General features: G+C 33.8%; 4 protein-coding genes across 8 annotated transcripts in view; 2 read left to right on the forward strand and 2 right to left on the reverse strand.

The window, feature by feature from the left end:
* Nucleotides 1-19415: 19415 nt before the first annotated feature.
* LOC147074390 (store-operated calcium entry regulator STIMATE-like) lies at nt 19416-35033 on the reverse strand. The gene is made up of 6 exons (XM_085944116.1): nt 34655-35033; nt 29286-29430; nt 28248-28369; nt 25832-26028; nt 22690-22764; nt 19416-21284 (listed from the first exon to the last, which is right to left on the reverse strand). Exons 1-6 carry the CDS (start codon nt 34794-34796, stop codon nt 21195-21197), a joined length of 771 nt encoding a protein of 256 aa, XP_085800242.1. The 5' UTR covers nt 34797-35033; the 3' UTR covers nt 19416-21194.
* Nucleotides 35034-35932: 899 nt separating this feature from the next.
* Nucleotides 35933-96091, forward strand: Dab (DAB adaptor protein). Of its 3 annotated transcripts, XM_085944118.1 has the most exons (15): nt 35933-36158; nt 59927-60063; nt 75572-75786; nt 77895-78038; nt 82803-82946; nt 83741-84004; nt 85061-85447; nt 87082-87717; nt 88698-90066; nt 90955-91266; nt 92285-92381; nt 92981-93124; nt 93294-93415; nt 93852-93936; nt 94807-96091. In XM_085944118.1, the coding sequence occupies exons 2-15, from the start codon at nt 60024-60026 to the stop codon at nt 95684-95686; spliced, it is 4839 nt and encodes a 1612-aa protein (XP_085800244.1). In that variant the 5' UTR covers nt 35933-36158; nt 59927-60023; the 3' UTR covers nt 95687-96091. The 3 variants fall into 3 exon arrangements, with proteins under 3 accessions (XP_085800244.1, XP_085800246.1, XP_085800243.1); XM_085944120.1 differs by lacking the exon at nt 59927-60063 and having other exon boundaries at nt 35948-36158; XM_085944117.1 differs by lacking the exons at nt 35933-36158; nt 59927-60063 and adding an exon at nt 47014-47656.
* Nucleotides 96092-104400: 8309 nt separating this feature from the next.
* On the reverse strand, nt 104401-113196 carry Srp54 (splicing regulatory protein 54). 2 transcript variants are annotated; one of them, XM_085943660.1, is made up of 4 exons: nt 112345-113196; nt 107467-107627; nt 106591-106698; nt 104401-105260 (listed from the first exon to the last, which is right to left on the reverse strand). In XM_085943660.1, exons 1-4 carry the CDS (start codon nt 113044-113046, stop codon nt 104519-104521), a joined length of 1713 nt encoding a protein of 570 aa, XP_085799786.1. In that variant the 5' UTR covers nt 113047-113196; the 3' UTR covers nt 104401-104518. The 2 variants fall into 2 exon arrangements, with proteins under 2 accessions (XP_085799786.1, XP_085799785.1); XM_085943659.1 differs by having other exon boundaries at nt 106591-106716.
* Nucleotides 113197-113447: 251 nt separating this feature from the next.
* The window catches only part of LOC147074393 (lysM and putative peptidoglycan-binding domain-containing protein 4), an 8825-nt gene continuing 8024 nt past the window's right edge, over nt 113448-114248 (forward strand). For both annotated transcript variants that reach the window (XR_015070220.1, XM_085943663.1), the window contains exon 1: nt 113448-113520. Coding sequence is in view for 1 of the 2 variants with exons in the window: in XM_085943663.1 (XP_085799789.1) it covers nt 113504-113520 (17 nt within the window). In the remaining variant the exon portion in view is untranslated. The remainder of the gene's footprint in view (nt 113521-114248) is intronic.

The raw sequence follows: 114248 nt of genomic DNA on the forward strand, positions 1-114248 counted from the left end.
TATTTCTGTAGTAGAAGTAACAGTAAAAAAGTATATATACTTCTGTAGTAGTAGTTATAGTTAAACAATCTATATACTTCTGCTGTAGTAGAAATAATAAAAAAAAGTCTATATACTTATGTAGTAGTAGTTATAGTAAAATAAAGTCAATGTACTTCTGTAGTAGTAGTAAAAGTAAAACAAAGACTATGTACTTCTTTAGTAGTACTTATATTTAAAAAATCTATATACATCTGTGGTAGTAGTAACAGAAAAAAAAAGTCTATATACTTCTGTAGTAGTAGTAATAGTAAAAGAAGTCTATGTACTTCTGTAGTAATAGTAATAGTAAAAAAATGACCATATACTTCTGTTGTAGTAGTAATAATAAAATAAAGTCCATGTTCTTCTGTAGTAGTAGTAGTAATACAAAAATAAAGTCTATGTACTAATGTAGTAGTAGTAATGGTAAAAAAAGTATATATACTTCTGTAGTAGTAGAAATAGTAAAAAAAAGACTATGTACTTATGTAGTAGTAGTAATAGAAAATAAATCCTGTGTACTAATGTAGTAGTAGTAATAGTAAAAGAAGTTTATGTACTTCTGTAGTAGTAGTATTAGTAAAAAAAGACTACGTACTTCTGTTTGTAGTACTTATATTTAAAAAATCTATATACTTCTGTAGTAGTAGTAATAGTTAAAAAAGACTATGTATTTGTGTAGTAGTAGTAATAGTAAAAAAAGTTTATATACCTCTGTAGTAGTAGTAATAGTAAAAAAAGTCTATGTACTTCTGTAGTAGTAGTAGTAGTAATAGTAAAAAAATAACTATGTACTTCTGTAGTATGTAGTAGTAATAGTAAAAAAATGACCATGTACCTCTGTAGTAGTAGTAATAGTAAAATAAAGTCTATGTACTTATGTCTTAGTAGTAATAGTAAAAAAACATCCATATACTTCTGTAGTAGTAGTAATATTAAAAAAACGAATATGTACTTCTGTAGTAGTGGTGATAGTAAAATAAAGTCTATGTACTTCTGTAGTAGTAGCAGTGCTCGAAATGGAAAATTTCACGAACAGGAACGCTGTATAATTTTCCGAAACTAAGTACTTATGCTAATCCTTTCTTTACGTACGTACGTACTTTTGATATAAAAATGCAACAATAAACTTTAAACTTCTTACGTGGGTCTATATTGGGCAGGTTGGTAAGGATTTTCAGCGCCGCAGGCGAAATAATCTTGTTTTAACAAAGTATACCGTCAAAAATTGTATTATTCTTTATTCTTACTTTATCTACCACTATAACCAGTGCATGATACCTCTACCACCACTCGTCACTGATTATAACTTATATTACTGTCTCATTTGAGATAGATAAGTTTGTAATTAATTAGTCATAACAAACAACATATCCACATAAGTACCTTATAGATTCAAATTAAAAAAATTTTTACGTACTTATAGAAAATTTTACAAATTCCATTTAAATACGAGCACAGAATATCAAACATCAAGAAATAGTATTAAAATAGTGTTTAAAAAATAAAGAAATAGTATTAGAAAAAACAGTAAGTGCCTACCTATACCAAGAATTTATAAAATAACGTTCACATAAACTCGTTCTCACGCAGGTGGAATATACGATTATCCGAAGCGATTTGGTTGAACATAGTTATTTCCTGCCCAATTATCATTAGCAATTATTGAACCTTGGCAGAACTAACAACTTAGATTATCAAGAAAGTTATAAAATAATATATAATAAAATCAATACTAAGTACCAATAATGGCAGAGTTCTCATTTGTACTGGGTAGATATAAGTTGGAAAAAGTACTTAGCCTAAATACCTAGTTCTCTTTTTAACTTTCAGAATACAGTATGTAAGCATACGTCTTGAGAAATCAATCGGATAAAACCATGGATAGTATCCACTATCCACACAGCTTTAAAGGATTCTCAAAGATTTATTTTGAACCTTCTCCACTATAAGGGGCATAAGGCCGTACCTACATCTAATAAAAGTTTCAAGTCATCCAAACAACGTAAACATAGCATTATTTGTAATAAATTTACCAATGGTGTGTCATTTTCATTTATATAAGATAAAACATGTCGGAAGGTGAAACTCAGGTTGCTAAGCGCGATTCTTATAGAATAATATAAAATTGTCATTAGTTAGTACCTACTATATTCAACATTATAAGGACTAATATCGTATTGTATGCATGTTATGTTACAATGGTGATGCTTTGGTTACGATTATTGTAATATACATCTACCACCGTATTTATTTAATAATCTATGACTAACACCATCTAAGATAATTAGATGTCCGCACTGGACACACAGGTACCTAATTTGTTAGTACCTACTTATTCTAAACGATTCAATCTATGTTGTTTGTCCTTCCCTACTCACATTATTATTGCCATGGAAATGATAATAGGTACCTACATACAATACAGATATTATGATAGTCGTACATTTTTATTGAAGGATATTCCTATATTTTTTTTAAACAAATTTACAAACAAAAATTAAGTAAAAGTTCTCTCCACACTACCTATGTATTATTTCTATTATGTATTTTTAAAGTCACAAGCTACAATGCATTTAATAATAATTGTAATACAATAGGAACGTCCCAAATAAATAAACTCTGCAGAAGGCTATTCAATATTTTCTGCCCAAACCATCAATGGCCCAAAAACACATTTTTGTAGAAAAAATCATTCATTATTAATTGTAAAAATTGGGGTTTACGACTTCTCATAAATATTTTTTTAACACGAGTCAAGTTGTTGAGATGATAATACCTAATTATTGAATCACAGAACAGATGTTGCCACTGTATTGTCCACCGGAAAGAATTCCTAATGTTTTAGCAGATTTACATGAAGTACTTACTACGTAATTAAGCCTTCATTATTTTTATAAATATCCACAAAATTATTCAATTCATTTATTCAATTCATTTATTTTTTTAACATATTGTGGACATTACAAATTATAAGTTTAAGACGTTCACAACATGACACTTAGAAACAAAGATATATAAATATAACAGTATTACATAAAAAAAGAGATATATCAGTAGATGAATTAGATAGGTACAAGGAAGTACACCGGATGAGTTAAGCAGACCAAATCGTGCGTCAAATTGTGCATGTGGCCAGAATTATCTTAAATCAGTTTGGATACCAGCGACAATAGTATATAGGTATATATGTAATAATATAATTATGTAAAAATGGCGAATTTGTATCCCACAGGAAAGTACTTATTAAAAACGATAATTGTAAGGGTGATTATCCACTTAGTGTTACAAATAAAAAGCGAATTTAACATAATAGACTTTTTAAAATATTATATTATAAAGCCTATTATAAGGACAGTATTCATCCACAGGTAATTAATAAATAAATGTCAAAGGTTAAAAATTCACCTCCTGTAAAATAGTATTTTGGTTAATTCGCCCTTTTTACAATACACCGATGATATAAAGGTATTCGTATCGCCTTCAAATTGTTATTAAAAAATATGTTCAACACAAAGTTAAAATTAAAACACAAAACTTACCAGAAGCAACAAAATTCACCTACAAAAAAGTATACCTACTCATCATGACCTATGGCAAATAAATGAATGAATGTAGTAGTTATATCACAAGATTTATTGTACTATAGTCGCAATTCAACAATAATGTAAATTACAAAACAAATGTAAACATCGTAAAAATAGGGGTTTACGACACGTCATAAGCTTTTTTTAACAAAAGTCAATTGTTGAGATGAATACCATCTGTTGCCACTTAAATGGTTATTGGAGTGAATTCCTAATGTAATGTAATGTGGTTTTAGCAGATTTACATGAATTACCTACTACTTTATTATACCTTCATTATTTTTATAAATAACCACTCAATATCATTTTTTAAATGATCAAATTGTGTAGGTATGTGGCCAGCGTTACGTTACCTGCGACAAAATATTTTTCAATAGTTTCGGTTAACACGTTTCGCCTGATGACATTTTTGACCAACTTTTAGGACAGGGGAGGGCAAACTGCAGCCCGCCGGGTATTTTTTTGCGGCCCGCCATCATTAATTGTACTTCTGATTACGAATAACTTTTTTTATATTTTTTTAAAAAATATTGACAATAGATGAAAAATTTGTTATTTCGTAAATGTATTATCTCAGTACGTCTTCCTTGCGTCTCGTCTCACATTATGTAACCACTATTTTCTACGTTGAACATCGATTTCAATAGATATTGATAGTGTACCGACAAAGCTATAACTTGAGATTATTGATCTGCAGTGTGACACTGATTTAAGAGAATTGCATCGTCGTGAAGAAATCTCCAAATTTTACAATGCCCTTAATTCAGACAAATTCGACCAACTTAAAGATTATGCAAGAAAAATGTTCGTTATTTTTGGATCAATTTATATATGTGAACAAATATTTTCGATCATGAACCTCAATAAAAATTCTATACGATCAAATATCGCCGATGCCCATTTAAAAGCAGTTTTAAGAATATCAACTACAAAATTAACACCTTAATTTAAAAAAATAAACAACAGTCTCATTCTTCTCATTATTTTTTTTTTGAAATGTTTAGTTTTCGTGATAATAAATAGTGTATATCTAAAAATGGTATTTTACTTGCGGCCCGCCGGTCATTTTGAATTCTTGAATTTGGCCCTCCATGCAAAAAGTTTGCCCTCCCCTGTTTTAGGAGAACAATTTTTTATTAAAAAATCAAGTTAAACACACAGTTAAAATTAAAACACAAAACTTACTAGAATGTAGCAAAAAAAACACCAAACTAATAATATAAACAATTTTGTTTAGAAACGTATTTATATCTTAAATAATACAAAATATTTTAAAAGGCAACTAATAGGAATATTATAGCGGATTGCACGAGTCAAATTATCAAACTTTTTTGTATTAATTTAACCATCGAAAACACAATTCATTCACCCGAAAATAAATGGCGAAGTAATAATTTTTGTCACTCCGAATAAAATAATATAATAAATTAGTAGGTAAGTAAATTAACAATGCGTAAGTCAAAGGCAAGATTGTATTGAGATTTGAAATGTTTCATCCTTTAGAAATTATTAAACAATGTATACTTTATTTTTTAAGAGTTTTCAAATAGTGTCAGCAAGGCACATTTTTTTGGGTAATAAAGTAATTTACGCTTGCAGCTGGTTGTTTCTTGTTATTTAGACAATGCATTTAGGCATGGTATCGACACAAAATAAGAAGGTTGAAAGAAATTTAGGGATGTCATAATTTTTATTTTTAACCCTTGCACGCCCGGCATAACATAACTTCGTTAATTTTTAATTTTGAGAAAAACTTTAAAAGATACATTCATATATAATTATCTCAATCTAACGAACCGCAACGCAATTTTAAATGAATTCACGAGCCGGAACGGTATATTTTGGAATTCCACGAACCACAACGGCGCTCCGGTGCGTTCCTGTCCATTCCGAGCGCTGAGTAGTAGTAATAGTGAAATAAAGTCTATGTACTTATGTCTTAGTAGTAATAGTAAAAAACATCTATGTGTGACTATGTACTTATGTAGTAGCAGTTTTAGTAAAGAAATCTATATACATCTGTAGTAGTAATAGTAAAAATAAGTTTATATACTCCTGTGGTAGTAGTAATAGTAAAAAAATGAATATGTACTTCTGTAGTAGTAGTAATAGTTATATAAAGTCTATGTACTTCTGTAGTAGTAGTAATAGTGAAAAAAGGTCATGTACCTCTGTAGTAGTGGTAATAGTAAAATAAAGTCTTTAAGTTCTTCTGTAGTAGTAGTAGTAATACAAAAATAAAGTCTATGTACTAATGTAGTAGTAGTAATATTAAAAACAATCTATATACTTATGTAGAAAAAGTAATAGCAAGAAAAATCTATATACTTTTGTAGTAGTAGTTCCAAAGGCTGTAGTGTTTTTTGTTTTCCTTCATATAAGTGGTTGTACTTGATTCCAAAAGAAAAATCCGGAAAATGTTCATTTAAATTCTTTTGAAAATTTCTCATCCCACTTTTTGACGAATATTCCGAAAAAAATGAACCTTCTCCGAATCAGCTCGTCGAGGTGTCAAAAGATAGGTAATCTTAATCCAGAAGGGATTGCTTTTGCAGACACCAAAAAAATTCCGCAAACTCGATCGATTTGAAAATCGTTTCTAGCTGTTTTTTGTACACCGACTTATACGGTACATTCTTAGTCTAAATCTTACATATTATTTACTTATTGTAGTATATTTCGACCAAGCAAAGAAATTACACACCTGCTTTACATTTTTGAGTTTAAGTCGACTACCCAGTTAAGTACCTCTGGGATTGATGATTGTTAATAGATAGGTAGTTTTAAGTATTTTTGTAAATAATTGATGTTTTATGATAAATGTTGAATTTCATTTTTTCACCTTTTCCTTCGCTCAGCTATTAAGTTATAAAATATTATTATATTCGCAGAGAGCATAATATTACTAATTGCATTTTTGGAGGAGTCCACCGTGCACTAAAGGGATCTTATAGAATATACTATATCACAATATTTGTGAAGGTGACATTCTTTATTGAACAAACACAATTTTAAAACACCTCTGAAACATATCTGCTCGATTAATGGGATCGCTGAACAGGACTCGAAGCTGTGTCCCATCGTAATCTGAGCAAGCCGCAAAGGCCAATAATACTAGCATAATTTGTAAAAAACTTCAGTCACATTACGGCTAGTTAGTAATTGGATATAACACTGGTGACTAAATTGGTAAAGCGCATCGGCCAGAATTCGATGTATACAGGTTCGAACCTGTCAGGCGTCATATTTTTTCGAGTACGAATGTTTTCAAATAATGTAAGTAGGGAGGTATGTTGGTTCTTGTCGGTTTATAGAAGCCAGCGGCAAACAAATTTTGAAAATAGCAGATATACCTACTGGATTATTTGTTAGGTTAGGTTTTAATTTTTGTATTCACGAATTTTGCCAAAATCCGCAATGAAAATTGGCACGGTTCCCGCCTGGCTTCCTGTAAACCGACTTTTACCGGTATGTTAAATCAGTGCCCCGCAACCTTTTCTCATCCACGACATATCACAGGTCTTCCCAGAATCCCGCGACATCACACGTAAAACAATTTATACACCAAAACATGGACCCCACACCCTGAAGGGGGACCCCAGGCCAGGATATTTGCCCCCCCTACCTATCGCTAAGGTTAAAGATAGCGTGATACTCTAAAACAGAGTTTTTAAAATGGTGTTTGAGGTAAAATTATTGGTATTGAATGTATGTTTAGTGAATGTTTGTATTTATTAATACATCCACTTGAATTATGGTTAGTTGTCGGGTTAAGAATATTTATTTGTCGAATATTGACACAATAATAATAAATAATTATTGTATCCTACAATCGCATGTTTTAAATTATTAATACCAGCGTAGTAAAATAGCGCTGCAGTCGACCTTTTTTAATATGTGACCAAATTTGTAATTTGTGTTTATCTTACTTATCTGGTGACCTGCCACGCCGTCCCCCCCCCCCCCCCTTGAGCCTGGGCCCCCAGGATAGAGCCCTGTCAGCCCCCCCTCTTGTGGGGCCATGCACCAAAATTACATTAACTTATGCCTTTTTCATTTGATAAATAATTAAATATACATAACACACGAGGAAGAACTAAATGAACATATTTTCATGTATTTGTATTATCAATATAATAACAAATTAATGTGATACCTGAGCTTCTTTCAATGAACGTAACAGTTTTATATATTTTTTGACTTCATATTTGAAAGAGCAACCCGAAGTTCTTGGAAAGACTCTTCAAGAAAGACTGCTTATTAATTTAAATCTTATAACTTGAGTTGAAAAACTTTTGCACACATATGTCGTAGATATGGGAGCTGAACTGCAATAGCCTTGTCGGAAATCTGAGAATATTCTTTATTAACCAAAATCCAGAAAATAGCCAATGGAACATCGGCGAAGTTCAGTTTTCAGAGTCCCGTCGTTTCTCAATTCAACTAATTCCTCTCAAATTTATAGAGAAGTGCTTCCATAGAATTTTCGGCATTGGTTGCGAAAGGGTTTCGAATCCAGTCGTATTGATTGTATGAATGTAATGATGAAATTTCTTTTGCAGCAAAGTTAAATGTTTTTGAGACAAGTTTTTGATATATTCATAGACAATATAAATGACAAAATACCAGTGGCGAAGGCTTCATAGTAGGCGATTATTTAAAGCCTACCTTCTAAGAAAAATAGATCTTCAAGTAAATATTTTAAATTAAAAAATAAATAAATACACTGAAAAATCCAAGATAATTAATAGTCATCTATCGTCAGGAATTAGAAGTAAGTACATAGTTTTATTTTATAATTTAGTAAGGTTTATAACCATAACTAGCGCCGTCTGGATTCAACTATATTATGAAATATTCGATGGTAATTTAAGATGTGGTTTGTATGCGTTTTAGTCACGTGACGCCACTGACGCCAGTCGCTGTCTGGCTTTTTATTCCGAAATCATAGGTTGTTTAGTTAGCGCTTACATCCGTAGAGGCACATTTATTCAAAATAATTATTAAGATAATTTAAAAAATAATTTCTATGGGATTCAATCACATATAAATATTGATTGTTAAAAATATAAAATAATTTATCTCGCAATTTTTATTTATCAGTTATTTATACCTAAGTCTGTGTTTTAGATATAGAAGTATTTTAAAATGTCTAGTTTTACGGGTTAAATCATAAATTGTTATGGAACATATTATTATACACAACAACGGATATTTTCAAAGATGATAGATAATATATTTTGAGCGTATGTTACGTTTATAAATATTTAGGAAAATACATATTTCAATCTACTTGCTTATTTATAAACAAATTGAGCTTTTGAAATTTCATCGATTTAGTGTAACTATTCATCAGTAGTAATATTGGGTTATCTTCTTATTTCCCGTAAATATATCTGACAAGCGTGGTTACTCTACAGCCTACCTCTTTCCAAAAGTCACCCGTCCCCACTGCAAAATACTAATATTTAAATAATTATTAGTTATACACGATTTATACGCTGTGATTCCAAACGATAAGGTGGATAATAAATACTTATAATTTTATTACTAACTATACTAAAAATTTAGATTTTTAAAGTAACTAGGGTTGCATATAAAGCTTGCTCGTCGTAAATTAATGCACAACGAAACATTTATGAACGCACGATGTCTAAAGATACAGTGAAAGCCATCAATAATTTGTCAAATAAATAATATAATATTATTATATTGTGACATTGGAGTGGTGAGAACAGTTTTTGGTGACAGCTATAACTGTTGCGAATGGCTTCGCAAAGGATATTTTGACAAAGCACCAATAAAAATATATACAGGTGCTTGCCAAATTGAAGCACGAAGATGTTGATAATCATGGATTGGTATATAAATGGAAAACAGGTAGGTAGGGGACGTGTTGGCTGTTTTGCGAGACTCTTATGACCGGACTATCCATACGGATGCGGTTGTTTTTTATTCATGATATTTTGACGGGGTACTTAGTAAAAATACAAAAATGCGAATTTTTCGCATAATTTAAATGGAAAAAAAAATAATTCATGATAAAACATACAATAAAATTACTCAAAGGTATGCATTTAAAAAATGTGGAAAAAAATGTTTCGTGTTGATGCTTGACGGCTACTCAAAATCAAATTTCTGGCTTAATATAAGAGATAAAAATAAAAAGATTAGTGTTAAAAGTTTAAATAAATATACTTACCTTATCGTATACACTTAACAATTTTTTTTAAAGCAAAAATAATTGTTTCAAGTATCAAGTCACTAAATTTAAAATAATAACATCTCCCATCTCGAAAACAAAAAAAGCATGTGCACAAACTTAAGCCAATAATAGACAAATTGATGACCTTATAAAACGTCAAAAAAGTTTGTTGGGTGGTTCTGGTTAACATTCATCAAATATTTCATATCAAATATCTTTAGCACTATTAAAGATTTTTTTTTTAAAAAAGTATGCAGAATCGCGCACTAGCTACGACATACAAGAGATTTCACTAAAAAAAATTTTTTAAGCCCACGTAGTCTGGTTTTGCATACAAACTTAAAAATCAAATAGCCCGCTCAAAATAGGTGAAAAAGAAAAAAAATCGTGTAGTACCGTTCACTACTGACGCACAAGTGTTTACAATTAATTTTTTTTAAAAAATCCAAGTTTGGTGACACAAGTATCCAGCATTTAGCTGGGTCACTCAAATTGAAATTCGAATAATCTCCTTAATGTGCGTGCACAAACGAACGCACTCAAAAAAAGTTAAAATTTCAACATTGGGTAACCGAACATTTAGCTGGAACACCCAATTTGCGGTTATCGTGCACAAACGATGCACAAACAAATGCAGCCAAAAAAAGTTGGAGTTTTAACATTGGGTGATCCAGGTAAATAGACCTATCATTATTACCACAAGTAAACGGATTTCAACGGCCCATAATTAATTTTATTCAATTAGCTACGAGTAGGTATATTGTGCTATTTTTCTTGTCTCTGAAAATATATTTTTTTCACATATTTGAACTATTTTTTCAACCATAAACAAATATTATTTTGTTGACTGACACCACTAATTTCGCAAAAATCTTGTCAAAATAAATTTGGCACCTTCATTTGAATGTCGGTTGGTATTAGAATGGTGGTACCCACGGGCCATAAACTTCTATAAAAAAATAAAATCCCTAGAAACATGGAAAATTCATCATTCATTTGAATCTCGATTAACTATCAACCAATAGATCACACCTTACGTTAAGTTAAAACCAGGATAACGAAATGTTTATTAAATAAATAATTCTATATTTAAAAAGATTGTTTATTGTTTGTCCTAGTACATAATATAAATTTAAACATGTTATATTTATTACAAAATTTTACCTCTGGCAATTAGCACAATTTGCATAAATACATTGAAAATATTATTATTATCTATGTTTCTAATAAGGCTTTATATTTTTTAAATCTTTTTCAGATTATAGAAAACTCTATTCATTGGGCATGGTAACAATCAAATGCAAATAAATTAAATTATTTAAATCTAGTATTCCTTGTACAGAGGTACCTATATTACAAAAAAATAATATACAAACATGGTGGCAGCAAAAATAATATTTAAAAAAAATCAAGAAATAATAATATACATTACACATATAGCCATATAAGGACAACTTGATTTAGTAACATTTTTTTTTGGCCATTGAAACCTTCTGTTCATTGCAGGAAAAATATTATTATACATACAAAAGTACATTTTATACAATATAATATTATAACACATTAAAAATAATGCACTACAAAATTATGAAAGAATGTTTACATGCATCACTTTTAAGCTAAATTCGTCTTAAAATATTTTTTACAAATTAAAAATAAATGAAAGTTAGGAAAATGTATTTGTTCATTAATTTATCAGCCATAATATTTAAAAAAAGAATCTCCTCTTTTAAGTAGTACAGTAGAACCTCAACATAGCGGACTTCTAATATAGGAAATAATTATTATCAATTGCTATATTATAATAAAAATTGAACATATAAAATAACTATATACAGGAGGCACATTATATACTAAATACATTTGAGTCAGACATCTTCATTATAAGTAGACTATCCTATAATAAACGGGTATAGAGAAAGTAACAATTAAAAACAGTATAGAAAATTCTTGTCTGGGTTTATCAAATATATAAAATTTTATTTGTATTTTGTAAAACAACATCCTTCATAATATTTTTATTGCATAAAATACATTTACGTGTACACAAGCTTGCACACAAGAAGGGGGTTTTAGGGTCCCCAGTAATGAAAAAAATACAAATTATTTAGGCGGATGGAATATTACTTCTTCAGCAGGACCGCATGATGAAGGCTCGTGGCCTGGATGATTTGGCTGTCGAACAGCCTTCTCGACAGGTCGGCCACACTCCTTTCAGCATTCTACGACATGCAAGGTCTGTGGCCACCGGGAGACCTGTGACACTTATGAATTTGTACAACCATCTGGAGCATCCAATGATTTCTTTAATATTCTGATGATGCATGTTTCAAAGACAATGCCGATGACACAAACGGACACTATCCTAATAATTATGACCGTTAATCCATCCGCATTCAGTAACTACTTGTGGATGCCAGGCCAGGTGTTTATCGCCAGACCAGTACCTGGCAAAATGCCGGTCCGAGGTTGATGCGTCAGGAAGAACTTAGTAGGAGGGGTAAATGTAGAAGTCACTGGCATCTGCTAGATATTGTTTACCCCAAACCCTCCCGCCGTGCCAATAAAAAATATGATGGATATCTTTTCAAAATGGACCCCCAAAATATTTTTTTTTGTGTGTGCGCCTGTATCTATATCTTTTAAACCAGTGTTTCTCAACTTTTTTAAACCTGCAGATTACTGAAAATAGGAGAGACGTTTTGCGGACCTCTAATATTGAAATAAGAAATATTATTTATATGGTAACGTATAATAACATCTGATCGCAGTTGATTTTGTCAGGTAAAACCATTAATCTATTTTAAGAACAAAAACACAATTCACAAACACTTAAAAGGGTTTTGAAGATTTTATCAGAATTTTTAGCATATGCATTTGGATGTCAAAAATTCACGGACCAGAAAAATTCTACAGACCACCAGTCAAGAAACACTGATTTAAACCATTATTAAAACAAAATACAGTAATTTATTAACAATTTTGAAAAAAATAGTTTGGAATCAGTTGTTTTGATTTGAATCTGACTGATTTTAGTTTTGTACTTTTCGAGTTTACCATTGGTGATTGTGATTATGTACAGTGTTTGAACGTACTACAAATCGTAAGTCAATTAGAATTTAAATACCATCAAGGACCCTTAGTTCATAGTATTATCTATTATGATTCGATTTCATAGCAGAGTGTATTACACGGTTCTCAGAATGTGACAAATTGGTTTAAAAGGTTTAACCTATGATATGTACTTACACCATTTAAGTAGATGATTTTAAGCTTGTTTTTTAGAGTGAAATCAATTGTAAAATTGTAGTATTTTATATTAACGGATTACTTTTTAATATATCGATAATAAAAAAGAAAATATTACAAAACACAACAAATTCTAAAAGAACACTGGTAGTTATATATTATACAATTAAAAATAAACTTTCGACTAATTTAATATCCTGGAACAAGGAAGATACATATAAAAATATGTTGGTTAAATACCTTCGATTTCTTAATGAGCAAAGTTTACGGTACAGTAAGCAAATATACATAATTACAACGCAACTTTTATAGTCTGGTCGATACGTCATCAAGATCATTGGAAAGCTGGACTTGGATGAATGCTGTCCAAATTCTGTATGTTTTATATGAATTTATATGTTTGTGAATGCCTATATTACCGCATTTTGAAGTGCCCTTATGTACATCTCTTTATCCGCCCCATCCTACATACGGCGCTTGTGACTTATCGACTATAACACAAAGGTTGCACTGTGTACTATCGTCACTTGAATGCAGAACTATTCTAATCATATATATAATCATAAGAAATATTTTAAAGGAGAGAATTATTTTTACTTTTACAATTAATATTATAACATATGCTAATAAATTATAGCATCTGTACATGTGCATGGATTTACTCGCAGCAATGGTGTGTATTTTAGACTATCACGATAATAACTGTTTACACGTAAAAGTGCTGACTGTCTCGCCAATCTCATTCTTCAAGAGCAAGCGAGACGCGATGTTGTCATTTTATATAAGTACCATTTGACAGGTTGTGAAAATCGGTTAACCTCAAAATGAGTCTGCGCAGTGTAGTTAATTTTTTTACCGGCAGGTTCGCCAGTATCATTCTACTGCACAGGCGCAGATATCAAACAAACCCAACTGTCGCGTGAAAATTCAGAAGCTTCCGAAATTTTTTGATTCATGCATGCAATCTTGCAATTTGCATGATAATACATGTTTACAAATGCAATTTCTTGTTACGGCCGCGATAATACGTACTGTCAGCAGTAAATCTATGCATGTGTAAACGGGGTATATTTCTATTATTCAACAAATAATTAACAAGATTTGAGAATGTAATATTCTATATATTGCACAAACATAATTTGAAAAAAAATATCAACACAATTTGATACAGACCCACAAATTTATCTAACGAATGGATGGGGGAGCCACTGTCGAAAACTACCCAATCAAGACTCGCAAGTGGACAGAATCTGACATTCTAATGACGTTTTCAAAATGGCGTCCATATGGTAGTACGTAGTTCCATTTTTGACTGTTCTTTAGATAAGTTTGTAGGACTGTAAGCACTTCATATCAAAACTACAAATTAATTTTGTCATAATTAGTTAGGACGCATGTAACTCAAGTGGTAAAGCATATTGATGTGAATCCAGTGGATATGGGCACAAGTCCCATCGGAAGTTGAATTTTTTTTTAAGATTTTTTTAGGGTGTTACAAAAATTAGTACCATAATATTGTTTATTTATGTATCGAAAAAAAAAATTAAAGCAAGCTGTTTTAAAGAAATCTCCTATAAAATATTTTAAATGTGACTTAAAATAATTTTGCATACAGGTAGCGCTATGTCCTTAATTAAATTTAATTATAGTTATTAGGCTATAACTTATGAGTAAAATTTCATAAATATCACACAATTGTATAAATTTCAACAAATGATAATTTAGACGCTCGATAAAAACAGTCTTTCTTTAGGAATTAAGAATGAAAATTTCTAAAAAAGCTTCAACCGCATGTTACGAAGGTATAAAAATATTATTATTACATTTGACAAGCGTTTTACTTATTTAAACGCTTATTTTAATACAAATAGTTACTAGCGTAATATTATAAAAATATGTACACTTGTTATCGTTGCCAGTTAGTAAACATGACTTCTAATCAATGATGGTAGGATATGATAGAAAAAATAAGACACCGCCATTGCAATCAGCGTTACCAACAGTTGATTAAAATGCCAGACAGAACAGAAAAAAATTGGTAGATTTTCTCCAATATTAAATGAGCGTAAAAAGTGGATTTACTCAATTTGGTTTACGTTACTGGTGCACATTTACAAATTCAATCCTCAGCACTGCATTGTTGTTTTCTCGCAAAGATGTATGTATAAAATTCAATTTCATTGTTAAACAGTGGCGAAGGGTGGAGGTAGGCTGTTAAGATTCGACATAAATAGTGCACACTTTTTCAGTCGTACTTATTTGTTTTCGTTGACTTAAGAATACATATTAAAGATAGTGTTGGTTAGTTTTTTAAAATTCATTAAGCCCTGCCTTACCGAACCATAATCGATAAAAAATTTTCTTCTATCTATAAAATATCTAAAATTATGTATGGTTTAATGACATAATTTTTTTGACTATTATCTGCTATGGCTTGGATTAGGCAGGGTTTAATCGACTTTTAAAAACTAACAAACATCCACATATTGTAATCATAGTTCAATGAAAAAAATACGTTGAACTGACAAAGAGTGTGAACTATTTATGTCGAATCTTAACAGCCTACATCTACCCTTCGCCACTGTTGTTAAATACTAGTTTATTAACGGGAATTCATTTAATATTTATGCCAAAAGTTATTTTTGTTCACAAGTATTTACATAATATTATGTGATTTCAAAAGATAACAATAATATCAATAATTATACATAATATGAGGGGTATAGAAGCAAAGGCAGCTGTCTACCAAATCAGTGTTTTGGAGAAAAAGCTAAAAAACTAATTTAAGGCAGATAAGTTTAATGCAGAACTTTTTGTTTTTTTTTTAATGTAGAAATAAGATTAAAAAGATAATCTGTATAATGAAAATCAGTAACTTCGCTACACTTATTAAGATATTTTAATTATAACAGTCAATATTGCTACATTTGCTTCCAAATTTATAAGATTGCTGGTTTTGCATCTAACTAATTGAAAGTTTGCTGTGTTTGCTCCCAAATTGTACCGAGCGGCCATTTTGTCACGTGACTTTTTGTATGGGAATAATATTGAATATAGAAGAATGCAGCCTTTGCTTCTAATGTGAATTTTTAAAGTGATTTTTGTATGAAAGAATGCAGGTTTGCGCCTCAAATATTGTTGCCATGTGCATAATGAGCAGCTCTATATTTCTGCATTCATAGGTTATTTTGCCAATTTTTCCAAGATTGCTTGCCTTTGCTTCTATACCCCTCATCATGTACATAATTGTAAATTGTAAAGTAATGCATATCTTTTGATGTATATATAACCAATTTGTAGATCAGTTCTTGTATTTGGGGCAGCTAGATACTGAATTATATTCAGTGAAATGCAAAAATTTAAACAATGACTCTTTGTCAACATAGGTACGTATGTATTCTGTACAATTCGTTTTCAAGAAAGCTTATCATAAATATTAAAATAAAATGTTGTTTCTTTTAGGCACTAAGCAAAACTGACATACTCCGTATTATATTATTAAGTGTCTTTTTATATTATCAAAGCAGAAAAAAATCTATCATGGGTCGGCAACCTTTTATGGGGTATGTTTAACTTCAAGTTATAATAAATAATAAGGATGCAAGAGTTTAAGAGAAAGAATGAAAGAAAAAATATTATTGAGTAGAATCAAAAATAATAGCTTAACCGGTTTTATACCTTCAGTGAGATTTCTCGCTCTATGAGGCCGTGGTCGACAGACCGCACATACAAATTTCACGAGTTATCTCGTCCGACTTTAGGCTCAAATTACTAGCCACTAGGGAATCCAATCCCGAGCCAAAACTCTGATCCCGGGATTTCGGGTATACAATTTGACAATCCCGGGATTGGCATTTTTTTTATTATTAATACAAAATTTTTATATTATATTTTATATATATAAATCTAGTATAATTTATACTATTTAAGACATTTATTGTTAATATTGTAGAATCTCGATCAAGAATCTTGGAAATACATAAGTTTAATGGAGTAAATAATATTGTAATATAAATAATAATGTGAATTTAATATGAGATTGCTGTTTCTGATAGTAAAGACTTAATGAATGGGTTAGCGAGATTTAAAATAGTAAAGCAAACCATGGTGTACTTATGGCCTTTTCGCTTAATAAATCTAATTAGTCAGCCAAATATGAAACTGCCGTAACACGTATGAGATCATGGTGGAATTACTTTGTTAATAGTGCGAAGCATTATTTTTTTCCAATCTTTCTCATTTTTATTAATTTACGTGAAAAAATAAAATCAATCGGCAACTTACACATGGGTATAAATCAAACTGCATTCCAACTCAGTTTATTTCTATATGTAGTTATTTGTTATTAAAAGTATTTTTTCTGTTATATTTTCGTTTTTATTTTATTTTCCATAAAAATTGATAAAAAAAAAAACCAATTATCAATTAATCAATCAATTAATTAATCAATCAATTAATCAAAATCAATAGGGATTGGAATCCCTACTAGCCACTGTCGATTGATTTGCATAATCTAAAAAAATAAACACACAGTGACATGTGTTTGAAAAATTATGAAATACTAAGCCACAAATTATCAGTATTACAGCGATTGTAGTAAGTGCTTCAGAGTTTAAAAATCTGCGGCTTGTCAGATACTGCCATAGTAATATCGTGAGGCATAGAAATAAAGACAAAACACAATTTATGTACCTATCACCATTTGTCTACCTGTTTAATGTGAATTTTGTGACTTATTTTCCTTCAGCCTAATTATCAACATTTCCACTTTAAAACCTTCGAATCGCAACAATCAATTGAGAAGAATTTTAATTATTTTTTTAACTAGTGGCAGAAAATGCTTGTTTGCAAATGTATGTGATTTCAAATGTGACTATCATCTTTGAAACTATGTAGTTAATAATTTTTTTTTTTTTTTTAGTAAAATCAATGAACACGCGTTCTTCAATGTCTAATTACCTATTTTGTTATTTAAACATGTCTGTAGTCCCACCCGGTGATTTTCACAACTTCATATAAAGTTTGTTCAATTCAATACTAGCTGCCCGCAACAACTCCCAACGAGAGCAAATATGGTGTAGTGTGAGATTTGCTGTTAATGAAAAATAAAATTGATATATTGGAAATTTCAAGTTTATTTTATTACATAAAAATGAAATAAGCTATATAGATAGCTACATATTAAAAATTTATTTGTAAATAAGTTAATGTTTAGCTTGCCCACTTTACATGGATTTTTGTAATTCGGCAATTCTTAGATTGAGAGACTGGCCAAAAAACTGAATGAAAATTTATCACAAATAGATGGAAATCAATAAGGTTTGATTTTTTAGCTGCGCTCGTGGAGACATTCTTACAATACGAAATGCGTACATTGCCCACATTCAGTTTGGGCAAACCCAATATAAAATCTGATTGGCTGATAACTACTCCATATTAATCAGTCGAAACCTAATTGGCTGCATATTAGAGGTGAGTTGGAAATACTGTCACCTGTTTGTGTACTCAAGTCTCAGATGAAACTAACCATACTCAGTATGTGTGGCCCAATAAACTTGTTCCAAAAAACTTGTGATGATATCATAGCGAGTCGCTCGCCACTTGGTAGACTTTCAACACTATTGACATTAAATGCGCAAGCGACATAGCACTAGAATACAAGACAATTTTAATTTATTAGGCTATGGCCTATGCATTCGAATGACATAAGTAATGTTAAATATGAACAATAGGTCATAAATTTTGTGTCGCAGCCACATTTCCTCGAGAATGTGGCGAGATGACGCACAGCCGCTTGTTATTACCGCTCAAAAGATGTTTAAAATTTAAAAAAAAATCATTAATATTAATTTTGTTAACAAGAATATTATAACCTAACAGAAAAACAACTCATAAATTTAAAATGTGTTTAAAATTTTATAATACATGGGACATTTCGAAAAGCCGAGCTCAGTATATTTTTTAGCGATTCTATTGAAGCCGATATTTCAAATACTAATATGGAGTTGGTTTTAGTTCCAGTTCAGTATGAGACTTATGTCGCATACGCACGCCAACCGCTCTATATAGTATTCCAAATACTAGTAAGTGTTTTGGAACAAGTTTCGATACTAAGTATTTTTTTATACTGGTAGTAAGTATACTTAGTCTTCAAAATCGACCAGTTTTCCCACCTCTACTGCATATCGTTTAATACCAATATGCCCACCAATGAATAACTCCAAATGCGTTATGAACTGATAGAAATAGTGTATGCATCAAATCTATGTGAATTTAGCTAAAGGCCTATCCTAATAGTCAATAAATGGTTTGTATGGAAGTGAAGATAGAATAGGAATTCCTTTGTTTTTTTTCAGTGAGAGTATTTGCGACCATTTTTTTTTTTAATCTTGTATAAAATGAGTGGATATCAAAATAATGCGTTTTGAATTTGGAATGGTTACATATAAACATAATATTATACGGAAAATACTCTTAAAATTTTTATATACAATATTATGATACGGGCAGAATTTTATATTGGTATGGTCAATCACTCATAGGACGCCGGTTGCCGACCTCCGATTTACATAATTTCGAATATCTCAAAAAACAATCATTCATAAATATTTTATCAAAAAATATTACATACTAAATCGTAGCAAAAATATAAATTGCACCCCATTCTATATATATTTTATTTTTGTAAAAAACAGTTCCATGATTTTTCACGTTATTGTTTGTTAATACCAACTGTTAAATACTTGTATATGTACAAGACTGAATTGTCGGATGGATATTATTGAAACATAATATTACTAATGGCTGCCATATCGAATGTGTTATCGTACAAAATATATTTATTTACACTTCTCGCCAAGTTGACACAATAAAACAACATCAGAATTTAATAAATGTTAATTATTGCTGCAGTCGCGGGTGGAGGTAGGCTGTTAGGATCCAATATAAATAGTGCAACGTAAACCTTGTCAGTCATACATATTATATGTTTGTATTGAACTAAGACTAAAGTTTAAAGATGGTGTTGGTTAGTTTTTATAAATCAATTAAGCCCTGCCTAAACCAAACCATAACAGTGGAGGTAGGCTGTGGAGATCTGACAAAAATAATGAACACTAAACTTTGTTGGTCATATTATTTTTTTGTTCATTGAACTGTGAATAAAAATTGCAAATGATAATTTTATAGACAGAAAAATATTTTTTGACTATTATCCATTATGGCTTGGTTTCGCAGGGTTTAATTAGATTCTAAAACTAACTAGCACCATCTGTAAATTGTAGTCTTTTAGACCATGTCCGATATTGATAAGATCATATGGACCTCCACAGAGTGGCGGTTTGTATTATTAGTTTTTTTTTATACAAGAAATGGATGTTAGCCACTTGCTCAACCTATTAGGTCCATACTCTGACTTCAAACACAAATTGAAAAACAATATGTGTATTTGCCAGACTCAGGATTCAAACCTCAGACTATCATGGAAAGTAGTTCAATGAAAACAAATAAGTATGACTGACAAAGTTTAGTATGCACTATTTATGTCAGATCTTAATAACCTATCGCCACCCTTCGCCACTGGATCATAATATGTATAAATGAATTCTTTATAAAACCATTTTTGACATCTGACAATTTAAAAAATAACAATGCATAGGTTTGTTTCAAAGGCATCTCTTAAATAAACAATTATCTCGCTGGTTCATTCATTAAACTATAAGAATTCCTAATGATAAAAAGAAAATTATTTTTAATACATTCATGATTACATTAAGTCGCGTACACAAGATTCATTAAAAATTATGTTATGTTAAGTATTTATGTAATAACATGAGTTTTTTATACTTGCAAAATATTATATTTATAACGGTCAGTTTCATCTGTCATTACTGTAAGTAACAATTACATAGAATGTTGGTCAACACAATATGGCACAACATCGTTAATATTGAAAAGATAAAACTCCAAAATAGGTATATATTAATTATTGAAAACATCTGTGTTTAAAATATTATCATTTGTCAAAAACACAGTCAAATCCCCCTCATGTTCGCTGCTTCGCATTTGGCCGGAATTCTTTGGAAAGTTGGTGAAGTGTTTCACGCTCGCTGATGAGGCGGTATCCTGTTCTGTCACGCTTTCACTCCGAGTAGTCTCTCGTCTGCCGATAGCTCGTCACTCTCCGATCCTGATTTTTCTTTTTTTATAGAACGATATCGAACCTAGAAGACAATTGAAAATCATTACCAAGGCTGCATACGAGTGGTGAAGTGCACACTAAACTTTGTCAGTCAAGCGTATTTTTTTTCATTGAAATAACACTACAATGTGTAGATAGTGTTAGTTGGTTCTTAAAATTCAATTAAATCCTGCTTAATTCAAGCCATAGTAGATAATGGTAAAAAAATATTTGTTTACCTAATAAATACCTATCTAAAATTATGCTATTAACGGCCCACATGCTCAGCGTAGGTCAAAATGGAGATTTTATGCTATTTTCAAAGCATGATCCTGGACATTCCTTAAACATTGTAGATAATCTATTTATATAATTTTGAAGCCTTATTATCCTTTATATTTATTTTAAACATTTGATGACTGCAAAAAGTATTTTTATTACATAAAATAGTATTCTTTTAAACCTCTCGCTCTAATGTTTTAGAATATAGTCATATTTCAGTACATCCATGTGCAGTGGTGTTACGACTTTTTATGTTTATTAATTTTTAAAAGCATTTATAAAACCATTAGTAAAATTTATGTCAACATTATTTTAGTGAAATATTTACGATAAAAAATTATATTGATAATCTCTGTGATCCCAAATTTGACAAGAATTAGGCATTTTATTATTCAAAAAATGGGCAAGATTTACACATTTAAAGATAATTCTAAAGATACTGATTATAAGCTATGTCTTTGACCATTCAAATGTGATAAAAATTCTACGAATAATGTTTGCTTTATAATAATTATTGACCTAAGAATAAGGTAGTATTTTTTTTGAAATACGCCATTTCTATTGGCATTTCCCAGTGGTTAAGCTACAACATACGACCATAGCCATAAATTGACAAATGATAAATGAAGTAGGGAGTAAGATCATGTTAACGCGCGTGTTTGAACATGTACCTAACCGAAAAAAAAATATTTTTTTAAAAAAGAATTGACTTACATACATTATTAATCGAAGGCTCTAGGAACAAAAACTCAATTTCATATTTTCCCAAAGCCCAATGTAGTCAGGCCGTGACATGAAACAGTAAATTTCGATCGTAGTGCTGGCTATTGCTCGTACTTCAAGTGCAATATGGTAAACAGTTTGTAACAGTTGTTTCACATGGTAATTAATACATTAAAGGATTTAAACGAAATATACAATCGAAAATCTTCATTTACTGTGAACAGGTTACCTCTTAAATTCGAAAATAATTCATAACAAGCACTACCGTTGTCACTCGCAATTCAGTGCACCGGCCTGTCTACAGTCAGCCTTGGATTTTCGAATGGATGCAACAATATACAATGTATATTTTACAAGGCAAAATTTACATTGGAAACTAGCGTAACATAACAGAATGGGATGTAACAATGGTGTAAAGACTCGGGTGTGATGTGAAAAGTTACCTTAGTTTTTATTTTAGTATTATCTGGATGTGGTCGGTACATTAGAAAATTATCTGTCACCCAAAACATCAGTATCTGAAAAAAAGAATGAGTAAATAATTTATAGAAAGATATTTTATAAATATAATAGGAAACACAAAGTTAAGAAGATATTTATAAATAATTTTATTGGATGCCAAAGATGATTTTGAATATAATATGTTAGAAATAATGGATAATTAGTGTCCGTTTGTGTCGTCCACGCTGTCTAGTTTTTTATTGAGATATTATAGAAAACATTGGATGCCCCAGATAGTAGCACCGCTTTACAAGTGCCACGAATCTTCCAGTGGCCACAGGCCTTGCGTGTACGTTTGGAAGGCTGTTCGACATGAATCATGAAGTCCTGACAAAGAATAAAAAGAAGTAATATTCCATTTACCTAATGTATTTTTTCCCGTTTCTGGGAGCGGTAAAGACCTGAAACCCCCCTCCATGTATGCGCGCCTGATTGTTACAATATTTAATTTAATTTATCTGTTAATTTATGTATTCGAGACATCAAAATATTGTGGACGTGGACATAACAAATTTAAATTCAGCACGTTCACAACATGAGATTTACATTATAACAAATATTACTCTCACGCAGCGTTGCCATGTCTACTGAAATTTCAATAGATTTACTGATATTTTTTGTTAATATATTGAATTTATGATTTTTTTTCGGAATTCTAAAAATCTACTGATGTTTTGATATTCATGTTTTCCATAATATTTGTAAGTAAACTGATGATTAGTTAAACAATAAACTTGAAATGATTAACGCACACCTTAAATTATTAAGTCCGCAATAGAATTTAACAAAAAATAAGCTTTCTTTAATAACCTTACAAGTAATTTTTGTCTAAAAAAAGGTCGCGTTATTCACCTTACGTGTAATAAAAATGGAATTACTTGATTTTGTCGGTAGGAATTTATCTAAAAAAAAGTATCGTTAATCACTTTACGTGTAATTTTTTGAAAATGCAGAAAAGCATTGGTCATTCAACGAGTACCGTTCTGAATACTTCATCTACTGAATTTTTTTGTCACATTCTACTGAAATTTAAATTTTGACTTGGCAACACGTAAGAGTCTCACGAGAGAGAAGAAGAAAAAATAAAAAAAACATGAACAATTTATATACAATAAAATAAAGTTATGTCCATGTCTTTAGGGAACGCATTGACTTGTCTTGCACCCCTCGCTAATGGTGCCTGATAGGCATGACTCGAGGAAACAGTTCAGACCCAGAATAAAGGGCTGCGACCACGTAGGTAATTGACAGACGTTTATAAATTAAAATTCTTTATGACGCCAGGATTGGAAGCCATCTCTGGTGATAGCAGGCAAAAATGTCAGAAAGAGCAGAAGTGACCTACGAGATTCAAGAGAGTGAAAAGTGAGCATGCCTTGTAGAAAGGCTGGTGTTTGTATCGTAATTAATTATTCCATATTTAATAGCTATTTATACTTAAAAATCAAGTTGTTTTGTCATTTTTAATGATAAATAGCTATTAAATATGGAATAATTAATTGCGATACAAACACCAGTGTTTATCAAGTTATTTTTATGCGATACTTATATCAGTTTAATGACACACATACAATATAATATAGAGCAAAACATGCATTAGAAACTAGAATACATTATTTTTATCAGTAATTATAGCGGAAAGCAGTTTTGAAATCCATCCATATACTTTTAACTACTCTTATCGATAGGGTGTCAATAATCAAAACACAATTAAAATTTATTTATTTTACACAATATATGGCGAATATGACAAATTAGAAATTTCACAATATTTCAACAGAAGACATGGTTATAAGAACAGTAAAACACTACATGGAAGTACATAGTATGAGCTAAGTAGACCCGACTTAAAATTATAAAACAACGTCCACCTAAACTCATCCTCGCACAAGTGGAATATATCAATATCCAAAACAGAATTATTGCCCTCCCAATTGACATTACCAAGTGCAAATTAGTTCTACACCTTAGGAGAAAAAACAACTGATGCTTCTCCAGACGTGGGCAGATACGGCTCTTCGTTGGGTTAAGTGCGGCTCCCAATATCTCTTGATACAAATATAGGTATTTTCTTTCCTCATTATACCTACTTGTATTTTCGCGAGTTTTCCTTTCTAAATATTGTAGCAGTTCTTTATAGCAATTAAGATAATGTGTACACATGTAATTAAATTTTAATTTGTGTATTTAATACTACGTGAGAATGTGACTATAGGTGGATCTTTAGAATTATATGAAAATCCAGAATGTGGCTCTCGTTGACCATATATGCCCATCCCTGGTCTATTCTATACACAAGGCGGCTATCGACGATAGTTAATCATATTTATGTATTGAGGTATTATAATCGTTACAATAAGTTAGCCGTCAAAACTGTCTATCTTGCTCTAAAAGTTAACACAGCGAAGAGAGGTGCTTTTAAAACATAGCACTTTTTGACAGTTTTAAGTGTTGTTTTATTTGGCTCGTGCACGCAATTATGAGATGTCGCAATAATTATAAATGGTAGCATTTCTCAAGATTAACAATTTTGCACTTACCAGATATAAAAACTATATCACCATAGAAAAGATTTATCTTCGACACCTGTGATTGGAGTTATTCTGAGAACCGTATTATATTGTTCATGACGTTTTTAAAATAATATAGACTTCTCGTATCCAGCAGTGCTTAAGGCTATACCTCAGTTGAGCCATGGTCTAAAAAGATCGTGGCTAGGCGATGCGCGGATTGCGGGTCGCTGGTGCAAATGACGCATGCCGAACGAAATATAATTTGTCATATAAATCCAACATGCGTTCATTTAATGTTCTGTTTATTGTTCTATTAGTAACAATAATAATATATTCATTTACATGTTTTCTTTTTCAAGTAAATGGGTAATGTTTTTAGTTATCTTTACACGATTTAAGAATTAATACCCTCGTCGCCATCACGAAACAAATTGACATATTCACACCTCGACGTTCGCTCTCCGAATGCCAGCGAGTCCAAAATTTCATCGCACCTATAGTTGAAAATTATTTGCCGTTTCACTGATGTATCGTCTTAATCTTTATGTAATAATTTCAATATATAGCTTACATTTACGAAGAACGGTATGATTAGCATTATCACAGCCAGCTCGAGGCGAGGATCTTTCACTGGGGACAGAACCAGGTCAGTGACTCCGACTTTACTCAGGAACCACACCGCCAATCCCATAATCGCTTTCATAACCACCATTATGAGAGCGTATAAGGCACATTGGCAACCCCAAGAGCAGGCAGACGCTGGTTTTCCTGAAATAATTAAGGTGCATAAAAATTAATAATCTGGATAAAAGAAGACACCCATGATAGCCGTGTGTTAACGTTTCGGCCTATAATATCGTGGGTCTTGGATCTGGCAAAAAATTCATGTCATATTGTTTGAACTCAGAGTATGGACCTACTACGTTGAGTAAGTGGCTAACATTCATTTCTTGTAAAAAAAAAAAACAAAAATATCTTCATTCTGTGGAGGCGCATTTTTAGGGCGGTCCTGTGGTGATTTTATTTCTTTTAGTTACCGCTGTAAGACTACAGTTGTCCAGAACTTAGTAATATTGGGGTATATTGCTATGCCCATATTTTGATGTAGAAAACATATTTCCCTGCGTCAAGTAAGGGCACCCTTTCTAGGATACATGGTGACACAAAAAGTGACAGAATTTCAAATGCTTACTCTATCGAATTCACGATGATTTCATTATCTACCTGATCTGACGCCTACTAGTACTGCTAATGGTAGAAATCTGAAAATACTAATAAAAAATAGCACTAAAATGTTTAAATATGTTTTTTCAAAACTACAAATTATCACTTACAGTCAATGAGGTTCGATTTTTTGGCTGCGCATATATAGACAGACGTTCTAAAAAAAACCATACATTGCCCAGATTCAATTTGGGCAAATCCGATATAAAATCTCATTGGTTGAAAACCACTCCATACTAATCGGTCGATACCTCATTGGCTGTATACATTTTAATACCAATGCACCAACCAATGACTGGCTCCAAATGCTTTACTACCTATCAAAAAATGTGTATGCATCAAATCGATGTAAATTTAGCCAAAGACCTATCCTATTATGGTAATCAATGCTTAAAGCTATCTTAATCAATTAATGTAGCGTTTTTGACTGAACTATTATGTTCGTAAAACGTGGTGTGCAACCAATATGGACTGATAATGCATGAGAGTTCAAAAAATGAAGAGTAAAAAACGTGGCATGGAAAGGTGCATGTTGAAAATAATGTGGAATTACCAATGACATTAATATGGACGAAGCATCTAGAAAATAAAATGACACTCACTTTGTGTCGGGTCTGCCGGATGGCGAAATTCATATTTTAATATCGGTATCCTACGCTCAAATGAACATTCTGCTTGCAAGCGGTCTGGCGACACCGCTGAGTCTGCCCATACAAAATTTCTGACTGTCAGGTTTCGACTCCACCGTTATTATTGTGTTACAAAATGCCAATGTGCCTAGTTAAAAATTGTAAAAAAATCTACTAAACACTCCAAGAAAGATGGGATATCACTTTTCATGTGTTAGTATTATTTATTATTTATAAAATGCCATTTTAAGATATTGATGAATGTTTATTCAATGCAATTGAATGACAGGAACCATTGGACAGTCAGTCGCCTGTGATTCGCTGGGCTCACTTGCGTCTAATCTCCGAGAAGTCGTAAGTAACCGAGAATCTGTTTCTAACGCAATGAGTCATGACACTAATACGCCATTACAATAAAGGTTATATTACTATAAATTCTCGAAGCTTGTATCGCATAATGGAAACGGATACGTCATATGGTCACGTGACATCTACCTATACATCTGTGAATGACTTTCATGCACAATTTCTCGTGCGCGCCGGGTATGAAGTGAGTTGTCCATTTAATATGTCATTCGGAATTACCATAAAAGAAACAATGAAAAATATAACAAAGGTGATGAAATGATATTATATTAGATATGACGTCTTCCGGTGAATAAATGACTGTTGGACTATGTAGTCATGATGGTGCCAATGACCACTAAACGGTAGAGAAAATGGCGGTGAAAACTTAAGGGAGACCTTCATCCAACAGTGGATCGACCCTAACTGATGGTGATGATTATAATAATTATTAATGTAGGTTATTGAATAGATGCAGTTTAGTGCAGACATTACGGTTAACCGGTTAACTTTGCGGAGCAATATTGTTCCATAAATGGTAGCGTATTTTAAAAAATCGATGCTGACAACCAAATTGATTTTATCCAAGGAAATTCAAAATTACCAAAATATTGGGAATGTAACTATTTAAATCTTCCAGCGTAGATATAATAAGGTGAATGAAGTTTTTAATAATAAATTAAATTGAAAATACCATAGACAAAAATAATAGGTATTTAGTTTTAATGAAATATTTTTGTGCCAAGGTTGAATGTCGAATTGACTTCTGGAAAATGAAACTAGACTTACCATATTCACCAAAATTGATCCTGTGGTAACCGTGAATTCGTGACAGCATCTGAGCTATCTTTATACCAGCATATATAATTAGTAATCCTAATGTAGAGTCTAACAAGAAGTTAATTATGTACCTAGAAAGAAAAAAATTACATATTTCAGTAAACATACGCATGTCAGTCATTCATATGTTTGCTATATTAAAACGCATCAGCATTCCCGTGCGAAATAGCAAAATGACTGCTAATTTCTGTAACTTGTGATTACAGTGGCGAAGGGTGGAGGTAGGCTGTGGAGATCTGACTAAAATAGTGAACACAACTCTTTCATACATATTTATTTTCATTGAACTAAGGAAACAAATTCAAAATGGTGTTAAGTTTTTAAAATTCAATTTAAACCTGCCCTACAGCATAACAGTGTAGGTAGGCAATGGAGATCTGACAAAAATAGTGCACACTAAAATTTGTCAGTCATATTTAATTTATTGTATGAAAAGTAGATACATGGGGTCCTCATTATCCAAGTCTGTATTCGTCATTCTCAAAAAAAAAATCCAAAAACCCATAAAAAACACAAGCGCAATAGTTCACAGTTGTCAACTGTCGCTTTCAACCTTTCAATCCCACACTCCTACGCTATTTCTGTCTAGCTCACATGTCTTTCTTTTCTAAACGTGTCACAATTAAACCCATTTACTAAGTAATTTTGGTCCCCGTTGAAAGCGGATTTGCTTAAAGAGGTATTTTTTCAGTCTCAATTACCCTCAGATAACGAGGACCCTCTGTACTTTAATAAAAAGAATGCTATATTCTTAGATGTTGAATATATTTAGTCTTAAACTAAAATTTATTTAATTAAAGAATATCAAATTACTGCTTATTTTAGAGGATTTAGAGTTGTCATTAGTCCATTGTTTTTTCCACTAGGTTTTTTTCATTATTTACTAATTAATGTATTTTCTCTAACATAGCAATTTTAAAATTACAACACTATAACGTACATAATATTTAAAGTTATTAAGCCAAGATAGATAATTCATTATCGTACCAAGTGCACGGGTCACCGATGAACTGTGAAGCTAGCCACACGTTGGCCATATGAATTATGAAGGCTCCCATTCCTTGCTTGGACGTATCGTAAAACCAAATAAGCCATGGCCGTCTCGTGTAGATTGGTTCACAGAATCGTTTTCCTGGAATAACAAGAAAATGTTTTTTAAAAAACATTTTATAATAATGAACTTACTCCACGTTCGAATTTTCCAAGTAAATATAGGTTTATTATTAACTTAAATAATACACAATTTTTGTACTAATTCCACTTTTATTAAATACTAGCTGAAGTACCCGGCTTCGCACAGGGTCGCTTCGTGGTTATATTTATCTTAGATATTTGAAAAATAATAAGAGGTAATTATTTTTTTAATATTAAAATATCTGTGTAATACAATATGGCAATATGAAAATAATTCTAATAGGAGTAAAGGTCAAACATAAGAACACTAAATTAAAATCGAATCCAAAATATGAAAACGTTATTAATGTTATTAATATGTAGTAAAAAAAAAATCAAAATTGGATGGAAAAAACAAACAACAAACTTTGTATTTTATATAATAATAATTTAGAAACCTTCGCAGGTGTGCGCACAACAACTGACAAAAGTTTCATTGCAATCGGATGAATGGTATAGGAGCGCATACGAATAGTAGAAGAAGATAATTTTCTAAATCAGAAATCTTTGTGGGCATGCGCATGACAACTCACCAAAGTTTCATTGCAATCGGATTAATGGTATAGGAACGCATACGAATAGAAGAAGATGGTTGTACTAATTCAAAAACCTTCGCGGGCGTGCGCACAACAACTGATCAAAATTTCATCACAATCGGATGAATGGCATAAGAACGCATACAAATAGAAGAAGAAAAAGATGATTGTACTAATTGAGAAACCTTTGCGGGCAAGAGCACAACACTTGATCAAAATGTCATTGCAATCGGATGAATGGTATAGGAACGCATAAGAATAGAAGTAGAAGATGATTTTCTAATTCAGAAATCTTTGTGGGCATGCGCACGACAACTCACCAAAGTTTCATTGCAATCGGATGAATGGTGTAGGTACGAATTCGAATAGAAGAAGAAGATGATAGTTTTACTAATTCAGAAACCTTTGCAGGCGTGCGCACGACAACTCACCAAAGTTTCATTGCAATCGGATGAATGGTATAGGAACGCATAGGAATAGAAGAAGATGGTTGTACTAATTCAGAAACCTTCGCGGGCTTGCGCACAACAACTGGTCAAATTTTCATCGTAATTGGATGAATGGTATAAGAACGCATACGAATAGAAGAAGATAGAATGAAGAAGAAGAAGAAGATGATAGTTTTACTAATTCAGAAACCTTTGCAGGCGTGCGCACGACAACTCACCAAAGTTTCATTGCAATCGGATGAATGGTATAGGAACGCATACGAATAGAAGAAGATGGTTGTACTAATTCAGAAACCTTCGCGGGCTTGCGCACAACAACTGGTCAAATTTTCATCGCAATTGGATGAATGGTATAAGAACGCATACGAATAGAAGAAGATAGAATGAAGAAGAAGAAGAAGATGATGATTTTTCTAATTCAGAAACCTTCATGGATGTGCATACAACCACTTACCAAATTTTCATTGCAATCGGATGAATGGTATAGGAACCAAGGAAGAAGAAGAAAATACTTGTACTAATTCAAAAACCATTGCGGGTGTTACCACAATAACTGACGAAGGTTTCATCGCAATCGGATGAATGGTATAGGGACCATACGAATAAAAGAAAATAGAATGAAGAAGAAGAAGATGGTTGTACTAATTCAGAAACCTTCGCGGGTGTTGGCACAATTATTGACGAAAATTTTATTGCAATCGGATGAATGGAATAGGAACGCATACGAATAGAATAATATAGAATAGAAGAAAAAGAAGAAGATGGTTGTACTAATTCAAAAACCATTGCGGGTGTTACCACAACAACTGACGAAGGTTTTATTGCAATCGGATGAATGGTATAGGGACCATACGAATAAAAGAAGATAAAATGAAGAAGAAGAAGAAGAAGAAGATGGTTGTACTATTTTAGAAACCTTTGCGGGTGTTAACACAATAACTGACGAAGGTTTCATCGCAATCGGATGAACGGTATAGGAACCATACGAATAAAAGAAGATAGAATGAAGAAAAAGATGATTTTTCTAATTCAGAAACGTTCATGAATGTGCATACAACCACTTACCAAAATTTCATTGCAATCGGATGAATGGTATAGGAACCATACGAATAAAAGAAAATAGAATGAAGAAGAAGAAGAAGATGATGATTTTTCTAATTCAGAAACCTTCATGGGTGTGCATACAACCACTTTCCGAAATTTCATTGCAATCGGATGAATGGTATAGGAACGCATACGGGACAGACACACAGACAGACAGACATACAGACAGACAGACATTCATTTTTATATATTAGTATAGCCTATACTCTTCCCGCAAGTGCAAGCAATAAGTTTACAAAGTTTTATCGCAATCGGATGAACAGTATGGCTGCGCATTAAATACGAACAAACAAACACACAAACACACAAATATTAATTTTTATATATTAGATTAAACCGGTCCAGTTAGGTACTATAAAATTGCATTTTGTTTTAAATTAATAATACAATGCATTTCCGCCATGAATTGACAGTTACCAGTGTTAACACCATAAGAGAAATTAAAAATAAATTATATAATGAATATTGAATTGAATGTGTTCATTCGCATCTAGCCAAATAATTATTACATTAAAATTCTACATAAATAGCTAAGACAATGACCTTTTAAGCTGATGAAACTGTTCCTGATCGTTATTAAATGGTGTGGATTAATAAATCACTCTAGATAATATTTCTAGTTTTTTAAAATCTAATTCTATATAAGTAATGTCTTTCCATCATTTTTCAACGTGAATGATGAAGTATAGTTTTATGAATATTTAACGAGTTAAGGATAAAAGAGAATAAAGCGATGATTACATTATGATCATGTCACGGCGATAAATTTAGTCTATGGTTTCGTCATTCCGCAGAATATTTTGAATGATCTCTATAAATTCAATGATGGAGAGTGCTAACCCTAATGTAATAGTATTTTGAATTATCACTCATAATTCATGCTAATTTCAATGAATTTTAACAGTTTCTACGTGTGCGTACGTTAAAATTATTATTGTTAATTAATTATTGCATCCATAGACAATATTTTCAACAGAACCCAATCAGCAGACCATAGATAATAGACGTAAACACCAGACATAGATAATAATTGAATAAAAAATCCACAGAGAAAACCACAAAAAGCAAAGAACAGGATATTTTGACATGAGTTGAAAATGTGTAGGGGTGCAGAAAATAGAAAAAAACGTTTATTGACAAGTGCTGTTCATGATGTAGCGCGATACGTGTGAGATGACCTTATTGTTTTACTGGCGATATCGGCAGATTTTGTTAACTGACAATGTAAAATTCTTTTTATTGAACATACATACTTAATTTGAAAACACTTCTGAGAAATATTTATATATTTCCAATAGAAAATTTGAAAATTTTATTTGATTATTAATTAGAAAAAAGAATTTCAAGTATTTAATATTTTTGTACAAAATCGATGTTTTGTAAATTAATATAAAAAATATTAAAACTATGAATTAGTCAAAAATCTTTATGAAGAAAAATTGAAAACTTAATAAACTAAATTTTAATAATAAATATGACCATAAAATATATGTTATAATAAGATGGGGACGTAAACAAAATTCACATTTCATAACATTCTTCTTAAATTGTAGGTTTATCTTTGACTTAAAAATCTTTTTAATGTTTTCAGATACATATTTATTAATTAATACAGTTGAAATTGTAAATTATCCAAAAATGTCTCTAATTGCAAGCTTCGTATTTTTCCGCTAGGTGCCTCTTTAAAAGAGGCTCAGTAAAGGCTTCACCTTAACAAATTATGTATGTTCAATAAAAAGAATGTTACATTCTTAAATCTTGTGAATGATTCCTTGAATAAAGAAAATAGTTAATTAAATTATTAGCAAGTTCAAGTATGTTACAACAAAAAATCTTGGAGTGATCTGTGACATCGGTTAGTATAAAATAATTTAATAACTACTTTGATTTCAAATACAAAAGCCGATTGCTAATAGTAACGCAATTTAGAAAGCGCTTCCGAGAGTATTGTAAGAATCATCAGTTAAAATTCATCACAATTATAGCGCCTGTGCACTTTATGGATTTACTTGCAACAATAGAGTGTATTTTAAACTATCACGACAATAACTGTATACACGTAAAAGTGCTGACTGTCTCTCCAATCTCATTCTTCAAGCATAAGCGAGATGCAATGTTGTCATCGCATGGTGTTATTTGACAGATTCAGACAGGTTCGGACAAGTTCATAGATAATCGGTAGACGTCAAAATATCCTGTGCGGTGTAGTTCGTATATTTTCCAGCAGGTTCACCAACATCGTTCTTATCGTTGCGCATGCGCACCGCCATGCAAGTACCAATTATTGCGGGAAAATTCAGAACCTTCCGAACTTTTTTGATACATTCATGCAATCTTGTAACTTGCATGAGAATACGTGTTTACACATGCATTTCCTTGTTATGGCCGTGATACTATGTACTGTCAGCAGTAAATCCATGCACATATAAATGGGATATAAACATGTATTATCATGCAAGTTGCAAGATTGCATCCATGGAACAAAAAAGTTCAGTGGCTTCTGAATTTTCATGTGATAGTTGGAGCTTGTGTGATATCTGCGGCTGTGCAGTAGAATAATAGTGGCGAACCTGCCGAAAAAAATACGGACTGCACCACGCAGCGCATTTTGACGTTTACCAATTTTCACAGTAATTGGTACTTGCACGGCGATGTGCATGCACAGAAGAATAATACTGGCGAACCTGCCGGAAGAAATACGAACTACACCGCACAGAACATTTTGACGTTTACCAATTATCTATAAACCTGTCAAATAGCACCATACAATGACAAAATCGCGTTTCGCTTGCGCTTGAAGAATGAGATTGTGAGAGACAGTCAGCACTTTTACACCATGCATGTGTATATTAGCTATCTATTAGATATGTTTATAGTGTAATAATAAGGTGTTTCTAAACTTACCTAAACCTAACACAACCTACTTAAGTACCGTGTAACTATGTTGTGGATTTTGATTTGTTTTTAGTTCTCAAATGATCACAACATAAAAAACGATTTAGTGAACTTCATAATATTTACATATCTATATATTTAAATAGAATTACATGACTTTCTTGAAGTGACAAAATTGAATTCACTGTTAAGTACTTACCAATTAAGCAAGTGAAGGCCAAACCGGCTAGTAAAACTTGTAAAAACCATCCATAAGTATCAGTCAATGCATCTTTACTGCAGTGTAAAGGAGACCAGTGCGTTCCATTAAGAGAAGTATTATTAATAAGTAGCTCGGACATCGCTACGTAAATAATAAATCAAGTAAGTATGCGAAGGAGATAGGTAATTCGTCAGTAAATGAGTTTAAAATAATATGCCATCACTGTACTATTACAATAATAACACATGCGCACGTATGCTAATTCTCATATAATAACTGCGGTAAAGTTAAACGCACTAAGCATCACACACGTATGCCGATAAACTATTTATTTATACAAAAAACTTTCGATCGCATATCGAATAATATTGTATGTGACATATGACATGACGTTTGACTTTGACACCAAGGAAACGTTGCCGTTTTAATTACAGTATAGTACATGTGAGAAAATATCCATCCAGTCAGACATTTGGAAAATATAGTATTTTCGTAAATAGTACGGAGTTCCCGTAAGGAAAGAAATTTTGCTGTAAAAATACGTTTCTCGGAAAACTAAGATAATATTTTGATGTTTCTCAAATGCCTGTTATTTTTTTTTGAGGAAATACATAAATTAATATAGGTACGAAAAGACAATATTTTCGGTGTACTATATTAAAAGATGACGGAATATCAGGGTGGTCGCGATCCTCAGCCATGAGGGAACGACCAATAAGAGATATTAGACTATAGTACAGATTATAGTACGCGAGAGAAAAGGTCAAATACTATATCAGTAATAGTGTTGGCAGCACTTGTTCCATCAGCTGTCAGTCGGTGTCGGTATTGCTGTATTTGAAAATAAGCGTTTCCTTAAAATATTTCTTTTATATTCCGTATTTTCCAAAGAGATTAGCGTGCAATGTCTGGTATTTTCCATTATTTCTTAACTTTATTCTACTAATAAAGTAAAATAAAATATTTAAAATTGTTCCAACTACAATTACAATTCATCTAGGTATATTATTATAGTACCAGATTTTTTAAAACAAATGTTATGTACAGTAAAATATTAGCCGGAAAAAAATATTTAGACGGATGACGGTAACAGTTGTAAAAAGCCATTGAGAATAATTATGAGGCTAAATATATTGCTTTTATTTTGATCGTATCTATAGTGTTTCATTGGAATCTGCTATCTCAATAAATATATTACCTGGGAAAATGGTGTCAGTCGCTATGTGCTAGCAACATTATTTATTTCCACTGAAATACTGGCAGCATTAAAATTGTGCATTTTGCTGCGTTTAATTTAAACGGATATGAATATTCGATAGGCCGCTTAAATGTCATTAACTTTTTTGTTATGGTTGACAGTGAAGTGAGGTTATTGGAAAAACATAATAAATCATGGATGAAGTGATCTGTTGGTTCCCATTAAAATATGAATAATCGGAAGTAAAATTTCCCTAGAGGAAATTTTCAATTAATGTGACCCGTACGATGTCAGCAGTCAATGGTATTTGATTTCTAACTCTACTGTCAAAATTATATTCGCTTGGGTTTGCCGTTTGTACCAGTTCTCTTAACCTGAAGATCTTACGCCTTGTTTTGTAAATTGTGTTATATATTTGCTTAAAAAATGTGGAAATTATTTTATCAACTAATTATAAGTGGGATACTGGGCGGGCATTGTCAGAATGCTATAACTAGCGGCAAACATGATTTCTTGTTGGTGATTTTATCTTAAGTGGTTGGTGTTCATATTATTGTGTATGATAATATTATTATAATCACTTTTATAGTAATTGGTGTGGGAATACGAGAGACCTCCGCATTTTAAAACGCAATCACTAACTGACTGATTTAAATAGTTTCTATGTCTAATTTCATTTCTTTTGTGTAGCTGTCAAAAACATTATTTTTAATTAAAATTAAATTATTGTTCTTTCTTTGGTATTCTTCAACAAATAATGGTTTTCAACAAAATCAATGCAAAGGTCAAAGATCGTTCTTTGTTTAAATATTATATTTTTCAATTCTAGTAGGTAGGTAAATTTTGTAGATATATAACTAAAGGCAAGTCTATATTGATTTAGAACATTTATAATCACATAATCACAACCTAGTGAAGAGATAATATAAGACAATATTGAAACCATAGATTAAAGGTGTTTGTTTTTAAATGTCTATTTAATTTTAATATTCAAATGATTGTAATAGGTAGGTAGTTGATTGATTATAAATATTGTAGATAATGTTAAAAACAATTTTATTTGGTACAAGTTGGTTATAGGGAATACAGCGGCAAACACATTTTGAAAATAGCCGATATACCTACTGGATTATTTGTTAGGTTAACCTAACCTAACCTAACAAATAATCCAGTAGGTATATCGGCTATTTTCAAAATGTGTTTGCCGCTGTATTCCCTATAACCTACTGTGCCTTTTATTTATATCCAAATACTTCCTAACATAAGGAATAAAATAACAATTTTATCGATTCCATCATATTAAATAGGTCGGTACTAACACTTTTTGGTTTTATAAATACACTACTTATTAATTCTAGAAAGCCTTCCTCACCTAATTAATCTTGAATATGCGCAGATACCTATTTCGTTTAGTGCACAGCAATTAGTCAGAGCAATTGTGATTATTGTTACGGTTACCATTCTCAACCAACACTTGAGTACATAGATATAGATTACATGGAAATTACAATTTTCACCTGCACTAATAAATTTCTTTCGACTATTTATTTTGTGGATGCGCGTATCAAAATTTTAATGAATTTATTTGTAGGTATCCCTTGTAGAAATAATCAAATTCAAGCGGTAATAACGGTAGGGGCAGCACTTTCCCTAGGTAGTGGTGAAGGGTCGAGGTAGGCTGTTAAGACCTGCCATTAACAGTGCACACTAAACTTACGTTAGTCAAACGTATTTATTTTCCAGAACTCTACTATGAGTAGATAGTGTTTTGTAGTAGTTAGTTTTTTTTAAATTCAATTATACTGCCTAATCGAAGCCATTGTAGATAATAGTTAAATATTCGTTTATCTATAAAATATCTAAAAGTATGCTATTAAACCATACATACTTTTTGATATGTTACAGATAGTAGAATATTTTTGATCGATTATGGTTTGGTTTGGGAAGAACTTAATGAATTAAAAAAAATAACTAACATCATCTGTAATAATACTTATGTACCTATTCTTAATTCAACGAAATCAAATAAGTATGACTGAAAAAGTATACACTATTTTTGTCGGATTGCCCATAACGCATACCTAGACAAAGTTTGATTTAGGCAGGGTTTATTTTTTTTATTAAACACCACAACAGGCCGTGAAGCCCAATAATAGTAGTAAAACTCCCAGGCTTGAGGAATTTACATATTAGATTATGTAAATATATTTTGACATCACCGTGAATCGAACCCAGAACTCCGGGATGTAAAGCCAGCGCCTTAGACACTGCACCACGTGAGCTGCCATCTGCAAATTGTATTATTAGTTCAATGAAAACAATTAATAAGTATGACTGGCAAAGTTTAGTGTGCACTATTTATGTCGCATATTAAGAGCCTACCTCCACCCCTTGCCGCTGATTAATACCATAAAAGAGTTTTATTGTAAACGTCGTTAAGCTAAAATTACGAATGAAGGCTTATTTGATACATAAGATGTCTATGATTTGTTTTTCGAATCGAATTCATCGGGCATTCACTTATACATGTTGACCAAAGAACGTTGATTATATTTACACACGTATATAATCAAAGATGTGCTTTGAAGTTCCAAAAATAATCACGTATTTGTATGCGAAATTTCCATAATGGACACGTAAGTAAGTCCATAGACGACTTCAAACATGTATTCGTAAATTAGCTAATAAGTAACCCTCAAGTTGATTTGCAATACTTTTCGTATTAAATATCTATAACAAAATGAAATAAAGTAAAATAATTATGGCCATCGCCTTTATGACTCTCATTGGAGTAGAGTGAGAAGACTGTAGAGAATGCAATCCTCATACTTTGTTCCATGTTTTGTGCCTCGAATTTAGGGGTTTTTTTAGAATTATTAATAACCATGTCCTTAGGGGTTGGATCAAATTTACGTTTTCACTGTAGAGTTTTTGATGTGTGTGCATTGACTCAATTGTTCGGTGTATAAGTTTGGCGGTTGACTAACATACAATCCCCGTAAAAAAAATATTAAGACACGTTCACACTGTTCCGTATGTAAGTATATGAATATTGTAAACACGGTGGTAATATAATAAACTATCGTACCATATAAATATCGTGGCAAATAAGTTCATAAAATTAAGAGTCAATTGCAAATCCAATATAAAGTTTTACAGATTATATTTAACAGAACAATGTTAAATTTCAAATGAAATCATTTTTTTTACATATGATGAACATAACAAATTACTAATTCAAAGCGTTGACGACATGACATAAAATAAGTGTTAACGATTTTTAAAATAAAAATACAGAGAAATGTGATGTAATGATGCAATAAGTAATAAAATAAGAAATAAATAAGTTAAAGTTAAAAAAAATATAATGGTGCGTGGGTTCACTTAAAGACTTATAACATAACTTATAAGTTATAACCAATATGATTTATATGACGAAGAAAGCAGTGATTTGCTCTGTATTTTTTTTTCTAAATTTAACTTTTACTTTTCATTTGTGTTATCATCATTATCAGCCCGGGTCATCCATTGCTGGATGAAAGCCTTCCTACCTCTGTCCACTTTTCTCGGTCCCTAGTTCTTTGCTGCCTCGTACACCCACCGAACCGTATGAGTTAGTCTATCCAGCGAGTTTTAAAACATCCATGTGGTTGTTTAGTAATTTAGTGTCCCTTGGATACCACTGTATAACTGTATTCTTGTCGAACGGTTGTCCACTCGCCGAGCGACATGCCTAGCGACCCCTATCGCATCGCTCAATCTTGTCTTTTTCATACTTATAAATTTCTAGGTTTTCACGGTGTGTACTTCATCCTTCTTTTCTATAAATACGATACAAACAACTGTAAAAGTCTCAAACTTGTTTTTACCCGTATCCATGGGTTTATTTTGTGGTATTTCCGCGTTATACCCAACTTGCATCTTTCCATGCCACTTGCCCTACTCGCAATTTTTGAATTTCTCTTACCTGCATTAAGAGTCCATGTTTCATAGGCATATTGTGAATGAAAACTAGACTTTCTTAATCATTTTCGTTTTCGACCTATCTAGAACACATGCCCTCTTAACTGTACCCAATGCGTATAAATATACTTTTCAATGCTTATAAAAATCATTCTGAATACAAGACTATTTAATTTTAATGATCATGTTGTGTTTCCATAACCTTTCAGCTCAGCCAGTATTGATTGTTTTGTTGACATTTTTGCTATTGACCCTTAAAAATCTATCTAAAATCTATGAGGCCAATAAGGTGCTAACTCAAGTTGAGCATATTTAAACAAGCAAATGTGTTATACGAATAATATGGTATACGAATACGACTGGTAAGATGGCGAATAACATACTTGATATCTCGAGACAGAACAAAAGAATTAACTACTTAATTATGTCAGTCACCCAACTTAATTTAATTCAAATTCGGCCTATCTCAGTCAACCAATATCTGTTCGTGTAAAAAATAATAATATGTTTCATTATTCAAGTGCTTGCCTATAGTATTAAAAATATTTTAATAATACGGTAGTAAGTTGTACTTATATTTTTTGTTTATAATGAAAACATAATGCATATTATTTTGTTTTAACTTGGCTATGAGTTGTAAGTTACGTGGTGCGTTAAATTAGCGTTTTAATAATTCTTAGAAATATATTTTATGTCAATAATTTCAAATCACAATGAATAGCATGTACATTTCACAATGAATAAAGTATTAAGTAATAAAAAATAGCTAATCAAAAAAATGGCACAAGCAGATGTTAATATTAATTGTGTAGTTTATAAACTTAACCATGCTTCATGCTTCAGCGCTCGAAATAGAAAATTTTACGAACCAAAGCGCTTGAAAATATTAACATAGTTACCTAATTATGTGAATATTATATAAAAATAAGTGTATTCGATTTTTTGTTATATGGCCTATCTAGTTCAAACGGTCAAAATAATTTTTCCACGAGACGGAACGATAATTTTGAGGATTTCATGAAACGGAACAGCGCTCCGGTTCATTTCGAGCCTTGATGCTTACCAAATAATTTCAAACGTCATAACAGTAATAACGTATAAGGTTATAGTCCAAATTTGCTTTTAGTTTTATATGTAGTTATTTTATTAAGACGATACTTCAGTGAAACGGCAAATAATTTTCAACTATAGATGCGACGAAATTTTGGACTCGCCGGCAATCGGAGAGCGAACGTAGAGGTGTGAACACGTCAATTTGTTTCGTGATGGCGACGGGGGTATTAATTCTTAAATCGTGTAAAGATGACTAAAAACGTTACCCATTTACTTTAAAAAGAAAACATGTCAATGAACATATTATTATTATTATTGTTACTAATAGAACAATAAACAGAACACTAAGTAAATGGACGCATGTTGGATTTTATATGACAAATTATATTTCGTTCGGCAGGCGTCATTTGCACAATCCGCGCATCGCCTAGCCACGATCTTTTTAGACCATGCCTCAACTGAGGTATAGCCTTAAGTACCTATTAAATTTATTGATTTATTGTGCGTAGGTATAATACAGTGGTAATATCAGTTATTACGATATTTTTACAACCAGTCCTAAATACAACGAGATATCTCTTAGTGCGGTTCGTTCATACAGCGAATTGGTGGTTTAAGAAGCATCCTTCATGGATATTTTTGGCACAAGGGTCAGCATTTTGCCCGATTCAGTGATTGACCCTTTGTTGGGTGACACATCGCTGTATATGCATAATATTTTGTATATTATATAAAGTTATATATCCAGTACCCACAGCCACACCGAAATAAAAGTTATTAGCACATATCCATTTAAGTATTCATAGGTAGATACAGTAATCATTTTTTAGTTCTTTGGTAAACAAAAAAATCTCTTTAACCCTAAATTTATAGTTTTATTTGCGATTAATAATTGAGGTGATGAGTATTAAACTAGAACAAGTGATATATTATATTATTAATTTCATAAAAATAGTTGGTTAACAGCGAGTTTCACAATCACCACCATGCACAAGGGAGGGGCTGTCAGGGATCTAGCGTAGGGGCCCGGGCCAAGGAAGGGGGGGGGGGGGCAGCGTGGCCGGTCGACCAGTTACGTGAGATAAACACCCCAAAATTTCTCTAATAGTAAAAAAATACGAGTGGAATTTTATTTTACAATTATTTTTACCGTGTTTCCTGACTAATGAAAATGACTATTTCTCCAATATGGCGAAGGATCGTATGAGGCGGTTAATTGTTTAAATAAGTTAACCGTCTGAACTGTCAAAAAGCTCTATTTTTTTAACAGCGTCTCTCTTGGCTGTGTTAACTTTTAGAGCGAGATAGACAGTTTTGACAGTTTAGACGTTTAACTTATTGTAACAATTATATTACATCAATACATAAATATGATAAACTATCGCCGATAACCGCCTTGTGTATAGAATATATCCACTGATGTGTATACATCGACGTATCCGGAAATTTGTACGTAAACAGTTCACCGCAGGACACTTATTCGTGCGCCGCAGTACGTGAAAAATGAGTTCGTGTAACATTTAATCAAATAATGACGAGTTCTTCTTTGAACAATTCACCGTGGAGTATATTTGCACGTATGCTACAACATGTGGAGATGTCTTTACTAAGTTAGGTTAGGTTAGGGTTAATCTAATTGGAACAGTACTATCTGCAAACTATCGCCGCATTTTGTAAGATACGTATAAATGTATAAATGTATTCCACGGTGAAATGTTCAACGAAGAACTCGTCATTTGATAAAATGTTATACAAACTCAAGTTTCACGTACTGCGGCGCACGAATAAGTGTCCCACGATGAACTGCATACGTACACTTACATGTAACCATATTTATGAGCTCATCTTCAGTTAGAAGTGGCGCATACAATATTGCTCGTCCCGATGGGTTGTTCCATGCCTCAGCTACGTTAAATACGACGGCGGCCAGCTGACATAGGCACGAGGCGGACTACTGAATTTGACATAACGAATACCGGCGAATTATAGATCTTGATTTTGTGATTTCAACTAGTATAAGTTTCCCACAATGATCTGCATACGTACAACCAACATGTAACCATACATCGGTACTGTGATGGCAAACGTTATAACTGCTGTTTACACAATTTTACAGGAAAGCAAAAATAAAGTTTTGAAATCAGTCTGACAAGAATTAGTTTATAAGATATTTTAAAGTCTTTTATATCACACCTCAAATCATATCTTTTAAAAAGATTGATTTTTTATCATGCATTTTATGCAGATATATCTTTTTGCCATATCAACTTTTTTCACATTTGGTCAGATGCAGACAAATTTTTTTAACGTTACTTTGTGACCAATAAAGTTGCAGTTCTAATATTTTGCCACGTCAAATAATATACAATTTGAAACATATTATGGAAGAAAACTTAAAAAGTGAAAAAAATACAAAAAAATACTGTGTTATATAAAATATAGTTTCGTAAAGTTGGACAATGGCAGGTATAAAACTTGTGCTATATTAATCGCATTGTATGATTACGGTACGATTCAAATATCGAAGAAAATACCGCGCATCTCTTACGGAGAAGGGTGGGGGTCGTAATGGTGTGTCAAAGGTCAAGGGAATCTCTTTCCTGCTTTGATATTCTATTCTGCTGACGCACGTCACTGTTCGAGGACTGTTTTAAAAGAAAGTTTGCTCAAAAGAAAATTAATTTATTAAATTTTTGATTCACCCAAAATAAGTTTATAATTCTATGCTAAGTTTTGTTTGCAGTGGTCTTATATTTTATATTAGAAGTTGGTTCAAGTCGAAGTCCTTGGGTGAGACTTCTATTTTTAATATCGAGGTTGCTACGCCAAAAAGGCGTAAGTAACATTTGAGAGATACACGAAAGACAACACGATTCTTATATATTTTAAACCTCCTCATTTGTAAATTTAAAAACTGCCAGTTACGAACTTTTAGTTTAGTTTAGGAGATCTAATAATATCTCCTATTTGTTAGCTCATGTTAAAAATCTAGATAAAATGTAGAAATTTGAATACTGATATATCAGTTGCGAAGGGTGGGAGGGTAGGCTGTTAAGATCCGACATAAAAAGTGAACACTAATTTTTTTCAGTCATAAAAGGTATTTGTTTTCATTGAACTCATAATACAAATTCTAAATATATATATATAAATAAATAGAAACTACCCGTGAAATATATTCACGATTATTTCGAGTTTGCGAAGCCAAAAAAGCGTAAGTAGATGGATGTATCTATAGTTAAAGCGTAGATGCCAATTTGCAGCGTTACGGGCAGCAATTTGAAACTGGAATGTTATCAAAATATTATAATACTAGGTTCCCGGAACAACTCCATACGGGAGCAAATTCGGTGTGATGTGAGATTTGCTATTTGCTATATTTGCTAATGAAAACTAAAATTGGTACAGTTAAAATTTCGAGTTTTGTTTTAATATGACATAACAGTGAAATACTATTACATAGGTAGGTATATGTTAAAAAATAAAAGTTAGTGACGTTTAGTTTACCCACTCTACAATTTGTTGAATACTCAATGATTATTAGATCTAATTATGCTTAGAAAAAAACTGTAGGAAAATTTATCATAAGTAGACATTAAATAAATTTATAAAATTCTCAGGGCACCCAACTTATTCTGACAGGTCTACAAATTCGTAGCAATTAATAAACTAAAATACGTTTTAAAAATGACACTTCCTAACGTTAGAGAATACATCGTCATTACAACATAGTTTGTATCCAAGTGACAGAAGATGAAATAGGGATTCGTTTGTTTTTTTTTTATTTTATTTATAAAATGGTTGAATATCGAAGTAATGGGTTTTTAATCTGGAATGGTTACATATAATATTATAAACATATATCGGAAAATAAGCATTACAAATTCAGCCGAAAATAGTCGTAAACTTGCCACGGAATAACTTGTTTTATAAGATGTAGATAACACTTCTTTTTGACAAAATCACCCAGCAGATGCGACTTGTTTCATTTCGACGATTTAGTAATTTCACTTCATCAGAATATTTTTTTTTATATATTAATAAAATCGGAATTTTTTATTCACTATAATGGTCGTCTACTGAAAAAAAATCTCCCGCGGCGCTGCTGTAAGTATGTCGCATTATAAATCAGTGTGGTTACATTCTGATTTAAATCTAAATTATTTTTTTCAACGATTAAGTACTATATAATATTATAAACGAGAATATTGTACGATTTTCTTATGTAAGATTCTTCGTTCAGTTAGATAAACACGTGTATAGACATTCTGTCGCCAACCACCGGCACACATAGATAAAAGCTTTTCTACGTAAACATTGCTGTAAATCTCAGAAAAAACAATTCCGTTATAAATAAGTATACCTACATTGACAATAGTTTTTCGTATGGAGTTTTAATTTTGTAACTCTCAAAATGTTGTATTGTCTATGACGTAACGTTCTATTTTCGAATGAAAAATTCAAAGGAAGCGGTGCGTTAATTCTGCGAATTTATTCCGCCCGGCGAATAACTGTTGCAACTTGACGGGCGAAGAAAATCAGATGGAAAATTCGAGCGAACGAGGTGGTATCTCGCGGAGGAATGGGGAGGCTCGGCGGCTGTCACAGAATATTGATCAGATAGCGGCACAGGCGGGGAGGGGCACGGAAAACGAGGGGAGGGCCGGCTGTCGGCTGGTACCCACAACGCTTACACACTGTACACGGTGTTGCCGGGTCGCTGGAAATTTCCCCCTTTTCGGAAAAAGCTTTATGCGTCAAGAAAACGTACATATGCATATCCAAAACTTTATTATTTACTTTTGATATTATTCACAGGTTTATTAAAATATTTTCATTATAAGCAGCCATTATCAATCCACTGTTTCCATTCCTCAGCCTAGTACCTATGTTCCGTTGCCACATACGTCATGATGTTGGCGATCCTGCGGCCTCTAGGTTTTACTTAGGGAGGTTTCTATATCGTTGGTACCACTTTATGAAAAAAAGAAAATCAACGATGTAGTCTTCTTCGGGCTATGTATCCCATCCCACCCATGATGGGTATTTAGTAAACTCGATTACATCGCTTACCTAGTTTACTACCTTATCTAACTATTCCGTGTTTTATCCTTGCACGTTATGCCCAGCATGTATATCGTTAACGCTCTTTATTATTTTTAAATTGTTTCAAGTATTAATATTTTCCAAAAGTTATCTATAAATTCTGAATGGTGTGCGGTTTTTAGTTCACGAACATGTCGCAGGAATCATATTATATTAAAATTGTAAAGCGTATTTTCAGATATTTATATGGCCACCAATTTATGAAACGTATTATTTTATCTATCGATTTATGATGACAAGTGTTTTCATTCTGTTCCTGATTTGATACTAATTCACGTACCTATATTAGATTTAACAAAAACACGAGCTTCTTTTTCATGCGTGTACCATATTTTTAAATAAAATAATATGTAATGTAATTTTCCTACATGGATTCACAAGAACATGCAAGATTGGCCGCTGCAGTGACCACCAATGACAAAAAGAAGCTGAAAATTTTCAATATACTAATTTTATTTTCACTATAAAACAGCATATCTCACACGTCACACTTCCTCTCATGGAGAGTAGCACCGGGCAGCTAGTAAATTATTATTTCAGTTTAAAAATTGAAATATAAGTAGGTACATACCGATATTTAGAATTGACGTAACCAACTACACTCGTAGTTGGTTTATTTTTTAATTGACAAGTAATATTAAATTTATATGTTGAGCATAATAGATTTCTACGCTATTCTCTGTGCCCAATTGTACCTTCTTTAAATAAGTGTAGGAAATTCCAGATGAAAATCTTCATACCAAATCGCTAGAATAACACAATATGCAATGATTAAATCCACAATGTAGTATTGTAGGTAGGTATCTATATATAAATGTCATCGATGATTGAATCAGTTTTTAATATTAATAGCAGCTTTTTATCATACTTACCATTATGAAACTTGTAGGTAAGTGCCATCTTAATTTTGTAGTACGTGTTGTGAGTAGGATACAAAGTATATAATTTCCTCCAATACGGGAAAATATTGTCTGGAGTGAGGGAAATTCCCGAAGTCGTATCTGGCAACACCGAGCGCACAACCCTCTCCGGTGATTATTGACTCGGCCCGCGATGACAGCTCGGTCCGCCGCGCGAACGATCCGACATCTTCCCGTCGAGTCGTCGGGATGATTTCGCTCCTAATTTGAAATCCCGTCGGTAACCGACGGATTCGAGGAAAATGGCAGCAATATTAAATGTCCGGCCGTGATGTCTCGAAAGACCGTACCCTCACCGCGGCAACACTAATCGCCCGATCGGCCTCACACAACCGCGATACGGTCTCACTGAAAAATAAAATAATAACCTTTTAACCCATCGATGTTCCTTCGCAAGTTGAAGTGTTTATATTCGTACGATGTAGGTTGACACACTGTGCTTTTTTTTAAAACACCTATTTTTAAAAATGGAATAATTAATAACATGTCACATTATTAAGTGTATTTTTTTTTAATCAAATGGCTGTTGAATACTTAATATTAAAATATTGTTGATTTTTTTTAAAAAGTATTGTTAATAATATATTTTATATTTGCGATGAAATTGAAATGACACACTGAGACCAATACATTTGAATGTTTGATAGCGGTCGATGTAATATAATCGGAACAAGTGTTTTTTCTCTATGTTCAACCACAAGCTTCCGCAAGCTGAGTTCCCAATGCAAACATTACGCAAGAAAACGAGTCCCTGCAAATGTGAGTTGAAATTAATCACAGAAGTAATAATTAATGTCTGCATCCCTTAACGCAATCATTTTGAATCATCAGATTTTAGTGTTTGATTTTCACACTGAACGGTCAGCGCTACGCCCTCGCATCAATGTAAAAAAATAACAATATTCATCTATCACCATCATCTTTTATTCATTCTCATCAATAGTCCATTGTCTTTGGGCCGGTCAAGGGTTTCCTGCACCCATGCATGCAGAAACGAAATCGCTTTTAATTTTAATAATAATTTTGTTCTCTTTTTAAATTTTTTATTTTGACAGTTTCTTTTGGCGATCGAAAACAGCATGCATTTTTTGCACACCGCAGCCATGCCGCGTGTTCTTTTTTTAAATAACCTTTTATTATCGTAAGCACCCAAATTATTAAATATTTTACTAATTATTCTGAATAATCGCCTGATTTTAGCACATATTATCTAGTTCGTGTTTATTATATTGTTTCATATTGTTAAATTTACATAATTCAAGCTCGGAATGCGTGATCAAGGATTTATAGTTTACATAAAAAATAATGACAATTAAAAAAAGATATAAAACCGCGTTTTTGATACCATTTTTTGTTGATACCATTGTTGTAGATAATGAATTATTACCAATTTTATTTGATTAGTTCAACGTAAAACATAACCCGAATCCTTATAATTTACTGGAGCGAATTTTAAAACAACTATAACACGCCTTTATAACCACTAATGAAGAAAAAAACGAATAGAAATTTAGAGAATAGTGCGAAATACACGACCAGTCTTTTTATTACATTGTAAAAATACCACTGACGGCTAGAATTTTCTCGACAAACCAAACGTAAAACTGCACCCAAATTTTACACACGAAAACGTCAATTGTATATTTTTTAGATATTGTCGTCTTGACATTGCGTATTTATAATTTATTATTTTTATGATCTCCAGTTTACATCTGCAAATTCATACATACCTATACCCGTTTTACCGGCAATAGAAGATTTAATATGTAGTATGAATATATTAAAAAAAAATATATTTAATATAACATGTTAAAATATTCCACGAAGGCCTTAGTATCTATGCCTTATTAAACTGTACTAATATATGATTAATATAAAATCTCTATAGATCAGTGCTTGCCAACTCTTTTCGCGTCACGTATTATTCAAAGTTTAAAATCTTTGTGGGGCACACTGAAGAATACTTATGTGTCTAATACAGGGGCGGGCAAACTTTTTGGATGGAGGGCCAAATTCAAGAATTCAAAATGAGCGGCGGGCCGCAAGTAAAATACCATTTTTAGATATACACTATTTATTATCACGAAAAATAAACATTACAAAAAAAATAATGAGAAGAATGAAACTGTTGTACATTTTTTTAAATTTAGGTGTTAATTTTGTAGTTGATATTGTTCAAAATCAAAGCTCAAAACTGCTAGTAAATGGGCATCGGAGATATTTGATCGTAAAGAATTTTTATTGAGGTTCATGATCGAAAATGTTTGTTCACATATATAGGTTGATCAAAAAATAACGAACATTTTTCTTACATACCTACTCTTTAAGTTGGTCGAATTTGTCTGAATTAAGAGCATTGTAAAATTTGGAGATTTCTTCACGACGATGCAATTCTCTTAAATTAGTGTCACACTGCAGATTAATAATCTCAAGTTGTAGCTCTGTCGGTACACTATCAATATCTATTGAAATCGATGTTCAACGTAGAAAATCGTGGTTACATAGTGTGAGACGAGACGCAAGGAATACGTACTGAGATAATACATTTACGAAACAACAAATTCTTCAAATTATGTTCTATTGTCAATATTTTTTTAAAAATTATAAAAAAGTTATTCGTAATCACAAGTACAATTATCGATGGCGGGCCGCGAAAAAATACCCGGCGGGCCACAGTTTGCCCTCCCCTGGTCTAATAGGTGCATAATTATCCACCTTTTACAAACTCTTAAATTGACATATTGTGCGTGTTATTTCATTAATGGTGTTAACTGTCAATTATTCGTAGAAAGACTTTGTATTAATTCAAATAAAATACCTACAATATGTATTTTTCATTTCATATAGTTTAAGGATCGGTTTCGTCCGGAGCTGAAGCATATTTGAAATAAATACTTACTACATAGTATTGTGTTTTAATTTTATTAGTATTTTGCGTAACAGAAACGTAAATTTAACATGAAAATAACCAGATTCGATTCTTTGCAATATCTGTAAATTTTTCACATAATAGAAACGTGTGAAAATTGCACGGACGACAGACATCGTCAATAACGATTAATTTTGTGAATATTATGCTTATTATCAGTGAATTTTAGAAGTAGAGAAAAAACGTAACTTAATTTCGTAATTTCGGGTCAAGTAATTTTAATGATGACCTATTTGAATTCTTCATAGTGATCATCGACGAGAAAAATCGATAGTTCGCTAAGAAATGGGGTGGCAAATAGAAAAGTTTTTATATTCGTTTCTTAATAACTGGATATCTTTTGAACAATCGAATATCTTGCGGCACATTTCCCAATCGCACCCGGCACACTCTTTGGGAAGCCCTACTTTAATTAAATGACAGCAGCTGTCAATATAAATGTTCCGTTTTTAAATTTAAAAAAATTCAAATCCTACATCTAAAATTGGAATTCCCTATAATGAATGTATTTTAAGTTTTCTTTGTCTACCATTTAACACTACTTACACAGCTATTTGTCATGTCTACAGTTTGGTTAAATGTCGGGTCGCCTAATTACAAATTACAACGCTTTCCAGTGGGTTAATCAGGATGTGCAGTAGCAGTGGGATATCGTATCGTATTCCAAAAGGGTGAATCATATAACAACAGCTGATGGCTTATAGCGCACGTACTTACTATGTTATGATATGGCTTCGCAATAAACGCATAGGTAGGGAAAGCTATTATTCTGTCGATTCCATGATTTTTAGCGTTTTATTCGTTGGTTACAATTTCAGGCGTTTCCAACTTTAGTTAGGCTATGATTTACTCTAGTATCAAAACTGGTAGTGACACTCTTCCAATGTCATTCCTCCAAAGGGTTGGAGCGGACCATTTTTTGAGTTGCTCCGCTCCGGGACCTAATACTTGCTCCAGCTTAACTCCGGGTAAAAAGTTTTAACGTATAAACGAGAACTCTGCCATTCTGGGCAGTGTTGACCAGTGTGTCCCTGATAACTATCTTAGAAATAGAGAAAATCAGTTGTTTATTCTCCTAAGGTGCAGAACCAACCTGCCACTGGTAATGCCAATTTGGGAGGGCGATAACTATGTTCAACGAAATTGCTTCGGGTGTTGATATATTCCACCTACGTGAGGATGAGTATAGGTGGACGTTATTTTATAAATTTTTAAAATAGGGTCTGCTTAACTCATCCGGTGTATTTCCATGTACCTATATAATTAATATTTTTGTATGTACATATTTCTACTGTTTAATAACATACTATCTATCTCTTTTTTATGTCATGTTGTGAACGTCTTAAACTTATAATTTGTAATGTCCACAATATGTAAAAATAAATAAATTGAATTGAATAGGTATTATATGGATAAAAATTTAATGTTAAAAAAATAAAAAAATAAGTAGTTTTGAAATAAGGTTTATTATTCGTCCTTTACATTATTAATTCTGTTTAACAAAATTCTGACAGCAAATCGTCTTTCATTGTCTGCCTTTTATGTAAAAAAAAATGAGGTTATTTATCACTCGGTAGTGTTTCCATATTTCAATTAATTCCAGTGTTCCAAAGTGTCAAATATAATATTGTCATTGGATTTTCGGACGAAAATGTAATAATAAAAAAACATCTAGAGCAGTGGAGCACTACAAATTTTCGGTGCTACGGATAAAACCCCATTGCTCCAATGCTCCGAGCTCCGCTACAACGCTCTGCATTCTTCAACTTAACGTATATTATTTGACTGAGGACATTGATTGGGGTATTACAAATTATCCACCACCACAAACAAATACTCTATTTCCCATTAATCGTGAAAGTTATAAATGTTGGTCTTCTTTCGGGCACTCGTTACACTCATCGTCAAATTATTCTCATACCATGCAAAGAGCCTACTGCGCGACCGGAAGGGTAAACAAATCTTCGGAGATTCAAATCTTCTTTTTCTTTCACTCCTGCAGTAGACTGTGGAGCCACGGGCGTGCAGTTTCTATTCTGAACTTTCAGTTTTTCCTGGGCTTAGCTAATCGGATTATCGGCACCTTGTCGCATTCTTGATTTGATCGGTCAGACTTTTTCATCACCACTTCTCATTAGCTTGTAGTACTCAGTACTCAGTAGGCTGAACCGAGTCACATAACTGAAGATTTGGTCTCAGACAAATCATTGAGTGTCTGTCTTCTATCATTAGCTCTCCAATGATGAATTTGTTGGTATGCCAAGCAACTCAGGGGGTGATCACATAATAATTATTTACTATAATATATAGACGCTGTACATTTGAATCATAGAAATAATCGATCCACTGTTGGATGAAAGCCTTCATACCTCATTTCACTCTTCTCGGTCCCTGGTTAGTTATTCGCTGCTACGTACGTCCACCGAAATTTATGAGATTGTCTATCCAGCCGGTTTTTGGGTATTCGTGTGCTCGTTTAGTGCCCCTTGGGTACCACTATATGACGATATCTGTCCACCGGTTGTCAATCGATAAAGTACAGCGTAATACTATTATGTAATTTATTGTGCTATGTTGTGGTCAATTTTATTTAACTAATACGGATCTATATTATTAATATTACGAAAATATTTTTAATATTCCTTTTCCTCAATACCACACATTATATAATTCCGTGTCCGGAAATTTGTACGTATGCAATTTGCCGTATCACACTTCACCATGAAATATTGTATCTTAAATATATGGTCGTTTATTAAATACTGTCCAACCTCTTTGGGTCGTATATTACTGAGATAAAATATGTCTAAATAAAACACGGTTCTTGTCGGTTTACAGGAAGCCAGCGGCAAACAAATTTTGAAAATATCCGATATACTGGATTATTTGTTAAGTTAGATTAAGTTAGGTTAGGTTAGGTTTTCATTTCTGAATTCACGAATTTTGCCGAAATCGGCTATGAAAGTGCTCCACAACAACGCGTAATTTTTTCATCTTGGTGCTATAAATAATCGATAAGAAAGCTCACGGCGAACTGTGCTACGGTGAAATGTAATACGTGCAATTTACGTTTAACCATATAATTCATCGCGCATTCCACGATTAAAATAGTGTCAAAAACTGAGGTAGATATTATGTAAAAAATAGACAGGTATATATTATATTTTTTGACAATATCCGTAAAAATAAAGGTCACCGCACGCTACTGGTATATTATATATCTACAACATATTTAGATGAATTCACTATTCATAAAGATGACCTTTCGTATAGTTTTATTTTGCAGTGTTGTGTATGTAACATACATTTTATATGTTCTAACTATCTGGAGTTTTAACTGCGAAATCTTTGCTTGTACCCTATTTAAAACTTTATAACTCTTTACCCCGAACGCTGACCCGTTCGATCAATGAACGCAATGCAGTCTACCACTGCGTTTTTCCAATTTGCCTGTAGTATTTTTGAAGATAATACGTATACTAATTTTATCAAAATATCATGTAAATTTGAATGTTGCCAGTATTGAATTTAATACAATGTATTTCCTTATGTTTTCTAACCATCGTAATAAATTATCAAACGTTATATTTTCAACCCAATACTGGATGAAGATCTTGTCAAATACCCACATGTATTTTTCTTTTTGAGTCCAGCACTTTTTCATGTTTTTGGTCATGCACTAAGTTTTCAATCTATAGATACATGACAATTAATCTTATTATAGTGTTTTGTGCAAGATGCATTTCAAGTGACAGTTAAATGTCTTGGAAGGAAACAACTTCGTTTACTCTGACTATTTCTCTCAAAGTTGAGATTATTTCCGACGTCCAAGTATTGTAATAACTAATAGTTATAAATCGAATTCCACTGAGTCAATTCCAACTCAATAAATAATCAAGTTTTTCTATTTTATTCATTACATTTTGATTTTTAATTATCTAATGTGAATGCTTTTATAAAATTAACTTTTTATTTTTTCCTAAATAAATACTAAACTAAATACGGATTTTCTATTATTGAGACGACCGCACTAAATTATTTGCGTGGGCTGTTGATTATCTATGTACTATATGGTTTTACTGATACGTAAAAATAAGCTCGTGGTTTGCTATAAATTTTGATTTATTTTCTTCGTCTGCCACCGTATTGAAGGTAACCAGTGCTGTTAGAATCCCCAATCTTTAAAGGTTCAATTCCGGGTTCGTATCCTGTGGAAAAATCAATTGAGATCCGGTTTCATCAATAGAAAATCGAATGCGGCGGCTCGGTTCCGTATCTTTAAAACAATTTTTTTGTTTTATTTATTGCAAAACTCATAAAGTATTTATGTTTATATGCTACTTTTTCAATATATCTTTATCAGGTGGAGCTTGTGGTTACCAAAATTTAACCACGTCAGTAAAATAATTCTGGCTATAGATAATGATTAATGATATATAATTTACTATTTTTTTTTATAACTGGCTCCAATATAAGAAATTTATAGTTAAACAAACAATGTGGTTCTCTAGGTTACGAATAAAGGCTTGCGGTTCCAAAATACTTAAGGGGTTCTCATGGTTTGGTACCGGTTCCATTTCCAGCTCTGATTGTAACTAATCTTTCTTGTACGTAGGTATTATTATATTCGAGATACTCTGTCATAGTGTTTCCCTTAGTAAATGTTCTATTGTTATTATCTATTGTTGATACATAGTTTAACATAGTATCTATATACGAACCTAGTGTTATACTAATCTGTGATATAACCACATAGCTTAGAAAATGTTATATTAACACAATTGTTGCATCGAATAGTAGGTATTTCAGTAGTTTTTCAGTAGACAATACATAAATAAATGACATTACATTAATCTGGAAAGCATGATTATTTAAATGTACCTATATATATATATATATATATATATAAATTTTAGTTATCCGCTAGGTAAGTAGTATCTAGAAAGAAATATATGATGTAATGAATTATAATATATGGTTAACGAGAGGTTTCGGTAAATGGGGCGCGTTCAGACTGAGATACGTGTGTCGGGTTCATTTATATTTATATGTATATGCAGCACTGGGGAAGGGTGGAGGTAGGCTGTTAAGATTCGTCATAAGTAGTGTACACTAAACTTTGGCAGTCATACATATTAGTTTTTATTGAACTAAGACTGCAATTTGCAGTGAGTGTTGGTTAGTTTTTAAAATTCAATTAAACATTGGGTAAACCAAGCCATAATAGTTGATAGTCAAAAAATATTCGTTTATCTATAAAGTAAGTGTCTAAAATTATGCTATTAAACCATACATCATTTTATATATTTATAGATAGAAAAATATTTGTTGACTATTATCTACTAAAACTTAAATTAACCAGGGTTTAATTGAATTTTAAAAATTAACCAGCACCGTCTGTAAATAAATTGTATTCTTAATTCAATGGAAACAAATAAGTATGGCTGACAAAGTTTAGTGTGCATTATTTATGTCGAATCTTAACAGCCTACCTTCACCCTTCGTCACTGTAGTTTATCATATTATATAAATATCTACATATTGAGCACAAGTGAAGCTAAGTAATACCTAGTAAAACATATTATGATTTATGTATATATGTGTTATTATGAAATTAGGTTTCTATATAATATATTATAGTTTCACTATAATATGAGTAAATACCGAATAATATTTCATGGCATACAAATATTATTTTGACCTTAAAAACGCTAATGAGCAGTAGGTACCTACTTTGAAAAAAAATCTGTATTGAATTGGTATAACATCATTAGTGATTGGTTGGACGAAATAGTGACGCTTTTCCTTTATTGTATGTCAACAAAATGAATAGCAAATACATATCGAAATATTGATGAATTAATTTGATTGTTTATGAATACTACACTACAGCTGGCTATTCATTCTTTCCAGTAGACTAGTTGCTTACTCAGTCACAGATTTCAAGTGAAAAATACCTTTTATAATGTGTAATGTCTGCTTTGATGGTGGGGGGGGGGGGGGTATTAACCGAACAAACCACAATAAATATTTGATATCAATAATTTGTGTGACAAGAAAACAATCATATTTTTTTAATTAAATTATTATTTTTATTCTATGAATAATATCTACATACGAGATAAGACTAGGACAGTCGTTATTCAATATAAATAGTTTGGTACAACTTTAAACATACATATTAGAAAAATACTGAATTAAGCTACCGATATAACCACTAATAATTGTGCGAACATTTTCTAGCAGCTATGAATCACAGGTGTTATTTATTTCAAATTCTGTTAATATTGGTGGCCGTCTAACGAAATATTAAACAAAAAACAACACAAGAACACTACACAAAATATTTAATTAAACACATTAAGTGGAGGAATATATTTAACTGCATACTTCACCTTACAGCTCATAGATGTGGGCGTTTCGTTTGCTCGTTGCATCAGTGTCAACTAAATATGATATTAAGTTGTCGCATTAGACCATCTCACGAAATACCAAACAATAAAACAACACAAGAGCACTACACAACATATTTAATTGAACACATACTTAATTGGAGGAATATGATTACCTGCACACTTCACCTAAAAACTATATGTGCGAATTTGTAAGATAATGACTAAATGTAATTAACACTTTCATCCACCTTGTACGAAAAAGCAAGGGCGTGGTTATTTAAAAAAAATAATATCGATAATACGGGTCTAGGACGATTCGGCGCCGGGACAACTAGGCGCTACGCAATCGAATGAAATACGAAAATTAATAGACGTTCGTGAATAATTATAGGTACTTTTTAAATATATATTAAATTCTTATAAATTATTGTATCATTTAATACTTGATGAGAATTTAAATATGCACACGTAAATAATGATTTAATTGTGCATAATATGTTTAAGTTCCAACTAGAAGAGGGTTCTTTTATTTTTATATGAAGCGTCAGGTGTAATAATTCTCAATCCGCAATAAAAACATATTAATATGTTAAGAGCAGAATTAATTAAAAAAGAAGAACTACTAAGTACTCTACTTTCTGTATAAAATCGTAACGAACGTCTATTTATACCAGTAATAAACATCACTTCAGTGCGGCGTCCACTTGTCCTGGCGTCCAGTTGTCCCAGTGCTAATAATACTTATATGATATCCGAATCTTCAAAAAAAAAAAGTTTTAATGTTTACTTGCACTTGTATCCTATTTACTTATATATATTTTTTTCATTTTAATACATTTTTATTCAATTATATAACGATACAAAATACTTAATTTAATTTAGAGAATTTTTTATGTTTCTGAGATTGTTCCAGATTATTATAAAACAATAATTTGAAATAATACGTCCATTTTAGGGTGTCTGAATTTCGTAGTTATACATAAACTGCTATATAGGTTATTCACTGGAAAATACAGATATATTATTATTAATGCTAGAAATTGCGTTTTAATGACACATTCGTGTGTTTTTCTCCTCATTAACACTTCGCGTACCAACATCACTATTAAACTCAAAATTAAATTCGAAATAGAAGTGGCTGAAATTTTTAAATCTTTATTTTCTATTTTACACACAAATTTAATGATTTAATTAATGCGTATGTATTGTTTGTAAATTACCACAAGTTACCTTCAGTATTTGACGTTATTTGATAATGATTTTTTTGTCTCGAGAAGTAATTTTTCTACCGTATCAAATCCAGTTTCTTCCGCTAGCAAAAAATGGTTAGAATCGGTGGCTAGTTCGAAGGTATTTTTATTACAACATACATATCGTGAAAACACCTAGGTACTAGAAAAAATCTCACTTTGAAAAAAATACGACATCCGACGGAATTTGAACCAGTATAACCACTGTGATCGCGCCAATGTACTTTAAGCAATTAAGCTACGGGCATCCTACTTAATTACGACAATTTTAACTAAAATTGCGTTATTTTTGACTACCGATTTTCGTATAAGTGAGTTTTAAAGTTATGTATGTTCAATATATTATAGAATGCTACATTCTCAAATCTTGTGAATTATTCGTCGAAACGGTATATTAAACTATTTTTTATCCAATACATAACTACACAAAATTTAAGAATGTAGCATTCTTTATTCAACATACATAATTTAGAACACCTTTGACACATTCCTATTGTTTTTTTTTTTAGAAAAATATATGTATTGAATGGGACTTGAACTCACAACCATCGCCAACCGGTGTGGTTTACCATTTATCTTATTATTGCTGTAACTTTGTTGGTAAATAAAATAGCAAAATAGTGTATAATAATAATACTTAGTATTGCAATCGGTCATTCATTCTGTTTCGTTGTTCACATCCGCAATTATTTGATAATAATATTATTTTTGTCAAAGCAAATAAGCAAATATGTATAAGTATTCCTTTAAACGTAGTTCGTTCACACGGCTAGGTTTATTAAGTACCTACCAATCATATTTGATACACTTTTGTATACTTGATAAAGTTAACAATATGAGCGAAAAACGTATCCCAAAGGCGTTTTTACATGTGAAAACCGGCTGAAATACACATTTTATAAATGATTTCATTATATTCTCCAGAAAAGAGCAAATAATTATATTTAAAATTCTTCATATGAAAGCCAGTCTTTTTTGAACATCTCAAAAGATTTTTTTTTATAGAGGTGACTGCCTTAGCAACTATATGGTTATCAAATTAGCATTATAAATTTTTAAAACGTCATAGCAGCAATTTTTTCTGATTCCCACCTAAATTTATATTTGTTCAGTATTGTTTAACAAATCATTACGAAGAGAAACACAGTCGTACAGCGCATGCAATTTTTAAAAATTTATTACAATAATAATTAATCATCTATTTGAGCATTATGTGAAATTTATAGTCAAAATAATCGACATACAGAGCTTACTATTCGTACTTTAATCGAAAAATTCGAGTCAAATGGTAATGTTTGTGATGTTAAGAATCCAACCCGTTACAAACGTAAACTTACTGCTGAAAATGTCGATGCTGTGAATGAAAATGTGGATGAAAATTCAGAACAATCAATTACGCATCGTTCTCAAGAACTTGGACTTGGAATACAGTTAACACGAGAACTTAAACCGAATGACCCAATATTTGATTACATAATGGATTCGTAAATAAGCACAATTGTCGAATTTTGAGTATTGAAAACCCACATGCTAATCGTGAAACACCTTTACATTCACAAAAATTAACAGTTCGCTGTGGTTGCTTGATTGGACTGTATTTTAAATTATTAATTATAAAAATGGCAATGCAGTCACTGTCAATAGAGAACCCTATAGAAACATGGTTAGATACTGATTTTTTTCTGGCATGAATTGGATGATTTTGATCTGAATGTGGTTCCAACAAGGTGGTGCAACATGCCATACACTTCGTGACACAATCATCTTATTGAGAGAAAAGTGCAATATTGTCTCTTATTTGATAACCCTATAGTAACACACGTCACCCACGGTGGCCGAGCGGCTTACGCGTTGGACTATCACGCCGTGGGTCCCAGGTTCGAATCCTGGGTCTGGCAAGTACACATATTGTTTTTCAATTTGTGTGTGAGTCAGGGTATGGACCTAATAGGTTGAGCAAGTGGCTGACATCCATTTCTTTTTCCAAACAAAATCTGTTAATACAAACCTCTACTCTGTGGAGGCCCATATGATCCAATTAGGATCGGACACGGCCGGAATAGTAACTCCATAAATAATTGTACCAATAATTAGCACTGTTTTATATTTTTATTATTCAAGTATAAAAAAATTAACTAGGTCCGTTACAATTTCAATTAAATGAATGTTAAAAATTACCTCAGTTTTTTTAGATATGTATTTATTTATTTGAGGGTTATACAAACGCTGATATCGTACCAAAAAGAATTGAAATATTTTCATTTTTATTTCCATTTGTGTCGGAGATACGAATAGAGCAATCAGTTTGTTGAAACCAAAATGAGTTTATCCTTGTGTGTGACTATGGTTTATCTAATTTTGCGTGTTTGCTCGATGACAAATAAAAAAATGCACAAGTGTTCCGCGTGTTATGAAAAATGAATCTAAATCAAAAATGTTTGCCTAAAATTGCCAGGTATTGAGACTAGATTGTGAAGAGTTATCATGAAAAGACGTAATACAGACTGTAAATAAGTCGACTTACATAGTGGCTGTTGTGGAAGAGCCAAAAAATGCAAGTCTGCCATTTTCAGCATCTGCTAAGGCCGCCCGGTGAGTTGTTTTAATTCAATAATAATAATAATAATAATAGAAAAAACATTTCGCGTTTTCTTTTTTCAAATGCTTCATATTTTATACTTGTGTAATGTTTGAAATAAGAACAGATTTTCATTATTCTTTTGTTTCATTTTTAAATGTGACGAGAGTGCGTAGCTACATTATTTGAATATTGTTCCTAATACAAAGAAATCATTTTCATGTTTTTACTTCTTTCAAATAATGCTTATTCTATTTCAATGTTTGAAATTAGAACACATAAAAAAAACATAACTATTCTTTGTTTTAAATTTTATTTCTTATTTGAAATTCAATGTACCCACTTAATGATTCGATAAAACTCTAAGGAAATACTTGCCTGCCAGTAAAATCTTCATCGTTCTCATCTTATCATCATTCCTGCCTGAGTAGTTTCATTGCATCACCGAATTAATAATGTTTTCTTAGTCAGATAAATAATGACAAAAATCCTTTGGTAACAACATACCGGTTTTAAAAACGTCACGTTTTCTTCGAAATTACATTTTGATAAATCGAATAACCTTCTGTTTATTCATAATAATCTACTATGCAGGGAAAACAACATATTTTTGTCTACCAACATTTAACATTTTTTTCCGTAAAGTGAGCATCTATCTTTAAATCTTTCGATACCCGTTGATTGAACATTCTTTAAAAGCTTTTCAAGATTTTTGTTTTAGAATTTTTTTCTTTATTCAAAATTTGACTTATCCTTGCTATACTGCTTTTGCAGTCTACTCGGGGTATGGGCATTCGTCGATACAACATTTTAAATAGTATGTATGCGTAATAAAATAAGGTACACAAATCGACATACCTTTAAAAGACGAAATTACCTACAAAAGTATGTTTTATTATTTTCAAATATAGAACAATAATAAATTGTATTGCCATGTCAAAGGGTCGCCATTCAGTATAATAATAATAATATTATCTATTGCACATTTTTAAATCTTCAGTCTTCACTTTATCATCAGTCATCAACTCATCACTGTATATATTGTATTATAATTCACCTCGTACATCTTCGCAATATTTACTGGTTTTTGTTTTACCGTCGTCAGGTGAAAATTTGTAATGTTATTTGAATCAACACTGCTTTTCCATTAAATCATTTTGAAGAGTGACATTCTAAATCGTACTTGGTGGAAAATTACAAATCATTGAGATCTATAATTCATTTAAAATATTAAGTCTCTTTAATTTGGGCCGTCCATATACCTATATATCGTCACACGATTTTGGCTATTTAATCCTCCCCCCATTGTCACATAACCTTTTACCAACAGTTCTATATTACGTCACATTTTTTGACACCCCCCCTCCCCTAAACGTTAAAAAAACAGTTAAAATTATTTTCTCTGATCCCCTCCTACTTCGTCACAAATCATCATATTATAATATCAGTTCCCCTGCCTCTCTAAAGCGTGACGTCATATATGGACGCCCCCTAATAAAAAAAATGCATTTAGTATGGTTTTGTTATCAAAAATATGTGTAAGTTATACTCTGCATCGCATACATTAATTGGATTCAATCATTTTCAAACTCGATTAATTCAAAACTAATAAATCGCTGTAATCGCAAGCAATAATTGTTCTTGGTTTTTTTCAATGTGTGTTTTATTTTGATTCATTGCATGGAGCCAGTGTGTTGGACGAATGGCTCACAACCATTCCTCGTAAAAGTACGTTAATAAAACGACCATTTAACACGGTAATTTACTACGAATGGTTTCCTCAAAAAGTAAATGCATTCCAAAAATATGTCTGCTTTGTAATCTTGACTTCTGTTTCACAGCGATAATGTGCTTATCTATGTGAATATCTTACTATCCTGATTTTTCAGTCTATTCGAATATCAGTCGATATAACATTTTTAAATAGTATGCGTAATAACCACCTACACAAATCGACATACGTTTATAATTGTTAATTACAGACCTACAAACTTATCTGTACAATGGCCAAAAATGGAACTACGATCTACCATAGGACGCCATTTTCAAAATGTCATTCGAATGTTAGATTTTGTCCAGTTATGAGTCTTGATTGGGTAGTTTTCGACAGTGGCTCCCCCATCCCAATCTTCTTTGTTATTTTCAAATATAGAACAATAATTTAATTCTATTTCTTTAGGTCTAGAAAATTGCCAAATAATATAATATTATGGTTCCAAAATAGCAGACTAATATAATAATATAATTTTAGACTTGGTACATTCTGCAATGTCACTCTTCATTTATAAATAGATTAACCATCGCTATCATAACAGTGTAATGTTTGATCGATATTAGCTATGGCTGTATTATTATTGAATAATGTGCCAATTTATACCTGACGACTTTCTACCCGTGTTAGAATATTAGGTCGACTGTCTAAAACAATTTGTGTTTGTTTTTATTATTTTCAATAAAAATATAAACTTTGTCATACATAACTAAATCGTATAATGATTAATATAGTTTTTAGACACACGACCCTGAGTATTCTATCATAGTTGACATTTTTTTTTTTTTAAATAATTTGCTTGTGGGTTTGGATTTATTATGTATATTATTTATTGAAAATATGCTTGCTATATTTATAATATGGTGACAATGTGCCACTTTGCATGTCCAATAGCGATTAAAAATATTACATTTTACTCACATTTTAGATTGTATCGTGGTGTTTTAAAGCTTACATGTTTTTACCTTTTACCTATGTGTTATATATTAAAACTATTCACAATGTATCTATCATATTATCATACTGTTTACAGCAACATTTTACAGTGGCGAAGGCTCCACCTGTTAAGATCCGACATAAACAGTGCAACCTAAACTTTGTCAATCAAACGTGTTTGTTTTCATTAAACTAACACTACAATGTGTATGTAGTGTTTGTTAGTTTTTAGATTCAATTAATAAACCCTGCCCAATCGAAGCCATAGTAGATAATAGTAAAAAAATATTCGTTTATCTATAAAATAACTAAAATTATACCATTAAACCATACATCATTTTAGATATTTTATAGATAGAAGAATAGTTTTGATCGATTACGGTTTGGTTTAGTCCTGATTTAAAAAAAAAACTAACCAAAACCAATAAATTAACGAAAACAAATAAATATGACTAAAAAATTTGTGACTATTTTTATCGGATTGCCCATAGCATAATTAAACCATTATGGATTGGGTTAGGCAGGATTTAATTGAATTTAAAAAAAACTAACCAGCACCATCTGAAAATTGTATTCTTCGTTCAACAAAAACAAATAACTGACAAAGTTAAGTGTGCACTATTTATGTCGAATCCAACCTACCTCCACCCTTCGCCACTGAATTGCACATTATACTATATTATGGTGCACCGATTATTCATTAAGTAGTGATGTGTAAATTGCAAACACAGCTTAGAGATTACATTTTTTGTTTACGAGATTTTATGGCCTTGTTATGTAATTTTATAAAAAAAAAAATGATTAAATAACATAGAAAGTATTTTGTATATACATAGGTACTTAGTTACGTATTTTCTTTTTCCCCCTGTTAATTTTAACAATATAATAATTTATTATGAAGGATTTGTTACCACAACGGAAACACGTTTCTTGTACTTACCTACCTAATTAAAATAGAAAAACATAACTGTGATGACGTAAAAGTTAATTAATTAATGGCGAATTATGAAGTCTTATAAATTTTAAGATACCGCTGTTCTGATTTGAATTCACTTTAATACTAAATTAATTAGAGTTTTTTATTTTTTTATTATCGGTACTTATATAATTATTATTGTTTAACATTATAGCGCCTGTACACGTCCATGGATTTACTGGCACCAATAGTGTGTATTTTAAACTATCGTGATAATAACTGTTTACACGTAAAAGTGTTGACTGTCTTGCCAAAGGCGACGTCATTGTATGGTGATATTAATTATTGACAGTCTGTGAAAATTGTTAAACGTCAAAAATGCGCTGTAGTTCGTTTTTTTCCGGCAAGTTCGCCACTGTCGTTCAACTGCGCAGACGCAGATAGCTCACAAGATTCAACTGTCGCGTGAAAATTCAGAAGCTTCTGACCTTTTTTGATCCATGCATGAAATCTTGCAACTTGCACGATAATACGTGTTTACGCGTGCATTTTCTTGTTATGGCTGCGATAATACGTACTGTCAGCAGTAAATCCATGTACGTGTAAACTGGGGTATTAGATTTAATTTACAATGATGAGATAGCATAGATAGGTTATTGATATATGCAACGTGAGTGTATTTAGTCATGCACAACGTTATTATGCGATAAACCCTATTTTGAAAAAAAACCGAGGGTTACGCCCTTTTTCCTTTCTAAAGTCGATATTATATCGAATGCTTCAAGTTTTTTGATCACTGTTTTGTATTGACTATGAGGACTACCTTATCAAAAATGTAATATACGATAGAGAAATCTAACTTGTTCGTCAAAATATCGTCTCTGTTCTAGCAGAACACACTAACTGGAGACAACTAGTTTTGAGTAATTTGACTTTGAAGTTGTTAAAATGTTTGAAATGGCTATCATGTGAGTTTATTAGATAATTGTTAAAAGGATGACTTTAAAATAAAGACTGTTTATTTATTAAGAAGGTTTCCAGACGGTAAAGTTTTAAATAAGGAACATTTTGGTATAACTAACTCAATATGTATTTTTTTCAAATTAGTGTCTTCTGCCAGAACAGTGACGATATATAAGTAGTACTTACATATTTTGAGAATGAAGTCTTGTAGATATGCATAGATTTTAAATATGCACAGAAATGCGATAGTGTCCTTCATACAATATCTGAGTCTTCAATCTTTTAGTTAGGTATGTTATTTTAGGTTTGTGCAAAAATCCTTATCGTGTACCTACCCATTATCCCAACGGATGCATTGTTCTGTTCTGTTATTGATGGACCATGTAATACCCACTGTGTTATCTTGTTGATAATTCTAGGCACGGTCACCATTTTTTTTAGATTTAATAGTCAGTGGTAGTTGTGCTAAATGTATGAACGTTGATTCTAATTGTGTGTTACGAGCAAGAACTCGACTATTATAATAGTAGTACAGTAAATTTAACATAGTTCATGTATTTGTGTATGTGTTAGTTAAGAACCAGGGAACACAGAATTAATGATACATTAAATAGGTACCTAACAGGTGTGGAGTAACAGGCAAACGATCTCGTGTGTGGAAGAATATGGGATAAATTTAAACACGTGTCAAGAATACGTCATTCCTTCAATCTGACAACTGCTCTCGGTTTATGCACTGATGCTCATTAAATATGTGTCTATAATGTGTGGTTCATTTTCGTAGGACACACTTGTCAAGAATACTTCATTATAAGCTTGACCTTTGTTCCGACAGGACAGCTGCTCGGTTACATGTAAATTGTACGTAAAACATTTCACCGTAGCACTGTTCGCCGTGAGTTTTCTATCGGAAAGAGATGACCGTATACTATACGGTTTCCAATTTTATTAGATTCAATATGAACATGAATTCAATTCTCATTGCCGATTTTGGCAAAATTCATGAATTCAAGAATTAAAACCTAACCTAACAAATAATCCAGTATATCGGCTATTTTCAAAATTTGTTTGCCGCTGGCTTCCTGTAAACCGACAAGAATCAAGTTTTATGTAGACATGAATTTTATCTCAGTAGGTACTATACGACCCAAAGAGATTGGACGGTCTTTAATATACGATCATAATATATTTCCGATACAACATTTAACGGTGAAGTGTGATACGGCGAACTGCATACGTTCAATTTTCCGGACACGCAACTGCTCTCGGTCTAATTCAATATTGGTGTATTTGAAGGTTGCATTTATTATGTCTATTATATGTGTTTCATTTTCGTAGACACTCACACATTCAAAACCCTCCTTCAAAATTTTGTATAGTGGGGGGTATAGCCTATCTGAATTACATTTATTAATCTATTTTGTGTTTAGAACATTAATTTATTAAATGTATGTCACAACAACATAATAAACTGCCCCTTGGTACAGTAGAATCAGAGCACCCATCCCGAGGCCGTGTGTAAGGGTACGAATTCCGCATATTTAAAAATCACATGCAATCTGTGTGTAATTCATAGCAATTATCCAATGGGTAATATGTAGGTGTGTTAATGAAACCTAAACTCTTTTAAGGGTCGTAATGTGCTCCGCTCAGGAACGAAAATTGTGTTGTACTTTCACTAATGAATAAAATATTTAAGAAAATGATAAACCATTCAATTATGTATCTAAGTGTCGTATGAACCTCCACAATTGCCGGCCACAGACGGACAGTTCTCGTAACAGGTTGAACATGCCAGTTAATAACTATACAGTTATCTTTGGTAGATAATCTGCGGCGCCCATAGACGGACACTTTTCGACCTTTCAGATATGTGCCATGTTCAAACTGCCAGCGACCCCCCACTCCCGTGTTTTTGTAAAACTGTTGGAATTTCAACTAGCCGAAAGTTCTCGTTTGACGTTAGATGCTGGTAACGTAAAGTAGGAGTAGCTGGCGCGATTTGGCGGCAAATTTTGACAGTTCTGTCATAGTTCGTTCGTAAGAAGTATATTATTTTTGTTGCGTGTTAGTTCTTTTGCGAGATACTCATATTATATAATTACGAATATTGTGGTGTCAACTAGGTACCGCAAACAATATTTTCCACTACTTAAATGTAAATAAAAAAATAAAATGTAAACTTGATGTAAAATAAATCTAGACAAAAGAAATATGTACTTACGTAAATTTAGTATTAAGTTAATGTTATAATATGTACCAAATTAATAGATATTATTCAAAACCAATAAGTAAATTGTTTTGGTGATTGAATAAAACATATTACACAAATTTAATGTATATAACCCTGATTTAAATAAAACAATACGTATGTATTTTATCTTAATTAAATTTTATTAAAACAACAATAAGTATACTATGAATAATTTATTCAAAATAAAAGAATCTGGACATATATTTACACAAACAATAAATTGTAATCATAATAAATCTAACAAAGTAAAAATATTCGTAGATCAATCGTTCGTTCAAGTATACCCTACTTAAAACTAATTTAACACATGGCACCCCTGTGTATGATCTCGGCGAACATAACCTCCATAGTTTTTGACACTTGATCTGCCACAGACAATAACTGTACGTATATGGGCACGTCTGTTGACAGTTCGACAGATTTTAAATGGGGTAGTTAAACTGATCTGTGGTGTGTCCACTAACGTACAGTTATTGAACAGTTATTGTCTGTGCCATGTTCAAACTGCTACGAGAACTGTCCGTCTATGGGGGCCTATTGTAGAGTCACTTTAACAGACTTATAGGCCATCCATGGACTGAAACCGTATACGGTTTCGAACCGTGTGTCATACTAAGGTTATCTTTTCTGTTCATGGAAATATATTTTCACAAAGTATATTATAAGCATCTGATCATATTCGTTTATACCATACACTTACACTTACAAATTTAGTGAAAATATATTTTCATGAACAAAAATCATAAATTTAGTATGGCACACGGATCTAAACCGCATACGGTTTCAGTCCATGGATTGCCTCTTAAGCGGATTGGTCATTAGCATTCATACAATACACTGGACCGACACACTGACAGAAGCAGGCTGTTTTTTAAAACAATAATGTTATTAGTTATTATGATTTTTCATTGATTTGAAATACAATTCGAAATAACATACTGGACTAAAAATACTCAAAAATGAAATATGTTTATTTATTTCATTCATTCCAGATACATCAAATTCAAAATTAAGTTTGATACTGAATGTTACATTATAGTTAATATTTGTTCTGATGTAGTAGTTGGCAACCGCTTATAAAACACCCGTTGGCGCTCCTGAGAGTAGCGATCCATATATGCCCATGCTTTAATATTGTTCTCTAACTTGGATGAAGGTCTCCCTAATCATTCAAACTATATCCGTCGTCCCTTTTGTACTGCACATATGTATATAACGCCAGCCAATCTATCCACGCTATCTAGTCATTAGATACTATGTCAGTTGAAAGTTTAACCATATGCATTAGTTCAAATTACCTTATTTGCGCTAATATATCCATAATTTCGATTAAATAATATACCTAGGTATTTATTAGTGTCAATTTTTTTTTATAATAAAACAATTCACACGCACGCCACTGGACGAGTTAAAAGTGTTACGTATTATCTCTATTTTTTTTAAAATAAATCCCAAGGTAAACTAAATAAGGCATAATGCCTGTGTTCCATTGGCACGCAATTCAGACGATTTAGAGTCTTCGGACTTGACCAGGTTCGTTAGATTTCAAACATGTTTGATATTTTTACTCTCCGTGTTGCCAGAATTCGTCCGTCAATCACAACGTAAATTCGATTTGACATTAATTCGTAATCGTTCTAAACCAATTCTAAACATTTTTATTGATTATTTTGTCAATTTAAAAATTATAGAAAAATATACCTATCAATTATTTAAATTTATGAAAATCTTTGTAATGTTTTCATTCCTATATTCGTGTAAGCAAATCTGCATGTAAATAACACAACATTTCGGGATTATTGGAAGACATTACGATATTTTCAACTATCGCAACTGTCAAAGTTCGACTTTTTTACAGGTTCGTTGGTCAGTAGCAGAGCATAGACAAATCGGACTACTTATTGTCCTCGAACTCTTAGCTCGTCAATGGAGCGCCTGCATTAGGCATTTAAGTACCTCTATTTTCGTCCAGACCTCTGATGTTGTGGCATTGGTTGACCTTACAAGTGTTAAAAAATTAAATTAAATAAACCACTTAAGTAATATCATATTTTTTTCATAAATTGCATCACGCATCTATCAACGATGTATTTTAGCTTGCACTTTCAATCGTTATTTGATCAGAAGAAAGTATATCTATAATATACGTAAAACACGTAGGTAATCATTGCCAGTTGAAAAAATCGAACGTGGTGTGATTTTGATACTTTTACACTCTATGGCCCACATAATCTCAATGTTTTTACCCGGCCCACTTAATGAAAATTCTGCATGACAACAGGGACATGCTACCAAATTGTTCAACATACATAACTTGAAAACACCTCAGATACCCACTAAAAATATATATATTTGAAAAAAATACGATGCGAGACGGCATTTGAACCCGTATAACCACTGGTATCGCGCCACTGTGCATAAACCAATTATGTTACGAGCCTCCTATCCCACATGAAATACTTATCAAATTGCGTTATTATTGACTATCGGTTAATGCGCAGTGGCGCGATACCAGTGGTTATACGGGTTCAAATCAAGTCGGGCATCGTATTTTTTTCAAATATGATTTTTCTAGTGGGTATATATTTGAGGTGTTTTCAGGTTATGTATGTTCAATATAAGGAATGTTACATTCTCAAAATCTTGTGAATTATTCGTTGAATAAAAGGAATGGTTTAATCTTGTTCATTTTTAGATAGATTTAGTCGAATTCGAATTTTGAATGTCTGTAATTGAAAAGTGCTGTGCAAATATGTACCTACACCAAAAGTAATGGAGCCATACATTGGCACTAGTACCGTATTTTTATTTAAAACATTGTGGACATAACAAATCTAAATTCAAGACGTACACAACGTGAGATTTAGATTATAACAAATATTACCCTCACAAGTAGAGTAGGGTATTTCCCGAGAAAATCTCAATCTCGAGATTCGGGATTTCCCGAAATGATGAAATTTTGAATTCTCGAGATTCGGGATTTCCAGAAAAGAATTCTCGGGAATTCTCGAGATATCGGGAAATTTTAAAAAAAACCCGTAAAAATCCTAAAATCAGTGTAAAAACAGACAAATTCCAGAAAAATATGAGAGAAGACAAACAAAATAGAAGTAGGAAAACAAAAATAATTAAAAACATTACTTATTATAATGGAATTTCAAAAAACACGGCCTGTCAATCGCTGCGTTTGCAAAAATTGCGCTCATTTTGAGTGGACTCAAGTTGGCTTAATTGTGTTGAATGCCCCGATCAGTCTTTGAACGTTTTGTATGTTCTGTCCACTTTTTTTATATAGAAAATCGTTTTTTCAATTAATATTTGATAATAAAGAAATCCCGAATCCCTAGAAAAGATTCTCGAGATCCGGGATGGAAAATCTCGAAAATTTCTCGAGAATTTCCGTCGGGAAATTCCCGAAACCCTACTCACAAGTCACAAGAGAGGAGGAGAGAATATAAAAAAATAATAATAATAATTATAATAACTGAAAAAATTAAATCAAAACATACTTACGTACAATAATTAATACAGAAGAATTAGCCTCTTTTGAAATTTTCAGTGAAACATAATTTTAATAGATAAAAGAAGGCTTCAAAATAGTCGATATAGAAGTAATTAATTATTCATGATTCAAAGTATCGTCATTAGATATACCTAGCTCGAGTCGTAACAAGTAACAACCCTTCTCTAAATTACCCCGTCGTCCACATATAGGGCATAGGCCAATAAACGCACATGTTGCTTTGATTATGTGAAAAACGATTGTCATTAATTTTAATGTAGATTTAGTGGCAAAAATTAAAAATTTGTACGACGGAAATACGTAGGGTAATTTAAAAAAAAAACTGTATGGAATAGCAACACTGTACAATTTTGACTGTGTTGTGTTACATGTATGATTGATTTGATTACTAAATTCAATCAGCCTATTAGAATAAACGTCATGAGTCACTCGAAACTGGCTAGTTCAACGGTGCCGAACATATGGCACGCGTGCCACCTTCAATACGCGCAGAAATTCTGCAGCCACATAAGTGGGATCGTCCCGGATCCTTGTTAAATCTCAACGCAAAACGTCCCGGAATTTTAAAGAGTACTAGAATTATGACTACTTTATTACTTTCAAAAGTTTGTTTTTTCATTTAATGTATGATTAATGTATACCAGTACTTCCACCCGTGGTATGGTTGTTGAAACCTTTGAAATACTTTGTAAAATCTAAAGTAGGGGGTGACATGTTACTTTCTTCCGGGGTTAAAAATGTCAAACACTTTTACTTTACGTCTACCTTACTGAAACAGTTAAAAGCAGTCGTAAACTTATTAAGTTAAACCAACATCTTAAAATAATTGCAAGATAAAAAGAACTTTTTATATACAACGTTTTTAAATTTTCTGTTGAATCATATAAACTTGACATGACTAGCTTAAACGATCAAAAAAAATCTACTCGATAGAAATAATACTGAATTGTCATTTTGACATTCATATTGATTTCCATAGTAACGCACGTATATATTAATAATTTTGTTGCTTCCGCTTAGCAACCAATAATGGGGTCGAAATAACTTTTCATACAAAACAGAATTAACTGAAAATTAATTCAATTCTACTTAAAGATGGCTAAAAGTATTTTTAAAAAAAATGCATTGGCACCGTGTTCTGATATATCTAAAAATTTCAAATGTCTAGCTAGTCGGGAAATTAGTTAAAAATCGATTGCAAGATTTGTACCGGACAAAGAACCACCAGACAAATAAGAATACGAGCTGAGAAAAACGTAAAATATGCGCATTTCTCACAAATTGATATCGCATGATACGCTTTCTTGTCTGCCACAAGTTTCCTCTGTGTACATACTGGATTAGAATCAGGGAAAGTGTGTACACTGTTCAATAGTTAGCTTATGTTTCCCGATCGTCCTATTCATTTCCGGTCTATTATGGGGTCTCTTTTGGCGGTTGGTCGTTTTCCATTCCGGAAACAGCCTGGCCAACAGAGTCCCAGACAGGGAGATCCAAATGACCACCTCAATATAAATTTTTCGGTATTTCATATTGAATACCGGTGTTCATTAAAAACTATCAAGAAAAAAAATTCATGACGCCCTATTTTTCCTTAGTGCCCTCAAGTTTTCGCACATTATGTAAGAAAATGCTGTCTAGAAACGAATTCGAGAGAAAACTTTATTTTAGCTCTTGACAAATTCGAGAACTTTTTTAGCTTTCCGAAAAAGTATTTCATCCAAAACCACTATCGAGTGCTTTTCCGCACAAAATAGATACGTGGTGGACTGTTTTACCGTTTTCGGATGATTCTGTCATTTTAGATATATTTTTTTTTAATTTCTCATCTTAATACCGGTATTTTGCAATTTAAAACCGGTGTTACAATCCCTACATATAATTTGTAGTTGTATATAACTATCACCCGACGAAACCCCCAATAGGACAACTGTCAAATTACATTTTATTAACTCAAAATTCAATATTTTTTCGTAAACATATAGGTACAATTAAAATAAACAGAATTTGAAAGAACCAGCGGTCCAAAATAACTTAATAAGGTTAGGGATGGGTCGACAAAATAATGGGTGTGCTTATTTCCCTCGAGAATTTGTAGAAGAATTTAAACTATTTTCTATGTTTGACAATATTTTTTTTATTTTTAATTAATTAATTAAGCTGTTTTTGCAATTTTTAGGTATATCGTTAGATAATTTTCAATTCGCATTTTTGTCCATCATTCGAATACCGCACGTTTGGTATTTAAATTTAATTGGTAGGAACATCATACTTTTGTATTTCATATTAGTATTATTATACGTGTATTGTGCTATTATCATTTTTGTATGTTACATTTTTTCACTACTGCTTTGTCTAGTATTTTAAATATTCTATAATATGTTAATTAGTAACTCTATATCGTCTCTGTTCTGGCAAAACACACTAACTGGAGAATACTAGTTTTGAGTAATTTATTATATGTTTTTCATGTGAGTTTAATAAGTAATCATAAAAAGGATGACTTTAAAATAAAGACTGTTTATTTATTAAGAAGGTTTCCAGACGGTAAAGTTTGAAATAAGGAACATTTTGGTATAACTAACTCAATATGTCATTTTTTCGAATTAGTGTCTTCTGCCAGAACAGTGACGATATGTTTCATTCCATTATGATTAAGTCTATATATCAATGTATGCCAAAAGTTGGTAAGTCTCGAAACCATGTTCTCTAAAATCGGGCATAGTGTCTTATAATAATAAATCTTTGTGGTTTATGTGCATATTGTATAATGTATCGGATAACCTTGATTTTTTTTCTAGCATTCATATTATCTACTTACCAACTTTTGCCAGCAACCCCACGATATATTGTGGTATTTAGTCAATTAACGATAAGTGCAAAACTGTAATTTCTCCCTGTAAACCAAAAAAGAAACGGCAATGTTTAAACTAGCCTATCAAATAAATTGTTTCGATTGGTCAATGGAAGAACCCTAAAAACTTAGTAAATCTCTATACCTACTTACCGATTACTAAATTACCAATTTTGCTCTTATTATAATTTGATAAAAGACCAAATATGTTTTAATAATATATGAAATTGTTATAAATTTTATGACTTTATCGGTTAGATACTGTGTCCATTTTAAGTAATACAATTCGCGAATTTTTTTTATTATTAAAATTAGCAAACTTAAATGCTGTAAGTATATTTGCAATTGAAATAAAATAACGGAACAGTAAACCAGACCGTGAGATTACAGGTTATGAATATAAATTTTCTTGAAATTAGATATTCTCAGTTCAGCATAATTTTGTCCGAACAATTTTGTTTCCCTTAAATTAAAATTGAAAGATTAATTTTATTATTATTATTAATCCCACGAGATTTCTGTATTTTTAATTAGTAACCTGATACTATCTTCCGTAATCTTCTTTCGAAATATTTCAAGTACACTCAATATTTAGACTAGAAATTTGAAAAGATATACATATTACCGATAATATTCGCATCTTCCGCAGTTCTATGTAATGTAATTATTATGATATTAACGATATTAACCCATCGGTTTATTTTAACCTAATAAAATACCTCTTTACATATTATTTTTTATTGTATGTATCATATTCATTTGTTTCATGCCAGTGAATTAATTTGTTAATTTTCCAGTCTCGTATAATATATTATTATATCATTAAATCTTTTTAATTTCGTGTACATTATAAGATATCAGTCACATAAATATATTATCGAACAATGCCAGTTTAAAGGTAAAACTCGTTAAGTGTGTTTAAGCTTGTTTTTCAGAAAAAAATAGTTGCTTAATTCTATTCCATTATTTGAATTCTCTATGTTATATTTCTCTGTGGTAACCTCCCTGTTGTTCAATGAATATATCTCTTGATTATTGTTCCTTGGAGAGTTTTGTCATTTACATTTAGAATGCTTGCTGAGTAAGATGTTGACCTAGGCACCTATTCTATAAAATGAATTACCTAAGTACCTACTTAATTATTAAGTTTCACTTTTGCCTAATGATTTTATTCTACAGTTATAATTGTGAAGTTATTATTAGTCAGTGACATGAACTTTGAAACTAGAGTTTAAATTTTCAACAATTATCTTAGTAATTTTAATAATTATTTTTGTTGATTATTGCAATGTTACTTGTCAAATAAAATGCATCGTAAATTGCACCCATGATGCCAAGTTGGTAGGCCGGCTGGCAAAATTGCGTGTTGTTTTTGCCAGTGTATATTTGATGCAGTGCAAGATTGCTAACAACCAAGCATCGTAAAAAGTCTGTCGCCGAATTGGCCAACTTTTAGAGGCGTTTAAAAAATTTGCTGCATCATATGGAGGACGGAATAATTCCGATCCCTCCTAAGATTCATCACTTTCAACTTCTGACTCCTCTGTTTCGGCAGAGTTTCAGTACACGGGTACAGAGGACACTTCGTGTCACTAAAGATAAATTACTGCAGAGCAAGTCAAGATTCTTTGTATTTTCTAAAACTTTTTCTTTAAGCACTGAGGTACATGGTTGCTACATCAGTCCCCTGCAGCATCGCTTCGGGACAAGGAAGTGTGACACTAAAATCTTTTCATTCTGACACGTTTATAGCGGCATGGAAGGCGGTCGTGGACAAACCGCGGCTGCATATACATGGCGGGTGGAGATGGGGCAATTCAAATCAATGTTAATATATTATTATAAACGTGATTGTTTTATCAATTTTTTGAGAACCGTAGCAGTGTAGTACCTAGTTACTTTATGACTCACTAGTTTAGTTAGTTTACCTAATTCTATTTTTTTTTAAATCTGAATAATGGAATAAAATATGCACTTAAGCAGTTTACCTATTTATTTGAAATTATTCGTTGTCAACTAAATAAAAAGAAAGCTTTCCTGTTAGCATTTCATTGGACGCTTTCGTTCGGGGTTTCACTTTTCATGTCGAATTCAACTGCATTCGGCTTGGACTTAATTTGCCTTTATTATTTATTAGCCTGTTAAATGAAGTTCGTGTGTTTGATGTCTAATGATTGATCGATTTGGTTAACAAATTTTTGGTAACAAATTGGTTGTCGATAAAGTAGTATTAATTGCAAGTCCGTTATTCAATACTGACATTGCGAGATGGGCGTGGTGTGCTTTTTGTCCCGCCGGCCCGCAGACAAGAACGAGCCGTCGCGCTTCCTCGGCGAGGGGGTCTCCTTCAAGGCGAAGCTGATCGGCATCCTCGAGGTAGCGGAGGCGCGCGGCGACAGGATGTGCCAGGAGGCGCTGGCCGACCTCAAGATGGCCATCCGCGCCGCAGGCGAACACAAGCAGAGGATCTCGGTACACGTCGCCATCGACGGATTGAGGCTGCGCGATGAGAAGACTGGGGTAAGTAAGCATTGTGATTACAAAATGGTTATAATTTGTCAAAACCCCGATAGCCGAAGGGAGATGGCCGTCGCGTCTACTGTCTCTTGCGTCAAGATGCCAGAATATACTCTGAGTTGTAAGGGCCAAAGTGGGCGTTTAGGCCCCCTGCGCCATGTGCCATGCGCACATCGCACGGCTTCATGCAGTGTGATCCGTCACTAAGGATAACGTTATGATCAAATATTCTCATTTTCATTTTCTGGACTCCGGAGGCTTTGTAAGATCTACATAATCTTATTTTACGATCCGACATTATAAATATTAACACGTTGCCTGTCTAATGGTTTCTTTCATTCAATGGCAAAGGGTCGGTACTGAACGATTATTTAACGTTTATATTGACTGTACAATTGAACTGAATTAAGTGTATTTGTTGAAATACTTATAAGTAATATGAAGGATGAGCTAGCACGTCGAAATAGCGTAATCGAGAATTTGCAACTTTGTTGAAAAATAATTTGAATTAAAAATTTTAAAGTAATTTATTTGATAAGCATTTCATATAAGAACTACTAGTTAAAATTAATGTAATTTAGTAGGATGCCCGTCGCTTAATTGGTTAAAGCACATTGTCGTGATAACAGTGGTTCTTCTTCTTCTTCTTGGTCGTACACTCATGGCTGCGGATCGTGACCACTTTTTAATTTTGCCATCCTTTGAGCGACCAAGACTTTCCATCGTTCTCGATCTTCTGCTTCTCTCAGAGTCAGCTCTTTCACTTGGTTGCTCCAGCGCGCAGACGCTCTTCCTCTGCGTCGCCTTACCTGGAGGCCATCCGAAACCATCAGTCTCTCCAGGTTGTACGGTCCGCGCCTGACAATATGTCCAAAAAACCGCAGAATTCGTCTCAGACATATTGTCGAGAGTTGTTTCTTTATCTGCAGTCTCTTGATGATTGATTGGTTCGTCTTGTGATCCGTCCAAGAAATACGAAGCATTCGGCGCCAACACCACATCTCAAAGGCATCAATTGCCTTCCGCTCCCTTGCCTTCAGGGTCCATGACTCGACTCCATATAAAAATATAGAGAACACTAATGTTTGCACGAGTATCATTTTTGTGGCAATCGAAATTTCCCGATCCTTCCATATAGTGGAAAGACATGTCATCGCATTTTTTGCAATCTGTGTGCGCCTCCTTATTTCCGCTTCACATCCGCCTTTCCCACTAATGGTCGATCCCAGATATACAAACTCGTCCACTGTTTCTAAGTTTTGGAGTGTACTTGCTGTTGGTAGAAGGTTAGCCCGATCGACAACCAGTGGTTATACAGGTTCAAATCCCATCGGGTGTCGTATTTTTTTTAAATGACTTTATTTTCTAGTAGGTATATATCTGAGGTGTTTTCAAGTTATGTATGTTCAAGAAATTAAAAGATTTTGATGTATATTTTTCACTTACTACACTACCAAAAAATATGCCACAGAAAAACTCTTTCTGACACTTTTGAGATGCTGAAGACATTCTAAACAATCTCATTTCATAAATAATTAATTTTCTTTAAAATTTCCCTTATGCGTATTTCACTTATAAATTTCGATATTATTGACATATTATATAAATAGTATTGCTATTTAAGTCGAATGTATAAAATTAGAGTCCCATCTCAGAAAAAAAAACCGCACTAATAAAATATAAAAGTAAATGATTGAGTAGTCTGTATACAAAAAAATACTTTGAGCAATTACCAGAACACATTTTTCTTTATATAATACATCGTTTACCTTCATCCAATAGCGACTGTTTACAACTACTGTCAACCCTTTAATCCAGAATACTTTGTATCCTTATTGGTTCTGAATAATTCCTATTTTACTTTGAAATATTTATTCATTCTGTTAACCCTCTTATTATATACATACACACACACAAGGGTAATTTGATAAATTTGAAAAAAGAACCAAGTAAAAAACATAAACATTTTGACATAGGTCATTTGAAGAATGATACTTACCAGTAGTGATTTTACTTTACGAATTGTGCCGCTATATCATAGAAATTTAACAAAAATTATCATCCTTGTATGTAGTTTATTCTTTCTTCATGGTTTTCATTTAACGTTTCAGGATTCTTTATATCACCACCCAGTGCACAAAATATCATTCATAGCGCAGGACATGAGCGACTCGAGAGCTTTCGGTTACATCTTTGGCTCGCCGGACACAGGGCACCGATTTTTCGGCATCAAAACGGACAAGGCTGCTAGTCAGGTAAATATAACAGGGCGTTTACTAACAAAATGAAGTTTATCTTACCATACAGTTTTTATAAGGAATGATTGTCAGTCATTTGCTTAATCTACCATTGGGTCTTTGCTCGGAATTAAACATACATTGAATAATGCAGCCCTCGTAATCAGTGTGTAAGGCACTGGCCTTTTGTCCAAGGACTCCGGGTTCGATTCCGGTGAGGTCACACTATATTTATGTTATTTTCTCAATATCTGGGTGTTTGTGATTGTTTCACTTCTACTTCTAACTGCACTTCTGTTTCACTACGGTACTGGTTTCACATTGGATAGATACTAGATTCAGACTTCAGATGGTTATTTTACAACCCACACTGCCCTGGGGTACAAAGAGAGAGTGTAAAGCAAAATTGTCAATGTCAATTGTCAATCAAAATTCACATCATTTGCCGTCTCGCGTCAATTGCATCTGTAAACGATTTCGATTTAATCAGACTTCGAATTAAATATAATTTACACAAAAATACAGCTAGAGGAAATAAGGTACTGTTCGGTTATCAGGAATAAAGCGGAAAACACATTTTGAAAATACCCGATATACTGAATTATTTGTTAGTATGGTTAGTTTAGGTTAGGTTTGGTTAGGTTAACCTAACAAATAATCCAGTTTATCGACTATTTTCAAAATGTGCTTTCCGCTGTATTCCTGATAACCGAACAGTACCGGAAATAATATAAATTGCTAGGTATATTAAACAATTATAATTCTACTTTTCATAAGTAAAAAGGATTTCATGTTAAAAACATTTGTATTTTCTTGAAAAATCCTATTTTTTAATAAAAAAAATGAATACTTACTATAGCTGCTAACATTTAAAAAAAATTATGCTATTATTTAAATAAATAATCATAAAAAAATAAGTGACAGAAACCATTTCATTTGTGTTTTTAGATATATATCGGTTGATTAAAACAATTTTGAATGTAACTTTTCATTATAATTACATGATTTTTATAGTATCTATTACAACCCCCCTTAGCGAGGGAACGCGGAGCTCGTTTCAATTCATCTTGATTACCACCAATCAGCATAAAGCGGATTATTAAGTGGATCGCAGAATAGCTATTTTTAAATGACATTGACTTGCTTTAGTTAAGGTGATACGCACTACGATTATTTGTTTGTTTTTAAACATTTATATGACTGACTGCTTCATTATCTATTATTTGCTGTTAATTTACTGCAAAAATGATTAAGTATAGCTGTTATTATATTCAATGTACAAAACATTCAAGTCAATTTTATATATTAAGCTGAACTATTAACATGTATAGTGAATCAATTACACTGCATTGTGCATTTGTAAATCAAGTGAGATTTTCACAAAAATAAATTTATGTTTTCTCAAAGCCTGGGTGTTTATGCGATCGTTTCACTTCTACTACTCCACTGCTGTTTCAGAACACTTCTGTCTCTCTTGACCTGCTATAGCTTTAAAAAGAATATATATGTGTATTACATTTGCAGGACTAGTATTTTTTCAATTCCTGTATAAGACAAGGAGATTTGACCAAAGTGAAATTTTTGTGTATTAGAAAAATACTATTTGGTCTTTTATTTTTTGTAGAATGTTTTCTATGGCCTTGTCCACACGTTGGCACGTTTTGACCCGCGCGCATTCCAGGTACAGGTGATCTTATTCAGGTGTCCACATGCACTCATGGCGAATCATGAGAAGACACATGCCATGTGGACAGGGCTTATCTGAAGCTATTCAAAAATGTATTTCCTTTAAGTAATTTCATGCATATTTTTTACAAATGTATAATAATTTATATTATTCTCCACTTCAATATGTTTTTTCAGTGTATCAAATACTTAAAAACTAAAAAAAGTATTTAAAAATCTTATTCTTAATAACAACCAAACATACATTTTAAATGCCTCTATTATGATAGATGAAATTTAATATCCAATGTAGTTTGTTTTTACTCTGAACATGTATTTTGTTTAGCAAATTAGTTGCCGTGGGAGTACAGAGTATCCTGTGCTTCTGTTGTGTGTCGGTATATTATGAAACAACAGCGGATTGTTTCATCCGTGGCTAATTTCATACTGAATATCTTGACCAAGTGCCGTGTCTTATTGCCACCAATACCTGTCGGTTATTGTAGTGTATACTTAAATCTCAAGTAATATATTTACGACAGATAACTAAAATGACAATTAAACAGGATTTTTTTACCCGCGATACAGTAAAATCGTTAGTAGAGTGTATCTAACTGGTGTGTAATGAAAAAGGATCACAGCCAACTCGAAAAATGAAAAACTGCAAACCAATAGCATTCCGATTTGCATTTGAACGCTCTACCACTGGGTTATATTGGTACATTCTGGCAACAGTATTTTCTGGTATACTTTGTTATGTTTTATTTTACATGAATACATCTAAAAGTAACGGCAACGAAACGATTCGATATACCAATTTTTCCATTTCCCGTCGTATTTCCATTCATAAAAAAATCAACAAAGGAAAGTGACATCAAACATGGGAAATGTTTAGATAATTTTAGTACACTTTTTGCTATAAGTACAACTTTACTATTCTTTATAATGTAATTTTTTTAATTCTAACGCGATTTCTATTTATTTTCTATTTTGGTATACATGGTCGGTGAATACTTTTCAATATCGGGAAAAAGCATTAATTTTTACCATGCTCGATCCTAAAGCCGCATTTAGACCAAGCGAATGAATGTTTGTTCTTCCCCACTCCAGCAAAATTCTTATGCTCGCTCAATAAAAAGCATTTACGTCAAGAGAATTTCGCTGAAGTGGAGGAAGAACAAACATTCGCTCGCTAGGTCTAAATGCGGCTTAAGAAGATCATATGGGCGTCCACAGAGAAACTGATTTAGCCACTTCCTCTACCTATTAGGTCCAAACGCACATTGAAAAACACCTTGTGAATTTTTGCCAGATCCGGGGGATTTGACCCCAGTACACATGGAAATGTGATTTTCAAATAAATGAAATGCAATATCAACATGAATTTTGCTTCACCGTCGACTTTCCTGGACAGCGTCTCAGTCGTAAAGCATGGTATTAGCGTATTGCATAATAGTAGCCCCCGCTTCATTTGTTATAATCATTCACCTCCATCCAACAGGCATTTTTCGCCACTGGAATATTGCCACTGTTAACTGACAGAAGAACTCATTCATTCAATCAATATGTAATGTACGAGGGTGGGTCAATAAGTCCTTAGAAAAGCCGACAAGTGGCGCGACTAGTACTGTAAGCGGTTTGTTTTCATGCAGCGGCACTACCGATTCAGTATGCTGCGAAGTTTCAATCAGATTGGTCGGGTTGTTGTGTGTTTTTCGTACATTTAAAAAAAAAATTTGCTTGTGGAAAATGGAGAAAATTGAGTTTAGAGCTGTTATTAAACATTTTAATATAAAAGGGTTAACAGCAAAGGAAATAAAAAATGAGTTGGATTTAGTTCACGGCATATCTGCTCCTTCACTTGCAACTATTTATAACTGGTTAAATGAATTTAAACGTGGTCGTACATCAACAAAGGATGAACCACGCTCAGGACGTCCTGTAGAGGTGACTACACCAGATATGATGAATAAAATCCACGATATGGTGTTAAGTGACCGAAGATTAAAGTTGAGTGAGATAATTGAGGTTACAGGGATCTCAAAAGGTAGCGTCATTTCTATTTTACATGACAAATTGGGCATGAAAAATATTTCTGCAAGATGGGTGCCGCGTTTGCTCACAGTCGACAATAAACGCAATAGGGTGGTGGCCTCTAAAGCCCTGTTGTCGCTCATGCAACGCAATCCGGATGAATTTTTTCGTCGCTTTGTGACTGTAGATGAAACATGGATACACCACTATACTCCCGAGACGAAAGAACAGTCAAAGCAGTGGATTGCGAAGACAAACCATGTCCAAAGAAGGCGAAAACCGTAAAATCAGCTGGTAAGGTTATGGCTACTGTATTTTGGGATGCACGTGAAATTATTTTCGTTGACTATTTGGAAAAAGGAAAAACAATAACAGGGGATTATTATGCATCTTTATTGGACCAGCTAAAAAACGAAATTGAAGAAAAATGGCCTCATTTAAACAGGAAAAAAATCCTCTTTCATCAGAACAATGCCCGTGTTCACACATGTTTACGATCAATGGCTAAAATTGAAGAATTGAAGTTCGAATTGGTCGACCACCCACCGTATTCGCCAGATTTAGCCCCCAGTGACTTTTTCCTTTTCCCAAACTTTAAGTGGACAAGGTTTTTTTGCAAATGAAGAAGTCATCGATCGGACAAATGCTTATTTTGAGGACCTTCCGAAAACTTATTTTTCTGACGGTTTAAAAAAAATTGAGAAACGTCTAACCAAGTGTATTGAGCTCCAAGGAGATTATGTTGAGAAATAAAAAAAAAATACAAAAATAAAAACTGTTTTAATGCTTTTTTCTAAGGAATTATTGACCCACCCTCGTACTACGTTTAATATTAAATTTGCCAACAATGTCACAATCCAAGTTATATAGTTGTTATGTGTAGGTGACAATATGTAATATCTCGATTTTATATTGAGCATGTCGTGGGCTTAGGATAGTTATTAATACATACCTAATAAGTTTGGTGACATTTCGGAAAGTGAAAGTGACATTAATAATCATTTCAATTAGGATGTTAATCAAATAACAAGTGTTTGTGTTTCTGACATTTGTTGTAAGTGTTGTTTGTGTTTTGTTTTTCAGGTGGTGATCGCAATGAGGGACCTATTCCAAGTAGTTTTTGAATTGAAGAAAAAGGAAATAGAATTAGCCAAACAGCAATTAGAAGGGAAAACGGTGACTTCATCGTCTAGATACATCTCCAGTGCAACCATCGATTCTTCCAAGGTATCATCAATAAGTCTATATTAATCACAGCTCTCTCTTATGTCTTTGACTGAGCAAAATAACATTGATCAATACCTTCTCTTTATAGACATAACCCAAAAAAAAAAATGTATGAAAGTGATGCTAAAATGACCGGTGATTAAATTAACTGCAAATCGTTTAATTTTTAACAAAAGTCACCATTTTTGTTCACATCTGTCAAAATATCCAAATGTTAAACTCATTGAAACAGCCAGTTCCAAACATTATGAGATGTAAGTATTGAATGAACAACGTGCACTGATGAATTGAGTTTAAAGTTAAACATGCCATTATAAATACTATGTTTTCAAGATCTTGTTCTCAAATGATTCATTCTTATGCGCCAGCTAGACGGCGGCGACTTGCCTGCGCGGTATAGACATATTCAGCGCTTTTCGGTTTGCGCGAGCTTCAGTTTTCCCGTCCATACACACGGGCTTTTATAAACCGGTTTGCGCAGGTAAGCTTGTCGCAAAGCATGAGCGTCTGGCCGGCGCTTTACTATTCCATAATAATGATATTTCTTTTTGCTTATCAATGATTGTAATGTCTTAAGTAGGATAAGTCAGGCTAAAACATTCAAATCAAATACATTCCTATGAAAATCAAAACATTTTATAATGTCAAAATTTCATAAAACTCACTCTTGATGTTTTACTCTTTGATGAAACCCCTTAAATGTGTTTAATGAGTACAACAAAATGGTAATAAAACATCAAATAAGGATTTTAATTATTGCACACTTGACTTCAAATCAATGTATTTGTTTCCAGTCCCAAAACGGCGATGGCAGTATACTGAGTTTGAGGTCTCGGTTAGCGGGTAGTGTCAGTGGGGCGGTGCCGTCATCATCGACGGGCGCGGTGGGCGGGAGCACCTCATCAATGGAGTGCCGCCGCGTGTCCACCAGCGGGGGTGCCGTGGCTGAACTCGTAGATCTAGAACAAGAACTCAGCTCACTCCAGAGAGGCCTTCATCAGATGGAGAGGCTCACCCCTCCGTCTGACCCGTTCGGAGACTCCTTCACTGCCACGCCGGTAAATTTGTCATGTCATTATATTAAATTCTAAAGATTAGTTTTTTTTGTATTGATTGCTATTTCGGTATTCACATCATTATCAACACTATACAAATATACAATGTGTCCTTGCTTAACTATTTTGCTTTTAGAAAGAGACAAGACCTTGTTTATTCAATCTATCTAGTAACTATATCAAAAATAATTCTATATGACAATAGATAGCAGTGGCAAAGTGTGGAGGTAGGCTGTTAAGATCTGACGTATAATGTGCACACTAAACTTTGTCAGTCATACTAATTTTTTTTCATTAAAAAAAAAAAAAAAATGCAGGTTGTGCTGGTTAGTTTTTTTAAATTCAATTAAACCCTGCCTAAACCAAACCATTATCGTGGAGTAGGTTGTGGAGATCCAAGAAACATAGTGTACACTTCAACTTCATCATCTCTCTGCCTCACATAAACCATAATAGATAAAAAATATTCTTATATCTAAAAATATGTATGATTTTAGATGTTTTATAGATAGATGATTATTCTTTGACTATTATTAATTATTTTGGCTTGGTTTACGCAGGGTTTAATTTAATTTTTAAAACTAACATACACTATCTGCAATTTGTAGTCTTAGTTCAATAAAAACAAATACGTTTGACTGACAAAGTTTAGTGTGCACTATTTATTTCAGATCTTAACAGCCTACATCCACCCTTTGTCACTGATAGATGGGTACTTTGTAATATCCTATTAACTTACAAGCCCATACAATAATGACGATAAATGGCAAGACCGAAAAACTGCTGTATAGGGCATGTATTATAATGCTCCATTATGCTGGTTTACTGGCCAAAACGTTAAAATAAACTGAACATGGTATGTTAGACATAGTGACTCACTCACTTTCACTGTCCCAAGTGCAGATTATTATTCATTTACTTCTGTCCAACAGATAGTATTTGACACTGTTTCGCGTTAAATACAATAAATTATTTTTCAATTGATTCCATCGAATATTAATTGGATTTATGAAAGTCCTTAATAAAATAACTGTTTCTAAATCGGGTCAATTATTGCAGGGCTTCCTACCGCCTCCGCCAAGCAGTGCCAGGGGCCCCCGGACGACGGCCAGTCTCACCAGCGACGGCGGTTCCCCCTTCAGTCCCCCGCCTGCAAGAGCGCATTTCAACTTCGAAGCCCCCTCCACCCAATCGTCGGCCAGTATATCCCTCTCCAATGCTAACGTGGCCCCTTGCAATAACAACACCACCTCTTCTCTTCCTGTCGCCCCCTCTGTCAGCTCCGCCGTGCCTCAGTCGCCTGTCGCCAAACATCACAGTCCCAGGAGGAGTGCCCCGGCCCCCATGGAGAGGGGCTCTGCGGAGAGGAGTTCATTGGATAAGGCTTCATTAGGAGTCTTGGAACGATCGGCAACAGCATCACCTCCCATCACAGATACACATCAGGTAATTGGAACAATATTAAACATTTCAGGTATTCAGCATTTACTTAGTGATAATACATGATAATTTGTTTCATTCACATGTAGACTTTATCAAGTATATGAACCAAAAATCTATGTGTATTTTACCGTCAAAATGAGTCTTTAGAAAACATATACTTTTCCCAATACAAAAATAATGAGTTGTAAATTGCCTCAATTCAAATAAATCCTTCCTCCTCTGGGTTACCGTGGAAAGGACTGTCTTGGATGGAAAGGATGTATTTGAATAACTACAAAGGAATTTCGCATGGTTGGCAACCCACCAACATATTTATTCGCAAAGAGGTATAACTGTCGCAAAAATAACATAATATTATGATATAATATTACAGTTCGATAGCGAAGGATTAAGATGTGTTCTATCTCCTCACTGCTAAAAATAGTGGTGGGATGAATTTACATAATCAAGACTGCTGACGATTTTACTTTTTCTACTTGCCACCTATGGAGATTTTATGAAACTTTTATGTTTTATCAAATTGATTCCCGATCATAAAGAACGGATTGTGCTCAACAGCTCAATGTAATTAATGTAGTCTTGTATCTTGTGTATTAGTACAAATCCTGCCGCTGTCTAGTATCCCGCTTCGACAACCTCAAATACATATGAAGGGTACACAACAAACACAGGCTCATCGACAAAATGATAATTGTGCAGAAGAGCAAGAAGAAGAATGAAATCGTTATTGGTTGAAAAATCGGTTTAATATTAAGTAAATGAACTTATACAGTGAAACCCCGATTCCACGGTTTTCAAGGGACCCTAAGAAAACGATAAATGCGGAATACATATATAAAAAAAACTCGTTTTTCTCGTGGATTTTTTTCGACGTCTTGAATTATTTTCAGTTTATCAGCTAGAGTTCTAGTTTTCTTCATGGGGGGCATTTTAGTTGCGACTTATAAAAATTCGTGATACGAGATGCGATTCAAGCCTGAGCGCCGACCGACCTGTGCAAACAAAGTGACACGACATGAACAATTCTACGAAAGCGAAATGAAAAATATTCAACAAAAACGGTCAATTGGGATAATATTTGTTACGGGACCATAATATTTAGATGATAGATCGAGGAAAACCATAAATCGGGGAACGGTTAATGCCCGATTATTTAATATTGTTCTTCTGGGTGTTTGGCGGGACTTTCAAAAATGAACGATCCGTGCGGGAAAACGATTTATGCGAGAACGATAGATTGGGGTTCCACTGTATATTGATTTCTTATTTATTTTGAAATATAATAAAAGTGAAAAAACGTAATAAAAACATATCCTACGTTTTTGTGCAGTTTCATACACAATGAGCTGATTTGTTGCCTTGACTACACTTCCTTCTCCCTTCATTTATGAAGCATTGAAATCGATTTTGGTAGTTTTAATGATACCATTCTTGATCACTTCCTCTGTTGAATAAATTGTCATTTAAATCTCAAAATTGAAAAAAATTCGATGAGCCTGTTTTGCCGTGTACCCTTCATATGTCAATGCTAACATAGTTTTATGCTAATTTGATAGTGAATTATTATTTACTCGGGGGTATATCTATTGTTAAATTTTGAGCCTATAATTGAATAATTTGTTACAATTTTATTGCAGGAGACTTCATCGGGTGGCTCGACGATATTTGATGTATTCACTGATCTAGACCCTCTAGGAACAGGCCGGAGTAAGCCTTACGTAGACAAAAAACACTTCTTCCAAGAACTCAAAAACCCCCCCAAGAAAGTTCTAAAAGACTTGGTCGGTGGAATATCAGTTTCAGCATCAACAGACTCCTCATTCCAATCCACCTTCGAGCAGCCGCCCCCTAAAACGGACTTGCTAACTACATTAACCTCAGTGGGAAGACATTCCGGAGGCTCCGTCAGCATAGTCACCGTCTCCAAGTCACACGTGTCCAATCAGATGTTGGTGACTTCATTGTTCACTTCTGACCCTTTTGCTGAAACGGATCCTTTTGACAATACGGACCCCTTTGCTGAATCGTTACGAGATGACCCGTTCAATGGGGCGCCGATAGATTTTTCCACGAGATCGTTTCAATCGGACTATCCCAGTGCCCCTAAGTTGCTCGGGATCGGTAAGGAGACCACGTTGCCAGAAACCAGGATCGGACTAGAGGAGCCGGTGAAGATTAAGTTTCCGGTGACTCTGCAGACTGAACCGGCCACACCACTTCAAGTTTCCCTGCCTCCCGAGACTTCTAGCCGCTCACCCCGTTCATCCAAAGAAGTAAGTATTTTTTTTAATAAAATTAAGCATTAATACATAATCTTGGGGTGCTGGACTAAGGGGAATAGGAAAATTCTATGATATTGTTGATTGTTAATATAGGGTAATTATTACAAGCCAAGCCAGATAAGATTCCGTAAACAATGAAATAAGCACCTAGACCGCCCCATAAGACGTTCCACACCACTAGGAACACCGTTGATTGTTTTTTGGTTAATAGGGAGGTTGAGGGTTGACCCCCTGACAAATATCAGTTCCCTACCTTGAACATCTACCACACCCATACAGTTTTATAAAACTTGACTAGCGTATTAATTCTACTCTTTCGGAAATATTCTCATTTATTGAAAATCTCACGTTAGTTCTCACAGTTTGAAAATATTGATATTATGTAATCATGGGTGTGCCACAATGCGGAGTGAGATTATTCCTTCTCCAACAACTCTCCCTGCATATTCTTATTGAAAGTGGCCACTTTCTCAATTACGGCGGTCATCAGTAGATTCATTTAGCTAGCAAATTTTTAGTCTGCCACTGTGCCCTATTTCATGGTACATTTTTTGCCGGTTCATCGTCGTTCGTACGGTGCACATAATCTAACCAGCATAATGTTAATTGATTGAAGTTTACCAGAATCTTCCTACTGACTGTAGAGCACGTATATTTTCTTTCAATCGTGCAGGACACAGTGCAGGATTTCATAGAGTTAATATTGTGAACACGGTTTTACAACTGCGCCGTCAAGTGTCTTATTAAGCGTGTTTTTAATTTGCTAAGATAGTAGGCGGATCTTAAAATGTCTTCATAGACAGAAGTAGTATTTGTTCGCGGGTTTGGTTTTTGGTTTGAAAAACATGTGTATATTTTGTTTTTGACCGAGGCTTCTGGTGCTGTATATGCGCTTTTCTGACATAACTGCACACGCCTAGTAAATATTTTGCCATTCATCATCAATAAATGGATGTCTTTTCTTGTTTCAGTCATCTAGCGATACCAAATCCACCGTGAGGCAGCGACCTCATTCTGGAAAAGTGCAACCGCGGGACAACCAAACGCAGCCACAATTGAGGCAAACAGTCCCCTCCCCCTCACCTCCCCCGCCGTTACCGCCCAAGAAGCCAATCGAAAGAGTCTCTGTCGACTCATCATCATCGGGCCCGCCGCTTCCGCTGCCTGCAAGAAGGAGGCCGGGGGCTCGGTATTCCCATGCCGCCATGAATTGGCAGCCCACCGAAGATGACTACCTCACTCCCGCCCCGCAGGTGTCTCGGAGACCCGCACCTTCGCCCGCGCCCTCTCCTTCTCCCGGACTGGATATTACTTTGGCACAACTGTTAACGTGCGGAATGGACGAATTGGCCGGACGATTACGAATGCCCGCCGAGCGCCTCTCAAAAATGACAGTGGCGCAACTCACGTCGCGGCTTCGCGATTATTTAAAAACAGGTGACCCCCCCGAAAGTGAAATGGAAACGACTCCGGCACCTGTAATAGCACCCCGACCTTCGGATGAGCCTTCCGAATTTGTCGCTAATTTTGAAGATAATTTTACGACGGCCGAAAGCAGCAGCGGAGTAGGTTTCGTAGCGGATTTCGACGGATTCAACAACGAAACAGAACGCAGCACTTATGATCGATACGCCGTGTTTCGAGAGATCGAAGCGGAAGGTTTCAAAAGTCCCTTACCTGACGATACTCTGAATCAAAATATCGAGGAGTTGGATTCTCTCGGATCTCAGCCGGAGTTGCCATGTGACCCCGCGCCCGTGCGCAGTTTTGGTGGTCTCACTTTCCAGCCCGCCTCTTTGACTCTGACCAAACCGACCCAACCCTCACTTAAAAACTCCAAACTGGAAGAGTTAAAAAATGTCATTAGCAATATTCACAAGACCAGTTTGTCACCCACTCCAGACATCGACGTGACGGCAGCCGCCGACACAACGGCCAACGGTAGAGAGAAGCGGATCGCAGAATCGAATTCTGATCGATACGCTGCTTTGAGAGATCTATCAGCGGCAAACGATAGCCCGCGGCCCCTCAGTGCGGATCTACCTGATGATCTGGACACAGGGGCGCCCCTGAAGGTTCCCAAGGAGAGGAAAAAGTCTGATGAGAAATCCGACGGCTTCGATCACAGTGATTTCTTCGATTGCATCGATCACTCTCTGTCCCTGACTAATCCCGATGAAGCTTTTAGGAAATCTCCGATGATTACCAAAGAGATGCTTTCCGGGAAAATTATCGATCCGATTAGAAGGTCTCCGACGAAACTGTCTGCCCCCCCACCGCTGGTATCAGGATCTGTCAGTGACATTGCAAGTGGATCTTCACCAGAAATAATACTCACAGGTAAGAAAATAACAGCCCTACATATAGGTATATTTGTTCAATGATTTTGACATGAACAATCAAAACATTCATTACAATACACTAAACATAATGCAAATGTAGCCTGTGAAATGACAAATCACATAATTTTTTATGTAAAGAAAGACGGCAAAATACACTGAATTATAATTATTTAGAACACATTGATAAACAACGAATACTGTGTTAATTACCAAACAAATCAAAATATAAAGATGGCGCCTATAAGCAGTGCCACCGTATTGTTTCAATATGCCAACTTACAAAATATTAACACAAGGATAAATTTCACCTTTTAATTTCCCACGGTGGCCGCGTGGCATAAGCGTTGGACTATAAAGCCGTGGGTCCCAGGTTCGAATCCTGGGTCTGGCAAGTACACATATTGTTTTTCAATTTGTGTGTGTCAGGGTATGGACCTAATAGGTTGAGCAAGTGGCTGACATCCATTTCTCGTAAAAAAAACAAAATCTGTCAATACAAACCTCCACTCTGTGGAGGCCCATATGATCCCATCAGGATCGGACATGGTCGGAAAATTTCATGAGGATTCCTGTAATATTCCAGGCTTTATGTGTGTTATAATATATATATTTTTTTTTATTATATCCGATCCTAATAGGATCATATGGGCCTCCACGAAGAGATTTTTGTTTTTACGAGAAATGGATATTAGCCACTTGCTCAACCTATTAGGTCCATACTCGTACTCCAAACACAAATTAAAATACAATATGTGTATTTGCCAAACCCAGGATTTGAACCTGGGACCCACGACATTATAAGCCGACGCTTAAACTGGCTCGGTCATCGTTTATTTCATCATTATTTTTATTAATTAACAATTAACGACTGTATACCTATTGACAGGCGGCAGAGAATCCCGAGAAGATGACCGAGACAGCCATGATGGTGTTCACCTCAACAATCGTCGAGGTGACGCGGCATGGGCACTCCTCGGTGGTCCTAATCCCCCCGGTGTGATGGCATTGGTGCGGGGTGGCGGTGCCGGTGTGGATTCTAATGTCGCCATGCAGAGCGAGGATGGGGCTTCTCCCTGGTCATCCGACTCCAAGGATTCCCCTCCGCCCCCTCTGCCGCAGCCCAAGGCCAGGCAGAGAAATTATGCAGATGGATCATCGCAACGGCGGCACCGACGGAATCCCAAATCTTGGCAAACCAGTGAGTATTTATCATTAAATTCATATTAGCTTTGATACGTACCTTTTTATCCATGCTCATTGGTATCTTTTAAATACCTTCACTTACATGGCAGCTATAGTACCCAAATTTTGGTCTCAGAATAACTTTAAAAAGATAACAGGTCGTGGGGGGCTCGTTATCATCGAGTGTTTTTAATACCTCTGATGCAGTGGCAAAGGGTGGTGGTAGTCTGGAGATTCGACATAAATGCGCACTAAACTTTGTCAGTCATACTTAGTTCTTTTTATTGAACTAAGAATACAAATTGCAGATGTCATTGTTTAGTTTTTAAAATCAAATTCTACCCTGCCTAGACCAAACCATAATAAGGCTGTGGAGAACCGACAAAAATAATGCACACTTTGTCAGTCATACTTATTTGTTTTCATAGGACTTATAATACAAATTACAGATGGTTTTTAAAATTCGATTAAACCCTGTACAAGAAACAAGTACCTAAAAACCATAAAACCATATTTTTGTTTTTATCTCAATCAGAATAATTTATGAGTGGGTTAGCAATTCTCAGTATGATTTTGGTAAAAAATTTAGCAGCCAATGGATTAAAAATTGGAAAATACTTTTTGAAAAGCTAAGAGTGCCACTGAAAAATATCTCGTGAGCCACCTCGTGCACAGCACTGTTGTAGATCATGTGGTGTTTTGAAAAACCTCAGGACCTTGCATAATTTTTGAGATAAGGGAAGAGCAGTATGCTACATGATATTTCCTTACTGTGCATCGCCACATTGAATTGCATTTCATTTATTCTATACGAGCAGGTGCAACGTTGTAGATTACCAGCTACGAACTGTGCCATCAAACAGAATCATGGGTTTATAATGAGCCTGTCTAGATAAACGTTTTAGGCATCACACTCACCTCTGGACGCAGAGGTGCACACTTTGAAAACCTCCAACTTAATGTACAATGAGATCGCATTAATAAAAATGATGATAGGAGTTTCATCAGATTTAAAGGTTTTTTTTATTTTGAAGGACAAACATCTTCATCATCGAGAGATGTTTCGCCCTGGGAAGAAGATCCACCACCCCGAGATGCTGTGCCGCATACAAGATCTTACCATAGAGAAAGGTAACAAAAATACTTGTTTCAACTGCTGTAATGTAGTAAACTGGGTACTCGTTTAATAACCCAATGCATTTTAATATCACTGCAAAAATTGTCTCGACAGATTCGATTTCACGCATTGTAATTTAGATGAATCGCATTGATTGCAATCTCTTTTTTTGTCAGGCCCAATGACAATAGTGTAGCATAATTTAGAATAGTGAAACAATCATATAAACTTATCAAGGCTGTGAGGAAATCACATATCCACATAGTTGTTTTGTGACTTGGACTCGAGAATGGAACTTGCAGCCACCATATGAGAAGCCAGTGCCTTACAACTACGATTTATACAATATTTCATCTGCCATATTGGATTATTTGAACTATTTGCTCATTTTAAATCTAAAAACAAGCCCAACCAACACAATCTCCTAAGTAGGTGCTTAATCCAAGGATATAATGTGTTATGTTTGGTTTCGGTTTATTATGTCCCAACTGCCATAAGGCAGAAAAATTACAGAAAATCATATTATTACAATAGTTTGTTTTAAGCATTTCTCATTGCACAAGTAATGTGAAATATCTATAAAAACTAATAAAATCTGTTTTCGTCTTTCCAGACACGAGTCGATAGGGTCTTGTGAAAGACGAGATTCAATCGGCTCGAGGGAAAGGAGAGATTCTGGAAGCGGGAGGGACAGGGAGAGAACTCACGAGAGAGACAGACATAGACGACGACACCATTCCAGAGATGATGACGACGAGTAAGAGAATTCTCATATTTTCGTATACAATACGCATTTGTTTTGCCCAGCTGCGGCATCGAACCCGCAACCGTTATTAAAAATGTTGTCAAAAATTCTCATTAGTCATAGTCATTTATATTGGTTTTTAAATCTTGTGAAACTATTTAATGTACTGTTCGTTGCTTAGGTGGTCAGAGGAACGGGGTTACGGAGGCAGTAGACGACTTTCACCATGCAGTGGTCGATTAGGAAGCAGAGAAAATCGGAGGGAGCGAGCATGGCCCTCGGAAGAACGGTGGAGATCCGATGGTACTAATAATAATTCTAAGATTTTCAATCGCAATGTTGATACAATATGAAATAAAATGTATTATACTTAATCCGCATAATTTAAACAATCAGCAGATTTATTCAAACTTGTCGCAAGTTGGTTGTATCCGCGACAAATGATATCTATTTTCTACCCATGTTCGAATTACGGAAGTTTCTTGCGAATGACTCCAGGGGCTAAATGTTTGTCGCGAGTGTTTTCCACAGCTTCCGCAGGCTGCGAAATCATTAAATTCATTTGTGTCTTGTTGTCAAATAGTACAAAATATAGTAAACGTATTAATTACATCGTGAATTTATGTTTAAAGGTTACGATTCCATACAATTTATTTCATAAAGATTTGTCTTTAAAGTTTTAACATAATTTTAAGTGACCACAATATATTCTGATTGACGGGTGTGGTGTCATTCTTAGATCGAGGCTACAGCACGGTTGGCAGAAGAGAAGGAAGCCGGAGACGTGGAGAGCCTCCTTGGCAAGCTGAGGATCCCGTCAATAGGTATACAATTGCAATTATTATTGTCACCACTGTTTAAATTAAACCTATATGAAAAATTGCATTATAAAATAATTGGATGGTTGAGAAGTAAATCATCAAAGTCAAATTTGCAATTGTAAATTCTACATTGTTCTAAACATTCTGTAAATGAAATCTTACGACATATTGATATTTCTTGTTGTTCAATACATTAAAATTAGATATGTTGCAATGAAAATAATAACATATTATGTAATGGAATGTTAGGAATAATGATTATTATTTATAGCCCGTTTACACGTAAATTGATTTACTGGTGGCAGTACGTATTTTTGTGACCATAACAATAAACTGCAAATGTAAACACATATCATCGTGAAAGTTGCAAGACTGCATGCATGGATCGAAAAAGTTTGCGGATTCTGAATTTTCACGTGATATTTGCAACAAAGAGGTATTGTCGCAATAGTTTAATTTACACGTTATTGCTGGCAGTAAATCCATACACGTATCCGTACCATAATCCGTACTTGTGCTATTATTACAGTACATGTTTGAATCCTGTTTCACATATAAATAAGTATACTGGAATCATTCTACAGTGGCAGAAACGATTCGCTGTGGTATAGTTTGCTAGCATTGAAGATTGAAGCAGGCGTTGTAGTAAATAATACTCATGTGAATCACCCATGGTCCAACTTTAGAATGATTCCAGTATACTTGGTGATAGGAAAAATACTCCTATTAAGCTATGCAAATGTCAATTGTATTCGTATCCTCAATACCTCAATAGAGATGTGAATGGATAATGAATTTGAGAGTTAATGTAATGATAAAAAGTATTTATTATCCAGAATGTACAGTAAATAATGATGTCTCTTTATATCACAGGTACAGTTCAACTATGGGCGGCCGAGCATGGAGAAGGTCAGGAGGTAGCGGAGGGGAGAGCGATCGGCGATCGCGTCACGTTCCTGCCCCCTCGCAGCACCGTGCCCGCCCCGCCAACTCCTCCAGAACGTCGTCCCGCCAGCAGCTTCCGACGCGACGATCCCCCTTCGGAGACTCCCCTTCGCCTCCCCCCGCCGCCTCTCCGCCGAGGTCCCGAAGACATCGATTCTTTGACGACTTTGACAGAGTTGAAACAGATTCACCGGCCGCCAAAAACGGAGCACGATTTCGTTTCTCTAATGACTTTTCTGAACGAGAATCGGCCGGGTCACGCGGTTCGCCTTTTGATGACGATTTTGCCGAGACACCTGTACCTCTCATGTCGAAGAATATTGAAGTTCCTGAAAAAATTATGGACAAGACGTCTCCCTCGGCGGCCATCCGCCCTCCGGACTTTGCCCGTTTTGAACCGGAACAAGTTCCGGCTGACGATGATCTTTCGGCGTCGCCTGCATCCCCTCGCCCACGCCCTACTCCTACTCTTTTCGAAGACGATTTTTCTCCAGAACCCAGAAACGGTATTCAGAGATCTGGTGAAGCGGAAGTCATCCCGGAAGAAGATCCTCACGATTTACAAGAGGAGAGGCCAGAGAGGACAGTCGGCTTCCGGTTAGGAGCGGGCGCCCCGGAAAGACGTCGCAGTCAGAGAACGTCTTCGGCCAAAGCGCGGCCTCGACCCGATCCCGATATTAAAAAATCTGAATCCGTTAATATCTTCGCGAGGGAGAGTGATCCTTTCGATGGTGACGATTTCTTCAGCAGGTCGGCTGCAGATCGCGACAGTCGGAGAGGAGATTTCGCCGCATTCGATAACCTGTGACACAGCCCTTAAGCTATGCCGGATTATTATAGTACCCTTGTCATTGTTGCGTTCCTAATGTTGCCATTTTTTCAAAATGGCTGCGCAACTTCCACAGTGAGAATTTGCGAACATTTTTTTTATTTATGTCACCCTAGTCGTTAAGGAAATCAATTATACAATTAATATTAATGTTTTACGATATATTTATTTATTATTTATGCGGCGGGAGCCGGACGTCTTATTATCGAATCTGTGAATGAATTATGACAGATTGCATGAAGCAGATTTTCCTGTTATTTTTTTGTATGTACATAATACTGTGTAGCTTCGAAACTGTACGAAACGAAAAATGCATTTTACTAAAAATATTACTGTTGTATAGATGTTTCTTTTAATTAGAAATATATCTGACTCATTTGATCTACTGTGCCTTATTATTTCTTATACCAACATCATGACATCATAATACATACTTATGTAACAAAATGAGTAATAAAGCTGAGAGATAATTTTAAGCTATTGATGGCAGAAAATGTTTTTTTAAATATGGCAGAGTTAATATTCTGTGTTGATGCCACTGAATACATTATGAATATAATGCAAATGGCTGCCTTCAGTGATGTCCCATGGGGGTAGGCAGATTGAGCGTCACTACACGTAACATAATGTATTAATTAGCATAAATGGTTTAACAGGAGTTTAATTTCTTGTCAGGTTCGCGATGTCTAGTTTACTTCCGTTGGCTTTCGACATCCTTGGTGACCAGAGACGACACGAGCATGGATACTAAAAAATATTGTATAAAAAATGGGGCGGCATTTTGTCTAGGGACATCACTGGCTGCCTGCCAGTAGCGAAGGGTGGAGGTAGGCTGTTAAGATTCGCCATAAATACTGCACATTAAATTTTGTTAGTCATACGTGTTTTTATTGAACTTAAGACTACAATTTACAGATGGTGATGGTTGGTTTTTAAAAATCAATTAAGCCCTGCCAGATCCATAATAGTTGGTATACTTTGGGTGAAATGACAAAATTGTACACACCTTTTCATTTATACTTATTTGTTTTCGTAGGATTAAGATTACATAAATACACATTGTCGGTTCATTTTTTAAGCCCTATCTATACCAAACTATCATATATAAAAAATATCCATAGTTATGTATGATTGAATTGAATAATTTTAGATATTTTATAGATAGACAAGTATTTTTTGACTATTATCTATTATGGTTTTCGTAGGGTTTAATTGAATTTTAAAAACTAAGCTACATCATCTGTAAATTAAAGTCTTATTTCAATGAAAACAAATCGTCATCATACAAGAGAAAGTGACCAAGTGCAAAATAGTAAATTGTTCAGGAGAGCCATTTTAACATTTGTAATCAATCTAAAAATCCTGTCTTCACATGTCTGATTATTTTTGTGGGTGTAGATATGATATTTACTTTTAAAATGAAATTATAATATTTAAAAAAATCACTTTTGTTCTAGTTTTTAAAAATACGAAATGAAGTTGGTCAGTTTTACCACCCATGAATTAATGGAAAAATTGCAGATAGTCACTTTTCATTCTTGGAATAAAGGTAAAACAAAAACGAAGTATAGGTATTTTTCTTTCAAATTGACTTTATTTTGAGTGCATTCTGAATAGAATGGCAAAAATAGAATACAAATTTTTAATTTTATATGGAAAATATACCCAGTTGCTTTACATGAAAAAGTACAAAAGTCACAAAAATATAAGTACATTAAAATAAATTAATGTAAAAAATTACTCTGCTTTAGATTGAGAATACATGTTTGGTTCTGGTGCCCTGTCTGGCATGTTATTTTCAGCGTAGTTCTTTGAATAAGTATCTTAATGGAGGAACAAGTGGTGGCCGACCTCGCCCAAATACTGACAGGGTTTGAACGTCGTCGTTATAAGAATATTTTATGGAGAATGTATCCTGGTCTGTCACGCTCATACCGATTTTTTATTATTTTGGCAGCAAGTAATTTAAGATCTTCTTCGACCATATCAGCGCTTTAGTTAGAGCATATGGACACCAGGCGCGTCCAAGAATCTCTGTCGCTCGCCAGTCTTCTTGCATTGTTCCAGGTCAAACCAGCATCCCGAAGCTCTGTCGTATACACTATATAGATAGTATTTAGCGGCCTTCCATGACGCCGGAATCCGGTTGGCTTGAAGAATGGGCAAGCCAGGTTGAAATTCTGGTCCAACGTTGCCTCTTTACTCAGTGTGATGAGAGGCTACTTAGTGCGATATTTTATCTCCTCGTTGCTCATAAAGTCATACCACTGCACACCCAGTATCTGTCGCAAACATCTGTTTTCTAAGTTCAGTATACGGTTGCTCTGAGCCTTTGTAAGGTGCCATGATTTGCTAAAGCAGCACCGTCAGAATGCAAGCATCAAATAGGCGGCATTAAATTTGGTTCTTAACTCATTCACTGCATATGGTATCACTATTTTTATTTTTATTTCGTTGGGATTGAGTTGCACTGAAGATGTTTATGTTTATACAATAGATAAACAAATAGATTCCAACTCACCTCTGAATTGGTTTTGACATATTTCCACCATTAATTTACTTCTACAGCTCATTTTATGAACGAATTCTATCACTTTACAATGAGAGAAAATTGATACGTCAAACATTTCGTAAGAAATATATGACTAACTTCACAGCGTTGAGAATAACTACTACAAAGAAAACTGTCCAACTGCCACTTGGTCATTTTTTATTGTAAAAGATTACAAAGAGAAATGACCATGTGTCTAATAGTCAATTTTGCTTGGCAAAAAATGTGCCTTAATGCAGATAGTCATTTTGATAAATTCGAGATAGTATGTTTCCAGGCTGAAATTCAGTTGGTCATTTTTTCCAGACAACCATTATGTTAGTAAGATGTCAGATAGTCAATAAAACCAATTTCGTAAAAAATGCACTTGGTCACTTTCTCTTGTATGACGACGAAATACGTATGACTGACAAAGTTCAGTGTGCAAATTTATGGCGGATCTTACAGCCGACCTCCGCCCTTCGCCACTGCTGCCTGCTGTTAACAGTTTTCTTTTGGTACCTATCCGACCATGTCCGGTTCTAATAAGATCATATGGATGAAGGTATGAGTGGAGCAGTGGCGCACCCAGGGGGGGGGGGGGGGGCAAGGGGCCCTGGCACCCCCCAAAGATGAAAATTATCAGAATGATTTTAAACATTGTAATTGAAAGCTAATAAACTGTACGTTGGGCTTAGACAAATAAAAACACGGCAAAAAAATGATTTTAATTTCTAACATAAAAATTTCGAAACACTAATGTCGGGTTTTTTAGAAACCCAATCCTTAATGGAACTCTCAAAAAAATCTTGATGTCCACCCGAATTCCGGAGTAGTGTAGGTCATGGCTGGGGAGGACTGACAGGGCTCTAGCCTGGGGACCCGGGCTGTGGGGGACCCGGCGTGTCGGATTGATCAGATAAGTGAGATAAACACACATCATAAATTAGCTTTATTAGTAAAAAAAAGTCGCTATTATACTTCATGGCCATGAACATTTTAGATTATATAATTGTGCAATATATTTTCTGATTATTATGTGTCGATACTTGACAGCTCCATTATTAAAGTAGATCTATTAAAAATCGCCAATAATTCACTGTATAAGTACCCTTAATTTTAACTAAAACACAATTTGAAAAACATAGTATTTCACACTGCTTTTAATCTTAGCGGTAGGTAGGGGGCCCGCCAAATATCCTAGCCTGAGGGCCCGTTTCAGGATGTGGGGGCCATGGTGTAGGTACACCGAGTGCAATAGACAAAAGACCGATAAACGAGAAATTGTTGTGTTGAGTAGGTTTGTGTATAAGTTAAATGTACTAATACTTTTTTTGTCCATTTTCAATTAATATTTTGGAACCTCAATATTAAAAAACCAATAATCGACGATAAACATTCGGCAAAAAGAATGACTACACCCACTAGTCGGTGGTAATGTAAGTCAAAAGAATTTTTTTTTTTCCAGTGGAATTCAGCATTAATATTGTAGCTCTCTAGACGAAGCGGGTAGCACAGCCGATAGTATTTGAGTAATGTTTTAGCATACTAGGCGCACATGTCCAGCATGGTCGCTGTTAGTCACTTCCAATCCGCCAGTCGCTGATGACACGCGCAACGGTTACCGCCGTTATGCCTCCAATTTAATAAAAACTAGGAGAAACTGTACAAATATACCGCTGCGTATTGTGAAAATATGTAAAAATAATTATATGAAGAAGAAAAAGAGCCTATGGGACTAATTTACATTCTCCTCTTTGGGCCCCCCCCCCAATATTAAATCCTGGGTGCGCCACTGAAGTGGAGGTTTGTATTAACATTTGTTTTTACGAAAAATGGATGTCGGCCACTTGCTCACCTATTAGGTCCGTACTCTGACTCATACACGAATTGAAAAATAATGTGTACTTGCCAGACCCAGGATTCGAACGTGGGATCCACGACGCTTAAGTCGAGTGGTCATCGAGGTGTATTGTGTACTTGCCGGACCCAGGTTTCGAACCTGGGACCCACGACACTTAAGCCGCGCGGCCATCGAGGGACTGATATATGGGCATTTTCGCCAAAGTTTGTACATGTTTGAAATTTAGGTAATATTATTTTTTCACTCAAATTAAACATTTTTATATAGCTAGCAGATTCCTTGTTCTATTGCTGAATTGGTGATAGCAATTTTTCAGCAAAATATTGATTAATACAATATTTATATCATTTTTATTATGAAATTGGGCATAATAAGTTTCCGTTCCGTGACTACGAAACTAAGCTTATAAAACATGAATGAGACACTTTTTATCACTTAAAAGAGCTCTATTAGATTAAAAAAAACCATACACTTAAAAATAAAACTACAAATAGTCAAAAAATATTATTGAATTTTAATTCTTGGGCACATTTCGTTCCACTCCGTTACCCTATGTCTATAATGGCAGAGCATTTTTCCTTTAGTATTTGAAAAAACCAATCAATTTATATTTTAAAATTTTTTTTTTTAAAGACAGTAATCACTTTTACTAAATTTTATTGGAAAAATACATAGGTTTCGTTATTTAATAATCAAATGAAAATTAGTTAACGTTCAACTTTTTTGGGGACATTTTCGGAATGGAACGAAATGGTAACGGAATGTAATTTGTAAAGCTAAAGTTACATGTTACCATAAAAACAAATTTTTGTTTTATGAAATTTATTTGAATTTTTTGATAGTTAGATATATATTCAACGTGCGTCACAATAACAAAACAAATCAAAATCACTAAAATAGACATATTTTATAATAAATTTCACAATACTAGTAAAATAAGGTAGGTAGGACACACTATACATTACCATAACTTTTATTTGGCATTTATATTATTTGTAACTCAGATAAAAAATATTTTAAAGCAAAATCAGCAAGGGATTCGGACGCGAGTTCCTAGCGCGGCACGGAGTATATAACTTTTACAAAAATAATTACAGTCGAACTCGGTTATTACAATCTCGAACATAGCGAGATCTCGGATGTAATAAGGAAACATTTGGTTTATGATTTTCGCCATACATTTAATTTATTCACTGTTATAACGAGCAACTTATCGGATATACCGAGCTAAAATACTGTTAAATGTGTCGATCGTTTTAAAACATTTCGACCCTAAACAATAAAATCCGATTGGACAGGATGCCGCCGGGGTCGGATTACGTTTATGACACTAGTAAAGTGTCTAAGTACCTACCTTATTGGTGTTTCGCCGACAATAATAAAAAAGTATCCACGCATATGGTTGAAAAATCTAAGGTTTGCGAAGTCCGTAGGTACCTACCAGCGTTCATTACAATAAACAACTTCTTTTGTTGTTTATGAATGCCATGCTCGTTTCGGGGATTTTTACGATGGTTTCCAAATTTTTTATTTTCGACTTTTTGTGTAATGTGACATGCTCATTTAAAAATACCTATTCTCTGATATAACGAGTAACGCTTATAACATGCAAATTCAGCCGGTCCCATCTTCCTCGTAATAACCAAGTTCGACTGTATGTTGTCTTGAAATTTACTTGTTTTCATCAACATAAAATGTAGCTATACAGGTTGATTGTAATCAAGACGTACTTTTCTGACATTTCGCGAATACCTACAGTTCCAGGTATTAAATCTAATAGGGTACATATTTCTGTTAAACGTGACAAAAAAATGCTTTTTCATACATTTTTATAAATTTCTATGCCTAAAATGTATGGAGAAGTTTTAAAATTTTGGTGGCTTATAACAGAAAGAGTATGACAGAGCCAGTGCCTGTCTCGCAATTATTTCAGTCTGGTGTTTTTTTCTTTTCCTTCTGTTGTTTTTTTATCTCTCCATACTTTTATCTGCGCTAGTTTTGCGTATTCAGACATATCACATACTTTTTTAATCTTTATAGTCAGGTTATTTTCTATATTTTTTAATGAAAATATTTTTGTTTTTCATACGAACAGACAAAATAAAACTTTTTATAGTCTATGAAGAACTAAACGCACAATGTAAACCCAACTTAATACATTCCATTTCGTTACTTTTACATTCCACATATACGTTACCACCAATATAGTTTCGGAATGGAAGTAACGGATTCTGTTTCAGAAGTGGTTGAAGCCAAAATTTAGCTTAGTTTTATTGTTAAACCTGCGATATGTTTTATTATATCTGTAGTGTGAAAGAAAAGCTCCATTTGTATAGTATGTGAAATGGAAATATGTGATTTCTTACCTTACAAATCGTGGTAACAGTAGTGGAACTTCTTAAATGACCAACCCAGAAAGCAACCTGTTCCGATAGCGATACCGACACACACCAACAATTTAAATTGTAAATGGCAATCAGTGTTATACAAAAGTGTTGCTACATTAAAAAAATACATATTTATAGTGGAAATTTTTCGCCTTCATGCTAAAAACGTGGTAACGGAATGTGGAATTCCACTTTTTCAAATATCCTGGGACACACTTTAAACGTGATTTTTTTCAATATTGGTCCAAATTTACGGAAAAACTGTATATTTTCCAAAAATATATAATGTAAGCTGTTGAAGACACTTTGAATTTAATTTTACACACTCAAAATTAATGACGAAATCAGACTTTGTTTATTTGAATTTAGGGGTGGGACATGGTAAAAACACACTACCTTTCGATCTAAATAATCAATTAAAAATATATACAGGTCAGACAGTTGTATTTAACTGATCGAATAAAGTAAATTAATAAATTTTCATGTTAAAAATACATAACTTTCCAATATTCTATAATATAATAACTATGAAAAAATCAATCAAATTCATGGGACATGCCAAAAACGCAATGTACAAACTTTGGCGAAAATGCCCATATGTATGATTTAAAAATATATTATGTACATATATGTATATTCCTTTTATCACTACAACTCGTAGGCCCAATAACAGTAGTGTAGTGAAACCAAAGCCCATTATAAGGCCGTGACACGAAACTATAATCTTCGATGGTAATGCTAGTTATTGCTCATACTTCAATTGCAATATGGAAAACTTTTTGTAGAAAATGATGATTGTTGCATATTGAAATAAATGGTATGCCATAATTTGAAAGAAATATGCAATCGAAAATCATTTTTTATTGCGAACACGTTACCGCATTGCGTAATCTTTAACGTGAGACCTGGTGGCGGCACTCGAGTCGTATCTTGTCTATGGTTTTCGATTTCGAAGTATTGTAAGTACTGAAACGCGAGAGGAGGGGATCTAGTTCTCCAAGCCGCCGCCTATCACCGTAAAGATTTCGCACTATAATAGCACTGCCATCGTAATTCGCAATTCAGTGCCACTGCCTTGAGTTAAACGGTAGTGTGGTAACAGATGTGAATTACAAACACACAGGTTTTGGAAAAATCACAAATATATTGTGACCTCACCGGGCATTGAACCCGGATCCCCCGGATGAAAGGCCAGCGCCTTAGGCACTGGACTGTAAAGATGAGGGCAGGACTTACTTACCATATTTACTGTTGTTTTCAATGCTATGTATGTGAAGCTTGCTGCAAATGAACCTACATTAAGAAATTTTCCAATATCTGAGTAGGTATGTCATTGATTTTCGGAACTTCATATCAGATTGCCTGCTAGTTAACCAATCATGAACTATGTACCTGCTGTCTATTGTAAAACTGTGAACTAACAATCCCGTCCAGTGCAGCTAATCACACTTCCGTTTTCAAATGAGGAATGCCTAAAATATATCATTTCATTTTACGCTTCCATGGTGTATGGATTTATCAATTTATGTAATTTGAAGCTTTTTGTAATAAAAATATATATAAAACAATCAGGAGTGATGTTAGAATTATTATGAATAAACTTTTGGTTTATTGCGAAGAAGAAAAGGAGTCGCATCTAAAAAGAGAGCTGATACATTAATTAAACACACCTCTAGCACGTGTTGCCGCCATGACAGGTACGTACGTCACTGAGAAGTCTTATATAATGTGACTTCAGCGACTTCCTGTTATCGCCGATTCCTTGTTGTCGGAGAGTACAAATGATTAATTTTCTCTATTGTTGAACAATTTTGAGTAGATGTCGACTAATGATGTCAGATTTGACATCATCCATTTTTAATAGCATATTATTATCAATCAGAAGCTATATGGATAATTGAAATGAAACATATTTTGAGAGAAATCTGTGAACACATTATTTATTATTCCAAAAATCAAAATTACATACAATTCATTAAAAATGAATCATCGAAAAGTTATTACATAATACAGTATTTCTAAAAATATATTCAGGGAGAATTGGAAATATCCATATTATCAGGGGAATCCTTGTCTTGTGTATCGGGAGTGTTGCTACGAGCTTCTGACTTCCGCGAAGAACAGTTATCGGCTTCGAAACCTCTTTCTTCCTCATCATAATCCCGTGCCACTTTCGGCACGGAGTCCTTATCCCTCACATCTCGCTTTCTATCACTCCTTGAGTCAACACTGGGAGACTTGGACCTCCGTTTGGACTTGCTCTTAGAATGAGAACGCTTCCTGTCACGGGATCTGGACCTTTTCCTTTCCCTGGAGCGGGATTTCTTCTTTTCACGGGAGCGGGAACGTTTCCTCTCACGAGATTTAGATTTCTTACGATCGCGTGAGCGAGACCTCTTCCTGTCTCTGGATTTGGAACAGCGTTTTTCACGCGACCGACTTCTTTTAACTCGCTTCTCCTTGGATTTAGATCGCTTCTTGTCACGGGATTTCGAACGCTTTCTCTCGCGTGATTTCTTCTCTCTGGAGCGTGATCTTCTCTTCTCTTTGGAAGGTTCCTTGGATGGTTCTTTGGAGATAGAACGCCTCTTTTCCACGGAAGATTCTTTTTCAAGAGAAGGTGCTCTATCCTTTTCTTCTTTTTTAGTTTTATCTTTATCTCGATCCTTTTCCCGATCTCTATTTCGTGACCGGTCTCGTTTGGATTTAGAACTCTTGCCGTGAGATCTGGATCGCTTTCTGGAGTGACTGCGGCGACGGCTTGATCGTGACCTGATTAAGAGAGAAATATTTTTTAAGACAAAAATAAAAGTAATGAAGAATATATGTTTTCTCAATCAAGTAAAATTAATTATCTATAACTGAGTGGGGTAAACAAGTATCGTTTAGCTCTACAGAATAAGGCAGCCTTCCTCAATAAATTTATTATTATTGGTAATGTCAGAATTAGCTAATATGATATAGTAAAAACAGTTTTTTCCATCGGGGAGGTCACAGAAATAATAAATCATGTTGCGACGAATCATCTTGAAAATTAAATACACTTATAAAATTTCAATGTTGCGATTCTCGATTATTTTGGGCGTTTCCAAAAGTAGAGCAAGTAGCAGGCAACAACTAAGCATGAATGACACAATGAGGCAAAAATCATTCAGTAATCTTTATTTCGTCACAGTATAGGCTATTATTAGTCTATGGTTGCAATTGAACAAACGCAATATGTCCATGGATATTGTTTACATTGACTGAACAAAAAATAAATACAGGAATGGATTCAATGTCGAATCAGATTTGAGATTAAAACAAGTTCCTTTCCTTGTCATATAAAAAATTGTTTTGTGAAACTAAATAACACCATTTTCTGTCACTGGGGTCCAATAGGTATTTTAATTATGTTCAAGTTTAATATCGATTAAGGTTGGAATTTTATTACATTATTCAATGAATTCATGTAAGTAAAAATATTGACGTAAAACTAAGTTGAAAAGTTTTTTTCTCTCGGCATACAAATAGGTCTGCGAAGTTAACAGTGCAGGGTACATGCGGTGCGATATGCTTAGTCGGAGATGTTACGATCGAGTGTGCCGCTCTGTGAGATCGGCTCAGTCCAAGGCAGAATGATAGAGTGTACTGCTATTGAGAGACTGAGATGTTATGATCGAGTGTCTGCTCGGTGAGATCGGCTCAGTCCGAGGCACGAGGATAGAGGGTACTTCTACGATTACTGCCCTGGTATTGATACTGATATTCCATCAATTATGACTCGCTATTTATATAAATGAATATTCAATAAGCAATATGCTGACTGACGCACCATTGCAACTTCGCGCCGTTTTGTTAACCAGGTTTTGTTGTTGACTCTCATTGAAGTATATCACACTAGCAGAATGTACTAACCGTACATGAGGCAATTATGCGATACTTGTGTGACTTGCCGATTAACGCGTCGTTGCAATAACGCTGACATGGCCTGGGGTTGTTGACCGCCACGCAGTTATATTAAATTTGGGAAAAAAATGAAGATACAACTGATTTATATATGAATGTCATATTGATGACACCATAACTAAAATGCATCATATAGTAAGTAGTTATTGAGCACCTTGAACGATGTCGGCGCCTGCGGGACCTGGATCTGGATCTCCTGCGATGCCTGGACCTCGAGCGGGAACGGCGGGACCTTTGCCTCGATCGAGATCTGCGACGGGACCTTGAGCGGGAACGAGACCTGACAAATTACAACATGTCATCAATGCGCACTATTTGTGATCGATAATATATATACCACCATTTGCTCATTCACTATTGCTTTCAATCGAGCGGTGACACACCGACTGAATCGTTGAAAGTTGCAGTCAGTATGAAAACAAAAATGCAACCACATCTCAGGACATGGCGGAAACTGGTAGCACAATTTTTCCTCAGAATGTTCATGGGCTTGCGGTAATCAGCTCAAAGTAGATGCTCCCCTCAATATTAACTCCAAGGTGACAGCGTGGACCTGAGAAACTAACTACATACAAGAATTCACAAAAAATAACCGTAGTAGACAATTAATTGACTGAAGCGAAGAACAAAATTATATTTTATTTCCAGATTTTTTTTTTGAATTGTGAAATGTGAAATGTTTTACGTACAATTTACATGTAACCCCTCGAGGATGCCGTTAAACAGATCATTAACCCTTTATTATTACAAACACATGTTCGTAAAACTTTCAGTGTACCTACAATCCACCCAACAATGTCCTATATTCACTATCAGTTTCATTAGCATTACCTCAAAGTAGATTTATCATCAAAGTTTTTAAGTTCGCATCAACAAGGATGTTTAAAAAACTCTGTAGGCATAATAATGCTTACAATAAAAGTTGAGTGATACGTTTCTACCGTATAATACCAAAAATCACTGTGATCAGACGCGAGAAGCGTTGCATACATTGCAATATTGATTGCGGTATAAACGATAATATACATACCTTCTTTTGTCTTTTGAAAGCATTCCGATAACAGGATCAATAGCTGCGGAAATAAGATTCTGCGCTTCTTTGACGCGGCACATGGCTTCTTCTATTTCTCTTTGAGCTGCTTCATTGCTCTTGGTTTGTGGCTTGGATATCGCTTGGGTAGCATGGTGTACCTAAAATGAAGGAAACATTTGTTAGTCATTACACTACGGGTTCCCACAACTGGTAAATTATTTGAAGAGATATACAAGAATAATTTTAAGGAAAATGTGTCATTATGATGTCTTTTCTTTTGTTAACCTAAAAACATAAATTTTATGATCATATGAAGAGTATTATTATACGTCATGTCATCATTTTAAAAATGAGTATAAAGGCATATTTAGTCCTGTGCACCCTTTAAATAATTATTATTTTGTGAATATACCTTAATGCTTTTAATAAATAATATCATATAAATAATAAAATCGTATATTCGGTTGATTTTCGATTGGTGTCGTATTTTTTGAATATATAAAACATTTTACATTTGGTATTTGCCATGTATATATTATTTAATGATGGTTTAATATATCATCGCCTTAATTGTAACACATCGTAAGTCGGTTTAACCTAAGTGTTCAGGAAGCAGTTAAAACTAAATATTTTAACTTACGGAATCAAATCCATACTCTTTTTGTTGTAGGACAATCGTTCACTATTCTAAATTATACTTTAAACAAAATATTCAATAATTTTGAAATATAATGTATATGTTACACCGAATGTGCGAAATTGACTATTACATGAAATAGGCAAAATTTTGGCTAATTCATGTAATAGTCAAGCCTGTTGCCTTATTCATGAAATAGGTAAATTTTCTGCTGAGTACATGAATTCGCCAGGGTATGGAATTCTTGAACTGTCAACATGACAGAAGAAAAAGTAAATTTAATACGGATGGTTTTATTAGTTATAATTGGACATAATATAATATTATTATTACTAGGTTAGTGTAGGCCTCCGAATTCTTGGCTAGCTCGGTGCCGGAAGTGGAGGTACACCAAAGTGGAAGAGCAGGCAGTCACAATATTATAGTCAATAAAAAAGAGTAGTCACTGAATTAAAGTTTGTTTTATTAGTATCCGAAATCACAAAAGTTAAAGAAAAGTTCAATTTTTATTAATGTTCGAAACCACAAAAGTTAAAAGAAAGTCAATTTTATTACTATCCAGAAACCACAAAAATATTATAAAAGTCCAATTCATTATTATCCGTAAAACCACAAAATATTGTAAAAAGTTCAATTTATTATAAGGTAATTAATTATCAAATTAATGCACTTATTGTTTATTGCTTATGAGTTAATTATTTAATAGTAATTCTTAATTAAATATAGACGAGATTACGCGAGCGCGAGACACTGCGACAAAAGTTTGGGAACCAGGTCCAAAAAAAATTCGAAACGACTAAGTCGCTGGTTGACACTTCACGGCCGCGAACTGTCAGAGTGACAGTAGGTACTTATACCAAGAGGTATTAACCGGTAGGTATTGAACCTCGACGTTGGTTCAGTGGGGCGTGATTCCAGATCGGCTGGATCTACCCCGCAAGTCTCTCGGACTTGTATGGAAATATATGAATAAAACGCGCTCCTGACTGTCGCAGACACTGGGTCCGGGAATACAGAAAAGACTGATCCAGAAATTGAAAATGGGGACTTTTTATGCAAATCGGGATGATTTCACGTCTTCGGCCAACGTTTAGGGGATGCAAAAATCTTGTAACGATTTCCTTACACAAATTAGAGGAAATCGTTCGGTGGCTAATTACACGCATTGTTTACGTATAGATCCGCTATACCAAATTATAGGTATTAGGCCGCACCTTTAAATGGGCGGTCCCGTTCTCACGTTACTTACATATTTCAAGTACCTCTCCGTACAGAGAGCCACGCGAAAAATGCACGTACGAAAAAGTATTTGGTATCAACGGATTCGTCTTTAAATTTCACAGCATACCCCCCGTGTGGTGACGTTCCTTATGGCTGAGGGAGAGCCGTTTACAGGATCGGCCGAACCGTAGGCCCTGGTGGCGTGACGGTACCTCTTACCCAGAAACAAGAATGCTCACGAGTTAGCCTGGATGGTAAGGCCCCATATCCCAGTGGTCAAATTGGAATATCTGCGGCACCAGGCCTACAATAGCGCATACCAATCCTTCGGCCGACTCCCGCCGGAGGGCCAACTTTGAGGCCCACTGACGGCCTGAATACCTCCCGGACGTTGGTCTCCGAACATGAAATCTGTAGGTTACTAACCCCTTTATTGAATGAAAGCAAACTACTTATAATTATTAACCGGGAACGTTGATCAAAATGGTTATATATTTGTGCCCGTCGCGTAAACTTTTCTACATTCTTAACTATTTTCGATCGATGTCGCCACAGGCCAGTACTTACGTCTAGTTGACGGATGCTATTCCGTCAACCAAACATATAGGCATTATTAATTGCTTAGTACATGCTCATATTCCATTAATCAAGGATTTCTCGCACTTTATTGTGGTACTCGATCGTCTTGACAACAGATATCGTCGATCCGATTTCTCGCCTCGTCGCTCGGCGTGCGTGAACGTGATGCGGTTATACACGCGAGCGAGAGGGGCTTTGTTTCTGTAGAGGGGGTATTTTGCGATCGCGAAATCAGTTTCGACACACACGATAGAGACGCCATCGTATGTTAGAGCAGGAAAGCTGCCGGAATACCGATTTGGGAACGCCGTCCGCAGAACAGCCGTGGCTTTTGATCGATGTCGAATGAATTTGATTACGCGGGGGAATCATGATTGAAATCGGTTCGGTGGACGCCTATATGTTGTTCTGCTTTGTGATTGCACAAAATGTGCAAATGGGAGCTTTCGCAACAGGCTTATGAGCATATGTTTACAATTATCATGCCATGTACGTGCGACATGTAGCGACATCGATTCATATATTATTAACATTAATTATTCCTTAATTATCTTAATCCCTTAATTAATACATACCACTAACGCCCGTCTATACATCTCGCTTTATTATTTGACTAACCCATTGCATATCTATATTAAATTTACCTATTATATTACAATTTACATTACACATTACAATTATAAATCAAATCATATCTTACATTATTTAATCTAACTTAATTAACCCTTTAACTAAACATGTATTTAATCTAAATTTTATCCTATTACCTTATTACCTTATATTTACATGGTCTGCGACCGACTTATTTCTTCCACAGTTCACTCTGAGAAGTGGTGGGACTTGCCAGAGCAAACTGCGGGACTTCTACATGTATTAAATTTGTTCTGCTTTGTTGAGGGTCGTAATTATCTAACCGGTGGCACATTGACTACCAGGATCAGACCGAGCGGTTGGGAGGCACTACTCCTTATGGGAGCGCCCCCCACAGGGGCGGAAAATTAAGTGTGCGTCATTAGGTTAGGTTAGGTTTTGTAATTCTGAATTAAATTATTCAACTGAATGTCCATTTTGAGGTTAGCTATCAAGTGTCAACAAACTATCACAAACATTCAATCGACCATTGCACGATTGATACTTTGAAAATACTTTTCAATAAAATTCTTCCGTTATCATATTATAGTTCTAGTTTTTTTTTGCGCATAGTAAATGGATATGAACGACATTGTAGTTATTAATTGGTATATTTTTATATTATAATCAATGACATTTGACACATTTGTTTAGTTTGATTAGTTGCAAAAAACACCACCGGAGCGCGATCATCTATTTTGACCATAGATAATATATGTACATTTTGACCAATGCATGAGCATTTGATACATTTAGTTTAGTTGCAAAATATACCACCGTAGCGCTACTATCTAATTTGTCCAATACATGAACTAGGCAGAAAAATTACTGCCGAATTCACGCACTCTCCAGATATTTTGTCTAGTTCATGAATAAGGCAACGGGCTTGCATTTTTCATGATTTAGGCAAAATTTTGCCCATTTCATGTAATATTAAATTTCGCACATTCGGCGTAACATATATACAGGACTTACATGTTATTATAACTATCAAGCGTATTTATTATCTTAAAACTCATTATTTCCATTTAACATCTAGGGTTAATGACTGAAAATATCTAAAATTATTCCATTAAGTAAATCATTGATAATTTTAGATATTTCACAGATACAAGAATATTTTTATATATCATGGTTTGGTTAGGCAGGGTGGTTGGGTCAATTATGGTGATCCTCATCCCCATATTTCCCTCCTACCTTAAATCCTCATTATTGTCGCAAAACCAGGCGAAACTCAGTTGAGTCAGTGGTCAACCGTTATTAATATATAAACAGTCAGTCATTTATCGACCGCACGCTTACAGACACTTACACAAATCGTGTGACCCAACAAACAATACCACGCGAGTGATAGTGCAACCAGACCACGAAGCAAGATCATCAACAGCATAAAAGGTCAATGCCTGGCGTCCCCCTCAGTCCATCAAAATCAATTAGTCCACTATAAAAAACGCAATGACTGGGTTCAATTGAATTTTAAGAACTAACCAACACCATCTACAATTATTTGTATTCTTAGTTCAAATAATTGTGACTGACAAAATTCAGTGTGCATAATTTATGTCGGATCTCCACAGTCTACCTCCAACCTACGCCACTGTTACATGATGACTTGTGGTGCAGATCTGAATAATGGATCTGTATTAATATTCACTAGTGTAAATCAACCCACTGTGCACATAATTTCAAATAAATGGCTAAGTATACAAACTGGAGTAGTGTATATCCTAATGTAAGTACACCAACAAACTTAACCAGAGGTGGACAGATGAGATTGCAAGAACAGGGCAGAAATCTAATAGGCTTACTTTGATAGTGCTGCCATCCAAGTCACCGCCGTTTAGTTTCAGCGCACTCTGTACGCTGTCCTGTTCAGAAAACTCCACGAGGGCATATCGCAGCTTATCAGAATCCCTCTCGCAGAATCTCAGGTATTTCACTTGACCAGCTGTACCGAAATAATCAATCAACTGCTGACTGGTTATATTCGGGGACAAATCAATGACTAGAATAGTGCGCCGGATCTCTTCGATCTTACGGGAATCATAAGCGGCTGGCAATGGAGGATAGTTCGGTAAACCATTTGCGACCATTCTCGCGTCGTGCGTTTGAATAACTTGGTTCGGAGGCACTCCTTCGAGAGTATTAACAACGTCCGGAGGCAACCTAGGCTCAGCTGGGTTCAATCCAGGCACCAGAGTACCGTTACTGGACATTTCCAACGCTTTGTGTTCGTCGGGGATTTCGCCTGATTGCACGGGTATCACGATCAAAGCTCTGTCAATAAACACGGTATTCGTCATGTGTTGAGCCACTGCGACGGTTGAACCTTCGTAGTATTTCACGTAGCATATTCGAGACTGGACAGGGCAGGATACGTCGCGGATTGTCGGATACAACCTGATGTCGTCGATTTTTCCCAAGTAGCCGAAGAGTGTTTGCATTTGATCCTTAGTCGCCTGCGGGGCGATATTGGTCACCTGGATGACCCGGGTATTGCTGACCACCATCTTGGTGTGATTGCAATACTCCGTTACTTTAATTCACTACATGTATTATCAAAACTTATTTTTAATTTCAAGCACGCTTTTACAATAAACGAATAAACGATGTTGCGTCCATAGATAATATGTTGCGTCAAAATTTTGACGCACCGAATCGAGTTGCAAGTTTTGAAAATGTGGCATATTAAATAATTCCGAAACTCCTGATAATAATTCCTCTTCAATAAAAAAATATTTTTTACATTGATAACTTCTAAAATTATACTTGAAAAACTGAAATAAATGATAAAAATTAAAATTTTTATAATAAAATCTTTAAATATTTTTTCTTATAAATTATGAGTGAAAGAAATCCTATATTTTTTGGTGCATATTTCCAATTTTATAACAGCTTACAACATTTTGACAGATGTCAAAATCTGCAAAATACGTAGCGTAAATGTGTAAATAATAAACAGTTAATATGAAACAAAGACCCAGGTAAGCGCAGTAATTATCTGTTTTAATAATGGATCCATTTGAATATGTTCAATAATTAATATTACAGTATTATGTCTAAATGAAATAGATATTTTCTTTACTTGAATTAGTTTGGAGTGACGTGACATTGATTGTCTTCCCGGATGAGTTGATGATACGTTTCCTTTCTTTCCAAAGTCATTTCGCTTAATTAATCGACTGATCTAGGGAACCTTAAATATGATGAACAATATTAATACCCAACAACTGATTTAATGGAAGATTATAAACAATGCACAACCCTCCAATACTGTCTACATATTCTCCTTCAATGAAGGTGACAAGCTCTTTTCTTATCCTTATGATTGATTTCAGGTAGCCTTTTTGCACATTTTTCGATTTCCAAAAAAACTCAAATTAAATTTTGTATCACAAATCTGCGATATCTTAAATTGCCATAAGGATTTAAATGAAATTTTATGTACTTAGATGTTTTCTATATTCAGCTCACCTTGTTAGTACCAGTTGGACGTACATATCTGATCTCTGCGTCGTAAGAAACAACTTTTTTTCATAGGAGCATACTCAGCTGAACTTTTTAGGTGCAAAAATCATGTATTTAAAACAATTACACGTGAAGGTGACAAATTTCATTATTTAAAACATTTTTATTATTCACGATGAATTACTACGGAAATCCTGTGTGAGTGATGAAAAGAATAACCGAAGTACACATGAGTTTTATTGAA

The sequence above is a fragment of the Rhyacophila brunnea genome, unplaced genomic scaffold, assembly GCF_057557595.1.
Source record: "Rhyacophila brunnea isolate RB1 unplaced genomic scaffold, BYU_Rbru_1.0 scaffold_16, whole genome shotgun sequence".
In the NCBI taxonomy this organism is placed as follows: Eukaryota; Metazoa; Arthropoda; class Insecta; order Trichoptera; family Rhyacophilidae; genus Rhyacophila; species Rhyacophila brunnea.

What these genes read in the sequence shown, in the direction of transcription:
- LOC147074390 (XM_085944116.1), bottom strand. Translation starts at nt 34,796, where the DNA reads ATGTCCGAGCTACTTATTAATAATACTTCTCTTAATGGAACGCACTGG. An exon ending in GGCCTTCACTTGCTTAATTG is followed by an intron (nt 29,431 to 34,654) that starts GTAAGTACTTAA and finishes TTGTTATTCCAG; the next exon opens with GAAAACGATTCTGTGAACCA. An exon ending in ATACTAAAATAAAAACTAAG is followed by an intron (nt 21,285 to 22,689) that starts GTAACTTTTCAC and finishes ATTGTCTTCTAG; the next exon opens with GTTCGATATCGTTCTATAAA.
- Dab (XM_085944117.1), top strand. Translation starts at nt 47,584, where the DNA reads ATGTTCAACCACAAGCTTCCGCAAGCTGAGTTCCCAATGCAAACATTA. An exon ending in TCCCAAATCTTGGCAAACCA is followed by an intron (nt 91,267 to 92,284) that starts GTGAGTATTTAT and finishes TTTATTTTGAAG; the next exon opens with GACAAACATCTTCATCATCG. An exon ending in TCCAGAGATGATGACGACGA is followed by an intron (nt 93,125 to 93,293) that starts GTAAGAGAATTC and finishes TTCGTTGCTTAG; the next exon opens with GTGGTCAGAGGAACGGGGTT.
- Srp54 (XM_085943659.1), bottom strand. Translation starts at nt 113,046, where the DNA reads ATGGTGGTCAGCAATACCCGGGTCATCCAGGTGACCAATATCGCCCCG. An exon ending in TGGATGGCAGCACTATCAAA is followed by an intron (nt 107,628 to 112,344) that starts GTAAGCCTATTA and finishes CCTTCATTTTAG; the next exon opens with GTACACCATGCTACCCAAGC. An exon ending in AGGCGCCGACATCGTTCAAG is followed by an intron (nt 105,261 to 106,590) that starts GTGCTCAATAAC and finishes TCTCTTAATCAG; the next exon opens with GTCACGATCAAGCCGTCGCC.